General features: G+C 43.4%; 1 protein-coding gene and 1 pseudogene across 6 annotated transcripts; both read right to left on the reverse strand.

Annotated features, from left to right (window-relative positions):
* Positions 1 to 6,904: 6,904 nt before the first annotated feature.
* Positions 6,905 to 107,355, reverse strand: Gcnt2 (glucosaminyl (N-acetyl) transferase 2 (I blood group)). Of its 6 annotated transcripts, none has more exons than XM_070024589.1 (4): positions 107,336 to 107,355; positions 95,138 to 96,516; positions 14,139 to 14,231; positions 6,905 to 9,677 (listed from the first exon to the last, which is right to left on the reverse strand). In XM_070024589.1, the coding sequence occupies exons 2-4, from the start codon at positions 96,057 to 96,059 to the stop codon at positions 9,487 to 9,489; spliced, it is 1,206 nt and encodes a 401-aa protein (XP_069880690.1). In that variant the 5' UTR covers positions 96,060 to 96,516; positions 107,336 to 107,355; the 3' UTR covers positions 6,905 to 9,486. The 6 variants fall into 6 exon arrangements, with proteins under 6 accessions (XP_069880690.1, XP_069880693.1, XP_069880689.1 ...); XM_070024592.1 differs by lacking the exons at positions 95,138 to 96,516; positions 107,336 to 107,355 and adding exons at positions 58,290 to 59,131; positions 59,773 to 62,503; XM_070024588.1 differs by lacking the exon at positions 107,336 to 107,355 and having other exon boundaries at positions 95,138 to 96,644.
* Positions 107,356 to 112,131: 4,776 nt separating this feature from the next.
* LOC138827710 (N-acetyllactosaminide beta-1,6-N-acetylglucosaminyl-transferase-like) lies at positions 112,132 to 115,512 on the reverse strand (annotated as a pseudogene).
* Between the last annotated feature and the right edge of the window lie 28,667 nt (positions 115,513 to 144,179).

Raw genomic sequence — 144,179 nt, forward strand, 5'->3', positions numbered from 1 at the left:
CTAAGTCATGAGGCAACAAATCCAAAGAAATGCGTCTGAATGGAGGGTTTCTAGCTAGTAGTCCATGCATTAAGACATCACACTTAACCTACTCATTAATTGTTTTCTTCTTCACCACTTTCTTAGTTCAGGAATAATGAGCTTCCCTCCCTCCCTCTTTTCTTCCCTCTCTTAATTTTCCTCAAAGAGTATCTCCTGTCCTCCCTCCCTCCCTCCCTCCCTCCCTCCCTCCCTCCTTTCCTCCCTCCCTCCCTCCTTTCCTCCCTCCCTCCCTCCCTTCCTTCCTTCCTTCCTTCCTTCCTTCCTTCCTTCCTTCCTTCCTTCCTTCCTTCCTTCCTTCCTTCCTTCCTTCCTCTTCTTTCTTTTGTTCCTTCATTCCTTTCTTCTCTCTGCTGGTACTGGGACTTGAACTTAGGGCCTAGGCACTGTTCATTAGCTTTTCTGCTCAAGGCTAGTGTTCTACCACTTGAGCCACAGCTCCATTTCTGTTTTTTTTTTTTTTTGTTTGTTTTTTGTTTTGGGTCCGGTAGTGGGGCCTGAACTCTGGGCCTGGGCGCTGTCCCTCAGCTCTTCAGCTCAAGGCTAGCACTCTACCACTTGAGCCACAGCGCCACTTCCGGCTTTTTTCGTTTTGCTTATGTGGTGCTGAGAAATCGAACCCAGAGCCTCATGCATGCAAGGCAAGTGCTCTACCACTGAGCCACCTTCCCAGCCCCCATTTCTGGGATTTTTAACTGGTTGATCGGAAATAAGAGTCTCAAGGACTTTCCTGTCCTAGCTGGCTTTGAACCTCCATCTTCAAATCTCAGCCTACTTAGTAGCTATGCATGAGCCACATCTAGCTCTTCTCTTCTTTGCTTTTAGCTCATTTCCAGTCTTGGAGATAGAATATGTAGAATTTTTCTTTCCATGTGTCAGTCTGTCAGGGTGGCTATAACAAAAATACCCCAAGCTGGTTAGCTGGTTTACAAGCATCACAAGTTTATCTCTGCCAGTTACAAAGGCTACAAGACACCAGCAGGGTGGGTGTCTGCTGAGGCCCACATTTTTATTCTCACAAAGGCCCCTTATTGTCTTGTCTTTGAGTGGAAAGGAAACTGGGTATCACTAGGTAATCCAGGCTGGCCTCCAATGTACAATTCTCTCTTCTCTGCTTACTGAGAGTAGGACTACAGGCATGCATCATGGGGCGTGGTCTTTTGAGTATGATTTTATAAGGTCACTAGTCCTTATTACCCCTTAAAGGACCCTCCTGCTGCCATTGTCACTGTCAGCACCTAATACCATAGTACAATTTCTAGTGGGAAGATCACTTGTGGTTACCCTGGCCATCACTTGGTCTAGTGGTAGTCATATATTCTTGGAAAATAACCTTCCCCAACAGGATGGCTCTGTACAAAGGTGGGTGTCACTTCACTCCAGCTCTTATGCAAGTATAGAATAAAAATAGAACAAAACTGGTTCTGATTATGAACTTGGGTTATGTAAGGTGCTCACCTAAAGTGAGGCTAAGTGAAAGATCCAGGAGAACTCTTTGTACCACTTTTGTACCTTTTCCCTAACTCTAATATTGTTTCAAAGTAATTACTTATTGTTAAAAGCCTCTAAAAGCTGCACATTTGCTTGGCTTTCAGCCTGAACTTGAAATAATTCACCTTCGCTAACTTCTTCCTAATATCATTGGATCTCAATCACCTTACACCCAAGGTTTACTTTTGCAGTTTGACACTTGATGCTGGCTGGCAGCTTCAGAATTCTATCTTCTTCTCTAAGGAACCATTTATTTTGGGATTGCTCCAGCCACCCTCCATACATCCCTCAGATCCTTCCCCAGAGGCAAGCCTAGCTTCTGAGCCTAAGATAAGACTTGTCAAAGCTGATCTTCCAAACGGGTGCTTGGTGCTTTCAGAGCTTGTGGTCCCTTATGAGCTATGCTTGGTTTGTCCTCCAAGGGTCTACATGTCAAGTTGGGGGCATGCCCTCAGAAAGGATTATGGGACTCTTTCTTGAGCTTACTGTTTTTGTGATGTGATCGCATCATATTCATATTCATCATTTCATATTCATTCTGCAGTGATCTGGCCACCACTAAACCTTATGGTGATGCCAGGATGTATGAAATCACTGGATGTTTGTCTTCAAGCCTCCAAAACTGTGAGCTAATTAAGCTGCTTTGCTTTAAAAAGTTTCCCAGCCTCAGGTATTTTATTATGGTAATATAAAACTGACTAATGGCAAGACAAGCTTGGTTAACTTCTCCTGCACCCTCCTCTTCTCAAAGACAGCCCAGTTTCAAGGTCAGAACTCAGCCCTCAGGGAAGGCTGTCCATTAACGGCTTTTCCAGTTGGCTAGACCCCTGCATCCTAAACCATCCCGACCAGAAGAGGGAGTAATTAGAGTAGGAACATGAGAGTTCAGTCAATGGTCTTGCAGAATTCTGACTGCCCTTCTATTCATGTGGTTCCCGACTCCATTTTCTCTTCTGACATACTGCTACTCAATTCTGGCTGTTTAAACGAAGGAAAAGTAGTAACTTCTCACCTCACATATTAGTTATAAGTGGAAGACAAATTTTTAAAAGATACCCATAATTCCACAAGTCAATCTGAATGATTTAGCAACTGGAATTGAAATAAATACAAAGCTATAATAACCTCCTATTTATATCTGTTTTCTGGTATTCTGATTCTGAACTCAGTGAAGGTCTCCTACCAGACACCTCTAGTGGATCTCCAGCATCATAAACAATAGTTTAACCTCTAGTGCTGGTAATAACACAAAGAAGGCTGCCATTAGGTACTGGTGCCTCATGCCTGTAATCCAGCCTACAAGAGAGGCTGAGATCAGATGTTGTGGTTTGAAATCAGCCCATGCAGGAAAGTCCATGAGACTAGTCCAATCAACCAGCAGGAAAAAAAAAAAAATCCTTAAAGTGGAGGTGCGACTCAAGTGGTAAAATAGTCTTCCTTGAGTGGAAAACAGTAAGGGACAGCACCCAGGCCCTGAGTTCAAGCCCCAGTACTGGTGTGGGGACCAGGGAAAGCATTTCTATTTATAAAAAGGAATAAGATGATCTGATGTTGAGAAGAAAGGGACAAAACTATTATTTGGTAAGTATTGGCAAATGTGAAGCATAACACATTAAGAGACCATTGGAAATAACAAGTTTCAATAAGATATCCACCAAAAGTATCAGTACAACTTGCCTTCTTTTGAATGATCAATAGCAAAGTAGAAAGCTTTGTAAACAGCCTTCCCAAGAGGCATAAAAAAAAGAATCTGCCACATACATGCCAATAAACACATACAGCACACGCAAAACTAACACAAGGAAATGATCTTAGTGAAGGACAGAAAAGCACTGCATAAATCAACAGATAAAAGGTTATGCTGTCAGTGTATAATGACTCCTGACATTCCAGCAAGATCCCAAGTATCCAAGGACTTTGAAAAGCTATTTCTAACATTTCTCAAAAAAATACATGAGCAAATATAATGAGAAAAATGTTTGAAAAGATAAACAAGGAATTTTTTAAAATGCTGCCAAACACAGGAGATTTCTAGTAATTTGCAATAATAAAGTTGGCTTATAGGAAATGAGGGAGATTTGCGATTGGGCAGACATACAATCACAATGAGACCTGGGTCCACCCACACCTGTGTGGTCTTACACTGTCATACACTGCAATGGCCCCAGTTAGGATGGAGGGTTGGGTCTTCACAGCCTACATCTTTCCAGGCATTGGGTGTCAGCTGGCCTGAGGAGGCATCTGATACTGGGTGAGGTACTGAGGATATGCTGGAGGCTGGGAATGAATATTCAGTCCTGGGAAGGCTACATTCGTGCAGTGGAGTATTCACTATAGCCCACACATGAGTGTTGTGTGTTGATTTCATGTCAGTGTGGGGAACAACTCCTTCCAGATCTGGTGAGCATACTTTTTGAGGGGAAATATGATAAGAAGATGAGTAGAATGATTGCACCGTTTACCAGGGCAGTTGCTCTTGAAGCATCTGTTCCTCATCACTGTTTTTATTGTCCTTATCTCTTGCTGGCACAGTTCCTGAGGTGAGCCAGACCCTCTTCCCAGGAGTCTGGAGCCTCCAGTCACATGCACATCTCCAGTGATGGCTACTATTGTCCTTTTAGCTTCAAAACGATGTCAGAAAATAACGAGATGTTCAACTGTAATAGCTTGTAATGGCAGTAAGAAATGATGCAAGGAAATGTCAAAGGACGGAGAAGTCAAATAAATGTTGTCAACAATTTGAGAAAGATATATTGAGTTGAGATCTCAAAGTATAAAATAAATTATATTTGAGTCCATACTGATGGAAACAAATAGCTGGCTGAATAAATAAACTGGGGTGATGAGCCTAATCTGTACAGAAACTTCCAAATCATGAGTGAAGACACTGATAAAGCGGGCCTCACCGCCTTCCCAAGTGGAGGCTGTACACAGTGACTCCCAAGGGTTAGTGTATGGAAATGGGAACATAGAAGCTTTTCCTAAATGGGAAAATGTAGCAAATAGCACTCCACCCCGATAGCAAAAGCCAGCATTAGGTGCATGAGATTGATGGCCTGGACTCTTGAAATCACAGGATACTTTATCTCTGTAGTCTTTCTTCCCCAGGAGCATTTTACAAAATGTCTATGACTCATGGTCAAGATCACCAAGGTCTTTAAAGGAAAGATTAAGAAACAAGGCATGTTAATTAAGTATATAATTTGTAGTAACTGCTTTTCATTAAATATACAGATATCTGTGTGTGTGTATATATACATATGTTTTAAATTTTATTATTATTTTTTTCCATTGTGGAGCTTGAACTCTGGGCCTGGGCACTGTCCCTGAGCTCTTCAGCTCAAGGCGAGCACTCTACCACTTGAGCCACAGCACCATTTCTGGTTTTCTGATAGTTAATTGGAGACAAGAGTCTCACAGACTTTCCTGCCTGGGCTGGCTTTGAACTATGATCCTCAGACCTCAGTCTCCTGAGTAGCTAGGATTACAGGTGCCTGGATTATTTTCTCTTATAATTTTTGGTGCTCATCCTGGGCACTGTCCCTGAGCTTTTTTGGGGGTAGGGGAGGGGAAGGGCTATCACTGTATCACTTGAGCCACAGCTCCACTTCTGGCTTTCTGGTAGTTTAATGGACACACAGTTTCCTGCCTGGGGTGGCTTCAAATTGTGATCCTCAGATCTCAGCTTCCTGAGTATCTAGGATTACAGGCGTGACTCACTGGCACTAGTATTAGAGAAATACTAAAATAGTGTTCACATTTTTTGATACAAAACTGCTGTAATATATGCACATGTGTTATGACACTATAGTAAACAGTGCTCGAAAAGATACATTAAGTAGTGATTATCTCTGGGGACACTAAGGAAGGAGTGTTAGGGGTCAAACCCAGGACCTCATGACTGCTAGGTAAGTGGTCTTCCTCTGAAGTATACCTACTCTACTTTTTATCCTGTATTCTATATTCTGTATTAGTTCCATCTTATTATTTTTGTGCAACATGTTTCATTTTAGTTTAAAAATATTTTTTATGTTCAAAGGTCATAAGATGGCCTTAAAATGAGTTGTTTTCCTGAGTATTAGCTGTTTTCCATATGCTCATTAGAGGCAATATTTATTTTGAAAACATAGCTGAAATGCTGCTGAAAACTTTGCATGTGGTAATTATTAGTAGGTATATTTCACTACCTTCAAATAGTTGCACAAGGGAGTGTCAATTTAACATGTCCATTTACGTTTACAATGAATCTTTTTTTGGGGGGGGGGTGTTGGTCGTGAGGTCTAAAGTCTGGGCCTGGGTGCTGTCCCTCTTCAGCTCAAGGCTAGAGCTCTACCACTTGAGCCACCTTCCCAACTACAATGCATCTTGACCAGCCACCATTTCCATCAGGATCCCCACTGTAGTTATAATATTAACAGGAAATTTTTCTCAAAAATTGTCTTGAATTAAAAAATAAGCACAAAAGGCAGGCAAATCCTAAAAACAGTATTCTTGCTCCCAATTTTTAAAACAATTTAACTAAAACTGACCTTCCAATTCTCCCTCTTCTCTGTCATTCTTAATATTTCCCCCTAGCAACAAGAAAAGGAAAGTTCAATTATTTTCCAGTAGATGGGTTGTTTTTAGATCAGTATGCATGTGTGCATTTAAAAAAATTGTGATGTACAGAGGGGTGACAGTTATAGAAGTCAGGTAAATGAGTACATTTCTTTTTGCACAGTGTCCACCCTTTCCCTTGCTTTCTCCCAGTTTTTCCCTCCCCCCGATGCCCCCAAATTGTATAGTTCATTTTCAACAGTGTCTAGTGAGCCTCCGCTGCATTTGTTCACCCTTTGTCCCACCATTTTTTGTGTTCCCCTTTCACCCTCCTTCAAACAGATAAAGTTACATACCAGACAAAAGGTACAGAGAACAAAACCAGCAACAAAGGAGAAAAAATAAACAAAAACAAAATGACACAAAACCTCTTGTTTCCATTTCTTGGAGTTCATTTTGATAAATATCATTTTATATGATTCTATTGTACATTTCTTTCTTTCTTTCCTTCTTTCTTTCTTTCTTTCTCTCTTTTTTTTTTGTCAGTCATGGGGCCTGAACTCTGGGCCTGGGTGCTGTCCCTGAGCTCTTCAGCTCAAGGCTAGCGCTCTACCACTTGAGCCACAGTACCACTTACAACTTTTTCTGCTTATGTGGTGCTAAGGAATCGAACCCAGGGCCTCATGCATGCAAGGCAAGCACTCTACCACTGAGCCAACTTCCTATCCCCATTCTTTTATCTCTTTTTTTTTTAAATGATAGATGTGTACTGCCGACCATGCTTTTTAGTGGATAGTAAGGACCAACAAATAAAAAGAGACACAAATATCCCCAGAGATGGAAAATAATATATTAATTTATTTCCAACAACAACAACAAAACAGAACACCGTCAAAAAGAAAGATGGGTACAGTAGTTTCAGGGCATCTCAGTGGGTATGCAGACACCCACTAGCTCAAATATAAACTCTCCCAATAGGAAAGAATTTAAGATTCAGTAGAGATGACCAGCTACAGATATGTAAACATCTTCTACTCCAGAAAACTTCCTCATCCTACACGAGAAAGATCCAGTGTAAAGCATTTTTTTCTCAGGTGCTGCCATTTAAACATCAACTTGAAAAGACCCTTGTGACCCTGGATATGGTCTTCCATTTAACCTTTATTCCCTAATACAATTCCATTTTTTTCAGTAGCCAGAAAAAGTTCGACATCATCATTCCCTTTAAATATGATTGACATTCAACAGGTACAATGATAGAAAAAGAATCAAATCATGTTAATTAAGTATACCATTCTTTGCATTAATTCTCATTAGAATAAATAAATATTTAGGAACTCAGTAGATTAGAGCAATACGAAAGAAGACTTCACATTTATTTTTTTTCTCAGTAATAAGACTTTTTAAACTTTTTCTCAGTGTAACACTGAGACCATTCTTACCTTTTCTGGTATACTACATATGGCTTTATTTGACTTCTCTCAATATTCTACCTCGGGAAATGACCTGAGAAGACCAGTAAGAGAAGCTCAAATTCTCACACAGAGAATTTGTTTCCTAATGCTTCTTAAGCTCTCAAGACTCAGTTACTTTTTCTGCAAAGTGGGGTAATGAAGACAATGGGATGTACACAGGAGTGAGCAGAATGCTAAGACATACCAGCCTTTAGTATCAGTCTCCTCTATCCTCTCTCTTTTGAATCACCTCTGGTTTAACTCACAATTTATAACATCTGTCTCCTTGGTCTGTGATCGTTGTACCTAAGATTCCTTTTTTTAGGAATGGATTTGATATAGACACTTTGTAAGAGTCTCTGGAATTGAGTGTCCAAGGCTGATTTTATCATGAAGTGTTTTAGAATGAAAAGGCTTCTCTCTCAGTTTTTTTTTTTTTTTTTGGGTACTCGGGCTTGAACTCAGGGCTAGGACACTCTCCCTTAGCTTTTCCACTCAAGACTGAGGCGCTATCCCTTAGCTACCCCTCCACTTCTGGCTTTTTGGTGGTTAATTGAAGGTAAGAGTGTCTCAGACTTTCCTGCCAAGACTGTCTTTTTTTTGGGGGGGGGGGAGGTCCGTCGTGGGGCTTGAACTCGGCCTGGGCGCTGTCCCTCAGCTCTTGAGCTCAAGGCTAGCGCTCTACCACTTGAGCCACAGTGCCACTTCTGACTTTTTTTGCTTATGTGGTGCTGAGGAAATCGAACCCAGGGCCTCAGGCATGCAAGGCAAGCGCTCTACCACTGAGCCACTTCCCAGCCCCCAAGACTGGCTTTGAATTGTGATGCTCAGATCCTTGTGGGTGGCTAGGATTACCGGTGTGAACCACCAGCACTGGGCTAGGGCTTCTCTCTTATTCTCTTCGGCACATCTGGCGGGACCAGACACTCTAGAAATATCACTGCCAGTAGGCTGAATGAATGAATGAATGAGTGAATGAGGGATACATGACAGAGATTCACCACAGCCAAAAACTCTTAAAAAGGGAGGCACTTCTATCAGCACCTGGCATTGAAAAGTTCCCAGAGAATTCCATAGCGTGGTAAAAGGTGTTGCAAGGTTAAATCTGGTCTCTATTTTTACAGAAGCATATATTTGCCAGGAAGGAGTCCCAGAAGTAATTCATTCATGGTGTTCCAGACTTGAGACTCCACTAGACCAGAGAAGGAAGGTGATAGGATACCTTCCTTCTTGGGAAGACTTTGCCATGAACACAAAAGAGAGAATGGAGGACATTCTGGCAGACAAGAGAAATGTTTGGCATCCCCGAGGTCTTTTCTCTGTAGCAGTAGACAGTGGCTCTTTTATCTTTGAGCACACACTGTGTCTTGCTAATGGCTTTATGTACAGACATGGGGAACCTGGGTAGATCTGGTTTTGCTTGTAGGCTGGTTGTTTTATAAGTGTTGGGGATTGAACCCAGGTCCTCATGAATACTGGGCAAGTGCTCTATCACACTGAACTACACTCTAGCTTTTCAAGATCTGTTTTTGTTGATAGGAAATGCATTACCCAGAAAGCTGTTGCTATGCCTATGTGTGAGCACAGAGTAGTGACTGCTAATATGTTAAAGATTCCTTCTTCAAAGAAACCAAACGTCTTATTTTCCTAAGTATTGTCTACCATTTTCCTTTCTATTAGGATCTAATTATATGATGATTATCTGGTAACTTTTGAATTTATCACTGATCATAATAATAGCCTAACAAAGAAGTGAGCATGAGGAAATTGCATGAAGAAAATCCCGGCCAAAGCACCAGGATTGACCTACTCAGCCATCCTGTTGTATTTTCAGTGTCCAGTGGATATTGTAGGTGTAATTATGCAGCCAAATCCTAAAACCCTTAACATAACCGAAGTCAAAGTCTCCTACAAAGAGGATCTTCATTCCGACTGCAATTACCCTTCAGATGTCAGGTAGCATCCATTAAAAATACCAGCTGGGTTGTATCGCAGTTTCGCTCTGGTTAAGGGTTCTTTCTCGAAGCCTCAGTTCGAGGCATTCCACAGTTAGAGGGTATGTGTTAAGCTCAAACTTGTTAGCAAACAGGCTTTGTGAATTAATCAGCCATTTTAAGTCTCCGTTTCCATAGATACAAATGCCATGTACATAGTGACCTGCAAAGGAGAGAAGAAAACATGGTGAAAACATGCTTGTTTTCCAAGGTCAAAGGTAGTGGGACTGACAGAAAGTAGGAGTGATGACTGACGGAGGAGCTAGAGCGGTGCCAAGTGTTAAGAAATTCAGATGATTTATACCTGGGTAGTCCTGCTTCACTGGCGCAAGCAGGGCAAGTGTGATTTGAAGAGATGGGGGCGAAACAATCCAAGGGAGTCTCACGGCAAGAGTCAGGAGGCAACCCAGGGTCAGGGGATGAGTTATGGATGAGATGCTTTAGATGTGTACTCATGGCTTTTCTGAGTGCCTTTGTTAAGTCTTCTCCCTAAGCTCTGGTCCAATCTACCCAAGTGTCTACTTTATATCTCCACTTACATGTGTAATAAATCTCCCATGTATGTCAGAGCTGATTTTTTTGAAGATATTGTTACAATATGTAGTCCAGGCTGCCCTCAAACTTATGATCTTCTTGTCTCAGCTGCCCAAGTGCTGGGATTACAGGTGTGAGCCTTCAGCCCCTGAGCACTGACTTTTTTTTTTTAAACCTGATCCTAGGGCTTTAACTCAGTGCCTGGGAACTGTCCCTGAACTTCTGTGCTCAAGGTTAGCACTCTATCATTTGAGTCACAACTCCACATCCAGCTTTTAAGATAATTGATTAGAAATAAGAGTCTCCAGGCCTCCAGGCTCAAAGAAACATAGGTCCCATGGTTTCCCTTATTTGCAGTAACTAGTATATGTCTGAGACAAGCAGAAAAGGTCAGATAAGTCGATGTTAGGTGAAATGAACCCCAAGGTAAGTATTCAAATGTTTTTTCTTTCTTGAGATTGTTTCTAACATATTTATAAGATGATTTCTTTGTTGCTTTGTATGTCCCTCCCTCACGGTATAACCCCTGCTTTCATTGTATTTGATGTTGGTATAATTTGTGGAAGGGAAGGGCAAAAACAAACCATTTAAATAGGGATACAGGTGGACTCATTGCAACAATGAGATGTACAAGTCGTTATGTCAAAAAACAAACTTTACAACTTTGGATGGTGGGGGGGAAAGGAGGGGACAGGGGGAGATGGGAAGGGTTGGGAAGGGGAAACAAAGGAGGAGACAACAATGCTTGATAAGAAAATGTACTCATTACCTTGCTGATGTAATTGTAACCCCTCTGTACAGTATTTTTACAATAAAAATAAAAAATAATATAAAAGAGTCTCACAGGCTTTCCTGCCCAGGTTGGCTTTGAACCTTGATCCTTAGATTTCAGCCTCCAGAGTAGAATTACAGGTGTGAGCCACTAGCAACTGACTGCACTGAACTTTATCTCTCTCTCTCTCTCTCTCTCTCTCTCTCTCTCTCTCTCGCGTCATGGGCTTGAACTCAGGGCCTGGACACTGTCTCTGAGCTTCTTTTGCTCAAGGCTAGCACTCTATACTTGAGCCACAGCACCACCTCAGGCCTTTTCTGTTTATGTGGCTTCATGCATGTAAGCCACATTCCCAGCCCAGCACTAAACTTCTTAATCTCCTCTCTGTAAGCTGGTTCCTTTCCACATCCTCCCCCTCAGTTCATATTCTTCAGTGCCAGAAGTGCTTCACAGCCCACCTCCATCAACAATCTGTCTGCTCAGCCTTCAAAACAGTAACAGAATTCAACCACCTCTCACCACCATCATTGACAGCACTGAGGTCCCATGCACCTCCATCTTCCTGTTTGAACTGCAGTCATGAGTGCACTCCTCAACTTAACCCCTTTCCTGGTCAATATTCCATCACTGAGTACAATAAACAGAGATATTCTTCTACTTTTTTTTTTTTTTTGCCACTTCTGGGGCTTGAACTCAGGGCCTGGGCACTGTCCCTGAGCCTTTCTGTGCTCAAGGTTAGCACTCTACCACTTGAACCACAGCACCACTTCTGTTTCTTTCTCTTTATGTGGTGCTGAGGAATCAAACCCAGGGCTTTGTGCACGCTAGACAAGCAGTCTATCATAGTCACATTCCCAGCCCTCTTCTACAATGTTAAGTGGGTCATTTGCCTCCTCTCAGTTCTAATAACGGTGTCACTCCTGCACAAGGAACTTGCTCCCCTGGGAATCGCCATGCACTCCTACTCCCCGAGAGCCCGCCCTGCAATACACATGAACAGCCTCCTGCCACTCAGCCTCAGGTCTGAGAAGCTGAAGCCTTCCCTGATTGCTTCTTCCTCTTCCTCACTCATTTCTCTTTTAGTCCTTATTACCCCTTCCCCCAACACACATGTATATGCATCTGATGTATCTGACATACATGTATATCTATATATACATATATTGGTATCTGAGATATATCACATAGAAATAGATATATGTACAAATTGACAAAACTATGTATCCAATATGTATGTTTTATATATATATATATATATATATATATATATATATATATGTTTTTATGCTTGGTATATAACTTCACATACGCCTATATAAAACTGACATATTCATTACATATATAAATACTTTACATGTATCAGTGCCAAGAAGGAAAATAGTACTGTTTATTTTCTCTCTTTCCAGATATCATTTTTGTCTTGCTCCTCAGGCTGAGCTATAAGCTCAGAACATTTTGTTCATGTCTGCATCTAGACAAATGATGGTAACTATGAGATGTTAAATTAATAGTTGCTAGATAAAAGGATGGAGAGAATGAGTGGAGACTTGCAGATTTGATGGACAGTGGTTTCAGAAAGATCCAAGGACAATCTCTGGAATGGTTGTGGTGGTAAGATTTTTCTACTAGAATCAGGAATTCTGTTGGGAATGGGTTAGAAAGAAGAATAGAAGAAAATTGGAACTATTTTATTTGGCATGCAACAGAACAGTAATTGGTAAACTGATATAGAGGAAAGGGTTTATTAGGTCTTTTATCCTGGAAGTATGCAGGATCCTTGAAGATTTTTGAATCCACGCAATATTACTGCATGCTGTTAGAGGCTGACTTGTGTACCCCTCCAAATTCATATGATGACTTTTCATGTTCTCTACCTGAGTGGAGACATGATCTTTAAAGAGGTAAATTAAAATAACATTATTAAGGATTTTGTCCTTAAAAGAAAATGAGAGCTGGGCGCCGGTGACTCATGCCTGTAATCCTAGCTATTCAGGGGGCTGAGATCTGAGGATCTCAGTTCAAAGCCAGCCCGGGCAGGAAAGTCCATGAGACTCTTATCTCTAATAAACCACTAGAAAACCAGAAGCAGCACTGTAGCTTAAGTGGTAGAGTGCTGGTCTTGAGCTGAAGAGCGCAGGGACAGTGCCCAAGCCCAGAGTTCAAGCCCTATGACTGACAAAAAAAAAGAAAAAGAAAAAGAAAATGATATGAAACCCGGTGCTGGTGGCTTAAGCCTGTAATCCTAGCTACTCAGGAGGCTGAGATCATGAAGATCATGAATTGAAGTCAGTTGGGCAGGAAAGTCTGTGAGGCTCTTATCTCCAATTAACCAGCAAAAAAGACAAAAGTAGAACTGTGGTTCAAGTGGTAGAGTGCCAGCCTGGAGCAAAAAGCAATGCTCAGGGATACTTCCCAAGCCTTGAGTTCAAGCCCAAGGCTACCAGCACCAAAAAGAAGAAGAGGGAAGAAGAAGAAGAAAGGAGAAGGAGGAAAAGGAGGAGGGGGGGGGGAGAAAAAGAAATTAGAACATAGACATGTAATTAAAGACCGTGTGGGGATACAAAGAAGGAAGAGGTGGTCATTCATAAGCCAAAGGAGAAGATCTGCTGATACTTGATCTTCCAGACCCCCAAAGCTTCAAGAAAATTAACTTCTGTTGTGTAAGCTGACCAATCTATGCTATGTTGTTATAGCAGCTTCAGCTAACACACACACACACACACACACACACACACACACACACACACACACACACACACACACACACACACACACACACACACACACACACACACACACACACACACACACACACACACACACACACACACAATGTACCAGGCAGTACTCTGAGTGAAGCAATTGCCAGGACTGATAAGATTCTATTTGTAGGATAACCCTTTTTTCTTAATGTCCCTTGTGCCAGAGCAGTGACAAACACCTATAACTCTCCAAGCTCCTTAAAAGCCTGTGGAGGAGCAGAAGGGCCATGGTGTTCCTGTGGAGAACATGACATCACCTCTTCCACTAGCAATAACTACAATCACAAAAGGAGTCCTAAGAGGAAGGAATTACCCAGAAAGCTGGGACTAGCAAGAAAGTATTACAGTAATCTGAAGTTACTTTTCCACCTAGAGAGGTAAGGGTGGAGAATGTCTGATGAAGGCTTATTTTCAAGAGTCTAGGTGTTGAAGTCTCTGGCTTCTCTGTGTAGCAATGAGCAGATTGGTCTCCCCATCCCTACAATTCTGAACCCCAGTATTTGTTCCACATCTCCCCCCAGCCCTCCCAGCAGGTTGACCTAAGAGCTGGCCTCACCATGGCAACCTCCGTGTTTACTCTCCATGTCCATCCATTTCACAGCTCTAAGGTTGCCAGTCCAGGATGCATTGGGCATGGAGCCTGGGACTCCTGCAATGTGGATAAAGGAGCAAAGTGAGAACCAGGGAACAAAGCCATCAATTTCTTCCACTCAGCCTCACATTCATGCTTCTTTTCATTCTCTCGACTGTTTTTCACACCTCACAGGATTGCTGTGTGCTGACGTGAGCAGTGGGTCAAAAGCTGTACCACTGTGGTTTGAAGGTGCGATAGAGGCCACCAGTCAGGTATGTGGGCAGATCCCGTACCTTTACAAAGGACAGGGAAATGGTACCCTGAGCCCACAGGGGGAACATGACCCCATCAGTGCAGCCACTTCTGCCTGGAGAGACCAGGATCAACCCTCTGACCTCAAAACTGTGAGGCAAACACATTTAAGTTATTTAACTTGCTATGTTTGTGGTCATTGCATACAGTAGCAAGCAGAAAATAAATTTACATACTAACATGAGAAAAGGTACTTGAAAAGATGGATTTTTTTTTTCGTAAGAAAAAAAAATCAGACTAGGTTAATTTTTCGTTGTTGTTGTTGGTTGTGGGGCTTGAACTCTGGGCTTGAGTGCTGTCCCTGTGCTCTTCAGCTCAAGGCAAGTGCTCTACTGCTTCAGCCATGGCGTCACTTCCGGTTTTCTAGTGGTTTATTAGAGCTAAGAGTCTCACAGCCTTTTCTGCCCAGGCAGGCTTTGAACTGTGATCCTCAGATCTCAGCCTCCTGAGAGAGGATTACAGGTGTGAGCTACGGGTGTCCGGCCTCAAATGTTTTTTTTAATTTAATTTTCTGCCAATCTCTGAAGCCTGAATTCAGGATCTTGAGCCACAGAGCCACTTCCGGCTTTTTCTGTTTATGTGGTACTGAGAATCGAACCAAGGGCTTCCTGCATGCTAGGCAAACACTCTACCACTAAGTCACTTACCCAGTCCTAGGCCAGTTTTTTATTAGCATACATTAGCTAAACATTTCTACACATATAGATAACGTATTCCGATCAATTCCCCCCCCCCTCCTCCTTCAGGTCAGAAAAAAACACAATAAGATAGGGCTTTTAAATTTTAATAACTTTTCCTTTTTAAAAACATTAGCAAAAACTAGTACATTTCAAAAGAAATACAGCTGTGTATTTCATGTGACAGCAGCTGCCCTGTTGTCACGTGTTAATTATAGGATGATCTAAATATAGAATTGGATTCACGTCTCCCAACTAAAGTTATATTTTCAAACTCCAGTCTTCCCTGTAAATCACTGTGTCTCTAACCATTAGGGTTCTCTCTAAGGCAAGGGTTGTTTTCTGGTTGCTTTATTGCCCATATTTTAAAGCATTCTAGAACACTATTCAACAAAAACACTTGAAGAAGTACTAGTTCTTATTGCTTCATTTAAATACTTAAAAACTTTAATCTGGTCGCTAGTAGCTCACCCCTGCAATCCTAGCTAGATCAGAGAACTGTAGTTTCAAGCCAGCCCAAGCAGTAAAGTCTCTGAGACCCTTCTTTCCAATGAACCAGCAAAAAGCTGGAAGTGCAGTGGTAGCTCAAGTGGTAGAGCATGAGCCTTGACCAAAAGAAACCAAAGCACAGCACCTAAGCCCTTAGTTCAAGCCCCATAGTGGTGTTTAAAAAAAAATAGCACTTGCTTGTTCTAAAAGAAGCCCTTGGTTTTGTTTGTGCCACAAACTTTTAAAGAATATAGATGAAAACTTGCCTTAGATAAGGCAAGCGTGTGGAGAGGAGAATCTGCAACGAAGACAGAGAATTTGGTTTATTTTATTTATGTCAGCAAGACTAGCTGACTTGGGTGAGGTTCTTAACTCTATTTAGATTAAATAATAACTACATCAGAAATGTGTGAATGAAAATTCCCCAAAGTATATCCTCACTTTTAAGTGACTACATTTCTTTAAAGATGATTGCCCCCCCCTTGTTCTTATTTATATTATCACAAACTGACTTGCTCAGGAACACAATGCTGTTATTCCAGAGATAAGATCATTACATTTATAATTAATGACTCACTGTCTTTTGAATACACACATTTTCCTAGTAACCTCCTGCTAATGAAATTCCATACCTCAACTTCCATAGTTAGATGACAGGTCTCAGACATATCTAGATACTAACATGTGAATATTAAATGTTATGTTTGAATATTATCCACGTCTAAATTAAATTTAATTAAAATTTAATTAAAGTGAAAGAGCACTGATGCTTCATGCCTGTAATCCTAGCTACTCAGGAGGCTGACATCTGAGGATTGTGGTTTGAAGCGAGCCTGGGCAGGAAAGTCTATGAGACCCTTATCTCTAATACACCATTCAGAAAAAAATGGAAGTGGTGCTGTGGCTCAAGTAGTAGAACACTAGCCTTGAGAAAAAGAAGCTTGGGGACAGCACTCAGGCCCTGAGTTCAAACCCGAGGACTAGCACACACACACACACAAAAAGGAAAAAAAGGGGGGCTGGGAAGGTGGCTCAGCAGTAGAGTGCATGCCTTGCAAGCATGAGGCCCTGGGTTTGATTCCTCAGCACCACATAAACAGAAAAAGCCAGAAATGGTGCTGTGGCTCCAGTGGTAGAGCTCTAGCCTTGAGCTGAAGAGCTGAGGGACAGCGCCCAGGCCCAGAGTTCAGGCCCCATGACTGGCAAAAAGGAAAAAAAAAAAAAAGAAAGTGGAAGGAGAGAGAGGATAAACACTGAACTTTTTTCTTTTCTTTTTTTGGTGTACATCTCAGAGCTTGAGGTCATAGCCTTGCACTTAAGACTCTTTTTTTTTTTTTTTTTTGCTAGAGGTTGGTGCTCTAGCAGTTAACCCATGCTTCTACTTCTGGCTTTTTGCTGAGTAATTGATAAAAGTTCAGGCTTTCCTGCCCAGGCTGACTTTAAACTATAATACTGAGATCCCAGGCTCCTGAGTAGTACAGGAATGAATGCAAATCCCTGAGCCTTCTACTGGGGGTCAAACCCAGCTTTGTTGCTAGTGCTGCAAGCACTCTGCCACTGGAGCCATACCCCAGACTCCTTTCTTTTCAAAGAATTCTGACACTCAGAGCTGTGGCAGGAATAGGTATAGACCCAGCTGTCCTGGGGCTTCTAGAACTGGGAGCACCAATCTGTGTCACGTGGGAGCTGGTGGCAAAATGCCTTACCCTGGGCTCTATCCCAGACCTATGGCACCACAACTCATATCTCCACAGTCTCTCCTCTCCTTGACATTCTTTTTTTTTTTTTGGACGGTCGTGGGGCCTGAACTCTGGGCCTCAGCTCTTCAGCTCAAGGCCAGTGCTCTACAACTTGAGCCACAGCACCATTTTTCTGCTTATGTGGTTCTAAGGAATAGAATCCAGGGTCTCATGCATGCAAGGCAAGCGCTCTACCACTGAGCCATCTTCCCAGCCCTCCTTGAGATTCTTAATGTGGTGGTTTTACATCATTTGGTTACCGTGTTCCCACTGCTGGGAACATAAGCTTCCTCCCTCTCTCCCTCCCTCCCTCCCTCCCTCTAGCCCTTCTAACCTTCCTCCCTTCCTCCCTCCCTCCCCCCTCCATATGTTCCCTCCCTCTAGCCCTTCTAACCTTCCTCCCTTCTTCCCTCCCCCTCCCTTTCTTTCCTTCCTCCCTTTCCTTCCTTCCTTCCTTCCTAGCTTCCTCTCTCTTTTCTTTCTTTCTTTCTCATTCCTTCCTTCCTTCCTTCCTTCCTTCCTTCCTTCCTTCCTTCCTTCCTTCCTTTCTTTCTTTGTAATGCTAGGTAAATGTTCTATCACTGAGCAACACCCCAAGCCCTGAATTTTAATAGCTCTCTTACACTACCTCTGGAAGACAGCCCACCCACTGCTGTGGGGAGAAGCTGTACAGCTCCCACTGAGCTGATGTTCTTGGCTCCTCATAGTACCCCACTGTCACAGCACTTGGCTGCCCAGAAATTTCCAGTCAGTGTAGAAGAAATGACCCAGAGCAGATGACCCATTCACTGCCTCCACAGCTGATGGTGAGGCCTGGGTAGCTTGTCTGTGTCAGACAGGCCTGCCCTGCTTTTTCAATAGACCATAGTAACCTAAGGTGACTATATTTCTACTTTTCAATCTTGGGACACATTTCTTTTATATATACATACACATACATACATACATACATACATACATACATACATACATATAGGAAGCCAACCCAAAAGTACAATATGCCCATAAACAATTTATTTGGACTTAGGTTAAATGAAACAAGCAGCAAGATTCCACCCACCCACTCCATTCCTTGCTTTAACATCCAGTTGCTCCTTCTACTCACTGAGCCTTTTCTCACTTTAAATCTCTTTCATCCTTTTCTCTGAGACTGACCTCAATCCAATGCCTCTGAATGCTGACCTAGGAATTCTGGAACTTAACTCCTCTGAGCTGTGTCATTAGCCAGCTGGGCATCCCCAACTCTCACTGTGTCAATGGTGTCTGTAGATGAGATCAGTGGTTTTCAAGCTGGACTGCAAACCACGGGAAACACATGACATCATCACCTGTCTTCCCCACATGCATAGATTGCAAAGAGAGGTTTCACAAAGCCATACTTAGGCTTATTACATGAGATGAGCTTGTTTGTTTTATGCTCTTGTCTAGTTTAAGTTTCATTTTTTAAAAAAAATTCTGGCCCCAAACTGCCAAAATGATTTCAGTATCCTCTCCTAGGATATAACTCTTACTTGAAAAATATTGGGCTTGATTCTATGCTTGATCTTGCTAGTGTGTGTGTGTGTGTGTGTGTGTATGCGCACGCGTGTGCACCTGTGCACGCATGCCAGACCAAGGCTTGCACTCAGCCTGGGCACTGTCCCTTAGCTTTTGTCCTCAGGTGAGTTCCCTACCACTTGCATCATAGCTCCACTTTCAACTTTTTTGGTGGTTAATTGGAGTTAAGAAGCTCATGGACTTTCCCGCTCAGGCTTTGAGCCATGATCCTCAGATCTCATCCTCCTGAGTAGTTTGGATTTTCCAGGTCTGTGCCACTAGCACCTGGCTTGTTCTTACAATCATGACTACTATTATTCTGTCCTTTTCTTTTTCTCTTTTTCTGGCAGTAACTGGGGTTTGGATTCAGGGTCTTGAACTTGCTAAGCAAATACCCTACCACATAAGCCATATCTGCCTTTTAGCTTTCATTATTTTTTGAGTATTGTTTATATCTGGGGTCAGCCTGAATCACAACCCTCCTATTTATTCTTATTACACAACTAGGATGGGATGACAGATGTATGCCAGTACCCTCAGCTCGTTTATTGAGATAGGGAGGAAGACAGGCTTACTAGTTTTGAACCATAATTCTCATAATCTCTGTCTCCGGAGTGGACAGGATTCTATAGGAATGTACCACCATACCTAGTCATTGACTACTATTATTATTCTAGCTTGTCAGGAGTCTGGGAGGTACCTCCTTTTCATTATTTCTAGGCTAGATGAAGCAAAAAAGAAGACTGACAGTATTATAAAAGAAAACACTTCACTCCAAAAAAATACAGTTCTCTCATTTGCTCTTCACAGGCCTATGTAAATAGAACATTTGGGAGAAAGTTTGTAGAGTAATCAGGAATGTTGTTCTTGGGTCTCAGCCTTGATAACTGTGTTTGTTAAGTAAATGAATATGATCTTTGAAATGCAAGCGTTATTTATATTGACTTCACTTCTTATTGCTCTCAAATGGTTTGGTCTTCATTAAGGGAGACCTGTGTGTGACAGCAAGTTCATTTCCTTTCACTTTGGAAGTATTCACGCAAGGTTTTTTTTTTTTTCCCCTATTTATTCTCATGCTTGTTAGGCAGGTGTTCTACGACTTGAGCCTTGCCCCCAGCCCTTTTTGCTTCAGTTACTTTTTGAATAAGGTTTCACATTTTGCTTGGCCAGCATAGGCTATGAACTTTGTGTGCATACCAATGCATCCAGCTTTTATTGGTTGAGATGGACATCTTGTTTCTTTTTGCCTAAGCTGGCCTTGAACCATGATCCTCCAACCAGTCTCCCAGGATCCCAGGAATGAGGCACCTCTCTAGGTCAATGTCAAATAACCAACACAAATGAGAGTTTAGTGAAAGAATTTTCTCCCAATTTAATGGTGGTGCTGGAAGGGAAATTAAGGTAATTCTAGAAAATCAATTCAGAAAGAGGTGGGGAAAGATGCCAGAATGGTCATCTCCTTTGGCCTTTGTAACCAATACTTTCAAAATAAGAAGTAAATTTAAAGTGCAGAAATCTGTCTATAAAGCAGTTTACTATAACGATATTTATGACTAACAATGGACATTGCAGTCAGATGGATAGGATTTCTTATCTGTGTCTTTGCTATTACTAGCTGTCTAAGTTTAAACAACTACTTCAATGTGGGAAATAATCTTTACATTTGTCATCAATAAGCTGGCACTGGTGGCTCATATCTGCAATCCTAGATACACAGGAAGCTGAGAGCTGAGGAATACCAATTTAAAGCCAGTCTGAGCAGGAAAGGTTGTGAGACACATCTCCCAATTATCAGTGAAAAGATGATAGTAGGGCTGGGACTTGTGGGAGCCCTAAGGGCCTATGAATGAATGCATAAAGAATGAATGATGCCAGCTGAAAACTGTTGGGTGTGTGACAGCTCAGGCTGAGTGTTTGACCTTCTGGAGTAATATTATCAAAAGACAGGAATGGGTGCCTGAGGGAACTTAATCTGCTGACTGTAATCTGCCTGCTCTCCCAACCCATTCCTTCTTGGCATCCTGTTATCTACCTCTTTGGAATGTGCCCTTTAGATCTGTTCCCTTCAGGGAGCCCCCCCCCCAGGACAATCTGAGCCTATAAGCAGCAGGATGGGGAGATACCTTCAATTTCACCCTGTCTGTCAGTCAAACTCATATTGGGATATTATTTAATATTAAAGTGTTCAATATGAGCTTTCACTACATGGGCATTTCTTCACCCAGGTATCTCCTGGGCAGAGCTAGCAAGGGTTCAATTGGTAGAGCATCAGCCTTGAGTGGAAAAAGCTAAGAGACAATGCCCAAGCCCTAAGTTCAAGCCCCAGTGCTGGGACACACATAAACAAACAAGACAGCAATAACAACAACCACCAAATGTCATCAACTATGCCCAGCCCATAAAACTTCCTTTGTAATATTATATTGTTTTAATTAAGTTTATTGACCTAGATGAGCATCTGTTTATTTGGTGACTTAGCAGCTGTGAATATGCTAAGAATTCAATGAAAGAAATATGTAAAAGGTTCATTGCTCATTGCTGATTATATTTAATGATTAAAATGTAGAACATTACCAGGCACTGGTAGCTCACACCTGTAATCTTAGCTACTCAGGTGGCTGAGATTTGAGGATCGCAGTTCAAAGCTAGCCTGGGCACAAAAATCCATGAGGCTCTTAACTCCAAAGGAAAAAATTGTATAAAGTTAGAAATGGAGCTGTGGCTGAAGTGGTAGAACACTAGCTTTGAGCAAAAAACCCGAGGGACAAAGGCCAGGCTCTGAGTTCAAGCTTTAAGACTGGCACCAAAAAAAAAAAAAAGTTGAACATTAATGACAACAAAATTTAGTGTCAAGCTGGGTGCCGCTAGCTCATGCCTGTAATCCTAGCTATTCAGGAGGCTGAGATCTGAGGATCATGGTTCAAAGTCAGCCCAGGTGGGAAAGTCCATGAGACTCTTATCTCCAATAAACCACTCCAAAACCGGAAGTGGCAATGTGGCTCAAGTGGTACAGTGCTAGCCTTGAGCTGAAGAGCTGAGGAACAGCGCCCAGGCCCAGAGATCAAGCCCCTTGACCCAAATAACAAAAACAAAACAAAACAAACAAACAAACAACCTAGTGTCAACTTGTAGCCTGTTTTGCTTATTGCTATTTTTTTAAAGATATAAACCAGGTACAGTGATGCATATCTATATTCCCAGCACTTAGGCAGCAGAGGCAGATGGATTTCAAGTTGGAGCCAGAATGGGCTACATGGAATTTTCCAGGATAGTCTAGGCTGCATAGCAAGACCCTGGCCGAGAAAACTAAAATCCATGAAACCAAACACACAAAGAAATAAACAGATGTACAAAACTCCGGAAAGTCTAAGCCCCCTCTCAGGAATACCTGGTCAAGCCACAAGCACTAGTAATGTTTTCCTGAATGCCCCTACATGATTGAAATATGTAGTTGTGTGGAGAATACCAGTTCTTCTAGAAGAGTTTTACTGAATATTTCTTCATAGGGCTGATGCCTTGTAAAATATTATTCTAATTGTTCTTCACCAAGTAAGGAGAAAATTTACTTTTCATCAAACAATAGTAACTGGATCTATGTTTTGTCATTCATTTCATTAAACAATAGCAACTGGATCTGTTTTATAGTTCAGGGATTTCAAAAGTAAAGTTCAAAGGAGGAACGAATTGACTTTCCAAGTTGCCCACATTAGCCTGGCACATTTACCTTTTAATTTTTACTTTTTTCCTCTTAAAATAATTATTCTATAATTTGTGGAGAAAATAGAAGGGGACTGGTTATGAGAATGGATTCAAGTAAGGCATAAAAGGATAAAAAGTACAAAAAGAAAACAAAAAGTACAAAGTAGAAAATCACACACACACACACATACACACACACACACACAAAATGCTTGCAAATAATGACCATTTAGAAAACATTATTTAAAAAGAAAAAAAATGACTAAAACTCAGGAATTGGGTGGTGTTCCTTAGCTTTTTCAAAAACTCAAGGCTGGTGGCTCTACCATTTGGCTTTTAGCTGGCCAACAGGAGATAAGAGTTCCAGGAAATTGCCTGGGCTGGCTTTGAACTCTGATCCTTAGATTTCAGCCTCCTAAGTAGTTAGGATTACAAGTATAAGCCACAGGTGCCCATTGTCTTATGGGTTGGGTTTGTTACTGTTGTTGGTTTTTTCTTCTTCTTCTGATCCTAGGGATTAAACCCAGGGCTATATTAAACATGTGTTCTACCAATGAACTACTCCACCAACCCAAGAACATAACTACCCGATAGCTAACTGGTCTCTGGTGAGAATAGATTGCAAATGATTACTATTAAGTCACCTTCGCCACCAGTGCCTGGCTCAGCAACTGTTTTGTTTTAGGATTTTTTTTATTTTATTAGTTTGGGAACTAGAGACATTTTGTTACTTGGCATACTTGAACATCAAACAGTAAATTTTTTTTTCTGCAATCTCATTTGGATATATTTGAATTAGGTATTTTACATTTCAAGTGGCAGCCCCCCCGCCAAGTTTTTACGTGTCTTGTGTTTAGTAAAAGCACACTATTAATTTTCCTATCATGGCCAGGCCTGCCCTTATTGGAATCAGTGGAACTGCACATAGCTTGTATTGTTTTGTCTGTTACCTGGGGAAAAGTCCTTAATGACTCCAGTAGTCAAATTTTCATCTTGCTCTACAGAAAGTTCCCTCTTCACCTTCAAAGAAAAGTACCAGGCTGCACCTACCTGGCTATGAATCAAGAATTCATTTGAAATTTGTTAAACATTCCTTCCAATTTTATGTCTAAGCAACCACATGAGAAATTATGCTCACTTAAGACTGTTGTCTAGCCAGATGCCAGTGGCTCACACCTGTAATCCTAGCTACTCTGGAGGCTGTGATCTGAAGATCACAGTTCAAAGACAGCCTGGCCCAGGAAAGTCTGAGATTCTTTATCTCCAAAAGTGGGATGGTAGAATGCTAGCCTTGAGCATAAAAGCTCTGGTATAGCTCCCAGACTCTGAGTTCAAGCCCCAGGACTGGCATAAAAGAAAAAAATATAGACTGGTCTGGTTTAAACCCTTATTTACACTCTAAGAATACCTTCTTGTGATCAGCCATAAATTCCTTTTGTTCCTTCATAAGCTGGATAGATACAAGTTGCTAATCTGAGATCTGAGTGGATACTTGTAAGAAGTCTAGTCTTTTTTTTATTACCTTTAAGTACTTTTTAAAAATGGCCTTAAGTATTTTTATTACCTTGTACAAAGGAGTTGCCATTCAACAAAAGTTTATGAATGCAATGTATCTTGATCACTATCACCTCTTTCATCTTTCCCCTCCAACCCTCTCAGCCTTGCCCTTCCCCTCAATTGTCTTAATTTTGTAGGATATACATTGAATTTTATGACTGCATGCTTCCCCAGGTTTACTCTTTTATATAGAAAAGCAGAGATATTCTGTTTATATATCTTACTTATCCTATTTTATTTGTTCTATTTATTTATCGAGTCTATTTATTTATTCTACTCTACAAGTAGGAGAAACACTTAAATGAACTTGCAAAAGAGAAGAGAGACAGAAGAAATGTCTCTCTGTGTTCCTGGGCTCTGAGGATTCCTTCTGCACCCCCCTCCCCCTTGTTCCCATGTCATATGAGGCTGAAGAGAAAACATGAACTACACATTGTTCCCTGAAACATCCCTTTCATCTGAACATTTGGATGCTCAATTAGAAGTTTTACAGCAACATAAAAACATACCTAATTTATGGGGACTAAGAAGCTGTTAACTATGAGAGGCGACTGGACCAGGGTCCCCGGGTCCCAGGAATACTAGAAACAGGGTTTCTCGTGCTAGCTAACCAAATGCAGTTTGAAATGTGCTGATCTGTTCAATTCTGATATGTATGGTTTTCATTATTTTATTTTTCCCTTAGCAGTTTTGGGGTTTGAACTCAGCCTTGCACTTGCTAGACAAACATTCTATCCCTTAAGGTACACGTCCACCTCCCAGCCTTCTTTTGCTTTACATTCCAGATATAGTCTATTGTTAATTTTGCCAAGGCTGGTCTTACACCATAACCCTCCTACCGCTACCTCTGGAGCAGTTGGAAATCCAGATATATATAATCATACATGCTTTGCTTCCTTTTTAAAAAAATTCCCTTTAAAATGTATATTTATTTAGTATGTAGTTCTGGGGCTTGAATTCAGGGTCTGGGCACTGTCTCTTAGCTTATTTGTATGATACTAGAGCTCTACCACTTGAGCCATAGCTCTAGGTTTTTTTTTGGGGGGGGTAGTTAATTGGAGATAAGAGTCTCAGAGACTTTCCTACCTGGGCTGGCTTTGAACCTGATCCTCAGATCTCAGCCTCCTGAGTAGCTAGGATTAGAGGGGTGTGAACCAACAGTACCCAGTTTACATTAGTTTTATAAACAAGGATGCTTATGGTCTGAGGAAAATAGTTTCAGAATGTGCTGTGGTGTGTAAAAACGAAATAAAACAAAACAAAAAACCTTTATGGGACACACTGTCAGCTATAACATATAATTCTGTTTCACAGTCAATATCCATAGGAATAAATTGGTTATGTATTGATTAAATAATGACTGGCAGCCTCAGTAGATGAATGGATCAAGAAAATGTGATATATATATGGAATTCTATGCCTCCGTCAGAAAAAATGACATTGCCTCTTTTGTTAGGAAATGGAAAGACTTGGAAAAAATCATATTAAGTGAAGTAAGCCAGGCCCAAAGAAACAGGTCCCATGGTTTCCCTTGTTTGCAGTCACTAGTACATGTCTAGGACAAGCAGAGTGGGTCAAAGCTATGTACATACAAGCATATGAGATAATGTTAAGAAAAATGTACCCCAAGACAGAGACACAAGGGGTTTTTTTCTCTTTCTTGCTAGTGTTTTTAATGTACTTACAATCACTATGTGATTCTTTTGTTTCTATTGTATGTTCTTCCCTCATGGTATAACCCCTGTTTTCACTAGATTTGATGCTGGTGCTCTGCCCCTTGTATATATATTTTTGTAGTTTGGGGGAGGGGAAGGGATATTACAGAATGTTTAATGAGGATGCAGGCTGACCCATTGTGACGATGAGATGTACAGGACACTATATTGAAAATGAACTTTACAATGTGGGGGGGCTGGCAGGAGTTGGGGAGGTGGGGAGGGAAGTGATAGTAGGGGGAAAATAAAGGAGGTAACAATGATCGCTATGAAATGTACTCACTACCCTACTTATGTAACTGTAACCCCTCTGTACAACATTTTTACAATAAAAATATTAATATAGAAAAAAATGACTGGCAGCTATAACAGATTCCCCCAAACGCCTTGGGCTAGTATATAGTAAAAGTTTATCTCAGGTTTAAAAATAAATACTACCCTGGTAGTAAGATTACTAATTGTGTGTGTTTGTTTGTTTGTTTTTTTAAGAAGAAGAAAGATCTGGAGATGTAGCTCAGTTGTAGACCTTTTGCCAAACAAGTGCAAGGCCCTGGGTTCCATCCTAAACACTGCAAAACAGCAACAAAAGAAGTGAAATATTCAGTGTCAAGAAGATATGTTAGGGGGCTGGGAAGGTGGCTCAGTGGTAGAGTGCTTGCCTTGCATGCATGAGGCCCTGGGTCCGATTCCTCAGCACCACATAAGCAAAAAGAAAAAAAAAGCCGGAAGTAGCGCTGTGACTTAAGTGGTAGAGTGCTAGCCTTGAGCTGAAGAGCTGAGGGACAGCGCCCAGGCCCAGAGTTCAGGCCCCAGGACCGGACCCAAAAAAAAAGAAAAGATGTTAGATCTAGGCACTGGTGGGTCAGGTCTGTAATCCTAGCTACTCAAGGAGGTTAAAATCTGAGGATTACGATTTGAAGCCATACTAGGCAAGAAAGTCTGTGAGTTTGTTTTTTTTTTTGTTTTTTTTTGGGGGGGGTTGTGATGGCTGAACTCTGGCCTGGGCGCTGTCCCTCAGTTCTTCAGCTCAAGGCTAGCACTCTACCACTTGAGCCACAGTGCCACTCGTGGCTTTTTTCTTTTTGCTTACGTGGTGCTGAGGAATCGAACCCAGGGCCTCATGCATGCAAGGCAAGCGCTCTACCACCGAGCTAATTTCCCAGCCCTGTAAGATTCTTATCTCCAATTAACTACCAGAAAACTGGAAGTGGAACTGTGGCTCAATGTGGTGAGCAGAAGCCTTAAGCTGGGGGGGGGGGGGGGAAGGGGGGCGGCCTCAGAATTAGTACCCAGGTCATGAGTTTCAAACCCCAGGACCAGCATTTTTTTTTTAATTTGTTTACAAGGTATCCCTAACACTGCAACTGGAAAGGCCCAGCCTACCAACCAATTTACTACCTGTAGTCTCATACCCTTTCCTAATTCCCTACAAAAAGAGGAAGTCTAGGGGAATGGGTGTTTTAACAAGCAGAAGTCTTAACTATTCCTTCTAGGAAGTTCAAGAGCAAGTGTAGCTGGGCGCCAGTGGCTCACACCTATAATCCTAGCTACTTAGGGAGGCTCAGATCTGAAGATCAGGAAGTCGGGGAAGGAAAGTCTGTGAGACTCTTATCTCCAGTTAACCACCAGAAAACCAGAAGTGGAGCTGTAGCTCAGAGTGGTAGAGGGCTAGTGTTGAGCAAAAGAGCTCAGCCAGTGCCCAGGCCTTGAGTTCAAGCCTAGGACTAAGGAAGGAAGGAGGGATGGAGAGAGAGAGGTGTGTGTAGATTTAACTTCACTGATTACAAAAACAAAGACAAAGAAAAATCAATCTGAGTGGTATACCTTAAAAGTTTAAGTTACAGCCGGGTGCTGGTGGCTCACACCTGTAATCCTAGCTACTCAGGAGGTTGAGATCTGAGGATCGCAGTTCAAAGCCAGCCTGGGCAGGAAAAGTCCATGAGACTCTTATCTCCAATAAACCACTAGAAAACCAGAAGTGGTACTGTGGTTCAAGGGGTAGAATACTTGCCTTGAGAAGAACCCAGGGACAGCACCCAGGCCCGAAGTTCAAGCCCCACTACTGAAAAAAAAGTTTAAGTTAGGTGAAAATATCACTTTCTATAAATTGCTCCGATGGGCTCTGGAGAAGGACTTATTTGCTACATTCTTTTTTTTTGGGGGGGGAGGGGGGTCCGGTCGTGGGACCTGACCTCTGGGCCTGGGCGTTGTCCCTCAGCTCTTCAGCTCAAGGCTAGCACTCTATCACTTGAGCCACAGCACCACTTCCGGCTTTTTTCTTTTTGCTTATGTGGTGCTGAGGAATTGAACCCAGGGCCTCATGCATGCAAGGCAAGCACTCTACCACTGAGCCACCTTCCCAGCCCGGCTACATTCTTTGAAAAGAGATACTTCTCACTTTTGAGAATTGCAAAGTCAACTGGAAGACTTACTGTAACTGTAGTAAAGTTTTCTTGCTTTGTGTTTCTGTGACACATAGCTGCGGAAGTGGACTCATGGCACAGAGGACTACTGTACCTTCCTTTGGATTATTGTGTACATTGATACATTTTTGTAACAGAGTTGAAAATTTGTCATGTGTTTGCAGCTAGAACAAATAAGACTGGCTTTAACAGGAAGCAAGGTGGACAATCAGAATGGCAAGGATATGGCTGGGCCAGAACCAACCTGTCTGGCACAATGGTGAAAAGATTCTCCTTTCTTTCAAGTCCCTGGCTGTGTTGATTTCCTTTTCCATTAAACTGCATTCTAAACAGGTCTTTTTAAAGTTCTTTGTGGAACATGGCAGTGTTTTAAAAAAAAAAAAAACATAAAGTAACTAGTGAAGCCCAGTCCCTGCTCCTTTCCTGTGATGCGTGCAATCTCAAAATAGAAACATGGGGAAGAGATCAAGGGACTTCCCTTCCTTGGTAAGAGGAAGGGTGAGTGAATTCAGTGGTAATATTCAATGTACATATGTAAAAACAGAACCAGGTAACTTGAGAAGAGTGGGAGAGTTGGGAGAGATAAGGAAGAAAGATGGAAGGGGTAATATTGAGCAAGATGCATTGTACTCTGCAAGGAGCTGGTGGCTCATGCCTATAATCCCAGCTACTCGGGAGAGGCTGAGATCTGAGGATCCCTGTTGGGAGCCAACCCAGGCAAGAAAATCCATGACTATTATCTCTCATTAACCAGCAAAAAGTCAGAGGTGGGTTTATGGCTCAAGTGGAAGAGTGTCAGCTTTGAGGGGAAAGAAAAGCTAAGGGACAGGGTTTAGGCAAAGCCTGGGCACTGTCCCTGAACTCCTTTGCTCAAGTCTAGCACTCTACCACTTTGAGCTACAGCTCCACTGCCAGTTTTCTGGTGCTTCTTTGGAAATAAGAGTCTCACAGACTTTCCTCCCTGGGCTGGCTTTGAACCTCGATCCTCAGATCTCAGCCTTCTGAGTAGCTAGGAGTACAGACAAGAGCCACCAGAACCCAGATATATTAACGAATTTATAATAAACACTTCTATGGAATGTATAACAAGACAGTCAGGATGACTGGAATTTTGCATGTCCTTAAATAGAGAAGCTACTCATTTCTGAGAATTGCACAGTCAATGCAAAGATTTGTTGAATAACTAACCTCTCATTTAACACCCCACCTTTTTTTTTTCATTTAATTCTCAAAACAATCTAAGTAGCCATCATCATTGTGACTGTACACGATGAGGAGTTTAAGGTTTGATTATCCAGTTCATGAAGCAAACAGAGGCCAAGCTAATACCACTAGATTTAGCTCACCCAAAGCTCCTCCCTCCCACTTCCGCAACAAGCCATTTCCCATGCACACCCTCTGAAGAGCCAGCCACAAGCCACCACCATCAAGTTTTCCCTTATAGAAACTCACTTTCATTTTTGCTATTGGCTACATTTTCCTCAGCCAGTCTCTAGCATGAAATGAACAGAACCAACATTTCCTGGAAACCCAGACAAGCCAGTGTCTGTAAACGACGGTGTTGGTATACAGTTCTCAAAAGTGTGTTCCCCAGAACAGAAGCACCAGTCTCACCTGGGAACTTCTCAGAAATACAGATTCTGGGGACTGCTCCAGACCTGCAGAATCAGAGACTCCGAAGTACAGCGATAGCAGGCCCTGTGGGGAACTCTCAGGCCTACTCAGCTCCAGGACCTCCTGTACTATATGCCTTATCTTACTGAATGCTCAACTTCTCTTAGAACTAAGTTCTACTTATTACCTTTACTATCACAGAGTTGCCTAAACTTACTGAGACTCAGCAGAAACTAAGGCTAGGGTCACTAAGTTGGGAGGAAAGACTTAACCCAAGTTTGTCTGGCTCTCAAACGCTCTAAACTCAAAGGCAAATGGGAGCAAATGTTTTGGCATTATGTACAGTGAATAGATTAGAGATATTAATGTGACATTGAGTATGTGTTGATCATTGTTACAGACATTGATATATGTCAATATATATATATATATGCTTTCATATGCAGTTAATGTTATCATCATAAAGGAGTCATTGAAATGCAATATTACATTTTTGTTTTTAAAATAGCTCTGCTGCATTTGAAAGTTTTTCTTCTTTTTGTGCTTGCTTGGCTGGCACTTTACCAGTTGAGCCATGCCTGTAGCCAAGACTTTTGCTGTTTATTTTGGAGATGGATCTTAGTGGGCTTTTCTGCAGACTGAATTTGAACTGTCATCCTGTGGCTCACAGCCTCACAAACAGCCAGGATTACAGGCTGTGAGCTACCAGTGCCTGGTGATATAAAGCTGGAAAAGCTCCAACCTATAGGGAATGATTGGTAGTTGAATGAGTTGAGGCAATGATCATACCTGTGAATGCTATATTAATCCTTTCTGCTGGATTGCAATTCAATTTAGTGGATGTTTGTCCATCAAAATTGCATTTTATATTTACTTAAATAGTCACACAACCTTTAATCCCTTTTTTCTTGCCTTGCAAAATATGCTAGAGGTTAGGAATTCAAAGCTAATTAAAATTCACGTTTCCTAATTCTTTCCTTCTGAAGGGTGAGGGCCAGAATCGATCGGGCAAAGATTCCCCCACAGAAGGAGATGAATGTAAATATTCTGGTGAAGCTAAGGATGCAAATACCAAAATGATTCTTCAAATGCCTATAGCTTCAGCACGATTTAGCTATATCAGTACTCTACAATCTATATTTTCTCTCCCAGGTTATCAGCATCTTATTGATATAGACCCTTCAATCTAGGTACTGAAGAGCTGGAAACATTGTAGATACAAATCTTCCCCCAAGATCTAGGAAGAAACTAGAGCCCTTTTCCACAGACACTGAACTAGCCAAACAGGTCCACATTGCTAATAGTGTTTTGAAAATCCAGTACATGTATTTAATGTTATCTGTGAAGGATTGACTCTGGCCTTATTCCCCCAGGTCAAGCAAAGTACCAGGTATGCACTCACCTGCTTGCCCACAGGCAGGCCTCTCTGACTTGGGCTCACTGTGAGGTCCCCAGGATCTCAGGCCGGACATTCCACTCAGAGCCTGGCCAAGGACACCATCCTTGGCCCCTAGGCACCCCAGGTGGAGCAGTCAACTCTGGGGCCAAGAGACCACAAGAGATCACAGCCCTTTTTTCTATTTTCTGCTTCCTTGTTAAGTCCCATATAAACCCTCGGGAAGGTCTGTGCCCCTTCTCTGGCAATAAACAGTCCTAGCCTGTGGATGATCCAGTCCAGTCTATTCCTTTCCCATTCTCCTCCATTTTCTAACCATCTGGCTATAGAAAAATGACATCATTTTATAACTCTGCTCAACGGACAAAAACCCATGGAATGTATGTGTTGTAAGATTTTTTTTCCAAGTTGCAAAACTAGTGCTCATGTGGGTAGCCCTATGACCATAGAAAAAGACTTAAATGTTCTAGAGATGTTGACTGAAACCTGACTCTACCTGTTCTTTAGTGTTTGGGATCCTCAATCTTGACTAACAATAGACAGGAAGGAAAGCTTCCATTATGGCTTTAGAAATGGAATTAATTCTAATTTTGGGCTAATGTAAAGAGAACACCATGCATACTGGAAAAGGACTGAGTCAGATTTAAAGCTCAGGAAACCTTGGTGAAGAGAACACACACCTTCTACAGAGCTCTGTGTTTACTTTTGTTAAGAGCTGGAGGGATGTTTTAAGTTTCTTTCTACTGTCTCTTCCTACCCTTTCCTATTCTTTTTGTCTTCGATTCTTTCTTAAGGAGCCCGGTGATCCAATTAGTTAGGAGTAGTAGTCACTTCTTGAACCATGAGTTTATGCAGAAATGGTATTAACCTTAGAGTTGACTGGATGCCAACTACAGGGGAAACAAGTTATGTGGGTGTAAGGCAGAACTCACTGGGGGTGTCTGGTGTTTTCTTTTGGCATTTGAGGCACACAGCATGATGGGCCTAGATTGTCTATGTGGGAGCTAGTTTTTTAGCTCTCTCTGTCTCTCTCTCTCACCCTTTCCTGCCCCCCGCCCCACGTCCCTGTCTCATTGACTGGTATCATTGCTTGGCCTAGCTATAGTGGAATATATGTCCAAATGGTATTTTACCTACTCCTTAGTGTCAAAATGATCCACTTGGTAGGTGGTGTATTTGATACAGGGCTGTGATCCCAGCACTCAGGAGGCTGAAGCAGGAGGAGCCTGAATTTGAAGCCAGCTTGGATCAAGCTCTAGACCTTGTCTCAACCAAGGCAGCAGGTGCCAGTGGCTCCCACCTGTAATCCTAGCTAATGAGGAGGCTGAGATGTGAGGATTGAGGCTCAAAGGCAGCCCTAGAAGGAAGGTTTGTGAGACTCTTGTCTCTGATTAAACACACACACACACACACACACACACACACACACACACACACACATACACACACACACACACACAAAAAGTGGAGCTGTGGCTAAACTGGTAGAGTGCTAGCCCCAAGTGAAAAGGCTGAGGACAGTGCCCAGGACCTGAGTTCAAGTCCCAGGTTGGGCCCAAAATTATTATTATTATTAATAATAAAAATAACCAAGGGCTGGAAATGTAGCATACAGTGAGTACTTGTCTGCCATGTGCAAGATCTTCGGTTTTATCCCCAGCACCTTTGGGGTGGGGGGTGGGGAAGAGGCTGCGATCAAACCTGCACAATATTCAAGGCAAGAGCTCAATCTCTAGACTATATCCTCAGTATACACACACACACACACACACACACACACACACACACACACACACACACACACACACACACACACACACACACACACACACACACACACACACTTTTTAAGGAAAATTGTGAAACAGACACTTGATAGATTGCCTCTGACTAACATTGAATTTGTTATCCTTCTTCCAAAACAACTGGGGTTAGTAGTACATACCACAGGGCCCAAACTACAAGACTCTTGAAATGTCCCTACCAACTATTTAGCACATTCCTGCCTCTCCCCATATCCAATTCATAACCAAGTGGCATTACATGCACATTCTCCCATCACAAGCATGCTCAGTGGTAATGGCAGTATGGAGGCCTTGAGGAGTACACTTCTGGCTCCCAAGGAGATCAGATGCTGAGCTACTGGATGGGAGATATCAACAGGTCATTATAATTTAGCGCTTTCAGAGTGACCTTGGGTACAGGAGGAATAGAGTTAGAACACTCAAGTATCTGGTAGAGGATATGAAAACTGACAATGGAGTACATGGCACCCAACATAGGTACCCAAGAAACAAGAGGGGTTAGGTAGAAATGAAGGGAAAGTCATAACTTTATGAGATAATATCACTAAAAGCCAAGAACAAAAGGGGCCATTCACAGAAGTACACAGGGGACAAATTGAAGAAGTGCCTTGGGCTAACTTGCTGTTGAGCATATACTATGGGAGGTCATATTAAAAAAGATGAGGAAACTGGGCATCTGAGGCACAAGCCTGTAATCCCAGCTACTCTGGAAGCTGGGATCTGAGGAGCCTAGTGTAAAGCCAACTGGGGCAGGAAAGTCAATGAGACTCCTATCGCTGATTAACCCCAAAAAGCCAGAAGTGGAGCTCTGGTTGAAATGATAGAGTACCAGCCTTGAGCAGAAAAAGATAAGGGACAGTGTCCAGACCCTGCATCCAAGTCCCAGTACTGGCAAAAGAGAGACCGACAGACAGACAGGCAGACTGACACAGAGACAAAGAGACAGAGGACAGGGAAAGAGGTGGGTAAGGCTCACGAAGTGGAGGTCACATGACACTGTATAGTTATGACCCTGAAGATAATGCAAAACCATAAACAGGACCTGAAGATAATAAAAAAAATTCTTTATAATGTATTTCATATGCTATTTAATTAGTGCTATGCTCATCAATACAATGAAATACTTATGGAAGCATATATTAGGAAGCAAGAACATTTGTAGATGCTGGAACACAATCTTTTAAACATTTTAAACCTTTAATGTTTCTGCTTGCTTTATTTATTTTTCATTTTTGTTGTGCTGGTCTTAGAACTCAAACTTAGGAACTCAGACCCTGGGCACTTTCCCCAGGCTTTTCTGTTCAAGGTTATTATATAGCACTGTATCACTTGTACCACACTCTGATTTCAGCTTTTTTGGCGGTTAATTAATTGAAGGTACAGTCTCACAGACTTTCCTGCCCAGGCTGTCTTGGAACCTTGATCCTCAGATCTTGGCCTACTAAGTAGCTAGACTTACAGGCATGGGCCACTAGAACCTGGCTTTTTTTTTTCTTCTTGCTTTTTATTTGCTTTGGTACTGAGAAGGGAAGCCAGGACCATTGGACAGCATGTATCTATCATCCTATATGTGGTTCCTCAGAGATCCTTATTGGTCTTCACCTTCATCCCTTGGGGCAGGGTAGAGTTAGGAATATGGCTTGGTGGTCAAGCACTTGCCTGGCATGCCCCAGGCCCTGGACTCCCTCCTCAGTACTGCAGAATAAGATAGGGGGCATCTTGCTTCCCTTTTGGCAAGAAGTTTGCTTGATCCTGCAAGTTTTGTGAGAAAACCTGGTAAAGAATGGAGTCAAGTGCATGTATCACAATGTCAGAGAAAAGGAGTGGGAAGAAGGCAGAAGAGTCTATTTTCTTCCTTTTCTTCTTCCTTCTCTACCATTTTCTTCCTCTTCTTCTTCCTCCTCCTCTGAATCTGGTTTCTGTGCCTCCTCCAGCCCCTTGGAGCACCTTAACTGAAGAACATTTATGCATCCACTGGCTCAGGGTACGGGGACAGATCAAAGCCTGTACCAGATGGGACATAAGAAATCCTACAAGCCTGTAGTAGTTATGGTATCCTTATGACTCCATTCAACACAGTCACTTCTCAGGTTCTTGCTGTGCATGTGTGAGCGTGCACGCATGCACCCGCACACACACACACACACACACACACACACATCATTTCCAAATAATGGTCAAGTGGAGCTTGATTCCACAGCTTCCTTGTTTTTCCCCAATAATCATTTTTCTGACTCCTTTTTTCTCTCTAGAAATTTACTTTCAATCAGCAGGAAAGAAGAAAGGATGATTCCTTCTTTTCCAGCTGCAAGTGAAATAGCTCAAATTTCAGGCCACCCAAGCCCAGGATCAGATCCAACTTAGTCTTTTTTTTTTTTTGTCAGTCCTGGGGCTTGAACTCAGGGCCTGGGCACTGTCTCTGAGCTCTTCTGCTCAAGGCTAGTGCGCTACCCCTTTGAGTCACAGCTCTACTTCTGTTTTCTGGTGGCTAATTGGAAATGAGTCTTGTGGACTTTATTGTCTAGGCTGGCATTGAACCATCACCCTCAGATCTCAGATTACAGGTGTGAGCCACCAGCAGTTAGGCTCCCAGTTTGGTTTTAAGCAAGTTGTGACCAGGAGCACCCCACTTCAATCTAAGTCTTATTTCCTTCATCTGCACATAATAATCGCCAAGATTATGAGGAAGTATAGTGCATCTGGCAAATCTCTGCCAAAAAGAAACCACAGATTCCTTGAGCAGAAAAATACTTGCAAGTGTTTAAAATAGGTATTTGTAAATAACAGGGTAAACACCACACTGTGATAAATGTTGGTTGGTCCATTCCCTCTCCTAGGAATTTTTGTGACCTAATAATTTAGCATCTCTAAAAATAAACTCAAGGGCTGGCCTAAGTATCTATCTCCAGACACCTTGCCTGACCCCTAAATGGATTTCTCTGATGACCACTGAAGTTTAGCTCTCAGGAATGTTGTGTTATCAGGGACCTAAATAGTCCTACTGCTTTAAGTACACTTTCAGATATGAAAGCAGAGTCAAGCAGCCCTTTAAACAGTCAACACTAATGCTATGGTATGTAAGAGCTAGATGTTATTTCAAGAATGGCAGGTACAATACCACACAGGCCTGACAACCTACTGGTGCAATAGTGGAAACCAATGTATTGGGACATCCTAAAAAAAGAGGCACTGCAGGTCACAAATCACCTATGGGACACAGAGGTTTGAAGAGAAGCCCAGTTCTGAATCAAACAGTCTGTGGCTACCTTCTGTTTTTAGCTGCCTAGCATACCTTGGATCCATTTCCAAAACATCATAAATAAAGAGAAATACGTCACAGTGTATACTGGAGGCATGGCTCAGTGGTACAGCACCTGCCCAGCAAAGCACAAGGCCGAAAGTTAAAAAAAAAAAAAAAGGAAAAAAATGTATTTCACAGTATATGAAAACATGAGACTTTCCGATGGAAATCTATGACCTGAACATTGAAAGTTCTCTTTGGATTGACTCCAGCTGAAATCTGTTTCCATTCAGTGTAACTCCTTGAGGCAATGAAACGCCAGGCTAGATTTGTTGACCAGAGATGAATTGAAACCTGGGCACGTGTACAGCTCTTGGAGCAAAGGCATCTTAGCCAGAGTAGTAACTTGGGAACATCTAGAGAAGTTGCCAGGATTATAAAACAACTCCCACCCATAATAGCTCCATGACCTCTGTGGAATGACTGCCATGCCACGGGATGATTACTTAACTCAGTCTCCCTGCATTACAGCTGTGCTTATCAAGCAATATTAATAGGAGTGAAGCAGGGTAGGGTGGTTCACACCTGTCAAGTAAGAAGAGCTACTTAGGAGGCTGAGATCTGAGGATTATAGTGCTAAGCCAGCCCAGGCAGGAAAGTCTCACATACTTTTATCCCCAATTAACCCCCAAAAGCCAGAAGAAGAGGTGTATTTCAAATGGTAGTACACTAGCCTTGAGCAAAACCCCCCCCCAAAAAAAACCTCAGTGCTAGGGCCCCGACTTCAAGCCCCATGACGGACAAACACACCCAGACACCCAGACACACACACACACAGACACACACACACATACAAAGCAATCACAACTATGTTCTTACACAGTCAAGGTAAAAATGCCAGTTACTGCAGGAATTTCTTAGATCACTGAGCCTCACAGATTCAGAAAAACACATCACTCACCTGTCAACCCATATTATCATTTTCTAAGCATTTACATTTTTGCACAGAATTTAAGTGCATCTGTTCTTCCGTTAAGAAATTCAATCTATCAATAACAAGAAATGAGAATGGAAATCGGTTCCTACCTGGAATCCTATTTAGTGTCACCCAAAAATGCTCATCGGGACTATAAGTATCTTTGGACCACTGCAATAGATCAATAGCCCTTCTGTCACTGAAAACAAAGTTGACAAACTCTCTAGTGAGGGCCACGTAGGCAGTGCCAAAGTAGATGGTCAGCTGATGTGGTGGTGGTGTTTTCAGGGTATCTGTCCTTTTCATGAAATAGCCAACTCTGCTTTTATGCTCTTGGTGGACAAACTTAGTCCTTCCGGTGGCGTGGGCTGGGGGCAGCACCCCTGGGGTGAGATTCTTCCCTAGAAACCCTTTCAAATGTTGCACGATTTCCCTGTTGGTCTTCAGGGGGAAATCTTGCCCACAGGTGTTGAGGAGGTACTTCCAGGGGACCTCGGAGGTCACCAGATCCTTCATGCAGTTCAGGTCAGCCTGGAGCCTGGAGATCCCACCATAGACCACAGATTCCATCTTGGAAGCCAGAAATGCGTTTGGGAAGCAGCTGAGTAACTGTCCCACGGAGTTTTTAAACTTCTGCGGGGCTTTCTCGTCCACATGAACGCAGTAGACATTTTGGGGCATGTAGATGGCCCTGAAGAGCCTCTCGAACGTATCAAAGTCTTTGTGGATGACCATGACATAGGCCAGTGGGAAGGCAGCCTCTTCCTGGGACAGCGGGCTAGAGAGGTAGTGGCCCTGGATCCGATAGTCCTGGCAGGAGATACTTCCCAGAGGTGAAGCCCAGGTCTTCCCCCACAAGAAGGTGAGCTTTTTGCTGAGCGCGTAATCACAGACCTCCATTCGGAGAGATCTGTCACTGGAGCTGTTCAGTCTCTGGGAACTTTTTGGCGGGCTCAACTGGCTATGATAAACGATCACAAAAAGAACCACACAGAGCACCGTGAAAGCAAAAAAGTAATTCAGGCAAAAGTTCATTTTTTTTTTTCCAATTCCCGGCGAGAAGGGGGTGGGGTGCGGGGTGCTGACAGTTACAAGTCCTCCCAGGCGCAGAATTAAACGTTTGCCGTCTTGGGGGTCGAACACAAGGCTGAGGATGCTGAACAGGACTTTGTCCCTCGCCTCTCCTGAATGCAGAAGCTGCTCCAGAGCTGGCTGGCTTTCCTCCCCTGCCACCTGCAGCCTCACCCCACCCCAAACCCCTTTAATCCTCCCAGAGTCCCCGCGCCAGGGTCTGGCACCGAGGGTGGCTCAGGGTGTCTGCAAAAGCCCCTCGGGCCGAACCTTGGCTGCCCGGGCTCGGGCTCCACCCCGCCCCGCCCCGCCCCCGGGGAAGTCTCTCATTAGCATAGGACAGGCAAGTGTGACTCTTAGCAAATGACAGCTCCAGAACGCAAGTGATGGGAAGGACAGTTTCTCTTACATCATTCCCCACCCACCTTCTCTCCTTCCAGCCAATCGAGTCCCAGCTGATCTCCTTTCTCTTCCCACGCCTCTCCCCCTCCATCCCAATCTTCCAGAATGAGTGGTTCTAGTTTTCCTGGCCAGGCCCTACAACCTGCTAACAGCTCATCATTTTAAGACATCTCCTTCAAGGTTATTATAGTTTCTCTGCTACTTCTTTTCCTATCAGTCTTAGCGCCGCCTTCGCATGCATATGGATATAGATAAGGAAAAAATAACCCTGGGACCCATCTAAGTAAATATTTGATGGTGAGGTTTGCTGGGTGGAGTCAAGCAGATGCCAGTGTGTGACTTGGCAGAGTGCAGCTGTGCAGACGATGGAACTTAAGAATCACACCGGTGGGGGTGTGGAATAAGGTGACGTCTCACAATAAAAAGGTCACTGCAGGTGATACCTAATGAAGTAAACACACCTCTACAAGCAGGGAAGAAATGTGATAGTCCCCCCGTTCCCAGACAGCACAACAAGTTGGTTCTCATTTCACAGAGAGCTTCAGATGACTTGAGCTGATGCCTCGGTATTATCTACAATATGTGAGTGGCTAGCCACTGGGTCCCTTTTAACAATGGGATGTCATCAGATTTGAGGTCACTATAAAAAACTCAAAGGATTCTCCCATCTCCTTCCCACCCACCCTCCCCTCCCACTTCCTGGACTCTGAAAGCAAGAACAAATGCTTCAGGCTGCTGCAAAATTCCTGGAAGTACCAGTCAGAGTAATTCAGAGGAGCCAGGAAGAGCAAGTCTGGTCGCATTGCGCAGGGTTTTCTCCTAGTTCACCTGCTGCAAATGAGCCCACAGAGAATGTAGAGTACACTGGGATTAAGGATTGATGCAAGGGAGTCTGGAAAGAGTGGGGTAGTGAGGTCACTTCTGAGGGAAAAGCAGCTGGATCCTGCTACTACAGGATCCATGGTGGGCTAAGCTATTCAGGAGGCGGAGCTCTTCAAAGACAGACTGAAAAGTCCCTGAGACTCTTATCTCCAATCAACTAACAAAATTCTGGAAGTGGAGCTGTGGCTTAAGTGGTAGCGCATCAGCCTCAAATGGAAAAAGCTAAGCAGGAGCATTAATGCAGAGTTCAAACCCCAGTTCTGGAATAAGGGGAGGGAGGGCAGGGGGAAGGACTTCAAATCAACAAAACTAAAATACCCCATACTTTTCCTTCCCGATCATTCCTCCTCACCCAGCCACTGCCATCTGGCTCAGAAAAAGAACTGTAACCACATTAGAAACCCAGATGAATAAAGAGAGCAATTGAAGCGTTCATTGTGACGCATTTTCTGCAAACCCTATCGAAATGTGGATACTGGGTCTAACTTGTGCCATTATCTTGATGGATGATGGGGACTTTCTGAAAACTGCTAAAGGAGAAATCCACTTCCCCACCCTCACCCCCAGGAGATAGGCATAAATTCCTGATTGAATAATAGGCTCCCACACTTGCCAGACCTGCACCATGAACCTGGAAGACTCTTTGAGTTCCCTGTGACCCTGCCCCCTGACCATGACCCTATTTAGACCCCACCAACTCAGCTGCCATACGGTGCCATGCCACCATCTCCTGACTTTTCCTCAGGTCACCATGAAATCCTTCAACTCTATTAGAGTTGATCTGGTTTGTTGAAATGGTTTTTCTGCCTTTTTTTTTTTTTTTTTGCTACTCTCATGGCTCAGTTTCCTAACAGTATTAAGTGCATTGGAGGCTGCAAAGTTTTAGAGGACATAAGTCTGCCTGTAGTCACCAGCTTTCCAAAAAAGACTCCTGATTCAATCTGTCAAAATGTGGCATCTTGCAATCTAATTCCTATATAGTAATATCTGTGTCAAGACTGGCTAACAGGATAGGGAAAGCCAGGGAAGAGAGCAGAGGCCAAGGGCTAGAAAAATTGAGTTGTCAGTTATTTTTTAATTTTTATTTATTTATTTTTATTATTATTTTTTTTTTTTTGGTCGGTCGTGGGGCTTGAACTCTGGGCCTGTGCGCTGTCCCTCAGCTCTTCAGCTCAAGGCGAGCACTCTACCACTTGAGCTACAGCGCCACTTCCGGTTTTCTGGTGATTTATTGGAGATAAGAGTCTCGAGGTCTTTCCTGCCCGGGCTGGCTTTGAACCGCGATCCTCAGATCTCAGCCTCCTGAGTAGCTAGGATTACAGGCGTGAGCCACCAGCGCCCGGCTTTATTTATTTTTTATTGTAAAAATACTGTACAGAGGGGTTACAATTACATGGGCAAGATAATGAGTACATTTCTTATCAAGCATTGTAGCCTCCTCCTTTGTTGAGTTGTCAGTTATTTTTGTTTTTGTTTTTTCCCTTCTCTTTGCTCCAGATCCTACAATAAAAGTAGCTGCCAAGGCAAACCAAGTGCAAGAAATCTTTCAACTTGAGTTTGAAAGCAGACTGCACATGGAAAGACTGAAACATGATTTACAGTTCCAAGAGAATATAAAAAATAATACAAAACGAATGCCTATAGAGAGTATGTGTCCTAGCTGAGTTACAACTGTTTAGATGCACAGACTAAGATTAGAACGTTATGTTTTACGGGCTGTCTCAAGCAGTGGTAGGTTTGTTTGGCCTGGTCTCTATAGTAACCGAACAGGCATTTTCCCTGGCAAGTTGGGAGAGCTACACTATTAACTTCCAACCACGACATTATTTCTGCTCTGTTCATTCAGGTTGGCTTAACCTATTGAAAACAAGTGGATATTCATTATCCAGCCTCTCTGCCCCAGGATAACTTTAATCTGCCTAGACCAAACAGTAAAACAAAAGCCCTGTGCTCTCTGGGGGGGCCTTTTGAGCCTATAGGATCTTTTCCCCCTACAATCACTTAGTTCTGAGTAATGTTACAGGAGCTTTTGCCTACATCCCAGCTAGGCTGACAAGGGCAAAGATTCAAGGTTGCAGCCAGGCCGCAAATATTATATGTCAGTTAAAAAAGAAACCAACACTGCCTTCATTCAGCAGTCAAAAGTTATGTAAAGGCAACCCTGAATCTTTTGTGTATGTGAATGTTTGTGTGCACACATTTGTGAGCGGTAATAGGGCTTGAACTTAGGGCCTGGGTGCCTGTCCCTTAGATTAAAAAAATTATTATTTTACTTTGTTTTATTTTTTAAGGAAGTTAGCTAGGCTAACTTCACATTTGAATCCTCAGCTCTCAGTCTCCAGGGTAGCTAGGATTACAGGCATGAGCCAAGGGCATCTGGCTATCTAAGGCAATGCTTGGGACCACTCAGCTCCAGCAAGCCCCTTCCATGAGGCTCTTCTGTGTGGAGGGCTTCAGCGGGCTCTGACTGGTAACCTCAAGCTCATCCATCACAAAGGAGACACAGAAGAGAAACAAAACTCTTCCAGCAACCGGAATAGAGAGAGGTGCATTGGAGGCAGGATTTACTCTCCTATATATGGGGTAGGGAGTGGGGAAACAGGGAAGGGAATGTGAGAGAAGGGAGATGGAAATAGTAGGAAAATAAGGATAGTGAATGGTCAGGTACCGCTCACACCTGTCCAGGGTGTTATGGATAGGGAGGAGAGTGCAAACCACGGGGAATAAAAACCTGAACCAGTAGTTCCCCAAAGTAGGCAAGCAAGGCCACACACTCGGGCAATGTTTTAACATGTGTGTGTGCATTGCCAGTATTACTGATGTTTGAACTCAGGGTCTAGGCACTCTGCCTTAGCTTTTCACTCCAGCTGGCACTCTTACCACTTGAGCCATACGTCTACTTCCAGCTTTTTTTTCTTTTCTTTTTTGGGTTGGTCATGGGGCTTGAACTCTGGGCTTGGGCGCTGTCCCTCAGCTCTTCAGCTCAAGGTGAGCACTCTACCACTTGAGCCACAGTTCTACTTCCCGTGTTCTGGTGGTTAATTGGAGATAAGAGTCTCACGACCTTCCTGCCCTGGCTGGATTTGAACCCCGATTCTCAGATCTCAGCTCCTGAGTAGTTAGGATTATAGGCGTGAGCCACCAGCTCCGGCTCTTTTTTCCTTTTTTTTTCTTTTTTTACAGTAGCTAGGATGACAGGCATGTGCCACCAATGCCCAGCTTTTATTTAATTGATTTATTTACTTATTTTTGTGCTTGTACTGGGGCTTGAACTCAGGGCTTCTTGCTGTTGCTCAGCTTTTCTTGCTCCTGGCTGGGGCTCTACCATTTAAATCACAACTCATACTTTAATAAAACCTTTTTTTTTTTTTTTTTTGGGGTCCGGTTGTGGGGCCTGAACTCTGGGCCTGGGCGCTGTCCCTCAGCTCTTCAGCTCAAGGCTAGCGCTCTACCACTTGAGCCACAGCGCCACTTCCGGCTTTTTTCTTTTTGCTTATGTGGTGCTGAGGAATCGAACCCAGGGCCTCATGCATGCAAGGCAAGCGCTCTACCACTGAGCCACCTTCCCAGCCCCAAACCTTTTTTTTTTTAAATGGACATTGAAGTCTAAATTTAACTTAACTCTTCATATCATGAAGTCATTCTTTTGATGTTTTCAATTTTGGACATGTAAAACTATTCTTAGTTCCCAGAGCAGCATATAAACAGATCAGATTTAGCCCATACTTTACAGTTTGCTGATCTCTACCCTAGATATTAATTATATTTTAATCCAAGCCTAAATATTGCAAGTTTAGATTTGTTGTAATCTACAGAATTTCTGCATTTTCTCCATGAGGAAGTGTCAAGTGATGGGAAATGATAATGTTGGTTATTCATAACCCACATGAAACCCTTTTATATATGCCCTCTGGGTTACAGGGAAAATGATAGATTTTTTTTTTTTTTGTCAGTAGTGGGGCCTGAACTCTAGGCGCTGTCCCTCAGCTCTTTAGCTCAAGGCTAGCGCTCTACCTCTTGGGCCACAGCGCCACTTCTGGCGTTTTCTGCTTGAGGAATGGAATCCAGGGCCTCAAGCATGCAAGGCAAGCACTCTACCACTGAGCCACCTTCCAGCCCAAAGTGATGGATTTTTAAAGAGCTTGGACAAGTAATTCAAAAACCACCAAACAACAAAAACTATCCCGCAGGCCAGAGAAGATGGACAGAACGGTATGAAAACACCTACATATAAAGGAGGCCTTGGTATCAGGGACTATGTGGCTGGTCCCAAGGAGACTGCCATTGATGGAAAAAATGCGCATGCTCAGGATGCAGTAGAGATCACAGCCTTAATTTTACCATAACTTCTGGTGAGGACAAGCTGCCTTTCAACAAAGCTCAAAAATTTCACTTTACCACTTCCAATTAAGTATATTCCTTTAACTTTGCTTTCTAGCCACTACTTGCTTTTGGAAAGGCAAACTTTTCTCAGAATTAAAGGCAAGAAAACAACAGATGGCACAACTGATTATAACATGATGACAAACTTCTCTTGCATGGAAATTTTAACTTTTGTGTTGAACATTTCTCTGTCTCCCCCCTCTTCCCCCCCCCCCCCGGCTTGCAGCATTAGGGCTTGAATTCAGGGCCTGGACACTGTTCCTTAGCTTTTCTCCTCAAGGATGGTTCTCTACCACTTGAGTCACATCTGTACTTCCAGCTTTTTGTTTTTTGAAAATAATTGGAAAAAAAATAGATTCTCACAGACTTTCCAATCAGGCTGGTTTTGAACCCAGATCCTCAGCCTCTTGAATAGCTAAGATTACAGGCATGGGCCACAGGCATTCAGCTAGGAATTTGATTGCTAAAATTTTCCTATTATTATTTAACCACTCTTGTTCAAAACCATTCAAGTGTAATCCACAAAGAAGGCTTCCTTACTGTGAGTACTTGGGTGCCTATGCACCTCTGGTTGTCCAGAAATGGACAAAACTTCTGTTGGCCAATGCTACACATGTCAGATTTTTATTTTTATTATTATATTTTTTTTGGTCGGTCATGGGGCTTGAACTGGGCACCTGGGTGCTGTCCCTGCGCTCTTCAGCTTACTCTACCACTTAAGCCCTAGTGCCACTTCTGGTTTTCTGGTGGTTTACTGGAGATAAGAATCTCACTGACTTTCCTGCCGGGGCTGGCTTTGAACTGCGATCCTGAGATCTCAGCCTTCTGAGTAGGTAGGAGGTGTGAGCCACAGGCACGTGGATTGTGAGATGTTTTTATGTTAGCCTTTATAACAGGCTGCAGGGATCCTCTGTACCTTCGTTTGCATTCAGCTTCTATAAAGTGAAGTTATTAAGAACACTATAGTTTATAAATTTACTAGAAGACAGAACTAAGCAAGCACACAAAATAAGCTCTGGGCAATGTCATGCACATAACAAGTACCTGACAAAACTTAAGACATCTCTCTTCCTCCAGCAGCCAAACCTGGCTCTTACAGGACCTATGCGTTCCACCCACCTTCCTAGGTAGGTTTGATGACGCAAAACAACTGTGCTGAGGAGGCATGCTGACACCTGACACCCTCAAGACCCGTTTCCTGACCCTTTGTCTCTCCTGCCCCTCTACTTCCAGCCCAGCAGGAGGGAACTTCCCTCATTCCCAATTTCAGCCTCATCTACATTTCTCCAAACGGTATGCAGCTGCCTGCCCAGAGCAGGATGATGCAGACAAATACACAGCATGGTGGTCAAGCTCAAAATTTAAATCTATTTTACTGTGACACCCTGAGAAAGTGTTTTCCTTTCTCCATAGCTTAGCTTCCCAATTTTAGGAAAGGACTAGAGGAAAGTCCACCCATGGAGTCCAAAGTGAATGTGTCTGAGAAGCCTTCGGTATTGTCTAATTCTGCAGTTCTTCCTCTCTAGACCCTCACTTGCCTCATTCTTTCTGAGTCACACTGTGCTCTCCTACGTCCCTTGCAGCTCCACTGGGTAGTAGGCTTTCCTCTTTTGGGGGTACCTGCTTAGCTCTTAACTCTAATGGTTCAAGCAAAAGCAGAAAAAAAAAAAAAAGACAAGAAACCACAACCTCAAATTTTATCTTTGGCAAGACAGTTCCATTGCAACTGATTGCAAAGTCAATCACATGCGCAAACATTCTCAGCTCAACTTCCTGCCAATGGCTCACAGCACCAGAGTTGTTCTTGGGGGTGCTGGGAACCAAATCCAAACCTTTGCCCATGCTAAGCCTACACTCTATGACTGTCTAGCATGGAGCTTGCTGTTCTCACAGACACAGAGAGAGTATTTCACAATGACTGTTGACAGACACCTGTATATCTCAAAGATCTCATCCTCTTTCGCTTCTGGACATTTTCAAATAAATGAAAACAAAGTCATACTAAAATAGAAATAGGTAGATTGTAACTATGAGACTACGTAGGAGGACAGGGGGAAGGGAAGAGGGAAAAAGAAAGGATGAAAAACTATGATATGTAGTACAATCATGTATGAAGATGGCATCAGGAACCTCAATGAAAGCAGTTGACCAATAGAGGGGAGGGGGGAAGCAATAGGGCTATTCTGAGCAAAATATAATATGTGCACATCTGAAATACTGTAGCACACCCTTGGTACACCAAAAACATAGTGTTATAGGAAAGTAGATAGGCTGTTGGGGGTAGATGGGAGTAGCAGTGGGAGAGGGTAGAGCTAATGAAGGCTGAATGAGGATGAGTATGGTGGAAACAACTGGTTTGCATTATGAAAATAGAACAATGAAACATTTTGAGATTATTTTAAGAAAGGGATAAAGGAGAGTTATAGAGGGCATGAGGTTGATCTGTCTACATTGTTCACATGTCAAAGGTCACAATGAAACCCAACTTGTTCAACTGATTTATGCTAATAAAAAATTAACCAAAACTTTAAACAATAGTGCCAGGCAGTGGTTTCCTCTAACCACTAACTTTAATAGCACTACTACATTCTTGACTCACTTTCAGTCTTCAAGCACTTTCTTCCCCCAGAAAATGATACAGATGGTCATTTGCTTTGTTTTAAACAGTTTTCTAGGGCAGAGTTCTTGGTTCTGCTTTTCCTAGAAATTCAAGTTGGAGCACCTTTGCCTGCAAGACCTGATCTGTGTTTGTGCCTTTGGGTGGGGAAGTCTGTATGTGATTCTCCCTCTGGTTAAGGTGGTTTAAGACACAAATTTTTTATTCGCCCATTCATCCTTTTAGATGCCTTCTTCAAACCCTCAAAAACAGTAGAGAACCAGGCCCAGGTGGCTCCCACCTGTCATCCCAACGACTCAGGAGACTGTGTTCTCAGGATCTCATTTCAAAGCCAGCTCAGGCAGGAAAGACTTTCAGAATCTTATCTCCAATTAACCAGCAAAAAGCCTGACCTAGAACTGTTGCTCACGTGGTATAACACTAGCCTTGAGCAAAACGGTTCAAGGACAGCGTTCAGGACCTGAGTTCAAGCCCTAAGACTGGCACAAACACAAACAAAACAAAACAAACAATAACAAAAGACACAGTGGGGAAACAGTACAGATATTTGAGTAGGGGCAGTCCTGGACTACTTTGTTTGGGCTTTCATGGCTGATAACTATAATTGTATCTTATGTAAATGAGTAGTATGTATCCTATAAATTAAGCAGCTAGTTACCAGTAATTTTTCAGTTTATCGATCAGTTTTATTCTATTCTATTATTCTATATTATATTATATTATATTATACTATATATTATTCTATTATATTTGGGCTCTTATTACATACCTTAGCAACAGAAAAGTGATCAAGAACAGAGTAGGAGATGCATAGGATGACCAACACCTCTGTTTGCCCAAGACTGATTTCATAAAACACAGTATTTTTCAGTGCTAAAACTAGTAAGTCTCAGGCAAACCAGGAAGAATTGCTCTCCTTCGATACCACCAGTCTCACCCACTCCAGGACGGAGAATCATTACTTAGAGGTGTAACTGATTACCCACTGTTCACTAATGGATCAGTGTGAAAGGGAAAGGAATACCCAAGCTCTGGTAGGGTAGGGAAAAGCATGTGAACCATCACGAAGGATATTGCACAGAAAACTCTACGTGATCCTTCCTCACATTGCCTTGAATCACTGAGGCATGGGGGTGGAATGATTAACATTCATGGGATAGCTTCACAAGAAACCCAAACGAATGCACTGAAATCAGACCAATTCCATAGATGCTCCCCGGTGCGTATTAGAAGGTTTTATTCACAACCTAAATAATAAAGGTAGAATCTAATGAGCTAATAGTTATTGTAAGTGTTAAGAACAGTATCTAAAATCTCCTTCCTGGCTGGGCAGGTAGATGAAGCCCTGGGTTTGATTCTTCAGTATCACATAAGGACAAAAAGCCAGAAATGGTTGAGCAAAAGAAGCTCAGGGGCAGTGCTCAGGCTCTGAGTTCAAGCCCCAGGACTGGCAATAAGTAAGTAAATAAATAAATAAAAATAAAATCCCCTCCCTGCACACTATCTGTGACATAGGAAGAATGCTGAGGATCGCAGTTGGAAGTCAGTCCACACAGGAAAGTCCATGAGACTTATCTCTAATTAACCACCAGAAAAGCTAAAAGTGGAGCTGTGGCTCAAGTGGTAGAGTGCCAGTCCTAAGCAAAAAAGCTCAGGGACAGTGCCCACATCCAGAATTCAAGCCCTAGGGCTTGAAGTGGAGGTGTGACTCAACTGTAGAATGCCAGCCTTAAGTGGAAAAAAACAAACGAGAGTTCAAGGCCCAGAGTTCAAGCCCCAAAATAAATTAAAAAAACATAATTTTTTTAAAGATGTAGTAAAGTGAGAAATTAATTTTTACAGAGCAGGACATCCATTCAGTCATTTGATCTGTGTCTCACAACTTCCAAATTTGTATACTATGATTGAAACTAGGGCCTCTCTAGCTCTCTTTGGTTCAAAATATACTTATCCTTGGGAGAATCCCATGAAATTACTTATTTTTTACTTATTTATTTTGTTGATTTCTTATTTTGTCTTCTTTCGCACACAAAGTCTATGAAGGCAGGGATTTTTGTGTTTAGCTTTCACTGTTCTAGACATGAAAGGTATACCAGTACAAACTGCTGTTACGAGGATATGCTTGCTAGGTAAAAAGAACCCTATGAAGCTGGACACCAGTGGCTCATGCCTGTAAGCCTAGCTACTTGGGAGAAAGAGGTCTGAGGATTGAGGTTCAAAGCTAGCCCTGGCAGAAAAGCCGATGAAACTCTTATCTCCAATTAACTACTGAAAAAGTGTGGCTCAAGTGGTAGAACACTAGCCTTGAGCCATAAAGCTCAGGGAGAGCGTTCAGGACCTTAGTTCATGCCCAGTATGGGTACAATAAACAAACAAACAAACAACAACAAAAAGTGTTAGAATGTTTTGAAGTAGACTTGGGCAAGAGAGACCAGTTAGATGAGTTTAATAACAACCTGTTTGGCCAGTGGGTTAAGGACAAGACTGATAGGAACAGGATTAATCACTCAATCCCAGCCCAAGCAGGTGTATAGATGTGCTGATTAGATTTGTGAACCTGGCAGGGAGAAGTTGCCCGCCATGAAGAGTGACGATGACTACAGACATGGGGAGGAGGCCAGTGGTCGGAAAAGCAGCAGGTACATGCAAAGAGCAAGGAGATGAGGGTCCGGAACACAATGCTGGGTTCTGATCCATCAGTGCTCTAACCACAAGGTGCTTCAATGTCAAGGACTTCACTGAGAGAACAAGAGCCAGAGCAAACGGAGGAAAGAGCCCAGGAGGGCGCTTACCTTTATAAAGCCAAGTTTCCCTCATTTAAAATTTCACTTTAGAACTGTGGTTCTGAAACTCAACTGATATCAAACACTCATTGCAAGAACTGGGAACCTGCTGGGTGCTGGTGACTCATGGTTGTAATCCTAGCTAGGTTGAGATCTGAGGATTGCAATTTAAAGGCAGCCTGGGCAGGAAAGGCCTTAAGACTCTTAAGCTCCTGAAAACTAGAAGTGGTACTGTGGCTCAAAGTGGTAGAGCTCTAGTCTTGAGCATAAATAGCTAAAGGATAAAATGAGGCTCTGACTTCAAGCCTAACAACCTACAATAAACAACAACAATAAAAAAACAAACAAGCTGGGCTTTGGTGGCTCCTGCCTGTAATCCTAGCTATTCAGGAGGCTGAGACCTGAGGATTGTGATTCAAAACCAGCTGGAGCAGGAAAGTCCACAAGACTCTTATCTCCAATAAACCACTTCTGGTAAGAAGTGGCGCTGTGGCTCAAGTGGTAGAGCTCTTGCCTTGAGCAGAAGAGCTGAGGGACAGCGCCCAGGCCCAGAGTTCAAGCCCTATGACCAATGAAGAAAAAACAGACAGACAGCTTTTAGAAGACAAAACAAAAAACATCACAACATTTTTTTTCCTTCCTAGTACTGGGGTTAGAGGGCTTAACCTCAGGGCCTAAAGCTCTGGAGTGGTTTTTATTCAAGGCTGGTTCTTTGCTCCTTGAGCCATACCTCACTTGAGCCACACCACTACTTCCAGCTTTTTGCTAGTTCATTAGAGGTAAAAGTCTACCCCACTTGGGAGAAAGCAATAATCAATACCATCTCTTCCCCCTCTGATTTGGAATGCCATACTATTATTAAGTAATTTTAAATGAAATTTCACTTAATTATGGTGTCTTTTTCTTTTTTTCTTTCTTTTTTTTTTTTTGGTCCGGTCGTGGGGCCTGAACTCTGGGCCTGGGCGCTGTCCCTCAGCTCTTCAGCTCAAGGCTAGAGCTCTACCATTTGAGCCACAGTGCCACCTACAGCTTTTTCTGCTTATATGGTACTGAGGAATTGAACCCAGGGCCTCATGCATGCAAGACAAGCACTCTACCACTGAGTCACCTTCCCAGCCCTGTGGGGTCTTTTTCAAGACTTTCTTCTGTGTTCCATTGACCATTTTGGTCTGTTCATGTGCCAATACTGTGAGAGCTATTTGTTTGTTTGCATTTATTTTTGTGTCAGTACTGGGGCTTGTACTCAGGGCCTGGGTGCTATCCCTTTGCTTTTTTGCTCAAGGTTGGTTCTCTACTACTTGAGCCAAAGCTCCACTTCCAGCTTTTTGGAGGTGAGAGATAAGTCTTTAGGATTTGTCCACCCAGAGTTAGAATGACAATCCTCAGATCTCAGCCTCCTGAGTAGCTAGGATTACAGGCGTGAGCTACCAGAGAGTTTGGGGGGGGGAAAAAGTGTATATATATAAATATATATATATATATATATATACACATATATATATACAAAAAGTATATATATATATATGGTAGAAAAAAAGAGTAAATGATAGTAAATGCAAATGCCAAGTTAGTTGAGAGTGATGATAACTATTACTATTAATCTCTAGAAAAATAGAAGAAAAAAAAAGATGTAAGAGCTCAGTTGATAAAAATTCCCATTGTCAAAATTTAATCCCTAAAATTTGGCCTTATTCTTTTATCCATTAAAACATGTTCAAAACATCCAAAAAAAAAAGTGAACTAAAACATTCTTATGAAAGAAAAGGATCGTGAGAAAGGTCAGAGCAAAGGTTCAAATGAAGAAACCTAACACAGGAAGGGAAGACGGAAACCAAAGGAAACCAAAGTCAAAGCACACACACAAAACTCCGTGGCTTCAGGAGTTCTGCCTAAGTAGGCAAAAGAAAGTTCTAGAAGAAGAACAAGAAGAGCTAGAGAAAATGGGTCTTTCTTAAGAGGTGGTATGTAGAAGTTGAATATAAAGGAGCAGCAGAAGCCAGGTGAGCTACTGCTATCACAGGCTGGGCTCTCTACAGGGCCAAGGTCCTGATCACAAGAAACAGAATGATAGGCCTGCTGCCTGGCTTCCCTGAAGAGGGGAGTGAGACTGAGGCTTCCCAAGGGAAGAGGGAGAAAAGAAAACAGGAATGGAGAGCAGGGGAGGGTATGGAAGGGAGAGGGGGTGGGGTTGGAGGAAATCGAGAAAAGGGAAAGAAGGGAAAAGTAAAGTGAGGCTTTGTGACTCTTGATACCTCTAGGAGTAGCTTTTCTTTACATTATCTCCAGGTTTAAATGTTTGGGGTGTGTGTGTGTGTGTGTGTGTGTGTGTGTGTGTGCGTGCGTGTGGTGTGTGTGTGTGTGTGTGTGTGTACGCACGTGTGTACTGGGACTTGAACTCAAGGCCTTGTGCTTTCCCTTAGCTTCTTCCACTGAAGGCTGGTGCTCTATCACTTGAGTCACACATCCACTTTTCGCTTTTTGCTGATTAATTGGAGATAAGGGTCTCACAGATTTTTCTGCCTAGGCTGGCTTCATAGATCCTCAGATCTCAGCCTCCTGAGTAGTTAGGAGGTGTGAGTCACCAGTGCCCAGTTTATCTCCAATTTTAATTGACTTCCACTTTGTTTACTGACACCATGTAATTCTAGGGTACCGCTCATCTTGGTTGTCTTACTCTTGGAAATATTTTAGGACTCTTGATATGCCTGGAAAGGGGTTTTTTTTTGCACTCACTTTGATGTTGATTCTGTGTTTACAGAAGAGTTTCCCCCTTAAAAGCACAACACTAGCTGGGCACCAGTGGCTCACGCCTGTAATTCTAGCAACTATGGAGGCTGAGATCTGAGGATCGTGGTTAAAAGCCAGCCTGTGCAGGAAAGTACATGAGACTTTTATTGCCAATTAACTCCCAGAAAACAGGAAGTGATGCTGTGGTTCAAGTGGTAGAGAGCTCAACTTGAGCTATAGAGGACAGAGATAGCATACAAGTCCAGAGTTCAAGCCCCACGACCGACCAAAAAAAAAAAAAAAAAGCACAACACTGAAAACAAAAGAAGTGATGTGATTCAAGGCCAAGGGCCCCAAATCTTCAATCACAAAAGACACTCCAGTATCTATCACTGGAATAGCTGGAATGAGTGGTTAGATTTGACCTTGCCTTTGAAGGTGGAGAGAGGACATTGGCTGGAACTTTGGGGAGGACCCACCTACCAGCCAGATCTCCTTTCTCTACGAAGCAATCCAAGATGGGAAGGAGGCAGAATCTCCAGAGATGTCATGCTATCCAGAAATACACCAGCGGAGTCAGACTGGCCAAGTTTCCTTCCTCTCTCGGAGACACCCCACCCATTCCTGAAAGAGAATATGGGATACCACCACCAAAGCCAACGGGGAAGGTAAACCCCAGCCACTTTTCTCACTGTGGATTCCTGAGGCTAACAAGCAAGGTTTTTAGGGGTCTTCTAGAATGAAAGAGGCATGTAAAGTAGAGGCATGTCTTTCTACATGGGCCCATTAGGGCTTATTGTTTTGTTTGGTTTTAGTCCTTTGCATTCACTAGTAGTCCAGAGGGGTTGTGATCATTCCACAGATGCATAGTATTTTTTTTGGGGGGGGTCCGGTCGTGGGGCCTGAATTCTGGGCCTGGGCGCTGTCCCTCAGCTCTTCAGTTCAAGGCTAGCACTCTACCACTTGAGTCACAACACCACTTCCGGATTTTTTCGTTTTTGCTTATGTGGTGCTGAGGAATCGAACCCAGGGCCTCAAGCATGCAAGGCAAGCGTTCTACCACTGAACCACCTTCCCAGCCCATCGTATTCTTTGAACAAGTTCACTCCCTGTATTACCTTAGCTCTTCACCCTTTTTCAAATATTACTTAGTACTTTTCACTAAGCTATCTTCATTTATTCACAGATGGATAGCTAGGACAGATATAGATAGATAGCTGATAGGAAATAGATGAGAGTCAGGAAATAGATGATAGTCAGAGACAGCTGATTTATAGAGAGATACCTACATAGATAGACACATTGATTGGTATTCTTCCATTCTCTTCACCTCCCTTAGCCTCTCCTTTCTCCCTCTTCCCTCCAGCTGATCTTGAGGCAGGAGACATACGTGAGGAGACAGGATTAATGGAAATTAATTAATAAACATTACAAGAGCCAGACTACAACATTAGAATCAGGAAGTAAAAACTAGAAGACCAAAGCAAGGCTCCCCTTTCTTTTAGATATTAAATGACACACATAGGAGACCACAAGGGGGATGTTTTCATGAACCTTCTCCTTTTACATGTTAAGAAGCTGCTGGGTTCCCAGTAGGGGCCTCTGACAGAAAGAAGGAGGCAACTCTGGCAACAGGAAGTCCTGAAGGTTACCAGGGTTTGGGGTAAGGCCTCACCCGTTTTATCCACCCCAAACCATTGTCTACAGATTAGAAGTTGCTAGGCAACCTGACCTTGTGTTTTCTCCAAGCTCAGAAAGCCTAGGAACCCCCTTCGGAGTCTGCATTCCCATTTCCTGCCTTAGGGGCAGGAAATGTTTCTGTTCTCCATTGCCCCCCCCCCTTTATTCAGTGACACTTAAATAATCCTTGCTAAAACTACCTTGCCTTCTCTCCATTTTAGACCCGTTGAAATGTCTTCACAGGTGGATCTCAAGGACCTGTGGTTTCCATAGCAACTGGGAAGCCGAAGGAGCCCCTCCCCTTTGGTCAGGTGACTCTTGCAGGCAGTCAAAACCTCTGACACTCAAAGTCCACCATCCTCATCCGCGTTTTGCTGAACCCTTCTTCCCATACTGGGGAACATTTGAGGTTCTGTGAGCTTCCATGACTTAAAGGACATTATTCCCACCTCAGGTCCTCAGCTCCACCCACACCTGAGCTCCTACCTGCCCTATAGTTCCCGCCAGATGGCTGGCCCCTCCCTCTCTCAGACCCAGACCTACCTGCCCCTGACTGGCACCAGAGCTACCCACCTGGACAGGGGCAAACGCCTTATATGCTCCCTCTCCCCGGGGGAGATATGGCCCCTGTAATAAACCTTATAATAATCTTTCCCCAGTGCCTGGGTGCCTCTGCGTGGTCCCCTGGGATGGTGGTCCTGGATCCTAACAGAAGGGATCAGACTATTGCTGCGAGAGTATGTTAGACCCCCCAAACCTATAAATATATATATTTTGAAATGGGAAGCCAGATGCCACTGGCTCACATCTGTAATCCTAGCTACTCAGGAGGCTGAGATCTGAGGATTGCAGTTCAAGGCCAGCCCAGGCAGAAAAAAGTCCATGAAACTCTTCTCTCCAAATATCCACCAAAAAGCTGGAAATAGAGCTATGATTTGACGTGGTAGTACCAGCCTGGAGCATAAATACTTAGGGACCACACCCAAGCCTTGAGTTTAAGCCCCAGGACCAGCACACACAAAAAGTTAAAATAGTAAGTTTTTATTGTCATAAGTTTTTATTGTCATTATTATTTTGCATCACCAACAGAAAAAAAAATGGGGTCTAGGTATGTTGCCCAGACTGGTCCCATACTGTGATCCCTCTTACCTTAGCCTCCACAAACTTAGATTCTTTCCTTCCTTCCTTCCTTCCTTCCTTCCTTCCTTCCTTCCTTCCTTCGTTCCTTCCTTCTTTCCTGTTAAAGCCACAAGCCACCCTTATACTGAGTTACAAAATGCCTTCACCTCAGTAGAGTACTTGAGGCCATTTATGGCCAGAACCAAACTTTAATCGATTTTAAGGGAATAGTGGAACTAGAAAGGAATGCAATATTTAAATATGGAAATCAGCTTCTCAGTATCTAATGTTCCCCCAATTACATAATCACAAAGGGAACAGCAGGTTAAAAGTAAAAAGACAGAGGCCAAGGGGAGCAGAGGAAGGGAGCTAGGACACAGAGAATGTGCTAGGCAAGTCCTCATGGATTCACAACCATAACTTGGTATTTTCCAGAGAACGTGGGCATGTTTATCGCCCAGCAAGCCCAGCCCTGCAGCCCGGAGCACTTCCCAGCATTTCCAACTTGGCGGCCCCCCAACAACCAGAACAATGGTTGCTTTTCTCTTGCTTTTATAATGCTGTCTAGTTCATTAGATATCATTTTGTATTTTTTTATTGAGTCCAAACCTTATTGTTTACTTCCAAAGAAATCTTACCTATCGTATCTTATATATTAAAAAAAAAATAACCCATCTGGTAAATCAGTAATTTGATGGGAAAGAAAGGAGGTCTAGAATCTTATTATTTGTCTCAAATAAAATAAGTTTCTGCTAAAAACAATATGCAGCTAAGATACATGCTTGAGTCCAAATAGTTATTGTAAGGTCCACTCCTGGATGGCAAGCAGACTCCACCCTCCTCGCAGCAAAGTCTCCACCCAGTACCTGCGTTACCTAGGCAACTGGCACACCTGGAAGAGGTCACATCTGCATCCACTGAGGTCACATCTGAATTTGATGTGGACACACCTTTCTCCGCCCATACCCTAGATAAGGCCTAGCCCAGGCCCAGCTGCTGCCTTTTCCCAGTTCTCTCTCCTTTCCCAGCTCTCTCCCTTTCCTGGCTCTCTCTTTCCCAGCTCTTTCCCAGATGCCCTCTTTTCTAGCTCTTTCCCACCTCTTTCCCAGGCCTTTCCCAGCTGCGTGGAGGGCCAGCGTGGCCTGGTGCTAGCCAGAACGATGAATAAACCTACCCCTTACCTGAATACCACGTGCGTGGTGCTGTTCTTACTTGGCAACCTCTTTTTTTTATAAACCTAACAGTTATCTCAGTGGGTTTTAGAGAAAGGTAGCTGCGGTGCCATAGGAAAGCTTCTTGCTTTGGCATTCATTCATTCATTGATTCATTCACTCGCTTAGAATTCAGTAGCCTCCTAATATGTATTTATTGAGCCAGTACTATGTATTCTGAGCATTTCACTTCTAGCTGACTCGTAACACCTAACACAAATAACAAAACAGAAAATGACTCTGGCTTTCAACAAACCCACGCAAATAGGAAATATGATTATTGAGATGGCAATAGGCTCTTTGAAGGGAAAAAAAAATCATGGTGGTATGCAAGTCCCAAGCTGGCCCATGACTTGGTAGGGGGACGGTTCTGGTGGTCAGAGCTGCTGTTCTGAGATATGACAGCTGTGAAAGAGGCTTGTGATTCTTCAAGGATGGGCAGAAGGATAAGCCAGGCAAAGATCTTGGGTGAAGAGCAAGTCTGACAAATTTAGGAAGAGAGAGCACCAGTGTGGACTGAGAACAGAAACATCTGATGTGGCAAAGATTCTGTAAGATGCTGCACGTGGCCAGGCCACGGTGACTCAAAGCCTGTGATCCTAGTGTCTCAGTGTGATGACCCCCAAAAGAATATAAAATGTGAAATTAGATACAGAACAAAATTATTGATTTTGAATAGGGCCAAACTTGAAAGGCAGGATCTCCCGGTAGAAAACAAACAAACAAACAAAAATCCCTCAAGGCTCGTCATTAAAAGGAGACATTCCAGAGATAAAGGCTTGAAGTAAATTAGTGAGTTAAACACCTGGTTACTGGAATTCAGTTTAGTAGTAAAACAATCCGCCATGGGGCCTCCCCAGGCCAGGGGTGACTCAGAAGGCTACCCCTTTTACTGTAACTACTAGTTTCTAGAAAGTAGAAACACCTGGCCCGGAAACCAAGAATTGCCTGTTGCTTAAAGGTCAAGAAATTATTACAGGGGTATTTATGGTTCTGTTTCAGGAATGTTTGTGATTTACGCGCTTGCAAAATAACTGCTAAGTTCTGCTTCTGTGTACCAGCTCGCTTGCATCTGCTCTAAAAGAATGTATGTTTTGCCTTTATAAACCCTGAACTATTTGAGTTCGAGGCTGCTCACTGCCAAATTGAGTTAGCCCCGGCCAGTCAATCCAATAAACTCCAGCTTTTTAAGATACTGGTCAGCATCTATGACTTTGTCAAGGGGGTCAGTCCACTTCATCAGGAGGCTGAGATCTGAAGATTGTCATTAGAATTAAACTTGGGCAAAAAAAAAAAAAAAAAAGTCCAAAGACTTTATAGCCAATTTAACGAGGCAAAGACCAAAAGTGGAGGCATGGCTCAAGTGGCAGAGTGCCAACCTTGAATGGAAAAGGCCAAGTGCGTGCACGCGCGTGCGTGTACACACACACACACACACACACACATACACACACACACACACACACACACACACACACACACACGACAGAACATGGCAAACTAAAGAGAGATACCACAACGAAGTATTCTAGTTAGTGTGAGAATACTTTAAGGTCAAGTTAGTGTTAGAATACTTTAGTGATCACATAGAGAACATGATATTGCATTTAGAAAGGATGAGAGTGAGTACTACACATTTTAGTTTTCATCTATCTTCATGTTCTAATTTTTTTTTAAGTGGTAGATTCTTTAAAAGCCTTTTCAAAGTCCGACATCCCTCAGTATCCCTGGGGGACTGGTTCCAGTTCCAGAGTTCCCCTTGGGTAAAAGAACCACAGATGCTCTGATCCCTTACATAAATATTATGTATTATGCTACATATGTACAAATGCTCTTCATATACTTTGTATCATGTCTAGATGACTTACAAGAACTAAGAAAATGTCCCTGTCCTGTCAGTAGTCAGAGTATTTTTTTTAGGAAATCATGACAAGAAGAAAGTCTATACATGTGTAAGAAAAGAAACATTTTTTCCATTTGCGTTTGGTTGAACCTTCAATATGGAACCTGTGGGTGTGGGAAGCACATATCCCCCTCAAAAAAAAAAGACACCCCAAAAAACCATGAAATCTCACATACCTGGAATCCTATTGAGCGTCACCCAGAAATGTTCATCCGGACTGAAAGTGTCCTTGGACCACTGGAGCAAATCAACAGCCCGTGAGTCATGGAGAACAAAGTTAGCAAACTCTCTTGATAGAGCAACATAAGCTGAGCCAAAGTAAATGGTGAGGTTATGCGGAGGTGGCGGCTTCAAGGTGGCCGTTCGGATCACATAGGAAAGCTCTTTACCCAGATGCTCTCGGTGGACAAACTTAGTCCTCCCGACGGCGTGGGCTGGGGGCAGCACCCCTGGGGTGAGATTCTTCCCTTTAAGTCCTTTCAGATACTGCACGATTTCCCTGTTGGTCTTCAGGGGGAAATCTTGCCCACAGGTGTTGAGGAGGTACTTCCAGGGGACCTCAGTGGCCACCAGATCCTTCAAGCAGTTCAGGTCAGCCTGGAGCCTGGAGATCCCACCATAGACCACGGGTTCCATCTTGGAAGCCAGAAACGCATTTGGGAAGCAGCTGACTAACTGTCCCACGGCTTCTTTGAATTCAACTGTGGCCTTTTCATCCACGTGAATGCAGTAGACATTTTGGGGCATGTAGATGGATCTGAAGAGTCTTGCAAAGGTGTCAAAATTATGATGAATGACCATGATGTACGCCAAAGGAAATTCAACTTCTTCTTGAGATAAAGGAGCTGTGATATAGTGGCTGTGAGTCGAGTATTCCTTGCAAGAAGATTTCTCATAGATCATGAGCTTATTTCTCCACAGGAAAGGAGTTTTCCCATTGATAAAGGATGTGCAAACTTGAGTCAGAATCCTAGCATCAGAGATATTTAACCTCTGGTAGCTTTGATCTCCCCCAAAGCTGAACACATAGAACACGATAAAAACAATGACAGTAGAGACAGAAACTATAAATAGGGACCGCACGGATAAAGGCATGCCTCAAAGAAGAACGAGAGAGCCAAGTCCACCCAGATGTGCAAATCTGTTCCCAGACTTATTTTTTCTCTTTCTTTCCAATTCTTACTGTGGTACATACTCCAGTGATTGCTGCCCAGAAAGACGTGTTGTAGTTTTATTCAGTTCCTTGTCCATAGTCTAGCTGCGTTCTCTCTCCCCCTCTCTCTCTCCCTCTCCCAGTCCCCGTCCCTGTCCCTCTCTCTCGCTCTCTCCCCTCCCTCCCTCTCTCTAGCTCTCCCGCTGTCCCAGCTGATATTAGAAACCAATCACACACACCCCCTCCCGGCTCACTAGCTAGCTCTTCCAGCTGATATTAGAAACCAATCACGCCCCTCTCCAGCCTCCTTTGTCTAAAAACCCCAGTAGCAGGTTGCTTAAGCCCAGCCTTTTCCTCCTCCCTCTGCTCCTAATTTTCTTCTATCTCCTCCTTTTTTGCCAAAACTCTGCTAACTCTTCTCGCCCCCCCCCCCCTGCAGATTTAGCTTCCCGGATCTCTCTTCTTTCACTTCCTGTGTTTCTCCCCACTCCCATTCTTGTTGTTACCGTTCAGAGAATTCGCACTGTGAAAGCCGGTGTGAAAGGGCAAGGCGACTGGCATCCTGCGGCTGCTTTCCTCAGGGTAGCTCAGGGCTATGTTCCCCAGCCTGGTTTCCTGGCTGTTCCAGAACCACCCACGGCACATAACATAACCTCTGTTCTGCAAGTCTCAAATGGCAAAATGTAAAATAAAAGAAACCCCCTTTCATGCTTTCTGGCCCCACCCCATCGGTTTCCAAAAGAGGAGCTTCTAGGAGGAGGAGTTTTGGTCTCCAAGGAGATGTGAAGTTGCAAAGGTTTCAGGGAGGGGGGTAGGGGCGGTCCAGGAGGTACTTTGACTTTGAAAGGAATCCTCACCTCACAATTCCAGCATCTGCTCTGGTTTGGCTGTAACTATTGGGGCCAGATGAACAACTCTTGAGCCATACTCGCAGGTTTGGATGACATCTGAGGCTTCACAGCAACAGGCTTGATCAAGACCACAAGTGATGTGCAGATAGAAGATCCAAAGTGCAGAGTCTCATCGCCCCAGGACACGCCCCAGTGTTTATGAACCGAGTAGGAGATGAGTTCACAAACAGCATTTCATTGAAGGAATTCCAAAGTCTGTGACTCAGAAGTTTTTCACCTTCAATTTTCCATTTTTTCACCGCGTGTGTATGCACATGTGTGTGTGTGTGCATGCACATGTGTGCACATGTGCATGTGTGTGACAGTCCTGGGACTTGAATGCAGAGCCTGGGCAACTCTCCTTTTGCTGTTTCACTCAAAGCTGGCACTTTACCACTTGAGCCATGCTTCCATTTCTGGCTTTTGGGTGGTTGATTGGTGGTAAGAGTCTGAATTTCCTGCCCAGGGTAGTTTCAAACTTTCATCCTCCCATCTCAGCCTCTTGAGTAGCTAGGATTACAGGAATAAGCCATGGGAGCCAGGCCTTATGACTTATTTTTGACTGGCAAATAGCTTCATGCATTTTAAAACAGCCTTTTAAAAATGACTTTCAAAATTACTGACTTCCATTTCCCCTCACCACTCTATGTAAACACCACTGGGTGGCTCTACTCGCCCCAGCATTAAGTCACAGTGGAAACTATATGTCTACCCCATCTAGTAAAGGAAGAATGTCCTTCAAAACACGTGCTCTCCCGCCTTCTAAAATGCCTCTCCCCTGCTACTAATGAAACTTACAGGCCACCACATCCAATACTTACTTTCACCAAGGGAACAAAAATGAAAGGTACCCTCCAGCCCACCCAGATGCCACTTCTCCAGCTCATAGTACTTTTCATTTTTCTAGCTTTCATTATTTACAGTTTTTTTTCCCCAAGTCTATTTGGGATTTTTCTTTCTACCTTACTAAGTTATCTATGCACTTCCCACAAGTAAACTCTTGCCCTAACCAACCAGATTCTTTTTTTTTTTTTTTTTTTTTTGGTCGGTCCTGGGGCTTGAACTCTGGGCTTGGGCGCTGTCCCTGGGCGCTTTAGCGCAAGACCTGTGCTCTACCACTTGAGCCACAGCGCCACTTCCGGTTTTCTAGTGGCTTATTGGAGATAAGAGTCTCATGGACTCTCCTGCCCTGGCTGGCTTTGAACCGAGATCCTCAGATCTCAGCCTCCTGAGTAGCTAGGATTACAGGCGTGAGCCACCGGCGCCCGGCTAACCAACCAGATTCTTAGGTCAAATAGAAAAAGAAAATAAAGGGCTGGGAATGTGGCTTAGTGGTAGAGTGCTTGCCTAGCATGCATGAAGCCCTGGGTTTGATTCCTCAGTACCTCCTAAACAGAAAAGACCAGAAGTGGTGCTGTGGCTTAAGTGGTAGAGTGCTAGCCTTGAGCAAAAGAAGCCCAGGGACAGTGCCCAGGCCCTGAGTTCAAGCCTCAGGACTGGCAAAAGAAAAACAAAAAGGAAAAAAGAAAAAGAAGATATAGGCCTTATTGTATAATCAATTGATGAAGGGGTTGTACTAGGATTTGAACTTGGGTCTTTATGACTGCTAAGCTGGTGTTCTACCACTTGAGCCACACCTATAGTCCTATTTTTTCTTGGTTATTTTGGAGATGGAGACTCACAGACTTTCCCAAGCTTCAAACTACAACCTTCCAAATCTCTACCTTCTAAGTAGCTAGAGTTATAAGCATGAGCCACAGGTACTTGGCTAGAATTCTTTATAACCTCTGCAGTATACAGCAATTTTTCGGTTAGATAATTCTTTTTTTTTATTTTTTATTTTTATTTTTTGTCAGTTGTGGGGCTTGAACTCTGGGCCTGGGCGCTATGCCTCAGCTCTTCAGCTCAAGGCTAGCGCTCTACCACTTGAGCCACAGCGCCACTTCCGGCTTTTTTTGTTTATGTGGTGCTGAGGAATCGAATCCAGGGTTTCATGCATGCGAGGCAAGCATTCTACCACTGAGCCACCTTCCCAGCCCTTGGCTTAAATACTAGGTTATTATTTCCAAACAACCAAAAGCAATTTTAGTATCTTGTTTGGCAAAGCCTTGGGACTCAGAATGAATATTAAAATATTTGCAGCCTAACAAAGCATTCCATGTACAGATATATAACGTAATTAAGGCAACAGAATCTGTTTATAATACCATTTCCAGTGGAGAATAAACATAGGCTCAGATTCACACAGGCTGAGGAGACAGACATTAATGATGTTACTATATTAAGAAGTAGAGACACAAGCCAAAATAGAAACTTTTGTAATAACTCTGTATTCAGCCCAATAATTCACATAGCATGTGAATTATTGAAAGCCATAGCTTTTTTTTTTCTTTCAACAAATTTACCTTATCCTTAGGCTAATTTCTCCCTTTCTCAAGTTCTGGTATTTTAAAAATCCTTACAGGAAGCCAGGTGCTGTTGGCTCATACCTGTAATCCTAGCTACTCAGGGGCTGAGATCTAAGGATCACAGCTCAAAGCCAGACCCGGCAGGAAAGTCCATGAGGCTCTTATCTCCAATAAACCACCAGAAAACCAGAAGTGGTGCTGTGGCTCAAGTGGTAGAGTGCTAGCCTTGAATTGAAGAGCTGAGGGTCAGTGCCCAGGCCCAGAGTTCACGTCCCACAACCGAAAAAAAAAAAAATCCTTACAGATCTTTAACAAAATGGCTATCTTGTCTTATGAGAGGATGCCTTTCCTTCTACATAGTAGTTACTTTGATTTGTTTATCTAGCATGGAGTGTGGTAAGCTTTGTAGCTATTGTGACTAAGAAGGCCCAGCTTTCCCTACCTGCTTTTTACTCTAGCCAAAGGCAGAGTTGATGTTTACATGCCTAGCAACCATTCCTTAGCCCTCATTTTGGAAATAATTATTTCAGAACTAACCAATGAATCAGGCTAGACATGTTTACCCTTCCCCCTGGGACATCTTACAGGCCTTCTTTGATTATATCCAGAAGCTTTGGGAGAGGAATAGTAAAGGGCTTCTGGGGCTTGAACTCAGGGCCTGGGTACTGTCCCAACCTAGTGCTCTATTGCTTGAGCCACAGCTCCACTTCTGGCTTTTTGATAGTTAATTGGAGATAAGAGTCTCACCTCCCAGGCTAGCTCTGAACTGTGCTTGTCAGACCTCAGCCTTCTGAGTAGCTAGGATTCGGCTAAGAAGCCTTTCTATGGTGTATGTTTATTTAAGACTTTTTCCCCTCCAATTATAAAGATCTATACAACATAGCTCCAAAATGAAGACAGCAGCCAGCTGGGCTACTTGGAAGGTTGGGGAAGGATGATTATAAGGTCAAGGCCAGCCCGAGCTACCAAATGAGACCCCCCCACACACACACACAAAAGCAAACAACAACACCCACAAAAAAACAGAACATGAAAAGAGGATCCTGGATTTCAAATGCTGGCGGCTCTAACCTCAGTGAATAAAAAAGAAAGATACGTCCTCTAATAGGCACTCAGTGTCTCTTGGATTTCTCAAATGCACAGAGCAAAACTGTGTTCATCTGACCCAGTAAGACCTGGAACTAGAGGCAGGCAGCACTGAAGAGTTGCTGTTTGCAAGGCTAAGCTGAGCAAAAAAATAGGAAGAGACAAAAAAAAAAAAAGGAAGAAGGAAGAAGAAGAAGGAAGAAGAAGGAGAAGGAGAAGGAGAAGGAGAAGGAGAAGGAGAAAGAAGAGAAGGAGAAGAAGGAAGAGGAGGAAGAGGAAGAGGAGGAAGAGGAAGAGGAGGAAGAGGAGGAAGAGGAAGAGGAGGAAGAGGAGGAAGAGGAAGAGGAGGAAGAGGAAGAGGAGGAAGAGGAAGAGGAAGAGGAGGAAGAGGAGGAGGAGGAAGAGGAGGAAGAGGAAGAGGAGGAAGAGGAGGAAGAGGAAGAAGAGGAAGAAGAGGAAGAAGAGGAAGAAGAAGAAGAAGAAGAAGAAAGAAGAAGAAGAAGAAGAAGAAGAAGAAGAAAAAGAAGAAGAAGAAGAAGAAGAAGAAGAAGAAGAAGAAGAAGAAGAAGAAAACAGGAGCAACAACAACAACAACAACAGTACCTGTGTGGGAAACCTTGACATACTCTTGTTTGGGCTCACCCAAAAGCCTAAGTGGAGAAGTGATACAGGTAATTATGTGGTGACTGGGAGAGATTTCTGGACCCACTTCAGCATATCTTTCTTCTCTCTCGGCTATAGGTGCTAACAAACACTTCATTATGCTGCTGATTGTTCTGGGATTTGCTTCTCCATTCCCAATTAATCATTAGCCTTTACACTGGACAGAACTTGAAAGATTTGGGTTTGAGTAGAAGCACAGGATCAGTGAAGCTAATAGCAAAAGGAGTTGGTGCGGCCACTTTGTGAAAGCAGCCTTGAGGAGGTTTGGGTGTGCTGATGGCTCTTTTATTTTTTGACAGTGTCCTGCTACATACCTGGCGGGACTGTCCTGGAACTCTAAATCTTCCTATGAGTACAGAAATTACTATAGCAGGGGTTTAATATTTGCTTTTTCTGAGATATACTGATTCCTTACTTGGGCCCCTAAATTAACTAAAAGAAATTAAAAGCTAGGCTTCGCTTCCATTTTGTACCTATGTCCTTCATCCTGAGTCATTCTCTTCTTTTTTCTTTTTCTTTTTCTTTTTTCTTTTCTTTTTCTTTTTTTCGCCCATCCTGGGGCTTGAACTCAGGGCCTGGACACTGTCCCCGAGCTTCTTTTGCTCAAGGCTAACACTACCATTTGAGCCACAAAGCCATTTTCTTTTTTTTTCTGTTTATGTGGTACTGAGGAATTGAACCAAGGGTTTCATGCATGGTAGGCAAGCACTCTACCACTAAGTCACATTCCAAACCTGAGTCATTCTTTTCTTTTTTCTTTTCTTTTGCCAGTCATGGGGCCAGAACTCTGGGCCTGGGTGCTGTCCCTCAGCTCTTCAGCTCAAGGCTAGAGCTCTACTACTTGAGCCACAACACCACTTCTGGCTTTTTCTGCTTATGTGGTGCTGAGGAATTGAACCCAGGGCCTCAGTCATGTGAGGCAAGCTCTCTACCTCTAAGCCACCTTCCCAGCCCCCTGACTCATTCTTTTCTATAGTCACACTGTATAGCCATCTTAGAAACTAGGAAGGAGTGGATCAGTAGACAAGACCACTTGTAATGCATTGATGACTCATTGTAATCAGGCCCCACCTGACCAATCCTGAGATAGTGGACTGTCAGACTCCACCTCAGCCACCTCTGACCATTAGAACATAACTGGGACTGGGACTGGGACTGTTTAATTATGCATAACTTTTACTCCTTTCCCTTCTTTGTCAGTTTAAACCTATAGCTCATGTCTATATTATGAAGAAGAGGGTAGAAGATGAGTTAAATGTTCCCTTTTCTCTATCCAAGGGCTGCCCATGTCATGTAATAAACTTCTGGTTTTATTTGGCTTGGTGGAGTGAGTGGCCACACTTCCCCAATGAAACCCAGGCCTGGGGCCCAAAATTTCCTGAAACAAGATTACAGGTGTGTGCCACCGTGTCTAGCTCTGTAGTTTGCTTTGTTATTGGGATGCCTTTTTAATTATAACATATAGGGATTTGCTTTTTGAGCTAAGTCATACACGGAAAAAGTACGGAGTGTTGTCACTCCAATTCATTTGGACAGTCAATTAAATAATTGCTGTCTAACTTCCTCCTCCTCCCCCTCCCTCCTCCTACTCTTCCACTATCTCTTCCTCTTCCTCTTCTTTCTTCTTGTGGTGGGACTAGGGGCCTTGAATTCAGGAGCACCACCCATGAGCTTTTTTGTTGTTGTTGTTGTTCATGACTAGCAATCTACCACTTGAGCAACAGTTCTACTTCTATCTTTTTAGTGGTAAATTGGAGATAAGAATTTCACAGACTTTTCTACCCAGGCCAGCTTTGCACCTCAGTCCTCAAACTTCTGCCTCCTGAGTAGTTAGGATTACAGGCCTGAGCCACCAGCTGCTAGCTGGTAATCTTCCTTTTATTTTGCTTTTTCATGGTCATCACCATGATGCTAAAGAGAAGAAAGAAGGCATTCCCAAAGCTTGTCCTGAACTCAAAAACAACTCTCCAGCAACAATGAAGTCTTCCAGTGGGGTTCACTGGGGAAAATCTTCCCCTGGGGCCAATCATTTAACTTTCTATACCTTTCATCTAATTAGCAGAAGAGGTTGTTATCTAGATCTCAGAACACAGAGCATCTTATTATTATTTTTAACCTTAAATAATTATACAAAGGGGTTTCAATTCAACAATTTATGAGTATGGTGTATCTTGGTCAATATCATTATTTTAAATTTTCATTTCAAGAGAGAGGAAGTGTTTCACAGATAGAATGCATCTATCTATCTATCTATCTGTCTGTCTGTCTGTCTGTCTGTCTGTCTGTCTGTCTGTCTGTCTGTCTGTCTGTCTGTCTAATTATTGCGGTACTGAGGTTTCAATTCAGGGTCTTGCTAGGCTCTGCCACAAAAGGCCTCACAGGCAGAATTTTAAAGACCTAAGTGGCCAGCACTGTGGGTTACCTTGTCCCTGGCATATCACACCTGATCTGCACCTGATTCTGATGCAGCAAAGGCACCATGGAGACGCTCCCTGGATACTGAATGATGTTAAGCAAATACTTGCAAAAGGCTTCACACAGGCAAATATGGAAACTCAGGCACAGATCCTGTGATTGGGGGACTGGGAAAAAAACTTAATTTACCAAAAATGTATCAGGGTCAGTTCACATTCCAGATGGAACTTAACTATGAATTTATGTTCTGGAATAAATTGTTGAGCTTGGGAGGGTAACTGACTTATTAACAGCATTACCAAACCATGTGTGTTCACAAATGTTCAGGCAAATTGTGTGTGTCTATAGATTGGGGGTAAGGATAGTCTGAATCAATGGTTTGCAAATTTAAGCTTCACATCTCATTCCTAAGGGGAGGTTGAAAAAAAAAAATACAGGCTGCAGGTCTTTAGGCCAAAAGTTTGGTAGGTTCCAAGTGAGCTGGATGATTTGCACTTTAGTTCTAGAGACTCTAGAGCAAAATATAAGAATCAGTGGACTAGTGCCAATACTGGAGCTTGAATACAGAACCTGGGCACTGTTGCTTAGCTTTTTTGCTCAATGCTGATGCTCTAGTCAAGAATGCTTTATATAAGAGCTGGGAAGGTAGCTCCATGGTAGAGTGCTTGCCTCACATGCATGAAGCCCTGGATTCAATTCCTCAGCACCACATAATCAGAAAAAGCCAGAAGTGGTGCTGTGGCTCAAGTGGTAGAGTGCTAGCTTTGAGCTGAAGAGCTTAGGGACAGTGCCCAGGCCCAGAGTTCAGGCCCCACGACCCACAAAAAAGAAGAAAAAAAGAAAAAAAAAAGAGAATGTTTTGTATATAGCACAAATTTTTTAGAAAGTAAGGAAGAGGTAGGTCAAAGCAGGGGTTGGAGAATGTTGAAGAAGGTGCATTGTATTCATAAACTCTTTGGTTTTATGGTACCTTCTTTATACAACTGCTCAAAGATAATTTTAAAAAATTCTAAGCTGGTGCTGTACCAGTTGAGCCCAGCTCCACTTCCAGTTTTTTTTATTTGTTTGGTTTTGATTTTGGTTTTTCTGGTTAATTGGAGATAAGAGTCTTAGGGACTTTTCTTTTGTGCACAGGTTGACTTTGAACCACGATCCTCAGATCTCAGCCTCTTGAGTAGCTAGGATTATAAGTATGAGCCAACAATGCTTGGCTGAGGAAAATTCTTCTGTTTTTTTTTTTTTCTTCCTAGATGGTCCCACTTGATTTTTTTTTTGGTGGTTGTGGGTCTTCAACTCTGGGCCTGGGGCGCTATCCCTGAGCTCTTCAGCTCAAGGCAAGCCCTCTACCACTTGAGCCACAACACCACTTCCAGTTTTCTGGTGGTTAATTGGAGATAAGAGTCTCAGACTTTCCTATTCAGGCTGGCTTTGAACTGTAATGCTCAGATCTCAGCCTCCTGAGTAGCGAGGATTATAGGCGTGAGCCACGGGTGCTCAGCTATGATTTACTTTCTTATAACTAAGCATTATCTGTAAAAAAAAAAATGTTTTGGGATAAGCAGTACTGTACAGTGTAGAAATATTAATAAACATGAAATAAAATGACAGATAATCGGATCCCTAGAGCATAATTTACTATGGAAATGAGTAGGTAGAATACTTGCCTCCAGTACTGGTGTCACAAGGGATTGGTTTGAGGACACTCCCTCTCCCATTCCCAGGGTAGCAACAATCCCAGATGCTCACGATTCTGAGATTTGCATAGAACTGATCTACAGCCTTTAAGCCATCTCTAGATCACTTAAAATGCCAAACACAATGTAAATGCCACAGAAACAGTGTCATGGCAGATTAGTTAGGGAATAACAACAAGAGGAAGTCCTATGTGACAGTATAGATGTAGTTTGTTGGGAAGAATCATTTCTTTGGTCCCAGGTTGGTTGAGTTAATGGATCCATGTGTTACTTTCCTTGGTAAGACCCCATTTTTACTTGTCCTTCTCTGGGGTTCTTTTTCTAGATTCTTTCTTTGCTAGGCCCTTCCTCCCTTTTTGACACTTGCCAGCCAAGACTGTCCAGACTCATCCAGCAGGACCTTTTGTTGGTTAAAAGCCTGCCACCTAGACTTCTGGCTCTTTTCATTTAAATGTAGGGTAGTAGCCAATTGGAAAATACTGTGAGCCCTGAGCATGACCAATCCAGATAAAGGGGCAGGGCTCACTGCATCAATATAAAAGGATGCATACGTGTCCAGTGCTCACTCACAGGTACCTGTCTGCCCAGAAGTAGACTTTGCCTTGTCAAGTTCCTTTCCAGTTGATGTCTTCATTCTTACATGACACCCCAAATATCCCTAGACATCTTGAACCTGATAGGTTAGCTGTACTAAGAATGTAAAACTAGGCACCCATAGCTCATGTCAGTAATCCTAGCTACTCAGGAAGCTGAGATCAGGAGGAAACCAGTTAGAAGCCCAGGTAGAAAAGTTCTCCAGGATCCAGCCCCAAAATAACCAGTTAAAAAAGTTGGTCTGGAGGCATGGCTCAAATGGTAGAGCACCACCCGAATAAGCAAGCTGAGTGAGCATAAGGTCCTGATTTCAAGCCCTCGTGCTACCAAGAAAAAAAAATCAGAGTAAATGGGTTTGTAATAATGCACTGGTGCTGTTAGTACAGTCAATGAAATGCTAGGGCCAAGTGACCCTCTCCTAACACTGTCTCTAATTACTGTATGAAACAGCCACACCTGTGTACTATCCATCTTCCACAAACCACAGAATAAAGTATCTTAATCACCAACACTGATCTATTGAGTATCTAATCTTCCATCTTCCATCATCCAGAATTACCCAAGAGTTATAAAAGAAAGATTTAAAATAATTTGAGGAGGAGAAGGAGGATGCGGCATCAAGCATACAGGATTCATGCCTATAATCCTAAGCAGGAAAGTCCAAGAGATTCTTAATGATTTACCACTGAAAAGCCAAAAATGGAGCTGTAGCTCAAGTGGTAGAGTGCTAGCTTTGAATGGAAAAAGGTAAAGGAAAATGGACCGACCTCAAGTTCAAGCCCCAGTACGAGCAGCACTAAATAAATAAACGAGGCAGAAAAGATCAAGTTAATGAAGACACGGAACAACCAGAATACTCATAAACTGTTGGGGAAGTATATATTGTTCCAACTTTGAAAAACTGACATCGAATAAACTTTGGAATTTATGTCTTCTTATCATCCAGCAATCCCATTCTCAAGTATTTGCTCAACAGAAATCCAAGGAAATGGACTGCAACATTCGAGGCAGCCAATGAATAATATGCCCAAATTATAAATGACCTAAATGTCCACTGCACTTACCACACAGCAAGGCTGCAAGGCCTTGCTGGCATTTTAGGCTGCTAAATGCTCTCTGATGAGGGCCTGTATGGACACTGTTGGAATTTAGGACATCCCTGGCCTTGTGCCCCTCCCAACCCTTCCACCCTGCCTCCACATGATGACAATCCAAAAACAGCTGTAGACATTGGTGTTTCTATGCAGTAATAGAATGGATAGATGAACTTCACAGAACAAAAATAAAGGGGAATCTAGAGATCATAATATTAAGCTAAAAGAACCAGACAGAAAAAAAAAAACAACAACAACCAGTGTGTGCTATGTATTTCTATTTACAGAAGGACAAAAACAGGCAAAAGTGACCCATGCTGTCAAACAGGAGTTTTGACTGAGTGTCAAAATGGCTTATGTGAGTGTGGAAAGATGCATCAAACTACATATAGGGTTAAGTGCCTTCTTCTATGTAATACAGAACTTTACCAAACATGAGGGAAGGAAAGAAGAAAGGAAGGAAGGAAGAAGGAAGGAAGGAAGGAAGGAAGGAAGGAAGAAAGGAAGGAAGGAAGGATGGAGAAGGAATGAATCATGTCTTATTTTTCAGAGAGAGTTGGCAAGATGAATGACTATCATGATCTAGGAATAGTTAGCATTTTTAGATATCTTGTGGGCCCATATTTTGCCGTACCACATCTCAGAGCTGCCATGCTTTCAAAGTCGGTTTTTGTTTGTTTATTTGTTGGCGGTTGTGGGTCTCAAACTCTGGGCCTGGGCACTGTCTCTGAGCTCTTTGGCACTTGAGCCATAGTGCCACTTCTGGCTTTCTGGTGGTTAACTGGAGATAAGAGTCTAACAAATATTCCTGCCCGGGCTGACTCTGAACTGTGATCCTCAGATCTCAGTCTTTTGAGAAGCTAGGATTATAGGCGTGAGCCACTAGCATCTTGCCAGAGTTGTTTTTTTCATACGGAGGGGTTACAATAACATGAGCAAGGTAATGAGTGCATTTCTTATCAAGCATTGTTGCCTCCTCCTTTGTTTCCCATTCCCAACCCTGCCCTCCCATCTCCATCCCTGCCAAAGTTGTAAAGTTTGTTTTTTCGACATAACGTTTTGTTCATCTCATTGCTGCGATGGCTCCATCTGCATCCCTATTTAAACAATTTGTTTTTTCCCTTCCCCTCCACAAATTATACTAACATCAAATACAGTGAAAACAGAGGTTATACTGTGGGGGAGGGACTTACAAAGCAACAAAGAAATCATCTGATAAATACGTTAGAAACAATAGCAAGAAAAAAAAACATTTGTGTCCTTATCTTGGGGTTCATTTCGCCTAACATCAACTTGTCTGACCATTTCTGTTCGTCTCAGACATATACTAGTTATTGCAAATAAGGGAAACCATGGGACCTATGTTTCTTTGTGCCTGGATTACTTCACTTAATATAATTTTTTCCAAGTCTTTCCATTTCCTAACAAATGGGGCAATGTCATTCTTTCTGATGGAGGCATAGAATTCCACTGTGTGTATGTGTATGTGTGTATGTGTGTGTGTGTGTGTATTTCACATTTTCTTGATCCAGGTTCCATATCTTATCTATGGTAAATAATGCTGCAAAAAACATAGTGTGCTGGCAGCTATAGTATGTTCTTGTTTGTGACCTTTTGGGTAAATGCCCAAAAGTGGGATTGCTGGGTCATAGGGGAGCTCTATGTGGAGTCTTTTGAGGAACCTCCGTACTACTTTCCAAAGTGACTGAACAAGTTTACACTCCCGCCAACAATGCAGTAAGGTTCCCTTCTGTCCACATCCCCTCCAGCATCTGTTGCTATTAGAGTTCAGAGCTGCTTTTTTTTTTTTTTTTTTTTTTGGGTCCGGTCATGGGGCCTGAACTCTGGGCCTGGGTGCTGTCCCTCAGCTCTTCAGCTCAAGGCTAGCGCTCTATCACTTGAGCCACAGCGCCACTTCTGGCTTTTTTTCTTTTTGTTTATGTGGTGCTGAGGAATCGAACCCAGGGCCTCAGGCATGCAAGGCAAGCGCTCTACCACTGAGCCACCTTCCCAGCCCGCAGAGCTGCTTTTTTAAAGCAGACTGACTGCTCAGGGTTTTTGCACCCTGTTCCTCAAACACAGCCTTCTTCAGCCATGACATAACCATCTCCCTCCAACCCATGAGCAGTACCAAGCAGAAAAGTAGCCCTGAGAAAATAGGAGGTTCAAACTTAATTCAAAGTTCACTCTGATTGTGAACACAGTACTGAGCAGTGGCCCTTTGAGACACTAGACTGTAGATTACAAAAGGGGAGGAAGGGCTGGGCTGACAGCTGACAGAATGGGAAGCAGGTACCAGGAAGTATGAGTGTTCAGGATGATGAGTGACACTAATGAATCTCACTTTCCTGATGAGGAAACTGGAACTCAAGAGGTCATCAATCTTTTCCCGGATTACACAGCTAGTAAAGAAAGGCTAGCTGAGACTTGAATGTGAGCAGCTTTGCCCCAGGTCTGGCCTTTGGTTGCTGTGCCTTCCTGTGCCCATGCTGACAGGTTCAGGGAAGTCTTGGTATCAAGACCAAATGTGCTTCATGGGAAAATCCCCCCAAAATAAGGACATCCATGATGGCTCACATTGACTTGTGAATTTCACCAGGGCAGCCCCTCTTTATGAGATGTACGTTTGATCAAGTGTATGCAGAAAGCTTATGGCTGGTGCTTTACCACTTAAGTCATACTTCCAGTGTAGCTTCTTTTGGTGCCTGCCAATCCTGGGGCTTGAACTCAAGGCCTGGGCGCTGTCTCTGAGCTCCTTTGCTCAAGGTTAGCACTCTACCACTTTGAGCTACACAGCTCTACTTTTGGTTTTTGAGTGGTTAATTGGAGATAAAAGTCGCATAGTCTTTCCTGCCCATGCTGGCTTCAACCCTCCATTCTCAGATCTCACTCTCCTCAGTAGTTAGGTTTACAGGTGTGAGCCACCAGCACCCAGCAGAACATCTGCTCTCCTGGTCACTTCCACTCAATCTATCTATTTTTAGTCTTTTATTATAAAGACAGATTTGAAACTATTCAGATTAAAAATGTATTGATAATATATTGCCAGGTGCTTGTGGCTTATACCTACAATCCCTTTTTTTTTTTCCTGTCAGTTGTGGGGCTTGAACTCTGGGCTTGGGCTCTGTCCCTCAGCTCTTCAGCTAAAGGCTGAAGAGCCACAGCACCACTTCTTATACCTACAATCCTAGCTACTCAGGAAGCTAAGATCTGAGAATTTCAGTTCGAAGCCAACCAGGCAGGAAAGTCCATGAGACTGTCTCTGTCTCTCTGTCTGTCTCTCTGTCTGTCTCTCTCTCTCTCTCTCTCTCTCTCTCTCTCTCTCTCTCTCTCTCTCTCACACACACACACACACACACACACACACACACACACACACGCACACACACACAGAAGTGGAGCTATGGCTCAAGTAGTACAGTGCTAGTTTTGAGGGAAAAAACAAAGAAAATAAACAAAAAAATCCTCAGGGACAGGCCCCAGTACATGCACAAAGAAGAAAGAAAAACACATGTATTGACAATATATCAACATACTTTCTAAGAATTCCGTCAGAGACATTTACCTGTTTTAGAAATAAATAACGGCACTCGACTAGATCTGGAGGATGGCTTTCCCATCCCCTGCTCTTAGTCCCACTTCAAGAGGCTCATCTATGTGGGATGTGTCCACGGGCTCTGATTCCTTGGGTCTGCCAATGAAGAAGGGGCAAATCGGTTTCCTCATCAGAAAAGTGGGGTTCATGATGACTCCTGATTCAGTTTGGTCTCAGTTTGGTCACTAGAGCTTCCTAACTTCCTGTTGCAACACCCCTTCCACTTGTCACGATAGCCAACTTCCCTCATGCAATGTTCTATCCATCACAGCTGGACAGCCGTAACCACAGACTGACATGCTTTGCCAACCACTTCCCAACTCAGGCACAGTGGTAATAAATAGTTCCACTATTACTGGTCCCAGGTATTACAACATTCCTTTAGGGTCTGTCTACCCACATCTTCAAAAATACTTCCTTTACTGAACTGTGCTTTTTGAAACTTTTCCTTTCAATGTTGGAGATCAAACCTGGGACCTCACAAATGTTAAGCATGTGTTCCACCACTAAGCCCTTTCTGATTAATCAAACTTGATTTGCTATTTACCCCTGCTCAATATAGTAGTAGATTTAGGAGGAGGAGGAGGAGGAGCAGCAGACGCAGAAGCAGTGATAGTAGTAGTAAAATATAACATTGAACAGATACTGATCAAGTTGGGCATGGTAATTCACACCTGTAATCATGATACTTGGGAGGCAGAGGATCATGAGTTTGAAATCAACCTAGTCTACATATCAAGAAGAAACTGAAAAAAAGGAAGGAAGAAGAAGAGGGAAGAAGGAAGAACTTTTAATATGCCAGATATCTGGTTAATAGTTCATGAAGATTATCATTCAATAAGCAGCACTGGAAGTAGACACAATTGTTATCTTCAATAGAGATTAAAAAAGATATAGAGAAGCCAGGTGCTAGCAGCTCATGCCTGTAGTCCTAGATATTCAGGAGGCTGAGATCTGAGGATCTCAGTTCAAAGCCAGTCCAGGCAGGGAAGTCCTTGAGACTTTTATCTCCCATTAACCACTAGAAAACCACAGTGGAGCTGTGGCTCAAAGTGCTAGACTTAAGCAAAGGAGTGAGAGTGCCCAGCCTCTGAGTCCAAGCCCCAGGACTGACAAAAAGTTAAAATAAAAAAATATATATATAAGGCAGAAGTGAAGTGAAGGAAGGGACAACATTGTCCAAAAGAGAAATGTACTTATCTGACTTATGAAATGGTAATCCCTCTGTATAACACCTTAATAATAACAATAAAATTATATATTTTGTTTTGGGGAGGGGGAAGTTCTGGAACTTGAAGTCAGGGCCTGGGTGCTGTACCTGAGCTTCTTTTGTACGAGGCTAGCACCCTACCACTTGAACCACAACGCTACTTCTGGCTTTTTCTGTTTATGTGGTACTTAGGAATGGAACCCAGGGCTTCATGCATGCAAAGCAAGCACTCTACCACTAAGCCACATTCCCAGCCCTAAAATTATATATGTTTTAAAAGCCAGAAATGGCTGGGTGCCAGTGGCTCATGTCTGTAATCCTACTACTCAGGAAGATGAGATTTGAGGATCATGGTTCAAAGCCAGCCCAGGCAGGAAAGTCTTTGATATTCTTATCTCCAATAAACCACCAGAAAGCCAGAAGTGGTGCTGTGGCTCAAGTGGTAGGTAGAGTTCTAGCCTTGAGCTGAAGAGCTGAAGGACAGCACCCAGGCCCCAGAGTTCAAGCCCTATGACTGACAAAAACAAACAAACATAGAATTCCATTGTGTATATATACCACATTTTCTTGATCCATTCATCTGCTGAGGGGCATCTGGGTTGGTTCCATATCTTAGCTATGGTAAATAATGCTGCAAAAAACATTGTTGTGCTGGTAGCTTTAGTATGGTCTTGTTTGTGATCATTTGGGTAAATGCCCAAAAGTGGGATTGCTGGGTCATAGGGGAACTCTATGTGGAGTCTTTGAGGAACCTCCATACTACTTTCCAAAGTGGTTGAACAAATTTACACTCCCACCAACAATGCAATAAGGTTCCCTTCTGTCCACATCCCCTCCAGCATCTATTGTTATTAGAGTTCTTGATTATAGTCATTCTAACTGGGGTGAGACATTGCCCCATTTGTTAGGAAATGGAAAGACTTAGAAAAAATTATATTAAGTGAAGTAAGCCAGGCACAAAGAAACATAGATCCCATGGTTTCTCTTATTTGCAGTAACTAATATATGTCTGAGACAAGCAGAAAAGGTCAGAAGTTGATGTTAGGTGAAATGAACCCCGATAAGTATTCAAATTTTTTTTCTTTCTTGCAATTGTTTCTAACACATTTATAAGATGATTTCTTTGTTGGTTTGTATGTCCCTCCCCCACAGTATAGCCCCTGCTTTCATTGTATTTGATGTTGGTGTAATTTGTGGAGGGGAAGGGAAAAAACAAACCATTCAAATAAGGATACAGGTGGACCCATTGCAACAATGACATGTCGAAAAAACAAACTTTACAACTTTGGTGTGGGGGGGGGGGAATGGGAAGGGTTAGGAAAGGAAAACAAAGAAGGAGGCAACAATGCTTGATAAGAAATGTACTCATTGCCTTGCCCATGTAATTGTAACCCCTCTGTAGGGTATTTTCACAACACAACAAAACAAACAAACAAACAAACAAACCCATCAATGGAGGTGTGGCTCAAGTGGTAGAGAGTCCATCTTGAGTGGAAAAGCTGAGCAAGAGCGCAAGGGTCTAAGCTGGGTGCAGGTGGCTCACGCCTGTAATCCTAGCTACTCAGGCTGAGATCTGAGGATCACGATTCAAAGTCAGCCCGGGCAAGAAAGTTGGTGAAACTCTTATTTCCAATAAACCACCATAAAACTAGAACTGTGGCTCTAGTGGTGGAGTGCTCGCCTTGAGCCTGGACAGCTGAGGGACAGCGCCCAGACCCAGAGTTCAAGCCCCATGACCAACAACAACAAAAACAACAACAAAAAGAGTGCAAAGGTCTGATTTCAAACCCCAGTACACACACACACACACACACACACACACACACACACACACACACACACACACTCACACACACACACACACACACACACACACACACACACACACACACACACCAGCAATGAAAGATAAACTAGAGAGAGAACATTTTGACAAAGCAGAATAGTTAAGAGGTCCATAAAATACTAAGTACTTTGTGATAAACACCTAATACTTCTGTTAGCTTTGCAGAAGAAAAAATAAACAGGCCTTCCCTAAAGCAAGTAATAAAAGACTCATGGCATCACAACCATGATATCCATACTGCAAGCCTGCACAGAATTATTTCTTTGGAATCTTTGGGCAAAAGAGAAACCAAATCTAGCCATAAGGAATCCTCAAACTAGCAGAAATGGATGCATTTGTAGAGAAATACAAGTTGCCCAAACTGAGCAAAGAAAAAGTAAATCAATTAAATAAGCCAATATCTTACAATGAGATACAGGAAGCAAGCAGAAGTCTTCCAACAAGGAAAAGCCCAGGACCAGATGGATTAACAGAATTCTAAAAGACCTTTAAAGAAGAATTAATACCCATAGCCCTCAAGCTCTCAGAGAAAAGGAGGGAGCTATCCCACACACATTCTACGATGCCAATATCACACTCATCCCCAAGCCAGGTAAAGACCCAACAAAAAAAGAGAAGTACAGACCAATCTCCTTGATGAACACAGATGCAAAGATCCTTAACAAAATTCTAGACAACAGAATCCAGAAACACATAAAAAAAATCATACACTACGACCAGGTAGGCTTCATCCCAGAGATGCAAGGATGGTTTAACATACATAAATCAGTAAATGTAATCCAACACATCAACAGATCCAAGGTCAAGAACCACATGATTATCTCCACTGATACAGAAAAGGCTTTTGATAAGATACAACATTCACTCATGTTAAAAGCTCTGGAGAAAATAGGAATCGAAGGACCATTCCTTAAAACAATAAAAGTCATATATGACAGACCAATAGCTGATATTATACTTAATGGGGAAAAGCTACAAACAATTCTCCTAAAATCAGGAACAAGGCAAGGATACTCACTGTTTCCACTCCTCTTCAATATAGTCCTGGAACCCTTAGCCAGGGCAATAAGGCAAGAAAAAGACATTAAAGGGATCTGCACAGGGAAGGAAGAAGTTCAACTATGTTTTTTTGCAGATGACATATACTATACCTTCATGATCCCAAAAACTCCATTCCCAAACTCTTAGAAATTATATACCACTTCGACAAAGTAGCAGGATACAAAATAAACCCACAAAAATCAGTTGCCTTCCTATACACTGACAATGTACAAGAAGAGAGGGAAGTAAAGGGAGCAACCCCATTCACAATAACTCCCCCCAAAATAAAATATTTAGGAATTAATCTAACCAAAGATGTAAAAACTATTTAACAAAAACTATAAAAACTTAAAGCAAGAAATTACAGAAGACACCAGGAAATGGAAAGACCTTCCATGCTCTTGGATAGGCAGACAATATAGTGAAAATGACAATACTATCAAAATTAATATACAATTCAATGTAATTCCTATTAAAATCCCAATGACATACATTTCTGAAATACAGAAAACAGTCCAAAAATTCATATGGAACAACAAAAGACCTAGACTAGCCAAAACAATTCTAGGCAAAAAGACAACATGGGAGGGATCTTGATGCCGGATGTCAAACTCTACTATAGAGCCATAATAACAAAGACAGCATGTTACTGGCACAAAAATAGACCGAAGACCAATAGAACAGAATAGAAGATCCAGAAATAAAACCACATGCCTACAGTCAGCTGATAATTGACAAAGGAGCCAAAGACATACAGTGGAAGAAACACAGCCTCTTCAACCACTGGTGCTGGTAAAACTGGACAGCCACATGCAGAAAACTAAAAGTGGACCCCAGCCTATCACCATGCACCAATATCAACTCAAAATGGATTAAAGACCTTAACATCAAACCTGAATCTCTGAAACTACCTCAGGACAGAGTAGGAGTGACACTTGAACTTATAGGCACAGGCAGGAACTTCCTGAACAGGGTCCCAGGATTACAACAAATTGGAGAGAGACTCGGCAAATAGGACTACCTTAAAATAAAAAGTTTTTTCACAACTAAAGCTATAGCAACCAAGATAGAAAGACAACTGGGAGAAAATATTTACCAGCGATATATCAAACAAGGAGTTAATATCCAGTATATAGAGGGAACTCAAGAAACAAAACCCTCCCAAACTTAACAAACCAATTACTAAATGAGCAAGGGAACTAAAGAGAGACTTCTCAGAAGAAGAGATAAAAATGGCAAAGAAACACATGAAGAAATGTTCACCATCCCTGGTTGTGAAGGAAATGCAAATAAAGACAACCCTGAGATACCACCTTACCCCAGTCAGAATGGCCCACATCCACAAATCAGCCAACGACAAATGCTGGAGGGGATGTGGAGAAAGAGGAACCCTATTATACTGCTGGTGGGAATGTACACTTATACAACCACTTTGGAAAGCAGTCTGGAGGGTCCTCAGAAAGCTAAATATTGACCTCCCTTATGACTCAGTCATCCCACTGCTAAGCATCTATTCTGAACAACAGGAGCCAGTATACAAGGACACATGCACCTCCATGTTTATTGCAGCACTGTTCACAATAGCCAGGATATGGAAACAACCCAGATGTCCCACCACAGATGAATGGATCCAAAAATTGTGGTATCCATACACAATGGAATATTATGCAGCCATTAGAAACGACAAAATAATGGCATTTGCAGGGAAATGGATGGAGCTAGAAGAAATCATGTTGCGTGAGGTAAGCCAAGAGCAAAGAGACAAACAGCACATGGTCTCCCTGATAAGTGGATGTTAAATCCAAAAAGTAAGGTGATACGACAAAATTAACAAGGCTTAAGAAACAAAGGACTTCCACTCATCTCGTCAAATCACTACTAAATAACCCCATGCTGCTGATCACATATACGGTATATATGTGCACACCAGAGGAAAACCAGGAGGATGACACAGAACTAGAAGGAATCAGGGAAAAACATAAAACAGCGGGACCCATCAGCTGCACTGGACAATTGACCAAAATGAACTAAGCAACTCAATGGCAGTGTGGGAGGGAGGGACAAGTGGGAAAGAGGAAACAGCTGATGCTATGCAAAACAAAAGAAATGTACATTTCTTCCACCCAATATGGAAGAAATAACTGTATTGTAAAGCTCATAGAACTCATAAATGTTATAGATCATGATAAACAATTTGCCCCATGAAAGATAGAATGTGTTTGTGACTTTAACTAAGCATCACTATCCCAGAATACTGTGAAATTTGGGAAATTATGTAATCACTTAATCACAATAAAGAATTTGGAAAAAAAAGTGATAAGATCGGGCTGGGAAGGTGGCTCAGTGGTAGAGTGCTTGCTTTGTATGCATGAAGCCTTGGGTTCGATTCCTCAGCACCACATAAGCAGAAAAAAGCCAGAAGTTGTGCTGTGGCTCAAGTGGTAGAGCACAAGTCTTGAACTGAAGAGCTGAGGGACAGCACCCAGGTCCAGAGTTCAGGCTCCACAACCGACAATAAAAAGAAAAAGAAAGAAAAGAAGAGATAAGATCATAAAGACAAAGTCAAGGAGAAAGAGTTCCAAATTGGAGCAGACTAAATGGATGGGATGGAAGATGGCTAAGTGTAACTCAGACCTTAGCTTTAGGAATGATGTTACTGGTCTCCTTGACAACCAGAGGTTCTGGAACTGCGTCTGTAGATTAAATAGTAATGAAGATCCTTTCCTGGTTGTATTATGGTCCTGGAGCAAAGTCTTTGTGGTTAGGAAGTAACACCTCAAGGCTGAAATATGGGTTGGGTTGAGTTGTTAAAGATGTTCTTCTCTCTCTCTCTCTTTTTCTTTTTCTCTTTCTTTCTTTCATCCTTCCTTCCTTCCTTCCTTTCTTTTTCTTTCTTTCTTGGATAGGTTCTGGGGCTTGTACTCAGGGCCTGGGAGTTGTCCCTGAGTTTTTACACTCAAGTTTAGCACTCTATCATTTGAACCACAGATCCACATCTGATTTGTGTGTGTGTGTGTGTGTGTGTGTGTGTGTGTGTGTGTGTGTGTGTGTGTGTGTGTGTCTAATTGGAGATAAGAGTATCATGGACTTTTTGCCCAGGTTGGCTTGGAAGTTTTCTGAGTAGCTAGGATTACAGGTGTCACCACTGGCACCTAACAAAGAACTTTTCAATGACTTTCACACAATGACACATATTTTGAAAAAATTGTGGTACTAGCACCTGTTTAAAATAAAATGGACAAAGCTGCTGGCCAAGGGGTTCCAAGAACCCTGGCTTTTGTTTGCCTTATGCTGCTGTGATTGCTATGAGGCTGAACTAGAACTGTAGACCTCCTTCCCCCTCCCCTTCCTTCTCCCTTACTCCTCTCCCTCCCCCCACCACTTGAGCCTGAATATAGACCGGGCTTGTGAGATTCAACACTGTGGGTCTAGCAAGGAGAGAGGCCCCTATTCTAGGAAGCAGTTGAAGAATAAGCTAAAAATTCTCTTCACACACTGGAATAGACACCACTGGAATAGACAACTATAGCTGTACTCCAGATTAGGTTGTGCTAAGCCTTTTAGCCTTTAGAAAAACTCCACATTTCTATCCTCAGACCCCATATTTTGTTATTGTGACCTATCACTGCAGTTGGTGTTATTCCCAACCCTGCCTTTTCCTTCTATTTTAACTTTAGCTGTTTGTTTGTTTATCTCATGCCAGTCCTGAGGCTTGACCTCAAAGACTGGGCACTATCCTTTAGCTTTTTTATCTCAAAGGTAGTGTTTTACCACTTGAGCCAAGCTCCACTTTCTGGCTTTCTTTTGGTGGACAATTGGAGAGAAGAGTCTCATGAATTTTCCTCCCCAGGCTGGCTTTGACTGTGATCCTCAGATCTCAGCCCCCTGAATAGCTAGGTTAACAGGTGCTTTGAAGTCAAAAGGATACATATACCCCATCTCCTTCCCTGCTTCTGTCTGTTTCCTGAGTGTGAAGATGCCAGATTCTCACAGGATGGAACAGAGCCCGGTAAAGCCACAACAGCAGCTAAAAACAGCTTTGCATGGCTGTTTTTGAGTGGAAAATTCTGCAAGAGTGATTGGTTTACCCTCCATGAAACACTGTTATGGTTTTTCAAGATGAGAGGGAGGTTAGTTCAAATTGCAGTGGTGATAGGAATTTGTGCCTTATAAGGAGAAAACTAGGTAGAATCACATTTGTGACTATGTGAGGTTATCAGCAGTCCATGTGGAGGCAGACAGACACTGCCCTAAATTTTGACAAGCTCAATGGACATAAAATTGGCATTTAAATCAGTACAAATCAATAGAAATGCCTGAATGTGGATTTAAACAACCCCCTTCTGAAAGTTCTGACACATGTAGACAGTATAGCACAGTGAACATACACAAAAGTGAAAACTACTGCCAAGCATCAAATCTTGTGAAATGAAAGAGATCAAAAGGTAAAAGCCACAGACATAAACCAGTGCCATTGGCATTACACCTGTAATCTTAACTACTCAGGAGTAGCTGGCTTGAGGTCATCCTGGGCAGAAAAGTCTGAGAAACTCCACCTCCAATTAGCCAGCCAAAAGCTTGACTGGAGGTGTGACTCAAGTGGTAGAATACCAGCTATGCAGTAGTGTGAGGTCCTGAGTTCAAGTTCTAGAAATGGCAGGAAATAAAAGCCACAAATACATTAAGTAGGACTCCAGGAAAAATCTATCAGCCTACTGCTAATAAGTTGTGATGATGATGTTATCCATGCTTAAAATGGGCTCAGAAACCAGTTGTAGTGGGGTCCATACATATTTCTGGGTTGTTTTTGTTTTTTGTGGTTGCCATACTGGAGATTGGAGCCAGGACACGGAACATGTTGAGTACAAGTTCTATCACTTAGCTGACATCTTTCAATCCATGGTACATTTTGTGGGGAACTTAGATGGTGGAAAACTTCCTAATCCCTTTAGAAGCAATGGTATGTTTGTTTTCATTGGTATCACAGGGGCAATGAAGTTCAAATCTAACACTGGGCCCTAGCTAGAAAACAGACTGCTCCTGCTCCTGACCCTTCAAGGTTCTGTTTTCTATCAGTAACAACAGATGCTTAATCCACAAGTCCTACTAAAAGAAGATAATGATGATAAAGAGAAAATAAGAAGGACCTGGGAATGACACTGGGTTGGGCCCTACTGGCTCAGTGCCACAGCTCTCATGCTTGACAGAAGCAATTGCATAGGTTTGATACCCAGCAAAGAATAACAACAACAATAGCAACAAAAACTTGAGCCAGGCGCCAGTGGTTTGCACCTGTAATCCTAGCTACTCAGGAGGCTGAAATCTGAGGATAATGGTTTAAAGCCAGACCCAACAGGAAAGTCCAAGGTGAGATTCTTTTTTGCTCCCCCTGCCCCCCCCCGTGAGATTTTTGTTTCCAATTAAGCTTTTTTTTTTTTTTTAAAGCCAGAAGTGGAGTTGTATCTCAAGTGGTAGAATGGTAGAGTGTACAGTACTAGCCTTGAGCACAAAAACTCAGGAACAGCAGGCAACCCTGAGTTCAGCCCCAGAACCAGCACTAACAACAACAACAACAACAATAATAATAATAATAACAACAGATTTTTGTAGACAAAGGAGGATATAAGAAAAAATTTGGTATAATGGCCAAAAGTTCTGTTTGGGGTATAACAATCATATAGGGAATTCAAGCTGGAGCCACATAAACTACATTTTCTGGATAGTTAAAACCAGAGCATCTTAGGGAAAATTCCCTTAATGCTTGGTTTCATTTTTCTAGACTCAAACATACAAAAAGCAACTTCAGTCCTGAAAATGCATCAAGAGGATCATTGATACTGACCTTAGCAGCCTGGTGACTAACAGTCCCCACAGCCCAGCCACACTGCCAGCAGTGTTTCCTAATGCGTTTTGCATAAGTGGCAAAGGAAAAGTCATGGGGGTGGGGAGGAGTGGGTTAGGACTCCTGTGCTGTGGACTGCTTCAAAGCTTAAACCAGAATTGGAAAAAAAAATCACAAAATTAACATTCTGAGAAACAGGAGGAAATAGTTCTTTATTTGTAGAAACCATTTTCTGAGACAAACAGAATAGGTTACGTTGCCCCTTGGTCTCCACGAGGAATTGTTCCAAGATCCTCCCTCAGATACCGAACTCTGGATGTTCAAAAACATTCTATAGTATGCATACGACTTGCATATCTTCCCATAAACTTTGAATCATTTTTAGATGAATCATAACACCCAATCAAGTGCAAATACTATGTTGAAAGTTAGAAGAATGAGTGATGGATAAAGAATTCTATACATGTTTATGACAGACACAATTCTTTCCTTCTTTCTTTCTTCCTTTTTTTTTTTTTTTTTTTTTTGGTTGATTGTGAGGCTTGAATTCATGGCCTGAGCACTACTCCTGAGCTTTTTAAATCAAGGCTAACATTCTACCACTTTGAGCTACAGTTCCACTTCGAGGAGTTTCAAGGACTTTCTTGCCTGAGCTGGCTTTGAACTTCGAACCTCAGATCTTAGCCTCCTGGGTAGCGAGGATTACAGGCATGAGCCACTGGCACCTGGCCCACAATTATTTCAGAATATAGTGAATCTGAAGTTGGTGGAATCCTTAGATGCAGAGCCTGCCTCTATATAGAGGATGAGCCATCATTTTTAATTTTTTCCTTTGTGCTGGCCCTGGAGCTTTAACTCAGGGCCTTGTGTTCTTACTTGCCTTTTTACCATTTGAACCACAGCTCCACTTCCAGGTTTTGCTGGTTAATTGGAGGTAAGAGTCTCACAGAGGGCTGGGAAGGTGGTTCAGTGGTAGAATGCTTGCCTTGCATGCATGAGGCCCTGGGTTTGATTCCTCAGTACCACATAAAGAGAAAAGGCTGGAAGTGGTGCTGTGGCTCAAATGGTAGAATGCTAGCCTTGAGCTGAAGAGCTGCGGGACAGCACCCAAGCCCAGAATTCAAGCCCCACAACAGACAAAAAAGAAAAAGAATCTCACAGACTTGTCTGCTGGGGCTGGCTTTGAACCTCCATCCTCAGATCTCAACCTCCTGAGTAGTTAGGATTACAGGAATATGGCCCCCCTGGTACCCAGCTTTGAACGAGTCATCTTTTTCCTCCTTCATTTGCTTCTGGCTCCACACAATATTGGAACCCCACAAAATGATGAGGCTAAGCCCTATTGTGGGGTCATTTGGTCCAATCATTCAGCTTACTTCCTCATGGCTGGTGTTCGGGGACAGGACAACTGAACACAGGTATAGAGGATTCACTTAGTAGGTAGGAGGCCAAGGAGGAGGCGTTTGTTATAAGAGAAGTGGTTGGAGACTATGTCTGTGGCAGAAAGGGAGCTGAAATGTGACATTTCACCTGGATCTTAAGGTCAGCTGATTAGAATGAACAGCAAAGGCAAAGAACAAGGGAACATTCCAGAACAAGGGGACAGTACCATTACCAAGGGTTTAGGAGACCATTTATATTCAGATCAACCTAAAATGACCAAAACTTTAAGGAGAGGCTTTTAACTAGACCCAGAATTCCTTTGTGACATTGTGAAGAAAAAATACACTGATGAGATAATCCCTGTGGCCACACATCCAATTTCTTTTCCATGGGCAAACAGTAGTAAAAGGGGGTTAGTGTGACATTTTTGTATATATGTAAAAATACATCGAAATTGGCCCCATTCTACCACTCTCCTGTCTCTCCCCCACCCCTCTTCTTAAAACAATTTCAGCAGGTTTCATTGTTTTATTTTCACACACATGCATATAAATTACTTGGGCCATATGCAAACTCACTCGCTCAGTTGGCCCTCCTCTTCTTCTTGTACCCTCTCCCTTCAACAGAGCCTGCTTTACTTTCCTGTCATTTGTTTCTCTCTCTTTTATATTTTTACTGCATATTAATTGCCCTGAGGGATTTCACCATGGTATATCTTATGAGCATATATTCTATTTTGCTCAGAATAATCCTTTTTTTTTGTCGGTTATGGGGCTTGAACGCTGGGCCTGAACACTGTCCCTCAGCTATTCAGCTCAAGGCTAGCGCTCTACTACTTGAGCCACTACACTACTTATGGTTTTCTGAATGGTTTAATGGAGATAAGAGTCTCACGGCCTTTCCTGCCTGGGCTGGCTTTGAACCGTGATCTTGAGATCTCAGCTTCCTGAGTAGCTAGGATTATAGGCGTGAGCCAACGGCGCCCAACTGAATAATCCTCTTTAATTGCTACCCTCTCCCTTCGTTTTGTGCCAAACCTGGCACTTGAACTCAGGGCCTGGGTGTTAGCTCTGAGCTTTCATGCTCAAGGCTGGCACTCTACCATTTGAGTCACAGTTACACTTCTGACTTTTTGGAAGCTCACTGGAAATAAGAGTCTCATGGATTTTCCTGCTTGGGCTGGCTTGGAACCATGATCTTTGAAACTCAACCTCTTGAGTAGCTTAGGATTATTGGCATGACCATTGGTGCTTAGCTTCTTTCTTCCCCATCTCTCCAATTCCTTACGCTGTCTTTATACTTAGCTGAAATGTATGGAGAAATGATTTACCCTACATCTTCCTCACCCCCTGGCCCCCACTTCTCCTTATACTTAATCTTTTTTAACCAAAAATAACACAATTTAATCTAATCCTTCCATTTGTCTTACAAGAAGGTACTTTTCTCCCACTATGGAGAAGAGCCCTTTGACGCAGAGAATAAAGGCACTTTGCCCAAAGATAAACAGATAGTTGGTGGTACAGCCAGGCTTCTAAATCCTCTCTTGAAAACTAAAAGTAGAACTCAGTGGTGGAGCAATGGTCTCACATGTGTAAGACCCCAGTTTAATCCTAAATACCACAAGAAAAAAAAAAATCTCACTGATGGGAACCAGCAACCCTGACTTCACTGAGCAAACAAAGCTGTAATCATTCCTCTCATCAGACTCAACAGTCTGCTGAAGTCTAAAGTGTATTCCAGCCAAGCACTGGTGGCTCACGCCTGTAATCTTAGCTACTCAGGAGACTGAGATCTGAGGATCTCGGTTCAGAGCCAGCCTGGCAGGAAAGTTAGTGAGACACTTATCTCCAATTAAACAGTAAAATGATGGAAGTAGAACTATGGCTCAAGTGGTAGAACACCAGCCTTTAGTGGAAAAAGCTAAGGGAGAGCATAAGGCCCTAAGTTCAAGCCCCAGTTCCTACACAAAACAAATAACTTCAATGAGATGTAAACATTTCTAGAAGGTTGTGTTGAGTCACTTGTTTTGTTGGTGGTGGTGGTCATGGGGCTTGAACTCTGGGCCTGGGCCCTGTCCCTCACCTCGTTAGCTCAAGGCAAGTGCTCTACCACTTGAGTCACAGTGCTACTTCCCATTTTCTGGTAGTTAATTGGAAATAAGAGTCTCATGGACTTTCCTGCCCGGGCTGGCTTTGAACCGAGATTCTCAGATCTCAGCCTCCTGAGTAGGTAGGATTACAGGCTTGAGTCACTGGTGCCTGGCTGAGTCACTTTTTAACAACTTGTAGCAAGTACTCCTGCTATATCATGACAAAACACAGAAACTCAATTTCTAGATGTCCTATCAGAGTATGAATTCAAGTTGACATAGATAGATATCATCCTCTTTCAGGAAAAAGAAGAGGAAAGAACACTTTTATAGCTGAGAATGAGAAAAGAAAATAGGTAAGGATAGAGTATGAGCCACAGATGATCCCAAACAAACCCGGAGACCAGCAAAGCAAAGAAGACAAAGTACAGCAAGCAAGGACCTCACCCATAGATTAACCCCTTCTCTTCTGGAGCAACTATAAAACGATTTTACTATTACTTTGGCTATTAACAAAAATGAAAGGTGAAGTTTGCCAGGCCCTTTACCAAAACCTTTCCAAAGACCTGTGTTTCCTTGAAAAGAACTCACTAATGTCCCAATTCAATGATATCCTTTCCTAAGAGATAGAAAACAAAGATTGTTTATGCCCACCTAGTTGTAAAATATATCCCCCAAACTTTCTTTCCTACAGATCTACCCCTAAACCTAGTGATCTCAGATTTTTTTTGGGGGGGGGGGGTCATGGGGCCTGAACTCTGGGCCTGGGCGCTGTCCCTCAGCTCTTCAGCTCAAGGCTAGCGCTTTACCACTTGAGCCACAGTGCCACTTCCGGCTTTTTTTCTTTTTGCTTATGTGGTGCTGAGGAATTGAACCCAGGGCCTCGTGCATCCAAGGCAAGCGCTCTACCACTTTCCCAGCCTGATCTCAGAAATTTTGAGTCTGATTGATTGGAGGAATGTACATTCTCTCAGGATGTTAGACCCAGGCACATCACTGGGCCATGAGTGACTTCCCAGTACCACTTGGGGTCAGAGTGTTTCTGACTTGCAGCTCCTGGTATCCTCAGCATTGCATCTTATGTATATAGTGAGGTCTAAAAGGATATACCAGTCTCCAGTAATGATGACCAGTCAGGCCAGTCATAAATGCCACTGCATATGGAAATGCAAAACAAAAACAAAAGCACAAAAAAAAAACAAACCTTCCACTTCAAGGGCCCCAGGGCAAAAGCATGCCATGGAATCAGTCAATATTCTAGACAAAGCTCATGTGTTGAGGGCTTATTCCCCAATACAGCAGTGTTCAGAGGTGGGCATCTAGGAGATAATTGGTTTATGAGGCTCTGGGTTCAGAGCTTAAGGAGCTGTTGGAAGGTGGTGGAAATGTTCAGATTGGAGCCAGCGATCATTCTTTCTCCTGTCTCTAACAAAGCTTGCTCTCAAATACTGTTCTCTCTTTTAATCATATTTTAATATAAAATTGAGATTAATTCCTGTGGAATTCTATTCAAAATACCCCTTTGCAGTAACTGTAATTATTAGTCGGTTTGACATCCTTAAATCCAAGGAACATATGGTCAATAAAACAAACCCACTAAATGTCCACATCACAGGCAGAACCATACAACCTAGAAACAATAGCTGGTGGATAAACTTGAACTTCAAGCCTACAAACGGTTCTTTTTCCTAACTGGAAATCATCCATAATTGATTCAGGTGATAAGCTAAAAGATCACACTTATCTTGTTGTGAACTGGGTTAGGGAAGACAGGTGGGAGGGAGTGAATTAGCTAGACAAGGGCTTAAAATGGAGGTGGGGAAGAAGGCAAGACAGGAAGCTCCAGTTTCATGACTACTAAAATTTACTGAGCAATACCTTTAAAAGTCTTTTGAGCTTCCTGCTTTCTTCCTCATACACACATTCACCCATCACATGGCTATGTGGACAGTCTTATCTTCTGAGAAGCCTCAGGGGACCTGCCACAGTATAGGTATAGTAGCTATGTTTCCTTTTATTTTGATAAAACTGCCTGGGATTGGTGGCAGTGGGTCAACTTGTAATCCTAGCTACTCAAAGGCTAAGATTTGAAGATCACAGTTCAAAACCAGATGGGACAGGAAAATCTGTGAGACCCTTATCTCCAGTTAACCACCAAAGGGTTGGATGTGGAGCTGTGGCTCACTAACCTTGAACAAAAGAGCTCAGGACAGTGCCCAGACCTTGAGTTGAAGCCCCATGACCGACTAAATATATATATATATATATATATATATATATATATATATATATACATATACATATACATATACATATACATATACATATATATATATATATACATATATATATATATGTAATTTATATGTGTTTAAATTAATTTCATTCTTTTCCCCAGTACTATGGATGGAATCCAGTCCTTGGGACTGTGATCAACTAGAAGAGTCATAATCCCCCTTCCCAACCCTCATATACCACTTGAAGAACTCTCCCTACATAAATAAGGCAGATCTCCACATAGGTAGGGTAACAGTTAAATAAGATAATCACTCACATTTCCAGTGCCCTTAACACCTGATGATCCAGCCCTGCACACAGGCTGGCCCCAGGCTGGGAAGACCAGGAGGATTCTCTAGCAAGGAAGGAACTACACACATCACTCAGAAGCTACCCCCAGGACTAACTTATCTGCATTTTGGAAATGCATGAATTGGGGCCTTTCTATTCTATTGCTTTGCTGACATCATTGCTAACCAGAGATGTCAAAACCCACTTGTTAGCGAAATGAGTCCCTTCCCATAGCTTAGTCCACTCCTTCCCTTCTCCACAGCTTAGCATGCTTCCTTCCTAGGCAGCGCTAGGCCCATGTGGTAAAGGCAGTAAATAATCAACTTCCAGCTCCCTTACCTTGGGATGGCACTCCTCTGGGGCAGTTACCACTATAGAAGGCAACAAGAGCCCCTTAGAGTGAACTTCAGGTCTGGGCAGCTGCAGGACCCTTTATCTACCATTTGGACAGCAGCCATAAATCCTAGTCCGCCATGATGAAGCCCCTGGCCTGCACGTCCACACCAGGGTCTCCACCTCCTAGCCCCTTCTAGCCCTCCTAAGCCTCCTAGGTTATATAGGTCACCCCAGACAATAGCTGGTGCTTCTCATTCCTCCCTTGTGAGAAGGGGTCTTGCTGGCCCCCCTCTCCCGGCAATAAACCTTTCTTTGTTCTCTGTACCTGGATGTCTGCGTGGTTCTCTGACAAAGTCTCTGAGTCTTAATTTTGCTAACACCACGTCCAGTGTTTGAGTCCTGAGGAGCCTTCATTTTCTGTCCAATCAACTGATTTCAGCCATGAACTCTCAGGGTGGAAAGACTGGGCCACCTTGCACACTCCATGAAGTTTCTTCACAGCATCTCCCTGGCGTCTGGGAGCCTGGTTTTGCTCAGCGGCATAAAAGCTCCCTATTCTAGGCTGGGAAGGTGGCTCAGTGGTAGAGTGCTCACCTTGCATGCTTCTGGCCCTGGGTTCGATTCCTCAGCACCATATAAGCAGAAAAAAAAACCCAGAAGTGGCGCTGTGGCTCCAGTGGTAGAGTGCTAGCCTTGAGCTGAAGAACTGAGGGACAGCGCCCAGACCCAGAGTTCAAACCCCACAACCAGACCCCCCCCCAAAAAAGCTCCCTATTCTCTTCCAATCTCCTGAGGGTTCTGTCATTTCCCACCAAGGACCCCAAATTCTTCTTCCAAAATTACAGTCTTTACCTCTGTTTTTTTTTTTTTTTTTTCCTTCCAGGAGTAAACATTTTCATTAAGACTCTTCTGTTTTTTAGGGGGCGGGGAAGGGAGTGTGGAGGACTGGCTTGGTTGGCGGAGCACCAGCCAATGAGCAAAGCATGATGTACTGAGTTTGAATCCTGGTCTTGCAACAACAAGAAATAAAGGAAGGAAGGAAAGAGAGAAAAAAGAGAAAGAAGAAAGAAAGAAAGAAAGAAAGAAAGAAAGAAAGAAAGAAAGAAAGAAAGAAAGAAAGAAAGAAAGGAAGAAAGGAAGGAAGGAAGGAAGGAAGGAAGGAAGGAAGGAAGGAGGGAAGGAAGGAAGGAAGGAATAAAGGAAGGAAGGAAAAGAAGGAGGGAAGGAAGGAAGGAAGGAAGGAAGGAAGGAAGGAGGGAAGGAAGGAAGGAAGGAAGGAAGGAAAGAATGCTTTTTATTTTCCAAAATGAAATTATGCTGGTTCTTTCTAAAAATAATATGGGGTTTGCCTTTGCACCGTCCCTGGCTGCCCTGTTGGGAACATGCTTTGTCAGCGTCTCCACTTACAGTGTGGTGGCAGATCTGGGCAGCTTCTACATCATTATCTAAATGACACAGAGGGAGAAGCAGGACTTTTGCCTTCCCTGCTCTGGGCTCTGCCACTCTATTTAAAAAGATATAGAGTATGCTTCTTCTGCCTGACTTTCTTGAACCTTGCTTCTTGTTAACTGCAACATTACCTCTTCCTGCCCTGAGAAAATCAGATTTATTCAGATTTCTAAGTCTAGGAAGCTTTGTGTACCCATGTGTAAAACGAGCCTCTGCAAGGATCCATATGTTTGCCTGTACCTGTGAATTTCCTGGAAGGTGCCAGAACTGCTGGCTGAGTCCAACACCAGGAGGGACATGGGCCTGGCCTTAGGTAACTTTTGAAGCTCCAGGTGTCTGTATATGCACTCAGGGTTGAAGAAATCAATCTGAGAATCTGAGCCTCCTAGTTATTTTTTTTTCCTTGAGCCATGAGCCTCATTTGCACACGCGTGTGCGTGTGTGTGCACACACATTGTGGCTTGAATTCAGGGCCTGGATGCTATCCCGTAGGTTTTTCTCTCAAAGCTGGCACTCTATCCATTTGAGCCACAGCTCTACTTCTGGCATTTTAGTGGTTAATTGGAGATAAAGAGTCTCATGGATTTTCCTGCCTAGGCTGGCCTAGGACCATGATCCTCAGATCAGGCTCCTGAGTAGCTAGGAATACAGACTACTGGTGCTTAGCTGAGCCTCCATTTTGGAGTTGAGCTAGCAGAACTGAGCTGGTTCTTGTTGGGTGTAATTTGAGATTATTCTAATTGGAACTTGGACCAAAGGAAAGACCAGTCAATTTGGTTACATCTGATATTTAACTGAAAATAAGCTTTAGAAGATCAGGCTTAGAATCCTGGCTTCTAATTGGTGCTTTTATTTACTGGTGGAATGACCCAAGCACCTGGTTAATTACCCATCTTGAAGTCTCTACCTCTATAAAATGAAGGGCCTGGTCTACAAATGCTTACCATGCTCTAAATTTTGAATCCATTTCCAGGAGAGCTTGAGAATTTTTTTTTTTCTGCCATGGGGCTTGAACTCAGGACCTGGTCACTGTCTCTGAGTTTTATTTTTGCTCAAGGTTAGCGCGCTATCATGTTGAGCTCCACTCTCCCACAGCTCTACTTTTGTTTTTTGGGTGGTTAGTTCAGTGAAGGGTAAACCAAAGGAGGAGGGTGCAATGCTTGGTAAGAAATGTACGCATTATCCTGCCCATGTAATTGTAACCCCTCTGTACAGTATGTTCACAAATAAAATAAAATAAAATTTTAAAAAAAAGTCTCATGAACTTTCCTGCCTGGGGTGGTTTGAACCTCAGCTTCCTGGGTAGTTAGTACGCCAGTACCCAGCTTTTTTTTTTTTTTTTAAGGCTTGACCTCAGTGTCTCACTCTCGAATTTGGCTTTTTTGCTCAAGCTGGTGCTTTTCCACTTGAGCCACAGCTCTGATTCCAGGTTTATTTTAATTTTTTTTGTCTGTTATGGGGCCTGAACTCTGGGCATAAATGCTGTCCCTCTGCTATTCAGCTCAAGGCTAACACTCTAACACTTGAGCCACTGTGACACTTCCAGTTTTTTGAATGGTTTATTGGAGATAAGACTCTTCCTGCTGGCTTTGAACCCGATCATCAGATCTTAGCCTCCTGAGTAGCTAGGATTACAGGCGTGAGCCACCAGTGCCCGGCTAATTGGAAATAAATGATCTCACAAACTTTTCTGCCTGGTCTGGTTTTGAGGCTGATTCTTGTATCTCAGCTTCCTATGTTCAGGAAGTCATCAAAGTTGTGGAAAGCTCAAAATATTTCTCCTTATCTCTGGATTCAGAGTCCAGAGTGCTCACCATTACACTATAGAACCTCCTTCTCCTTATCTCTATGCTTACCTATGCTTCTGTCTTCTTATCTGCCAATACAGTTGTACCTTCCAGGTGGTGAGCAGAGCAGTTGTAAAGATTAGTTTTCATTTTGCCTAACATCAACTTATCTGACTGTTTCTGTTTGTCTCAGACATATACTAGTTATTGCAAATCAGGGAAGCCATGGGACCTATGTTTCTTTGGGCCTGGCTTACTTCACTTAATATAATGTAATTTGGGGAGGAGAAGGGAAAAAACAAATACTTTAAATAGGGATACAGGTGGACCCACTGGAACAATGAGATGTATAAGATGTTATGTCGAAAAATGAACTTTACAACTATGGGTGGGGGGGGGAGATGGGAGGGCAGGGATGGTAAGGGGAAACAAAGGAGGAGCCAACAATGCTTGATAAGAAATGTACCTTGCTCATGTAATTATAACCCCTCTGTACGGTATTTTCACAATTAAAAAAAAACTTATTAAGAGGAAAAAAAGATTTGTTTTTAATTAACATCAATGTTGTATACAGACAAAATAGGACATGATTCAACCTTTAAAGGGGAAGAATTTCTATCCTTTGTGACCTCATGAATGAACCTGGGGAGAGGTTCCTGAGATCTCACTTCCATGTGGAAAAGAACAGAGCTGATTCAAAAGCAGAGTACAGAGGGGCAATTCATAACATCAGAGCATAGAAGGGTGGATGGGGGAAAGCAAGAGAGATGTTGGCCAAAGGCACAAAACTTCAGAGCGCAGAAATGTTTCAAGATCTATTCTTGCACAACAGAAAACTATACTCAAGACTGACTTACTCAATGATAATATATATTTCAAAATAACCAAGAGAGTACATTTCAAACAACTCATTATAAAAAAAAAAGATAAGCTTCCCAGGATTGTCATACACACATACACACACACACACACACACACACACACACACACACGCCCCTACACACCTGCATACATGCACATACACAACAAAGATAGGTAAAGAGAAGTCATGACTATGGTAATGAGCTTACCTTGATCATCCACACTGTATCTTATTGACATATACAATTATGATTTGTGAATAAGTAATACTAATATTATCAATAAATAATAAAAATAATATCGACAAATAAATAAATATTCCATGTTACAGCATTAACACTTGAAATTATGACAATTTCTAAATGTTAAAAAGTTTTCTTTTACTATCATTTAGGCAATGTTTTCTCTGTTGACTATATCATATTTAGTAATAAAAACAAAAAGAAGCCCAGTATAGTGTCATGTACCTGTAGTCTCAGCTACCCAGCAGGCTAATGCAGAAGTCTAGGAGTTGAAAGCCAGTCTGGGCAACAAACAACAAAGTAAGATCTAGATTCTTAATACAACAACAAAAGCCGGAGGGGGGGGGCGGTGGAGAGGAAAGGGAGAGATGAGAAGGGATGGGAAGGGGAAACAAAGGAGGAGGCAACAATGCTTGATAAGAAATGTACTCATTACCTTGCTCACGCAATTGTAACCCCTCTGTACGTGTCACAATTAAAAAAAAAAAGCCAGCACTGGTGATTACAGATTACACCAGTAATCCTAGCTATTCAGAAGGCTGAGATCTGAGGATTGTAGTTTGAAGCCAGCTCAGGCAGGAAAGTCTGTGAGATTCTTATCTCCAGCTAAGACTAGAAAACCAGAAGTGGAACTATGGCTCCAAGAGCCAAAAATCGACAAGGACAACACCCAAACCCTGAGTTCAAGCCCTATGACTAACAAAAAACAAACAAAAAGACCACCCCAAAACAAAACAACAACAAAATAAAATGAAGAGACAGAGAAAAAGACACATACCTGGAATCCTATTGAGTGTCACCCAGAAATGTTCGTCAGGACTATAAGTGTCCTTGGACCATGAGAGCAAATCCAGTGCCTGCTGGTCTTGGAGGACAAAATTAGCAAATTCCCTTGTGAGAGCCACATAGGCAGTGCCAAAGTAAATGGCCATATTGTGTGGAGGAGGGGTTTTTAACTTTGCTGTTTTATGTACATAGGAATTTTTTCTGTCTAACAATTCCTTGTGGACAAACTTAGTCCTCTCGATGGCGTGGGCTGGGGGCAGCACCCCTGGGGTGAGATTCTTCCCTTTGAGTCCTTTCAGATACTGCACGATTTCCCTGTTGGTCTTCAGGGGGAAATCCTGCCCACAGGTGTTGAGGAGGTACTTCCAGGGGACCTCGGAGGTCACCAGATCCTTCATGCAGTTCAGGTCAGCCTGGAGCCTGGAGATCCCACCATAGACCACGGATTCCATCTTGGAAGCCAGAAATGTGTTAGGGAAGCAGCTGAGTAACTGTCCCACGGAGCTTTTAAACTCCTGCGGGGCTTTCTCATCCACATGAACGCAGTAGATGTTTTGAGGCATGTAGATAGCCCTGAAGAGCCTCTCAAAAGTGCCAAAATCTTTGTGGATTGTCAGTGTGAACGCCAAAGGGAAAGCAGCTTCTTCTTCAGAGAGAGTTTCTGTTATATAATGATTTTGAACCTTATACTTGTAGCAAGTGGATGCATTGAGGGTGGTCTTCAGCGCATTTTCTGTGACATGAAACCCCTCCCCTTCAATCATTTGAAGACAGATCTCTGCTAAGAGTGAAGTATTGGCCAGAACTGCTGGCAGAAAACGTTTCTTATCCCGTAACTTGTTATTGTAAATAAACACGAAAGTCAGAGCTGTAACAAGAGACAGGCTAAACAGACAGTATTTTGAACACTTCATCGTTTGAGGAAGCAGGAAATGAGTCAAATGTCTTCCCAGATTTCACCAGAGCAAAGATAGATTTAACTCACATTTTCTCCAGGTACCAGCATCATCCTTGCTTTCTTTTTTTTCCTCCTCCTTCGTCCTCTTTCTGTCTTCATTTATGGTTTTGTCTCATTGTCCTTTTCCTTTGACGTTGTTTCTAAAGCTGTCTCTGCCGAGTCTCTCCCTCACTCCCAAACTGTCACTACATAGAAGCATACCACCTCAGGGAGGATCCATCACACGGTGCCTTACCTATCCTTGTGGCAGAATGCAGAATGGTTAGCAGGTAAGGTGACCGGCCAGCAAGCCATCACCACGCTAGGATTTCAAACCCAACCTCTTTTCCTAGCCAAAGGCTGGTGTCTGTGGTCTGTGCCTGGCTTCCTGTTAATCATTGCATTCAACGGACGGGTTTGTTTGTTTAAACAAGCTGCCAAGTTAAAAGCTTCAGTTAGAAACATGTGAACACTGCCTGAAGAGATATTCTGTCAATTAAAAAAAAATGTCCTGCTTAAAAATAAATTGCTTAACCCCGTCTTTTTCCACACACACTCAGCCTTCCCCTGCTCCCACCCACTCCTCCTTCCACCTCCTCCCATTGGCTGGGTATGCAACAACAAAAATGCAACAAAAAGCACCACAGCAGACCTACTGAGACGCTAACTTCCACTCTCTCAGTTATCTCTAGTTATCTCTGCTTCTAGGGAAAGTCCTCCAGCAAAGCAATCACTTTATTTAGCAAGCTGTCTCCACGATCTGATCTTCCTCGACAAAATCACTGGCACCTTTTGATGAATAGAGACTAACTTGTCCGTTTGTTTGAAAGAAGTTACAGCTTGTCATCACCCTCAAAATTTTCATAGAGGCTAAAGTTAGTCAATGTGCAGTCCGTGTTTGCCTTTGTTTGAGTAGGATCTAGGCTGCTATCTTCATTTTTTTTTCTTTGGGTCCGGTTGTGGGGCCTGACCTCAGGGCCTGGGCGCTGTCCCTCAGCTCTTCAGCTCAAGGCTAGCGCTCTACCACTTGAGCCACAGCGCCACTTCCGGCTTTTTTCTTTTTGTTTATGTGGTGCTGAGGAATCGAACCCAGGGCCTCAGGCATGCAAGGCTAGTGCTCTACCACTTGAGCCACCTTCCCAGCCCGGTATCTCCATTTTTAATGTTCCAGAACCTAAAGAGAGAGGCCCACAGATTCAGATTTAGAAATTTACTCATTCATTCATTCATTCATTCATTTGAGACAAGGTCTTAATTTGTTACTGTGACCAGTTTGCATATCTACAGCAACAGGCTTAGATGTGATAGTTTTACTTTATTGAAGCACTCCAAATATAATACCAATAATGAACTCCTAGATCTAATTTTACTTAAGCATGCCCCACACCCAGGGAAAATCTTGGTCCGGAGGTGGAGGGGAAGTCTGCCGGGGTATCCTCTGGCTGCTCCAATGGCTGAAGGGAGAAGCGGCCGCCTTGCGGGTGCAGGCTCCAGACGGGAGTCACCTTGCCCTGGGAGGTCGTCTCGCTGGGTCTCTGCTGCCCTGGGTTTTTATATGTTTTAGGCTGGCCCTTCATTTCTGGCTATGTCTGATTACCAGGGTTGCCTTGGTGACAGCTTTGCTTCTGGTCAGGTCTGGTTATTGATGAGGGTGGGGCTGGCTTGCCTCTGGCTGAGTATGGTTATTGATGAGGCCTGGTTGCTTTGGTAACAGCTCTGCAGGCTCCCTGGGTGTGTTCTTCTTTTACTTTTTCTTTTTTTTTTAATGTCAGTAGTGGGGCCTGAATTCTGGGTCTGGGCGCTGTCCCTCAGCTCTTCAGCTCAAGGCTAGTGCTCTACCACTTGAGCCACAGCACCACTTCTGGCTTTTTCTGTTTATGTGGTGCTGAGGAATCAAACCCAGGGCTTCATGCATGAAAGGCAAGCTCTCTACCACGGAGCCACCTTCCCAGCCCATCCCTGGGTGTGTTCTTATCTACCCATTCCATAGTTCTAACTTCTAATTTTACAGCTTAACATTTCATATTATTTCACAGCACAATACATTCAATATATTTCTATTCAATCGTGTAATATCATGTCAATATTCAGTAATACATTATGTCTATCTAATAGCACACTATGTCTGTATTTAACAGCACATTATATCAGTACACACTGTCTCAATATTCAATAACACATTATGTCAATGCACTGTCAGTAGTCAATAACAGTATGTCAGTATACACTGTCAGTATTCAATAACATACTATGTCAGTACACACTATGTCAGTATTCAATAATATTCACTACAGTTACTCAGGCTGGCTTTGAACTTCTGGGCTCAATCAACCCCTGGGACTACCCGTACACAGCTCAGATTTCTAAATACTTTAAAGGTGCTTGTTTCTATCTATCTATCTATCTATCTAGCTTGCTATCATCTATCTATCTATCACTAGTATTGGGCTTAAACTTAGAGCCTGGATGCCATCCTTTAATTTTTTTTGGGGGGGGGGTTGTTTTTGTTTTTGGTTGTGGGGCTTGAACTCAGGGCCTGGGTGCTGTCCCTGTGCTTTTTTACTCAAGGCTAGGGCTCTACCACTTTGAGCATCACTTCTGGTTTTCTGGTGGTTAATTGGAGGTAAGAGTGCTTTTCGGGGCTGGGAAGGTGGCTAAGTGGTAGAGTGCTTGTCTTGCATGCATGAGGCTCTGGGTTTGATTCCTCAGGGCTATATAAGCAGAAAAAGCCCGAAGTGGCACTGTGACTCAAGTGGTAGAGTGCTAGCCTCGAGCTGAAGAACTGAGGGATAGTGCCCAGGCCCAGGGTTCAGGCCCCATGACCAACATCAACAAAAAGAGTCTCTTGCTGAGATCCTCAGATCTCAGTCTCCTGAGTAGCTAGGATTACAGGGATGATCCACCGACACCTGACCCTTTAACTTTTTTATTTAAGGCTAGTAAAAACAATGTTTAGCTCCACTTCAGCTTTATACTGGTTAACTGATGATCAGAGTCTCATAGGCTTTCAGTCTACCCCAGGATAGCTCCAAATTGTGATCCTCAGATCGCAGCCTCCTGAGTAGCTAGGATTGTAGGAGTAAGCCACCTGGTCCCAGTATGTTCATTCCATTATGCATAATAAGTGAAAACTGGCTAGATGTGGGGTAGGATGGAAGATCTTGAGTTTGAAGCCAGCCTGGGCTTCATAGGGAGAACTTGTCAACCACAACAATAATAATACTAATAAAATTAATAACAGCAATAATAATAATTTTACCATTATAGGTCCATCATGAGAATAAACATGAAATACCATATAAAAACAGTTCATCATCTTGCCTTGTCCAGCAAGTTGAAGTTGAGAGAGAAGAGGTAGTAATAGGAAAGCAAACAAGAGGGGTTGGAGGCGTGGCTTAGTTGGTAGAGCACTAGCCAAAGAGTACTGAGTACCTAAGGGGGGGAATAACAATAACGAAAGAAAACAAACAAGAAACCCATTTATATACACACAGCCCTGGTTCCATACTCACACTTCAAGACAAGGGTTCAGTGGCTGCCTCTGCTCACACTTAATTCTGTGAGTCTATGCCAATTAGATCACAGGTCTCACCCCTTCTCCCCAGAGCTCTGTATTATTTGGTAGCCAACTGCATAGCTCACCAGAGTCGAGGGCACAGAACTCTCTGCCTGTGTGTTTTTAGCTCCTAGCATTGTACAAAGTGGACAATCAGGTATTTGCCAATTGAATGCTCAGGCTTTTACTTCTCAGTTTCCCTGACCACATTAGTGAGAAATACCATGTAATAAGAATTTGTAAGAGATATACATTTGTGTTTATGAATATGTCACATTCAACATATCTATTTATTACTTGAAGTACATCTTCATTTTTGAGGGGGGAGGTGTGGTCCTGGGGCTTGAACTTGAGGCTTTAAGCTCTTGCTTAGCTGTTGCGTTCAAGGCTGGTATAGATATAGTAGAGATCTACACCTCTATTTTTGACCTTTTGTTGGATAATTAGAAATAAGTGTCTTTCCTTAAAGAGAAACTTCTCTGAAGAAGAAAGAAGGATGGCCAATAGACACATGAAGAAATGCTCAACATCCCTAGCCATAAAAGAAATACAAATCAAAACAACATTGAGATACCACCTCACTCCAGTTAGAATGGCAAAAATCAAGAACTCTAACAACAACAGATGCTGGAGGGGATGTGAACAGAAGGGAACCTTACTTCACTGTTGGTGGGAGTGTAAACTTGTTCAACCACTTTGGAAAGAAGTATGGAGGTTCCTCAAAAGACTTCACATAGAGCTCCCCTATGACCCAGCAATCCCACTTTTGGGCATTTACCTAAATGTTTACAAACAAGACCACACTAAAGCTACCAGCACAACTATGTTTATTGCAGCATTATTTACCATAGGTAAGATATGGAACCAACCCAGATGCCCCTCAGTAGATGAATGGATCAAGAAAATGTGGTATATATACACAATGGAATTCTATGCCTCCATCAGAAAGAATGACATTGCCCCATTTGTTAGGAAATGGAAAAACTTGGAAAACATTATATTAAGTGAAGTAAGCCAGGCCCAAAGAAACACAGGTCCCATGGTTTCCCTTATTTGCAATATCTAGTATATGTATGAGTCAAGCGGAAAAAGTCAGATAATGTGATGTTAGGAAAATGAACCCTTAGATATGTATTTCAATGTTTTTTTTTCTTTCATGCATGTGTTTCTAACTCATTTATAAGATTATTTCTTTGTTGCTTTGTATGTCCCTCCCCCACAGTATAACCCCCACTTTCACTATATTTGATGTCAGTATAACTTGTGAAGGAGATGGGGACAAACAAGTTGTTTAAGGATTCAGGTAGACCTGTTGCAACAATGAGAAGTACAAATTGTCATGTCAAAAACGAGCTTTACAATGTTGGTGGGGGGGGGGAGGAGGAGGAAGGATTGGGTGGGGGGGAGGGGGGAGGCTGGGAAGGGAGGATGCAATGCTTGGTAAGAAATGTATGTAATCCTGCCCATGTAATTGTAACCCCTCTGTACAGTATGTTCACAAATAAAATAAAATAAAAAAAGAAATAAGTGTCTTTCAACTTTTCAACTGCCCATGCTGGCTTTGAATTTAGATCCTCATATCTGAGCCTCTCAAGTATTTAGGATTATTCACGTGAGCCACTGGCACCCAGCTCAGTAAATCTCAGGTTCAATAACTCCTGTTAATTAGAGACGATATAAATCATAGATAACATGCATCACTCTCTTCATATCCTGTATTTTCATTTACTCTTTGCCCAATACACACACAGTCTGATTTTATTAGGAAAACAAGGAGCCACATACCTGTAATCCTAGCTACACAGGAAGCTGAGATCTGAGGCTCACAGTTCAAAGCTGGACTGGGCGGGAAGGTCTGTGAGACTTTTATCTCCAATTAAACACCAGAAAACTGGAAGTGAAACTGTGGCTCAAAGTGATAAAGTGCTGCCCTTGAGCAAAATAGCTCAAGGACAGCGCCCAGGCCCAGAGTTTAAGTCCCACAATTGACCAAAAACAAAAACAAAAACACAAGGACCTCCCAAGTGTAGCTCAGTGAATGACTGCTTGCTTTTTCTATTTATGTGGTACTGAGGAATTGAACCCAGGGCTTCATGCATGCTAGGCAAGCACTCTAATACTAAGCCCCATTCCCAGTCCATCTTTTTTGTTTGTTTGTTTTCTGGTGGTTAACTGGAGATAAGAATCTCATAGGCGGGGCTGGAAGGTGGCTCAGTGGTAGAGGGCTTGCCTTGCATGCCTGAGGCCCTGGGTTCGATTCCTCAGCACCACATAAAGCAAAAAGAAAAAAGCTGGAAGTGGGCTGGGAAGGTGGCTCAGTGGTAGAGCGCTTGCCTTGCATGCCAGAGGCCCTGGGTTCGATTCCTCAGCACCACATAAGCAAAAAGAAAAAAGCCGGAAGTGGCACTGTGGCTCAAGTGGTAGAGCGCTAGCCTTGAGCTGAAGAGCTGAGGGACAGCGCCCAGGCCCAGAGTTCAGGCCCCACGACCGGACCCAAAAAAAAAAAAAAAAGAATCTCATAGGCTTAGTGAGTGGGGTGGCTCACGCCTGTAATCCTAGCTACCCAGGAGTCTGAGAACTGAGGATGGAGGTTCAAAGTCAGCCTGGGCAGGAAAGTCCGTGAGACTCTTATCTACAATAAATCACTAGAAAACCAGAAGTGGCGCTGTGGCTCAAGCGGTAGAGTGGTTGCCTTGAGCTGAAGAGTGCAGGGACAGCGCCCAAGCCCAGAGTTTAAGCCCATTACCAACAACAACAAAAAAAGAATCTCATAGACTTTCCTGCCTGGGCTGTCTTTAAACTGTGATCTCAGATCTCAGACTTCTGAGTAGCCAGGTGTAAAGGCATGAACCACCAGGACCACTTATATCCTTTAAATCCTGCTTCTTTAAGTTGATTAATTTACTTTTTTTTTTTTTTTTGGTGGGGGCAGGGGGAACCCGTCGTGGGGCCTGAACTCTGGGCCTGGGTGCTATACCTCAGCTCTTCAGCTCAAGGCTAACGCTCTACCACTTGAGCCACAGCGCCACTTCTGGCTTTTTTCTTTTTGCTTATGTGGTGCTGTGGAATCGAACCCAGGGCCTCATGCATGCAGGGCAAGCACTCTACCACTGAGCCACCTTCCCAGCTCTAATTTACTTTTTTTAATTGACTTACATCCCACATTTTAAACCTTGGGCTATAAAGTAACACTGTCCACAGTGCCACTCAACTTTCTTCAGGCATTGTCTTTATAAATCACTTTTTGAGCAGGAGACAGGACTCATTGTTGGTTTTGAATTCTCTGCTTCAGCTGAGAGCTCACACCATAATGCAACTGTGGCCAATCTGTTTGACTCGCATCCGGAGCTCAGGAAGTTCTCCAGAACTGTCTGTCTTCAGTTGTTTGAAGAATCAGGTTCTACCTTGTAACTGAGCTGTCAACAATCTTGTCACCTATGTCACCTTACCATTGAGTTCGATTAACCCAAACATCCCTTTCCTCACCTGCCTTTCATAGGTCTTTCTAGAATGCTTTGGGACAAATCACTGTCTCAATATACACAATGGCTCAATGTAGTGTCTTACTTCATTTTTAGTAGTCCTCTAGGGAGTGATATTCCCCATCAGATGAAGTTGATTCCAAGGATGGCTAAATGAAGACATCACTGTCTAATTATGCTTGTCAGAACTAGTCAAATTGTTCTTACAGTTGTGGCTCCTAATTTATCCAGTGTATGACATCAGCTCTCATTCTGTTTATGTTGGCGATCTCCTAAATCCTGATTCCAGTCTATCTCTCAGACTGCAGGCTTTAAAGCATCTCAAATCCCCTGACTGATCCTTAGCTTTACAGCTCACTGGGTTTGGCTACAGGGTAGGCAAACAATCTGTTAGAAGTGCTTTGACTCCCTGGAATTCACGCCTGTCTCACAGGAAATGCTACTTTGTCCTCTGGCTTTTCCGATGATCTTTTGCAATCTATCTACTTAAAATCTTGCTTCTAAATTCTGAGTTCTTTGCTCTTTTGTGTGGGTGAAATAATGGGAGGGGGAGGTAGCGATGGTAATGAGCGACTCAGAACAGAGATGTTTAGTCCCCAGCTTGAACATTAGGTCAAAATTAGCAACCTAAATTCTAAACCAAGGGCAGTGATCTGTCAGGGTAAAGAGTTCTGAAGAAATCTGGAGCCAGGGTGGACCCAAAGATTGGTCATTAAATAAATGGCAGGGAATCTATTTATGTTTCAGAAGTCAACCTGTATTCTTTACTGGTGGAACTGGAGTTTGGATTCAGATCCTCGTATTTTCCAGGCAGGTGCTGTGCCACTTGAGCTGCAACTTTCCTTTTGTAATTCTTTTGTTATCCTCAGCTCTTTCCTTTTGTTATTCTTCAAATAACAAAAACCAAGACCTACTTGCTTTTTGCCTGAGATTGGCAGGTGATCCTATCATTTATGTTTCTCTATGAAACTGAGATGCTAAGCCCATGCCACCACACCCAGTTTTTTTATTGGTTGAGTAGGATTATTGATTGGTCTCCAATACTTTTTTTTTTTTGGGTCCGGTCGTGGGCCTGAACTCAAGGCCTGGGCGCTGTCCCTCAGCTCTTCAGCTCAAGGCTAGCAATCTACCACTTGAGCCACAGCACCACTTCTGGCTTTTTTCTTTTTGCTTATGTGGTGCTGAGGAATCGAACCCAGGGCCTCAGGCATGCAAGGCAAGCACTCTACCACTGAGCCACCTTCCCAACCTCTCCAATACTTTTTACCAGGGCTGGTCTCCAAGTGCCTTCCTAGTAGTTAAGGTTACAAGTGTGAGCCACCTCACCACACCCAGCTAAGCCATACAACTCTTTTATTTTCTCCTTATGGCACATTTATAACTCTCACTCCAAGGCATCAACCAGATTTTATTACATGAAGGTATGTGCATTTAAAGTATGATTTCAGCCACTGACTGTAGAAAAGGCTTCATCCACCCTTGTCTTACTTACCCATGGACCACGGGACACACAAAGTACTTTTACATATTCATTTGATTATGGCATTACCTGTGTGCCCCAGTTTGGAAACTTCCTCAGTGTCTTAGACAATAGCTTGGATTAAATTGGTTCTTGATTGTGTGTGGGGGGGGGGGGGGAGAAGAGCGAGAGCCAGAGATCGAGAGAACGAGAGAGAGTCCTGAGGTTTGAACTCAGGGCTTGGGCACTGTCCCTGAGGGTCTTTTGCTCAAGGCTGATACTCTACCACTTGAGTCACAGCAGTAACTACTCACAGTTGCTGCTTTCCTTCCTTCCCTTTCTCTTTTCTTAATTATTTATAATAGTAATGATAGTTCGACTCAGTACTATGATTTGTTCTCCTAGATTTTTTTTGTCCCTTCAAGGCTAGCACTCTACCATTTGAGCCACAGCTCCACTTCCAGTTGTTGTTGTTGTTGGTGTGCGTGTGTGTGTGTGTGTGTGTGTGTGTGTGTGTGTGTGGTTAATTAGAATAAGAGTCTCAGAGACTTTTCTGCCTCAGTTAGCTTCAAACAGTCTTCTTCAGATCTCAGCTCCTGAGTAGCTAGAATGACAGAGTGAGCCAGCACCAGGCTTGATGCTATTTACCACACAGGAAATGGCCTAAAACTACAGGGTTATAAACAGCCAGGAAACCTTTTTAAGAAATTTCTGAAGTATGTGTGGGAAAGTGTCTGGGTGAACCAGGTAGGCTTGGAGCCTCTGGATGATTCATTTTTATCTCATGGAAACCAGTTTCATCTTGACTCAGTCAAGAAAATAGCTTCTTCAAAGACTGCAGGGTATACTTTAGTGAATCTAACATCTCCAACTCACGGCTCCAGCTTCCTTCCTAGCTCTGGGACTCAAACCATGAAGTCCAAAGCAAGATTCTTGGAAGATTCAAGTGTTAACATGTGTACCTACAGCCACTCCCCCCAGCTCAGGCCTGGCCAGTGGAAAAGCCCCAGGGAAAGAAAGAAGGTATGGGAAGAAAGTTAGGGAATTTCATTGCTTAACTTCAAGTACCAGAGAGACTATCTTTCCAAATTCACCCAATTAAAGTGTCATTGCTGGGCTGGGAAGGTGGCTCAGTGGTAGAGCGCTTGCCTTGCATGCCTGAGGCCCTGGGTTTGATTCCTCAGCACCACATAAGCAAAAAGAAAAAAGCCGGAAATGGCGCTGTGGCTCAAGTGGTAGAGTGCTAGCCTTGAGCTGAAGAGCTGAGGGACAGCGCCCAGGCCCCACGACCGGACCCCCCCCCCCCAAAAAAAAAAAAAAAACAAACACACACACACAAACAAAACAAAACAAAAAAAGTGTCATTGCTGCCAGGTAAGGCTGGAGCTGACCAGAGTAAGGGGCAGGTAGAGTTCTACTGGAAAGGTATTTTAGGACTTCTTTTTGCACATTGAAAGTTCCTGAATAACCTCAGGCTTGAAATGCTTTAAATGCTGAGGGAGAAGTCTGAAGAGTCTGAACCTTGAACTATAAACTTTCTAACAGTCTAACTTCCCTCAAGTTTGAATTGGGTGGTTCTTATAAGTTGAGTATATTTTAAAGGCTGGGTGTATTTTATTTCTTTTGGTTTTGTGTCAGTAGTGTGGCTTTAACTCAGAGTCTGGGTATTCTGTCTTAGCTTTTTGCTTAAGGCTGGCACTATACCACTTGGTCCACAGCTCTACTGTGTTTTTATCTTTTTTTTTTTTTTTTTTTTTGTTTCAGCTGGTTAATTGGTTATCCAAGTCTTATAGACTTTCCTGCCTGGGCTGGCTTTGAACCTTAGTCTTCAGATCTCAGCTTCCTGAGTCGTTAGGATTACAGGCATGAGCCACTTGTGCTTGACTAGGTTAGGTGAATTTTAGGCACTGGGTATTATGGGGAGAAGGTAGAACAAGAGCTCCAAGTGAGGGGACTTGATTTCTTCCCCACTATAGTCTGCTCTTTTCTTCCTCCTCTCTCCACTCTGGCTAGTTATTGATGTGATTTTGAAGTGAGATGCTGAGCTTCTGATCACTAAGAATAATGTTTAAGAAGGACATTGCCTCTCTGCCTTCCAAGCATATTTGCTTGTCAGAGAACATAGTGCAAAGCTCTACCACAGTCGGAGTCAGGAGCCAATGGCTCACACCTGTAATCTTAGCTACTTAGGAGGCTGAGATCTGAGGATTGCAGTTCGAAGCCAACTCACACAGGAAGTATAGTGAGACTCTTATCTCTGATTAACCACTGAAAAGCCAGAAGCGGACCTATGGTTCAAATGGTAGAGCACTAGTCTTGAGCAGAAAAGCTAAGGAACAGTGCCCAGAACCTGAATTAAAACTTTAGTACCAGGGCACACACACACACACACACACACACACACACACACACACACACATACCAAAAAAAAACATAGTTCAAGATGTTAACAGGTGGGAAAAGATCCTCGTTGAAAAGTTTCAGCAAATTCCCAAATTAAAATATAAGAAATCAGAAAATTAGCTTTGAGTTCATAAAGCTTAGTAGCCCTAGATTCACTTAGTAATTGTGTTTTTAATGGCAGAAGACAAGTTTTTATAGAATTTCAAGTACTTTTCTGCAGTGCCTAGGGCTTCATTTTCAGCTTTCCTGTTACCAAAGAAAGCTAATACCTCATAGGAATTTTTGTGAGTGATTAATGAAGTAAAAAGTATAGTTCAGGGGCTGGGAAGGTGGCTCAGTGGTAGAGTGCTTACCTTGCGTGCATGAGTTGATTCCTCAGGACCACGTAAACAGAAAAAGCCGGAAGTGGTGCTGTGGCTCAAGTGGTAGATTGCTAGCTTTGAGCTGAAGAGCTGAGGGACAGCGCCCAAGTCCAGAGTTCAGGCTCCACAACCCACCCAAAAAAAAAAAAAAAGTACAGTTTAAAGTCCAGACAGTGTTAATATCTCATTCTATTCTGGCAACATTTCCACTTGCCTGAAAGATACTGAGGGAGGTCACCTAAGCCATAAAGTTAGAAATAGACATCATCCTTTCATAATGGGAACCATAACTAGGATATACACAGATAGCAAGGATTTAACAAGATGGATGGAAATCAGAGTGCCATGTTGACACATCACAAAATAAAACAACACCCAAGGACTCTTGAATATATATATAGAGAGAGAGAATATATGTTGAATATATATATATATTGAATGTATGTTGAATATATGTTGAATATATAGGATATATATAGGAGATATATATATATATATATATATATATGATATATGTGTGTATATATATATATTCCTGTCCTGGGAATTGAACTCAGGGCTGGCACTATTCCCCAGCCTCCTTGTGGTCAAGGGTAGTGCTTTACCACTTGGACCACAGCACTACTTCCAGCTTTTTCTGAGTAGTTTATTGAAGATAAGAGTCTCAGGACTTTCCTGCCTGTACTGGTTTCAACCCATGATTCCCAGATCTCAGCCTCCTGAGTAGCTAGGATTACAGGCGTGAGTCCCCAGTTCCCGGCTTTGAAAAATCTTTACAAATAGAAATCTCACTGGTGCCTATAGTCATAGTAACTTAGGAGGTTGGGATCTGAGGATCACAGTTAGAAGCCAGTCTAAGCAGGAAAGTCTGTGATAGTCTTAATCTCCAGTTAACCACCAGAAACCTGGGAGTAGAGCTATGACTCAAGTGGTAGAGTACTAGTAGCCTTGAGCAAAAAAAGCTCTAAGGAACAGAAAGGCCCTGAATTTAAGTCTTAGTACTGGCACTAACTGAATACATGAGTAAACAAATCTGCTATATCCCCAAACACTTCATTCTTTGCTCAATCTATTTTGTGTGCTTAACTTTATGCCAGGCACTATATTAGGCTTCACAAATCTAAAACAAGTGCACCCAAAATGAATATAAGCCTACCCTGTTTTAGGCGCCATGAGAGATTAAGCAGCATTTCTTCCCTCCAGGAGCTTTCCAGCAAGTTAATCTCTATTGAGACTTCAGCAAGGGAAATTTGCCCAGAAGCATTCTGCTAGAAGACAGTCGGCCTGGTTAAAGGGAGTTAAGATGTCGCGAAAGTAAAACTACAAACTTGGATATGCTAAAGTGCAAAGGTCAATTTGCCTCTGAAGGTCAGTTTATGTCACTCCAATCCTGGCCCTCAGAGAAGAAAATACATACCCACAGGGACCAGCCTGTGTCTGGAGTCCTAGAACGAGGTATGAGGGACACACACAGTGAGACTTGATACCATCTCTATAGGAGGGCTTCTAACTTCACATGTTCACCAGAAGCCATCTGCTCATGCGGATAGTTGACTGCCCTGATGGATATGAACCACTGCTGGGACCTTCTGATATGGAGCTCAGGATAATGATTTTCTGCTATTTTCCTGGGACTCCCTTTCATTTTACCCACTTAAAAGCTGCCTTTTTCACAGAGGTAGCTCTTGGATCCCCTGCACAGACCCCCTTGTGCTTAAGGTTCTGCCTTCACATTTAGTTCCTAGTGAGAAATTCTACAGCCTCAAGTCCAGACTGACTTCTCACAGACTACAATGGGTGTTTCATTCAAATATATCCCTGTTGGGAAGGGAAAGCCCAAGAGCTAGTCAAAAATACTTGAACTCGGGGCTTACACACTCTCCTTTAGCTTTTCACTCAAGGCTACAATTTGAGCCACAGCTCTACTTCCAGCTTTTTGCTAGTTAATTAGAAGTTTGATTCTCAGGGGCTTTCCCACCTGTGCTGGCTTTGAGCTTTGAACCTCACATCTCAGCCTCCCGCAGAACTTGAATTAGAAGCTTGAGCTACCAGTGTCCAGCTAGAAAAACAACTTTAATGGGCTTGTTTGGTTTTCTCCTCCCTCATCCTCTGCTGCCCTGTGTTAGGTGCAGATAGACAACTCAGATTCCTCCTTAGTATGTGACTCCATTTCTTTATCATTTGGCATGCTATATCTTTTGAAAAAGTATATATAAAAAAGGCAACCATCAGTAATGATATTACTAGACTGCTTCAAAAATGATTCATGTAACTTTATACTTTTTACCATATTGGAATAAAACCATCTCCTAGTCGTGAGTGTGTGTGTGTGTGTGTGTGTGTGTGTGTGTGTGTGAGTGTGAGTGTGTGTGTCACAGTTGGACAGACCCAGGGTTTGGAGCTGGAGACAGAGAAGGAGAGGAGCAGGTGTCTGAACAGTCTAGGTTGAATGCATGCATGAAAGAGTGAAGTACATCAAAACAACAGAGCAGGGGCTGGGAAAGTGGCTCAGTGGTAGAGCGCTTGCCTTGCATGCCTGAGGCCCTGGGTTCGATTCTTCAGCACCACATAATCAGAAAAAAAAAGCCGGAAGTGGCGCTGTGGCTCAAATGGTAGAGCGCTAGCCTTGAGCTGAAGAGCTGAGGGACAGCGCCCAGGCCCAGAGTTCAGGCCCATGACTGGACCCAAAAACAAACAAACAAACAAAAAAAACATCAGAGCAGAAACCTCTTCCCCAGGCAGTCACCTGGGTCATGACTCCATCATATTCATCCACATGAACTCAGTTCTCCCCTGCTCTCCCAGACTTCTCTCTGTTTCCTCAGTTCCCTTATCCTTTCTTTTCTAGCCTACCCAAAGGCTCCACTCCATGAGTACCAATACAGCTTTTCAATCCCATGCCCATTGCACAGAAAGAGCAGCCCACAAAAGATGGCTAAAACACATGTGCAAAATATTCACCCTCTGCTGGGTGCTGGTGGCTCACACCCATAATCCTAGCTACTCAGGAGGCTGAGATCTGAGGATTGCAGTTCAAGGCCAGTCCAGGCAGGAAACTCCATGAGATGCATCTCCATTTAACCACCAGAAAACCAGAAGTGGCACTGTGGCTCAAGTGGTAGAGTGTTCTCCTTGAGCTGAAGAGCTGAGGGATAGTGCCCAGGCCCAGAGTTCTAGGCCCACAATGGACAAAAAAAAAAAAAAATCACCCTCCCACATATGAGAAATGACAAATGATTGCAATTCTTCTAAAGAGAAATATGAAGGGATCTCTAGTGTTAGTGGACAGGTGGTGTAACAAGTTGTCCTGGACACTGGTGGACTGATGGATAACTAAAACATAGTTTAAAAAAACAATTGGGGCATATGTATCAAGAACTGTACCTGTTTCCATCTTTCAATCAGGCAGGTCTTAATTCTAAAGAAAATAACACTAAAATGTGGTAAAACTGAGTGTGGGAAGGTATTACCTTCCTTTTGATGTTAGTCATCCATGATAGGATTTTTTGTGTGTGTGCCAATATTGGGGCTTGAACTCAGGGCCTTGTACGTGTTTCTCTTATTTGTTTTATGATTGTTGTTATTTGCTTTTTTCACTCAAGGCTGTTGCTCTATCACTTGAGCCACAAATCCACTTCAAGCAGTTTTCCGGTTGGTTGAAAGGAAGAATCTCCTGGGCTAGCTTTGAACTCTGATTTTCAGATCTCAGCCTCCTGTGGCTAGGATTACAGGTGTAAGCCACCAGTGCCCAGCCTAAAGCAGGATTTTACATAGTGAAAACCAGACAAGATGCTTAATTAACCACTGACAAACTTGTCAGTGGGCTCTGATAAAAAACAATCTGATATATGTTTTTGATCTGATCCATTTCTTCATTGTCTGGCATTCTGTATCTTTTGCAAAAGTATTTAAAAAAACGCAACAGTAACAATATTGCTAGTGTGATTAAAAAAATGACTCATACAATTCTACCCCTTTTACTATATTGAAATAAAACCACCTCCTAGTCATGAGTATGTGTATATGTGTGCACACGTATGATTGAAAACAATGTAGTACAGGATCAAAAGCATGATTCAAAACAATGCAGTCATTAGCAATTGTTATGCTATGTTGCTATGTAAAAGTAGCAGAATTCAAAATTATATAGTGAGTATGGCAAATTATGTAAGGCCAACAAAAGAGAGTTAAATAATTGTCTTGTGTGCACTTATGTTTCTCTTGTTCATATTTTTCTGTAGTTCTAGATTTTCTGCTACAAGATTGAATTGTGTGTGAGGAAAAAGGTTTATAATTTTCTGCCTACCCAGAATGGTAAAGGGGATTTAACATGACAGGTGACCCTGAGGAGTCATGCCAGCTTGGTCCACAGAGGCGTCCAGTCTCCAATCAGCCAAGGCCAAGCAATGGTGATTTAACTTGATAGATATAGAGGGAAAGAATGAGAGAGAAGATGAAAGAGGGAGAGAGAGAGAGAGAGAAAGAAAGAGAGAGAGAGAGAGGGTCCTGGGGCCTAGGTACTGCCCTGAGCTTTTGGGGCTCAAGGCTAATGTACCACACTTCCACTTCTGACTTTTTTTGGGTGCTCAATTGGAGATAAAAATCTCATGGACTTTCTTGCCAGGCTGGATTCAAACCAGGATCCTCAGATCTCAGCTTCCCGAGTAACTAGGATTATACGTGTGAATCACCAGTATCCAGTTTTAAGAACATTTTTTTTTATGTCATGCACACACACAGCCTACACTATCACCACCACGAGCAGCATCACCACACTACACTCAGAGCTAACTTCCTGCCGAACTGAAACCTGGCCCACATACTTGTGTCACCCAGAAATGTTCATGAGGAGAACAGGCATCTTTCAACCACTCAAGTAAATCAAGGGCCCTCTAGTCTTCAAGAATGAAATGAACAAATTCCTTTGTAAAGGCCACACAGGCAGAGCCAAAGTAAACAATGAGATGATGGGCAGCAAGGTGTTTTCAGTCCAGCCCATAGCAGGAAAGGAGAACCCCAGTATCTTGGCTCCATGTGTGCTATTTGGTCCTTCCTCTAATATGGGCTGGGGACAGTACCTTAGGATAATAGTCTTCTATTTACCTCCTTTCAGATGCTGTTCCTTGTTGGTCTTCAGGGGGAAATCTTGCCACAGGTGTTGAGGAGGTACTTCCAGGGGACCTTGGAGACCACCAGATCCTTCATGCAATTCAGGTCAGCCTGGAGCCTGGAGATCCCACCATAGACCACGGGTTCCATCTTGGAAGCCAGAAACGCGCTTGGGAAGCAGCTGAGTAACTGTCCCACGGTTTCTTTGAATTTAACCGTGGCTTTTTCATCCACATGAACACAGTGGATATTTGGGAGTATGTAGATGGCCTTAAACAGCCTTCTGAATATATCAAAGTTTTTGTGGATAACCATGATATAGGTCAAAGGAAGGCAGCTTCATCTCTGGACAGAGTTTCATTATGTAATTATTTAGGATCAAGCACTCTTACAAATTCTATGTCTCCATGATATCACTTTTACCCAACACCTTTTGTGCCAGGTCACAATTGTGTCACAGACTTCTGTGAGGACTGAAGCACTGGAGACTTTTCCCACTACCAGATATTTTTATATAATCAGTAGACACCAATGAAAGTGTTATGGAGCCCCATGATAAAAGTGGACACCTTCTGCTTCGTCTTCCTACTACCTCTTCTTCATTCATCATTTTTCTGACTTCACACCATTGCCAAAGTCAGGTCTAGGCCCAGTCTGCAGAAATCCTTAGTAACTCCATATTTATGTATGCATTTGTTTATGTATTTATGTATAGATGTATTTCCTTATTTATTGTGCTGGCCCCGGGGCTTGATCTCAGAGCCTGGGCTCTCTCTCCTTTAGCTTTTTCCTTCAAGGCTAGTGCTCACACCTCCATTTCAAGCTTTTTGTTAGTTAACTGGAGAGAAGAGTCTCATAGACTTTTCTGCTTGAGCTGCCTTTGAGTATCTTGGATTACAGATGTGAGCCACCGATGCCTAGCAATGACATCTTTATTTTCAGACAGGAGTAAAATTCAACAAGATTCACTGAAGAAGAGGGGAGTCACTCCGAATCTGAAGTTCTTCTCTGATACTGAAAGGACTGGGTGGAGCTGAGAACAAAAGTCACTGGGCCAGGGGGCTGGGAAGGTGGCTCAGCGGTAGAGTGCATGCCTTGCAAGCATGAGGCCCTGGGTTCGATTCCTCAGCACCACATAAAACAGAAAAAGCCGGAAGTGGCGCTGTGACTCCAGTGGTAGAGTGCTCGCCTTGAGCTGAAGAGCTGAGGGACAGAGCCCAGGCCCAGAGTTCAAGCCCCATGACTCACTGGGCCAAGGGATCAGCTGATCACCAGGCAAGCACAGCTGGGCACTTCTTTCAGGTCAATGTCACATAAAGACTGTCACCTCAGCATGGTCTTCCTACAGGAATATGTCATCCTGCAGCTCTCTTCCTTCAGAGAGGGTGCCCATCACAACCACTGGTATCACCAGGGACATTTCTTCTTCAACTTGGGACAGTCACTGTTGTCCTGAAGCAGGTCACTGTTGAAAGTAACAATACCTCAATTGAAGAGCAGTGTCTTGATAACTTAGATTTAAAAATAAGGATCAGGCGCCGGTGGCTCATGTCTGTAATCCTAGCTACTCAGGAGGCTGAGATCTGAGGATCACAGTTCAAAGCCAGCCCGGGCAGGAAACTCCTTGAGACTCTTATCTCCAATAAACCACTCAGAAAACCAGGAGTGGTGCAGCGGCTCAAGTGGTAGAGCGATAGCCTTGAGTTGAAGAGCTGAGGGACAGGATTCAAGCCCAGAGTTCAAGCTCCATGACCAACAACAACAAAAAGAATTCAGCGTTGGGTTGGGAATGTGACTTAGCGGTAGAGTGCTTACCTAGAATGCATGAAATCCTGGGTTTGATTTCTCAGTACCACATAAACAGAAAAAACTGGAAGTGGCACTGTGGCTCATGTAGTAGAATGCTAGCATTGAGCTAAAGAAGTTCAGGGACAGTGCCCAGGCCCTCAATTCCAGGACTGGAAGAAAAATAAAAGAATTCAGAGTATTTCAGGGCTGGAGGGAATATAATGGACTGTTCATCCCAACCAATCCAATGCACCTTACAAATGGAGGACAGCAGAATTGAACTATAGCTAACATTCTACCACACCAACGTGGGAGGTGAAAATTGACATGATATCCACTTTGCACATAAGGAAAGTAAGCCTAAAGAATACACTGACTTACCTGATATTTAATAATGAACACATGGGGTCTTAAACCTAAATATATAAAAGCACATGTGTGCATGTGCACACCCCCACACACCTCCTCCCTCCCGCTACTACATCTTGATGTGACATGCAAGCTGGCCTGGAAATCTTGGATTCATGTAATCTTCCTGCCTCAGCCTCCTGAGTAGCTAGGACTGGATTTCAACCCTGATTTTTCTTGAGCTCACAGGCCTTCTATCTCCCTCTGTCTTTTCTGAATGAGTTCTCCTTTACCTTTTAGGTCATGGTGCAACCGATGAGGCTCTCTGGTGAGCTTTTCCTACCTTCCCCAGGCTGGGTTGGGAGACACTTCTTTTGTCCTAATGGGGTCTCTTACTCCCTGGAATTTTGCTTCTGTTTGCTCTAATACCAGTCATGGGACACTAGTCCTGTCTGTTGAGCATTGTATTGTCCCCCCTGGCTCAGAGTAAACATTTATCACTGAATTTGGTCCAACTTACCTCCTTTTCTTTGTACCAGGCATTAGCCAAAGTCTACTGAAGATCCAGTGTAACCTGCAAAACATTTTTATACCATATGAGAGCTAAAAATGATTTTGCCCTTTTGAGTTATTAGGGGGAAAAATTAAAGTATGAAAATAGTTTATAATGTGACTATTACATGAACTTCAAATTTCAGTGTCCATAAACACAGGGTTATTAGATCCTAGCCATGCTCACATGACAGCAGAGCTGAGTTACTGCATGGAAAGCTAAACCCTAAGCTATTAGGCTAGCCAGCAAAGCCTAATAGCGTCACGGGAGGCTCCTTATCAGAAATGGCTTTCTGGTCTCTCCTCTCTTTTGTCTGATTCTCTGTATACTGCCCATGTCCTCACCAATTCAAGATGGCTGTTGGAGACATGGTGCCATTTTGCTTTCTGCTTTATTTTTGAGATCTGGTGAATGTTAGGAGGACATCATATTGGGTGATAGCAGAGTAGAGATTCTAAAGAGAGGCTTGCGTGGGTCTGAGTGTATAGCTTAGTGGTCCAGTATGAGGCCTTGGGTTTGATCCCCAGAGAGAAGAGAAGGTGGGAATTCGTGTGGGTTTCCATCCTGGCTTTGCTATGTAACCTGACCAGGTGAGTTTACCTTTCTGTTTCAGTCTTTATAAAATAAGGAGAAAACAATCAAGGTGGTTTTGTGGGTGCCTGTGTTAAAAATATGTACTTTGTGTGAACTCTGACACATGGTAAACATTCTTACTGCTGCCTGCTGATGCACCTGTTCACTGTTACCATCTACCATGTGGCCAATGCCCTAGAAAGCCTGGCTCAGTGGAGGTCCCAGCTGTGATGAGACACAGTCCTGGCCCTGCTCACAGTAGCTCAGTTGGAGTAGCTTAGTGTGCTTTCCCTGTCATTCAGGAGGACAGACAAGACTGGGGGGGGGGGGGGGAGAGGGGTGGAGGGAGGAAGGGAGAATTTTCATGCCATGGAATCATTTTATTCCCACCTGCCTGTGAGCAGCCCAAAGGGAAGAATCATCTCCACAGATACAACAAGGCATGCCTCAGTGTGATATTTGAGGGACAGTAAAAAGTCTACAAGTTCTCAGCCCACAGAGGCCAGCTAGCTTAGGTGTCAACAAAGATACCAATAAGCCTGGTGCTGGTGGCTCACTCCTAGCTACTTAGTAGGATGAGAACTGATGTTGGAGGTTAACTAGCCTGGGCAGAAAAATGTAAGAGGATCCCATCTCCCATTAACCAGCAAAATGCTGGACTGGAAGTGTGGCTCAAGTGGAAAAGCACCTGTCATGAGCAAGAGTGAGAACCAAGTGAGAGTTTGTGGCCCAGAGATCAAGCCTGTTATGAACACCAACAACAAAAACCCAATACAAACAATAAAGAGGTTCCATAAGAAGACACAGTGTTTATTATCTAACAAGGCTGACTGACCAATAGCTTCTTTATACCTCATTAAATCCTATTAGGAATCTAATGACTATAGAGATCCTGAAAATATGAGTCTTGACACTGGTGAGCTTAGGAATAAAAGCAAGCCAGGCCTGGAGTGTGGGCTGCTGCTAGGGATCCTTTAGAGTGTGTTGGCAGGGAGGGCTGCACCCCAGGGGAGGAGACTAAGGCTGGAAATTGCATCCGAGATTTCATACACCACTTGGACTCCTGTCCCATTTAGAAGTGACTCTTACAAATCAAGAGTTTTCCATAGTCTTAGACAAGTTCAAATAAAACTTAAATCATTTTTGTTTGTTACCTTCATGTGATTTGACTGAGCACTGTTTTGGGGTTTTGTTTGTTTTTTTTAATTCAGAAAAGTTAAATGATACCAGAACTGGTGATGCATACCCATAATCCAGCTACTCAGGAGGTAGAGACAGGGAGATCATGAGTTTACAGGCAGCCTGGAGAAAGTTGTGAGAACTTATTTGGAAAATAAAATTACAAATAAAAGGGGTGAGGTGAGATTCAAGTGGTAGAGCACCTGCCCAGCAAATGCAAGGCTCTGAGTTCAATCCCCAGTATCACCAAGAGAAAGGGAAAGCTAAAAGACAGTCCTGTGACAGGATGGAATGGAACTTCAGAGGACAGTTTAAGATGTAAGAAAAATGCTGCCCATGGCCGGGCGCTGGTGGCTCACGCCTGTAATCCTAGCTACTAAAGAGGCTGAAGTCTGAGGATCACGGTTCAAAGCCAGCCCAGGCAGGAAAGTCGGTGGGACTCTTATCTCCAATAAACCATTAGAAAACTGGAAGTGGTGCTGTGGCTCAAGTGGTAGAGTGCTTGCTTGAGATGAAGAGCACAGGGACAGTGCCCAGGCCCAGAGTTCAAGCCCCATGACCAACCACCACCATCACCACCACCACAACAAAAATGCTGCCCAGGAAAAAGAAGGTGACTTGGATCTGGATGCTACTTGCAAATGCATTTTCTCCCTTTCACCCCACAGCCAGGACTTCAGAATGCAAAATCCTACTATTCGAAGATCAGTGGAAGGTCAGATGGAATAGTAGATGGGATTATCTTAACTTCAATGAGATCTGTTCTTTTTTTTTTTTTTTGGTTGGTCGTGGGGCCTGAACTCTGGGCCTGGGCGCTGTCCCTCAGCTCTTCAGCTCAAGGCAAGGGCTCTACCACTAGAGCCACAGTGCCACTTCTGGCTTTTTTCTTTTTGCTTATGTGGTGCTGAGGAATTGAACCCAGGGCCTCATGCATGCAAGGCAAGCGCTCTACCACTGAGCCACCTTCCCAGCCCGAGAGATCTGTTCTTATAGGCTGTTTCTACTCTCAGATGGCAGCCTAATAAAAATATGTGTGCTTTTCAAAGAGCTTGGCAAAATATTTGCACTTTGAAAGCAAGAGACAATAACATTCCACATAGGTTAAACTTATCAGGACTAGGTAAATATATTCAAAGTGAAATAAAAATGATTTGGGACCCATGTGACCCAAGCCAATGGGTACATTCAAAGAACCTTTGAAGGGTATCTAATTCTAACAACATTCATATATATGAATGTCCTGTAGATACTTTGTTATCTTCTGTAAATAAATTAGTCTTATAAACCCCAGAGGTAGCCTAATGTGCCAGGTTTGTTACCACCCGCTGGTTGAGGTCACCTGCCTGGGGAGATGCATAATGAAACCCTTCCTCGCTGTGCCTGTAATCCTAGCTACTTAGGAGGCTGAGATCTGAGGATGAAGGTTCAAAGCCAGCCCAGGCAGGAAAGTCTGTGAACCTCTTATGTTCAATTAACCAGCAGAAAAAGCTAGAAGTAGCGCTGTGGCTCAAGTGGAAGAGTGCTAGCCTTGAGTAAAAAGGAGATCAGGGACAGTGCCTAGGCCCAGAGTTCAAGGCCTAGGACTGTCAAAACAAACAAACAAAAAAATCTTCCTCCTCATCATTGCCCACTGTCTTTCCATATTTACCGTGTCCTTGCATTTTGGTCAAATTAGCTCAAAAAGTTTCTAATTTTTATTTCTTGTGCCGGTTTTGGAGCTTGAACTCAGGGCCTAGATAACTGCCCCTGAGCTTTTTTTTTTTGCTCAAGGATAGTGTTTTACCACTTGAGCCATAGCTTCTCTTCTGGACTTTTTTCTTTGATAGTTAATTGGAGATAAGAGTTTCATGGGATTTTTCTACCAGGGCTCCCCTTGAACCATGATTCTCAGTTCTCAGCCTTTGGAGTGGCTAGGATCACAGGTGTGAGCCATCCATGCTGGCTCCTTTCCATATTTGCTAAAATATCTTTGATAACATTCACCTGTCTTAAGAACATATGGCGAGAGCTTGGTACAGACTAACATTCCCAAGAATGGTGGTCCCATTAGAAAAATCCACCTGGAAAGCAAGAATATAGAAGTTTGCAGCTACAGAGGGTTCTCACAGGTCTGATTGCCTATTGGCTAAAGCAGATCTCAGTCTCAGTGCTACTCAGAGTTGATACCAAGTAATCCTTACATATTAGTTACGTGATGTAAATTGTAAAACAGCCTGGGCCTTGGCCAACTGCATACCGGGAGCCCTACAGCCAGTGGTGACAACCAAATATGCCTCTAGATGTTACCAACTGTCCTCTGGAGGCAAAACCTTAAAAGCCATAAAATAAAGAGGACAATATATACTTTTTCGTTTGTTTGTTTTCTTTTTAGCAGCAATAGAGTTTGAACTTAGGGTTTCACGCTTGCTAGGCTAGCACTCTACCATTTGAGTTGCCCTATATGCTGGTACTCGGGCACAAGGCTAATACAAAGTTTCCTGCTGTAACTTGGCTTTTCTGCTCAAGGCTGCTGCTCTACCACTCGAGCCACACCTCTACTTCTGGCTTTTTGGGGGTGAATTGGAGATAAATATTTGTATATTTGTATTCGTATATGCTCCAGCTGGGTGGGCTTTTGAACTGTCATCCTCAAATCTCAGCCTTCTGAGTAGCTAAGATGACAGATGTGAGCCACCAGTTCAGTTAATTCTTAGTAACTTATTTCAGATAATACCCTCCAGAAAAATTTACAAAGAAACCAAGAATCAGCTGTGTGCTGGTGGCTCATTCCTGTAATCCTAGCAACTCAAGAGGCTCAAATTTGAGGATGGTGGTCCAAAGCCAACTTGGGCAAGAAAGTCCATGAGATTCTGATCTCCATTTAACTACCAAAAATCTGGGAGTGAAGCGGTGGCTCAAGTGGTAGAGCACTTGCCTTGAGCACAAAAACTCAGGGACAGCACCTAGGCCCTGAGTTCAAGCCCCAAGATGGGACAAAAAAAAAAATAGGAACAACACCAACAAAAAATAACAAGCATAACTGAGTAATTCTGACTCTTCTGACTCACCCTTTTCAGGTTGAAGCAGGATATGAAGATGAAGCAAAAGGAAAATTTAAAGAATATATTTTAAGCTGGGTACAGGTGGCTCCCACCCATCATCCTAGCTACACAGGGGACTAAAATCTGAGAATTGAGGTTCAAAGCCAGTCTCACAGGAAAGTTTGTGAGATTCTTATCTCCAATTAACCAGCAGAAAACAGGAAGTGGTATTATGGTTCAAAGTGGCAGAGTGTTAGCCTTAAGCAAAAGAGCTCAGGGACAGTGCCCAAGCCCTGAGTGTAAGCCCCATGACTGACTAAAAAATAATAATAATGTGCTTTTAAAGATTCCAGGCTCAAGCTGGTGGCTCATGCCTGTAATCCTAGCTACTTAGGAGACTGAGATCTGAGGATCACGGTTCAAAGCCAGCTCGGGCAAGAAAGTCCGTGGGACTCTGATCTCCAATTAATCACCAGAAAACCAGAAGTGGTGTTGTGGCTCAAGTGGTGAGCACTAGCCTTGAGCTGAAGAGCTGAAGGACAGTGCCCAAGCTCAGAGTTCAAGTCCCATGACCAAAAAAAAAAAAAAAGATTCCAGGCTCAGAAATTTAGAACTAGGAAGTAAACTAAAAAAAAAAACAAAAAACAGAGCATCAGGATGCCCTGTCCAACCATCTACTAAAATGAACATGGGACTGTTTTTGGATATCTTTTCCCCCTGCTCCCTTCTTGTTCCCTATCTATTTAAGCATATAGAGATGGCAGTATCCCAAAGATGATTGAAGATATTCTGAACTGCTGTCCTTCCTTCCTTCCTTCCTTCCTTCCTTCCTTCCTTCCTTCCTTCCTTCCTTCCTTCCCTCCCTTACTCTTTTCTTCCCTCCCTCCCCCCCCTCCTTCCTTCCTTCCTTTCTTTCTTTTCTTTTTTCTTGGTTGTGGGGCTTGAACTCTGGGCCTGGGCGCTGTCCCTGAGCCCTTCAGCTCAAGGTGAGTGCTCTACCACTTGAGCCACAGCACCACTTAAACTGCTGTCTTTCTATGGCTGACACATAATAAAACTTTCTCTACCCTTTACTACATCTCCTTATTTGGCATATGGGGCCAGCCCTGATGGGTAGAAATCCTGCAGTTTGAGCCTGGGGTCTAAAACTCTGTGTTCTCTTTGAGATTATTCTCTAGTACACTCCTTACTTGCTACAAATGATAAAACTCCCCCCCCTCCCCCGGCTTCTCTTCAGGTTGTATTTATTGGCTTTGCACTCAGCAAGAAGTGAATCTACTGTGTGCAGTCACAAGGCTCTCTCCCCAGCATGCATACAGCTTTTCCTGTGACACAAGAAAGTCCTGGCCACAGAAACATGAGATGGAGGCTCTGGGGAGCCAGATGGCTGGGCTGAGATGAAGCTATCCAATGAGGCTGCACAGGCTCCTTACTAAGCTGGTTCTGCACAAGGGAAAAGTAAGTCCTGTCCTGTGAGCACCTGAAGACTAAAGTTAACTAAAGTTAACCCCAGTGACGCAGCACCTCTCCCAAATTTTATTTTATTTTTTTATTTTTGCCAGTCCAGGGGCTTGAACTCTGGTCCTGAGCACTGTCCCTGGGCTCCTTTTGCTTAAAGTTAGTGCTCTACTACTTTGAGCCACAGTGACACTTCTGGTTTTTTGTTTTTTTTTTCCGTAATTAACTGGAGATCAGAGTCTCACGGATGTTCCTGCTTGGGCTGGCTTCAAATCAAGATCCTCAGATCTCAGCTTGCTTCGTGGCTAGGATTAGAGGTGTAAACCACAGGTGTAGGGTCCAATTTTCATTTTTTTCTTTTTCTTTTTTTTCTTTTTTTGCCAGCCCTAGGCTTGAACTCTGGGCCTGGGCGCTGTCCCTCAGCTCTTCAGCTCAAGGCTAGCGCTCTACCACTTGAGCCACAGAGCCACAGCCGGATATGGTGCTGAGGAATTGAACCCAGGGCCTCTGGCATGCAAAGCAAGCACTCTACCACTGGCCAATCTGGGCTCACCTGAAAGTTCCCATCACCCCAGGCAGGACAGTCCACTCTGGAACTAACCGAAAGTACCCATACCTAGCCCCCAGTGACTACAGCCTGATTTTCACTCCTTTGCTTCCTTGTTAAGACCCATATAAACCGGACCCCAAATCCAGGCCTCTCACACAACTTCACACCCATGGGAAGGTCTGTACCCCTTCCCTGGCAGTAATCAGTCCTAGCCTGTGGAGAATCGAGTCCTGTCTATTCCTTTTCCATTCTCCTCCATTTTCCTACCAGATGTGAACATAGTAAAGGTGATAAAAAAGTGGATTAGAAAAGGAAGATAGCAGAGAAATAGAGCATGTAAGCCAGGCGCCGGTGGCTCATGTCTGTAATCCTAACTACTCAGGAGGCTGAGATCTGAGGACTAAGGTTCAAAGCCAGCCCAGGCAAGAAAGTCCTAGAGTCTTATGTTCAATTAACCACCAGAAAAAGCTAGAAGTGGTGCTGTTGCTCAAGTGGTAGAGTGCTCACCTTAAACACAAAGAGTTCAGGGACAGGCCCAGGCCCTGCATTCAAAGCCTGATCACAGCCGGGCGCTTGTGGCTTACGCCTATAATCCTAGCTACTCAGGAGGCTGAGATCTGAGGATTGCGGTTTAAAGCCAGCCCGGGGCAGGAGAGACTGTGAGACTCCTATCTCCAATAAACCACCAGAAAATCGGAAGTGGCGCTGTAGCTCACGTGGTAGAGCGCTTGCCTTGAGCTGAAGTGCTGAGGGACAGTGCCCAGGCCCCACGACCGACAAAAAAAAAAAAAAAAAAAGCCTGATCAAAAACAAGAGAAAAGAAAAGGAAAGAAAGAAAGAGAGGGAGAGAAAGAAAGAAAGAAAGAAGAAGAAAGAAAGAAAGTGAATATGTGGGGCTGGGAATGTGGCTTAGTGATAGAGTGCTTGCCTACCATGCATGAAGCCCTGGGTTCGATTCCTCAGCACCACATAAACAGAAAAAGCTGGAAGTGGCGCTGTGGCTCATGTGGTAGAGTGCTAGCCTTGAGCAAAAAAGAAAAAGAAAAAAAAAAAAAAAAAGAAAAAGAAGCAGCAGCTTGGGGACAGTGCCCAGGCCCTGAGTTCAAGCCCCATGATTTACAAACAAACAAAAAAGCAACATGTAGCTTAGACACCAGAGCAGGACAACACTTCAGCCCATCGCAGCCATGTTCCTCATAACCTAAATTGACCTGGTTAAATAGGGAGAACTGGAGTTCTTAAAGATAGCTTTCTGATTGGTGGGTCCTCTTTCCGTTCCAGGAAGTTCCAAGCACCAAAGATTTAGTGACCCAGCCATTCTTTTGTCCTTACTTAACAGGTTTCACTTCCTTGCTCTTTCTCGTAACTCCCTCCCTGCCCCTGTGTCATTGTCAGGCATTGTGTTAGTTTATAAGCTGTCTACATGTTCTATAGACCAAAATCCCCTGATGGGCTGTTTTTCTACTCTGGGAGCCAGGGAGCTCCAATTTCTCCAACAGTGCTTGCCTGCAGGTGGTCACACCTGCCATCGCAGCTGTGCTGGGAGGGCTGCGGTGTGCCCACCTGGGCCCAGGGTTTTCTTGTCTACCTTCCACTTTCCCTGGGAGGATGGAGGGAGACTACCAAACAAAGCAACATTTGTTTGCCTTCTGTATTAAGCTAGTTAGTTCACTTTGTTGCCCTCTCCCCCTTTATCCTGGGAATTTAGGAGGATCTGCAAATAACTCAATCAAGTCTTCTCCCCAGAACACAAACTTTTGTTTGTTTTGAAAACATGTCATGCATGGTGCTGATGGCTCACACTTATAATCCTATTTACTCAGGAAGCTGAGATCTGAGGATTGCAATTCAAAGCCAGCCTGGGCAAGAAAGATGGCGAGACTCTTGTCTCCAATTTGCCACCAGAAAATGGGAAGTGGTGAAGGGTTCAAAGTAGTAGGCCCCTTGCTTGAGCACAAAAGCTGGGGGACAGCTTCTAGGTCCTGAGTTCAAGCCCTAGGATGGGACAAAAGAAGAAACAGCAGCAACAATAACAAAAACAACAAGAATCACTGAGTAATTCTGACTCACGCTTTTCAGGTTGAAGCAGGATATGAAGAGGAGGCAAAGGGAAATTTGAAGAATGCATTTTAGGCCAGGCACAGGTGGCTCCTACCCGTAATCCTAGCTACTCAGAAGGCTGAGATCTGAGGATCACAGTATGAAGCCAGCCTTGGCAGGAAAATCTGATGAGACTCTTATCTCCAATTAACTACCAGAAAACCAGAAGTGACACTGTGGCTCAAAGTAGTAGAACACTAGGCTTAAGCAAAAGGCAAAAGAACTCAGGAATAGTGCCCTGAGTTCAAGCCCCATGACTGACAGAAAGAAAGAAAGAAAGAAAGAAAAAAGAAAGAAAGAAAGAAAGAAAGAAAGAAAGAAAGAAAACATGTCATGATTTTGGACTGTGTTGGTGATCCTAGCAAATGGCCTACAGTTGCTTTTTTCATTCTGGTTTAATGCTCATTTAATAATAGAACTGTTTTGTTTTTTTTTTTTTTTCCTTTATGTACTTAAAGAGGTTTTTCTGGCTTAGGAGATTTTTTTTTGGGGGGGGGGGGAGTCTGATCATGGGGCCTGAACTCTGGGCCTGGGTGCTGTCCCTCAGCTCTTCAGCTCAAGGCTAGCGCTCTACCACTTGAACCACAGTGCCACTTCTGGCTTTTTTCTTTTTGCTTATGTGGTGCTGAAGAATCAAACCCAGGGCACACACACTCACACACCCCAAAATAAAAATTTTAATGGTTATAAACGAAGTTGTTATAATATTGCTCTGGATATGATTGCATATAAAATCTCCTAACCCAGGGTCTGGGAAGATGGCTCGGTGGTAGAGCGCTTGCCTTGCATGCATGAGGCCAACCAATCCCTAGCCTTAAACTCAGAGCCTGAGAACTCTTTCTTTTTTTATTCAGTGCTATCACTCTACCACATGAACTATATCTCTCCTTTTGGTTTTGTGGTGGTTAAGTGGAGTTAAGAGTCTCATGGACTTTTTGCCTGGGGTTGGCTTCAAACCATGATCCTCAGATCAGCTTCCTGAGTAGCTAGGATTACATGCATGAACCATTGGCACTCTGCTACCACCATCTTGATTTTTTGTGGTTGTTATTGTTTGTGTCAGTACTGGGACTTGAACTCAGGGCCTCTTGCTGTCATTTGGCTTTTTCACTCAAAGCTGATGCTCTACCATCTGTCCAAAATGTTACTTAAGATTTCTGCTTCCCAAATGAGGTCTTTGGTTTCACCAAGAATCTACATCTCATCTATTCATCTCACCTCCTCCTGGCTGGCTCAGCTACTCACTTAAATCCATGATAGCCAACTACATCACAGTAATGCTACCAGTGTTGTTCTGGCAGCCTAGGATCCTGACACACTTGTCACAACTGAACTCCTGTGAGAAAATGCTCCCACACCAGAAAGCTTTTACTAACCCATTTGCTTCCATCTTGCTGCTTGTATGTGGAAGATTCCTCGTTCTCCTCCACAGCACTGAAACAAAACCTCAAGTACCTCTAAAAGGCTTCAGGCCCTGGGAAGTTGCTTAGAGAAAGGGCTTGCATGTAACAAGGAAATTTTCAACAAACTTTTTTTTTTGGGGGGGGGGGTCCTGTTGTGGGGCCTGGGCGCTGTCCCTCAGCTCTTCAGCTCAAGGCTAGCACTCTACCACTTGAGCCACAGCACCACTTCTGGGTTTTTTCTTTTTGCTTATGTGGTGCTGAGGAATCGAACCCAGGGCCTCAGGCATGCAAGGCAAGTGCTCTACCACTGAGCCACCTTCCCAGCCCCTCAACAAACATTTTTCTTAGGGATGCATTTCCCATTATTTTACCACTTTTTTTTAAAAGAAAGGCTGTTCAATTTTTGTTGTTGTGGCAAAATCCTAAGAGAAACACTTAAAAAGAGGAAGGAGCTGCCCGTGACTCATGCCTATAATCCAAGCTACACAAGAGGCTGAGATCTGAGGATAATATTTTAAAGCCAGCCAGGCAGGAAAGTCCATGAGACTCTTAAGTCCAATTAAATACCAAAAGGCCAGAAGTGGAGCTGTGGCTTAAGTGGTAGAGCACAAAAGCTCAGAGACAGGACCCAGGTCCCCAGTTCAAGCCTCAGGCATGGCATTAAAAAAAAAGTGGGGGGCGGGGAGAATTTATTCTGTCTGGTGGTGTCAGAGGGCTCAGTCTGTGGTTACTAGGCTCATATGCCTGGGGAGAATGGTATGGCAGCCAAGTGCGTCGGGAAGGCTGCTCGCCTCAGGGTGGACTGGTAACACAGAGAGGAAAGAGCTAGACACCAAGTATAACCTTCCGAGTTGCATCCCCAGTGACCTAGCTTCTCCTGAGATATGGACACTAGATCTAAGTGACACCATCTTGTCCTCATGGCTGCCTTGGTAACTTGCCCTAAGCCCCTAATTGTTCCTCACCCGGTTTGCTTTACTTATGTAAAACACTTGTGTTGGGATTAATTCCTTATACCACACGTGGTTTGGGCCTATCTAAGCTTTGTGCTCGTTACATTCTGGGCTGCAAGATTTTTGGGGGACATGAGTTTTCTTGTAGATGCTGGCATTTTCATAAAGACTCCCAATTCAACCTCTTCGTGTGTAACACTCTAGCTAGCCCCCACCTCCCAAAACAGCACCCTTAGCTGGGGACCACACCCTCCATACATAAGCCTGTGGGAGGGAAACAGTGCCTATTAGTTTTTTTTTGTTGTTTTTTTTTTTGTCGGTCGTGGGGCTTGAACTCTGGGCCTGGGCGCTGTCCCTCAGCTCTTCAGCTCAAGGCGAGCACTCTACCACTTGAGCTACAGAGCCACTTCCGGTTTTCTGGTGGTTTATTGGAGATAGGAGTCTCACGGTCTCTCCTGCCCGGGCTGGCTTTGAACCGCGATCCTCAGATCTCAGCCTCCTGAGTAGCTAGGATTACAGGCGTGAGCCACCAGCGCCCGGCTAGTTTTATTTTCAAGACATGTGACAAGTCAGATGACATATGAAAGTGTTGAGGAAGCTGATCCAACCCACGTCTTCTTTCCCTCCTACCCCCCTCCCCATCCTAGGCCTTGAATTCTGGGCCTGGGCGCTGTCCCTGAGCTCCTTTTGCTCAAGGCTAGCACTCTACCACTTGAACTACAGCACCTCTTCCAGCTTTGGCTGTGATTGGAGGTAAGAGTCTCATGGACTTTTCTGCCCAGTCTGGCTTTGAGCCGCGATCTTCCTATCTCACCTTCCTGAGTAGCTAGGATTACAGGCATGAACCACTGGTGCCTGGTCATCACCTACTTTTACAGATGTAACCCCAGATTGGGGAGACTGAGGCAGGAGGATCACAAGTTCAAGGCTAGCCTTGGTTATAAAGTGGAATCATGTTTCAAAAATATAAACATGAGGGGACTGGGAAGATGGCTTAGTGGTAGAGTGTTTGCCTTGCATGCATGAGGCCCTGGGTTGATTTGTCAGCACCACAAAAGCAGATAAAAGCTGGAAATGGTGCTATGGCTCAAGTGGTAGAGCACTAGCCTTGAGCTGAAGAGCTGAGGGACAGCGCCCAGGCCCAGAGTTCAAGCCCCATGACCAACCAAAAAAACAAACAATAAAACAACAAAACAAGGGCCGGGAAGGTGGCTCAGTGGTAGAGCACATGCCTTGCATGCCAGAGGCCCTGGGTTCAACTCCTCAGCACCACATAAGCAAAAAGAAAAAAGCTGGAAGTGGCGCTGTGGCTCAAGTGGTAGAGCGCTAGCCTTGAGCTGAAGAGCTGAGGGACAGCGCCCTGGCCCAGAGTTCAGGCCCCATGATCGGACCCAAAAAAACAAAACAAAACAAAACAAAACCAACAAAACAAAAAACATGAGGGCTGCGAATGTGGCTTAGTGGTAGAGTGCTTGCCTACCATGCATGAAGCCTTGGGTTTGATTCTTCAGTACCACATAAACAGAAAAAGCTGGAAGTGACACTGTGGCTCAAGTGGTAGAGTGCTAGCCTTGAGCAAAAATGAAGTTCAGGGACAGTGCCCAGGCCCTGAGTTCAAGCCCCAGGACTGGCAGAAAATATATATATATATGAACATACAAGAAAAAACAGACATAAGAGATGAAAATTTTGTGAACTCTATGCTCATACCCATGATAATCCATTTGTATTATTTTAAAATTCTAATTTAATTAAATTAAAAAAATTTGGTGCTTGTCCAAATGCTTGAACTTGGGGTCTGGGCATTGTCCCTGAGTTTCTGTGCTCAAGGGTAGCACTCTATCATTTGAGCTACAATTCCACTTGTGCATTTTTTCCGCAGCTAATTAACGATAAAAGTCTCATGGATTTTACTACCTAGACTGGTTTTGAACCATGCTCCTCAGTTTTCAGCCTCTTAAGTGGCTACAATTAAAGGCAAGAGCCACTAGTGCCTTGCTTATTTCAAAACTCCTTTGAAAAACCTGATCCAGTTGAAGGAATAGAGAGATAGCTACAGAGGTAGAGATAAATATATATATAGTTCTAGGGTTTGAACATCATCTGAGCTAGGCAGATGTTCTACCACTGGAGCTCTACTGCTCTAGCCCTTTTTGCTCTAATTATTATTCTTGTTGTTGTTGTTATTATTTCATTACTATTTGGCACTACTAAGGTTTGAACACAGAGTCTTATAATCCCTTGGCTTGCTTTCTCTACCACTTGAGCCAAGCCTCCAGCCCTGCTTTAGCAGTTATTTTGGAGACAGAATCTCATGGACTTCCTGCTTGGCTGGCTTCAAATCACTGAATCTTCCATATCTCAGTCTCATGAGTAGCTAGGATTGCAGACATTCCACCAGTGCCCAGTTTGATCTGGGTATTTTTGAGATAGGATCTACATTTGGGCCCAGGCCTAGTCTGTACTGTGATCTTCCTATTTTACGTTTCCCAACATGGCTTGGAAGACAGATGTATACCACCACACATACTTTTTTCTATTGAAATAGGGGTCTTCTTAAATATTTTTGCCAAGGCCAGCCTGGAACCAGGATCCTCCAGAGCTTACTTGTCCCAGGAAACTGAGATAACATTCACTCATGCCCAGATGGTCAATTCACTTCTACAATTTTTTTTCTTTTTTTGTCAGTCATGGGGCCTGAACTCTGGGCCTGGGCGCTGTCCCTCAGCTCTTCAGCTCAAGGCTAGCGCCCTACCACTTGAGCCACAGCGCCACTTCCCGCTTTTTTTTCTGCTTTTGTGATGCTAAGGAATCGAACCCAGGGCCTCACGCATATGAGGCAAGTGCTCTACCACTGAGCCACCTTCCCAGCCCCTACACATTTTTTTCTATAGAAAACAATTCTTGCCGGGAGCTGGTGGCTCATGCCTATAATTCTAGCTACTTAGGAGATCTATCTTAGGAGATCTGAGGATCGTGGTTCAAGCCAGCCTGGATAGGAAAATCTGTAAGACTCTAGCTCCAATTAACCACCAGAAAACCGGAAATGGAGCTGTGGCTCTAAGTGATTGAGTACTAGCTGTGATCAGAAGAGCTCAGAAACAGCACCCAGACCCATGATCGACAACACATACAAAAAAAGGGAAAAATATTTTTAGAAACACAGTGATATAATAGCTAGCTTGATTTTTATTTAGCCTTATTATGACCTTAGCAGAAGCAGCCAGGGTTGAATTCTCAACCCTCAGAAACCCTATCAGATTAAGCAATCAAAGTCATTGAGGGGCCGGGAATATGGCTTAGTGGTAGAGTGCTTGCCTAGCATTCATGAAGCCTTGGGTTAGATTCCTCAGTACCACATAAACAGAAAAAGCTGGAAGTGGCGCTGCTAGCCTCGGGCAAAAGAAGCTCAAGGACAGTGCCTATGCCCTGAGTTCAAGCCCCAGAACTGGTAATACAAAAACAAAACAAAACCAAAGTCATTGGGGCATGTGGGTTGGGGCATTGAGGCAAATCAGAACACACACACACACACACACACACACACACACACACACACACACACACACACACACACACACACACACACACACACACACACACGGGTCATCAGAGGTTATTATATAGCCCAAACTGTCTTGAAACGCGTTAGTGGCCTTGACAGGATAAAGCAAGCTTGTGGTGCCCTCTGCAGGTGTACTTGTGAACTGCATTGGTTTGGTGTGACCTGGTTTACTTTTCTGTTGAGGGGTCATTTCACATTCCGACTAAAAAGCGGACACTGAAACATCAAATTCTGATGCTAAAACACTGTAACCCCCTGGATCTGGACCTTTGTCTTCGTGGCCTGGAAAGATGGAGTCCAAGGCCACAGGGTGTGGAGGAAAACAGTGAAGATTTATTGAAGAAAAAGATAAGCAGAACTCCGGCTAGATGAGAGGGGTCTGGAGGGGGGATTCAGCCTGGGGCTGCTAAGGGGTCTCTTGGAGAGAGCTAGGGGACTCTCAAGACTATTGGACCGCCTGTGGTTCACATCAGTCCCGAGACCCTATCAGAGACGCCACCAGCCCGCATGAGCTCTCTATGCATTGTTTAGCCTCACTGGAGGCCCTGTCCAGCACACACTTCTGGGTTCCAATGTTGTTCGTATAGGTCTGTCAGGGGCAATGGGGCATAAGGTGATGCCATGAAGGATATTGCCTCTGGTGTCAGGCCTACCTGACGTCTATCCTGATTATCTATCCTTGACTTCTTCCAATGGTACAAATTCACTAGTGCCTTTTGTCTACTCATGCATTTGCCTCTAGGGATTTGTTTTCTTTAAAAAATAATTTTTTTTGTACTAGTCCTGGGGCTCAGAGCCTGGGTGCTGTCCCTGAGCTTTTGTGCTCAAGACTAACACTCTACCATTTGAGTCACAACTCCATTCTGGTGTCTTCTTCCTCCCCCTCCCCATCCTCCTCCTCTCCCTCCTCCCCCTCCTCCCCCTCCTCCCCCTCTTTCCCCTCCTCCCCCTCCTCCTCCTCCTCCTCCCTCCTCCTCCTCCTCCTCCTCCCTCCTCCTCCCTCCTCCTCCTCCCTCCTCCTCCTCCTCCTCCTCCTCCTCCCTCCTCCTCCTCCTCCTCCTCCCTCCTCCTCCTCCTCCTCCTCCTCCTCCTCCTCCTCCTCCTCCTCCTCCTCCTCCTCCTCCGTCTCCTTCTTCTTCTTCTTCTCTTAATTAGAGATAGGAGTCCCATGGACTTTCCTGCCTGGGCTGGCTTTGAACTGTGAGCCTCAGATCTCAGCCTCCTGAGTGGCTAGGATTATAGATGTGAGCCACTGGAGCCAGGCTGAGACTAGATCTTTTAAGAAACATTATTCCATGTGGAACCTCACAGTTGTGCATAGAGTGGTCTTTTATTCACTATGCCCATGGCTCTCTGTGGTTGAGGCCTCCTTGGCTGCACTGGAAGCCTTTGTTGAGTGTCGTTAATGCAGCCATAAGACCTTGGAGGGTTCAGCGCCACCCCATAGCGTCATTGTTCCAGCGTCCTCTCACCCGTCTTGCTATCTATCCACGAGCCCAGCTCTATGGAAGCTTGTCTACTGCCTTCCCAGGCCTGCAGGCAATGTTGCTCGCCTTGTGAGTGATGTGGATTCTTCATGGCCTCTTTGAAGGATGTTTTCTCTGAGATTCCCCTAAGTTTTCTGGCCTTATGTAGTGTCTAATACAGATGCTCAAGTCCAGCTCAGGTCAGACTCTGTACTCCAAGCGTAGTCTGTAATATCGGCAATTCTAACATCTCAACATTAATTATCATGGGCATCTCTTTTTCTGTGTTTGAAAGCCATCTGATTCTCTCAGTAAAGACCGGCAGATGAGCTGGGTGCTGGTGGCTAGTCAGGAGGCTGAGATATGAGGATCCTGATTCAAAGCCAGCCCAGGCAGGAAAGTCCATGAAACTCTTATCTCCAATGAACGATCCAGAAAAAGCTGGAAGTGATGCTGTGGCTCAAGTGGTAGAATGCTAGCCTTGAGCACAGAGAGGCTCAGGGACAGCGCCCAGGCCCTGAGTTCAAGCCCAAGACTAGTGAGAGGGGGTGTGGGTAGATGCACTCTGGGAGCTGCTTCCTTCCCCTCGACTGTGTTCTGTCTATGTGGTGGCCTTCTCTATCCATCCTGGTGGCTTCAGTGGGCATATATATATATATATATATATATATATATTTTTTTTTTAATGAAGCAATAGAAGTACAAAATACCTATTTCCCCCTCCTCCCCATCTAGTGTGTTCTATCAAATCTGTTGGAAATCCCTTTCCTTCCACCATCTGAGTTATCTGGATTTTTAAAAAGTTTTTCTTTTAATTTAAGTAGTTGGACCAAGGGGTTACAATTCCCTGTCAGGTTATGAATGCTTCTGAGTCAGTGTCACTATATGAGGATCACAGTTCAAAGTGAGCTGGGGTAGGAAAGTCCATGAGACGCTTATCTCCAATTAACCAGCAAAAAGCCCAAAGTGGAACTGTGGGTCAAGTGGTAAAGCACTAGCCTTGATCAAGAAAAGCTCAGGGACAGCATCTAGGCTCTGAGTTCACTCTCTCTCTCTCTCTCTCTCTCTCTCTCTCTCTCTCTCTCTCTCAGAGTCTGTATTATTTTCTTGTGGCTGCTGTAACAAATGACCTTGAACTAAATAGACTTAAAATAATAGAAATAGCCAGTTGCTGGTGACTCACGCCTGTAATCCTAGCTACTCAGGAGGCTGAGATCTGAGGATTGTGGTTTGAAGCCAGCCCAAGCAGGAAAGTTCATGAGACTCTTATCTCCAATAAATTACAAAAAAAGCCAGAAGTGGTGCTGTGGCTCAAGTGGTAGAGTGCTAGTCTTGAGCAAAAAGAAGCTCAGGGACAGAGCCCAGGCCCTGAGTTTAAGCTCCAGGACTGGCACAAAACAACAACAACAAACAAATAAACAAAAAAAAACTGACATACTTTTTCAGTGCTGCAGAGTCTGGAAGTCAGAAATAGCGCGGTCAGCGGGGCCCTACCCTCTCCAGAAGTTGACAGGGGGGTAATAGTGCCTTGTCTTGTCTGGCTAGTGGGCCCAGCTTTTTTTACATGAAGCTGTGTCTCTGCAGTCTTGGCCTCCAGCTTTATGTGGCTCCCCATTTCTCTCTGCTTCTCATAGGAAGAAGCACAGTCTAACCAGAATGATGGCATTTCAATTACTTCTGATAGGTATTTCATCAAGTCAGGTCACATTCATGGGTTTATGAGGATATCTTTTGGGGGTCCCCATTTATCCCTCTACACTGTTCTACCCTATACTAGATGGAGGATCCATTCCTAGGGGTCCTATATCACCGAGACAGACTAAGTCAGTACACTCTTCCTTGGATGCATTTATGTTCTTTTTCCCCCTCCTCATTATCATTTAGTGTAAATGCTGACAGAAAGCCGATAAAGAACTTGTAGACACTTACATATATTTACAGTCCATAAGGTGAATCATCCCCTTCTACTTCTTAAAATAAATCCTTTTTATCTGCAAACTACAGGAGCCTTAAACACTACTATGGAGCAGTAAGAAGCTGAGCCAGTATCCAAGGAAAAAAAGGATATAGCATTTTAATAAAATGTGGTATCTTTGTTATAAACACCATGCACACAAGTACAAAATTGAAAAAGATGGCCCCAATCCTCCCAAATTTCTCCAATGAGTAAATCATGTACTTAGACCCAGAGTTCTGCTGCTCTAAACACACTGCTACTATTTTCCCCACCTCATTTAGGACGCTGAAAAACTAGAATGTTCGACTAAAAAAAAAGATGAGATACTCTATTTTAAAAGGGGTTCTTTTTCTTACTTCAAAAAAAAAAAAAAAAAAACCTTTCAGAAGGCAGTTTGCCAATTTGCTGGATGCTAAGGACTAGCTCAGTGTGTGAAACTCCAGCCCACCACCTACTTGCCTGCACTTTTTAGAAGCTGGAAATATACGGACAATTTCATGAACTTCAGCAATCTGGGAAAGCAGCAGATGGATAGATAGGCAAGAACAGGACAAAAGTTAAAGCAATGGGGAAAAAAACAGCTAGAAATTCAATAACATCTTTTTAAAATGTTATTTTGTCTAGTACTGATTTATATAAGAATAAATTAAAAAAAAAAACAACAGTAAGTGATTTCAGTCACCTATGATCTGACTCAAATCTCTGTTCTGACCTTGAGCAAGCGCCAGCAGAAGCCAGGCCTGTTGGTCTTTGCTGCCCTCTGCTGGTTGAGCCATGCATCTCTTTATGAGCTTAAGCCCTTTCCCTATAAGGGCCCCAGCAGCACAATGGGTTATGCTAACCACCTACCACTGCCCAGGGAGATGGGTTGTCTTGAAGGAAAGAAGCCTTTGCCCTGTCTTCCAACAAGGGAGATAGGAGATGAAGGGCTGGCACTTGCTATGGAGGAGAGCTCCCATCTGCCCCCCCCAGGATCCACAAGAAACTCAAAGTTGGGAATGACTGGTCATCAACACAGATGTTTCTGTCCTAATCTCCTCCAGTCAGTACCCTGAACTTTACACAGCAGATGTGCTTAGCTTGGGAATTCAGTGGTTCTTTGCGCTCAGCTCATTCATTTATAGACCGAGTCCTCCATGTTCTCCAGCCTCCCTGTTCCCTGATGACACCTTGATTTCAGGCTCAGAGCCTCTAGGAACAAATTTCTGTGGTTTTAAGACACCCCAGCTTTGGTACTTTGCTACAGCATTAAGAGGTAACTAATATAATAAGCAAACACTTGTGATGCAGGAGTGAGGCAGGGTGTTAGGAAATCTATGATTGAGTTAAAAAATGATATCCTATCCTGCTCAGATTATGTGAATGACTAGTGACTCACAGTAGATCTGGTTAACATGCAGCCTCGGTAGCTCTTGGAAATAAAAAGCCTCAGTCTGACCATGCAAAGCCCCAAACTCCCTACTCAATGTGCCGGAAGGGGCTATTTTTTTTAATTCCTAATTTGGCTTCCAGGAAGGCTGCCCCCACACCTGCAGACCCAGTGAAGACTCAAGGTCTTGAGAAGCTTGAGGAAATCATTCCTTCTTGAGTCTCTACCCATTCTCCTGCCTCAAGCATGTACTTTCACTTTACTTCGCATTAATTCACCTGTTCCTGCTAATTGTGCTCTTTGTCTGTCCTTGAATTCTTACTCCATGGAGGCCAAGAACCTTCCAATCCCAACTGGATAACCGAGATTGGGTGATATTAAGAAATGTAAATTGAGCCAGGCCCTGGTGGCTCACGCCTGTAATCCTAGCTACTCAGGAGGCTGAGATCTGAGGATTGCAGTTCAAAGCCAGGCCAGGCAGGAAAGTCTGTGAGACTCTTATCTCCAATTAACCTGTAGCTCAAGTGGTAGAGCACTTACCTTGAGCTGAATTGCTGAGGAACAGTGCCCAGGCCTGGAGTTCAAGCCCTACGAACAACAACAACAAAGAAGGAAAGAAAGAAAGAAAGAAAGAAAGAAAGAAAGAGAAAGAAAGAAAGAAAGAAAGAAAGAAAGAAAGAAAGAAAGAAAGAAAGAAAGAAAGGAAGAAAGAAAAGAAAGAACAGTAAATTGAGGCTGGGAATTGAGTTTTGATTTTGTCACTTGTTAGCAGTGTAATCTGGGCAAAGTGCTTTATTTGTAATCTCAGTTTTCTCCCTTGCAAGGTGGAGATAATAATACCCACCCCTTGGAGTTAATATAAGTATTAAATAGCACAATATAAATGCATATTCAAAACATAAGTAAGAGATCTGGCACTTCACAGGTACCTAATACATATAGGTATTGAAAATTTATTAACTGATTCAACAACAAATTACACACACATATATATGTATATATACACATACATACATATGTGTATGTAATTATATATAATTATATACATAATATGATATATATAATTATATATATATGCCAAGTGCTAGTGGCTCACATTTGTAATCCTAGCTACTCAGTAGGCTGAGATCTGAGGATATGGTTCAAAGCCAGCCCAGTTAGGAAATTCCATGAGATTTTAAATCTCCAATGAATTGGCAAAAAGTCAGAAATGAAGCTATGGCTCAAGTGGTAGAATGCTAATCTTGAACAAAAAACCTACGTGACAGTGCCCTGGCACTGAGTCCAAGTCCCAGCATGTGTATACACACACACACACACACACACACACACACACACACACACACACACACACACACACACACACACACATACACACACACACACACACACCCCTACCTCATACACCCCAAGACTGAAACTTAAATACCATAGTCCCACGTCCAGTATCAGGGCTGTCATGTAAGCTCCTAAGCCTCTGGGCTTCTGGCAATTGGAGCCCACATGGCCTGTCCCACAGGCTGGCTCCCTCATTCCCTGTGGCCTTTTTTTTTTTTTTTTTTTTTTGCCAGTCCTGGGGCTTGAACTCAGGGCCTGGGCACTGTCCCTGAGCTTCTTTTGCTTCAGGCTAGTGCTCTACCACTTGGACCACAGCGCCACTTCTGGCCTTTTCTGTTTATGTGGTACTGAGGAATTGAACCCAGGGCTTCATGAACACTAGGCAAGCACTCTACCACTAAACCATGTTCCCAGCCCCTGGGGCTTTCTTGGTAGACATTCCACATGCCTGGCATCTCCGATATCATGGAGTCTCAATGACAGCCTGAGTGTCACCCTCACAGATTCCTGCCCCAGCTTCTCAGAGACCGTGTGCAAGCATCCTGACCTTACTACACATTGCCTGAACTTACTTTGGGAGACTGTTGGGACTTCCTTCCAAAGCCATCTTTTAGAAGCCTTTCTTTGGCTTTCAATTTGAAAAACAGACAGAGCACTCCATGACTCTGTAGCTTGCATTTGCACGTGTGGAACACCAGTGCTGCATAGGTCGTGTCAAAGGCTGCGGACAGCGTGAACGGGGTGAAGGTTCCCTTGGACCACGTTGCATTTACCTCTGAGTCCCTGTGTGGATGGGTGCAGTCAGATGGATCCTAGGAAAACAGCTTCCTCTGTTGTCCCTGTGAACAGGGGACTCCTAAAACAACCTCTTTGCAAGGGACAGCCTCAAGTATCTTCACTCTTTCTCTCTTCTTTCATTTCTTCTTTCAGTTTTTCTTTCTTTCCCTTCCTTCCTTCCTTCCTTCCTTCCTTCCTTCCTTCCTTCCTTCCTTCTTTTCTTTCTTTTCTTTCTTTCTTTCTTTCTTTCTTTCTTTCTTTCTTTCTTTCTTTCTTTCTTTCTTTCTTTCTTTCTTTCTTTCTTTCTTTCTTTCTTTCTTTCTTTCTTTCTTTCTTTCTTTCCTCGGGCTTGAACTCAGGACCTGGGCACTGTCCCTGAGCTTCTTTGGCTCAAGGCTAGCACTCTACCACTTGAGCCACAGAGCCACTTCCAGCTTTTTCTGTGGTACCAAGGAATTGAACCCAGGGCTTCATGCATGCTAAGGAAGTACTCTAACACTAAGCCATATTCCCAGCCCTATCTTTACTCTTTCTAGTCCTTGAGGCTGTGGTGGGTAAGGCCTGGCGAAGTCTGGAGATGCCTCTTTGCTCTTGTCTCAAAACAAACCTGTTAGCTTCTTTTTCACAGTAATAATCTCTTCAACAGACACTGGTTTCTCTGGACATGCTGCATGTTTTCCCAGTCTTTCTGCTCTGTTTTCTGCTCCTGTTACTCACTGTTTAGCTAGCTAGAAGTCAGCCACAATCATGCCACAGCCTGAGTGCTCTGCTGGCCTGCCTTAAGTTTTCCCATCTTTTTTTTTTTTTCTTTTTGTTGGTCATGGGGCCCGAACTCTGGGCCTGGGCGCTGTCCCTCAGCTCTTCAGCTCAAAACTAGCACTCTACAACTTGAGCCACAGTGTCACTTCTGGCCTTTTCTGCTTATGTGGTGCTGAGGAATCAAACCCAGGGCCTCATGCATGCAAGGCAAGCACTCTACATGGAGCCACCTTCCCAGGCCCTCCCATCATCTTTAAATTTAGCCTTCACTCAAAGTCTTAAGCATGGGCAAAATGTAGACAAATTCTGTGCCAGAATGCTACATTAATGGCCTCTAGTTCCATTCTCAATAGAGTGAAGTTCTCTTGGAAATGTCATGAGTGCACCATTTTCTGTTCCCATTCCTATCAGCATTCGGGTCTTTTGAGCTTCTTACCATAATCGCCCATATTGATCTCTACTACAGCATGCTAGGGCTTCTCCAGCTCACAGCTCCAGAGTTTTCCAAATTCCTCCATAAACCATTTCCAAAAACTTCAGAACTATATGATCAGGGTTAGTTATAGCAATCACGTCACTTTTCTGGTACTAGTTGTGTGTGTGTGTGTGTGTGTGTGTGTGTGTGTGTGTGTGTGTGTGTGTGTGTGTGTGTGTTGTGTTTTTCATCTCTACAACAGAATATCTAAGAAAAACAACTTAAGGAAAGAAGATTCATTTGGGTTCATGGTTTCAGTGATCTCAGTCACTGTCCCTGGGCCCATGGTGAGGCAGGAGAAACATGCATTAGAGAACTGTTCACCTTATGGAAGACAGGAAGCAGAGAGGGAGATGGAAAAGAATCAAAGACAAAACCCCTCCAAGGACTTGCTCACAGTAATCGACTTCCATGATCTACTTCCTTCAGCTACACCTTACCTCTTAACATTTCCAGAATCTCCTAACATAGTACCAGCTGCTGGAAACTTAGGCTTTAACACACGAACCTATGATAGATATTTCAGTCAAACTAGAGCAACGTTTATGTGTTTCCAAGCCAGGCATCAGTCCCTCACACTTGCAATCTTCCTTGGGAAGCTGAGACATAAGAGGATCCCAGTTTGAAGCCAGTGTGTGCAGAAAAGCCCATGAGATTCTATCTCTAATAAGCCAGCAACATGCTAGACTGGAGGTATGGCTCAAGTGGTAATGTGCCAGCTGTGAGCAAGCAAGTTGAGTGAGAGTTCAAGGCTCTGGGCTCAAGCCCTTATACTGGTACAACGTGAGAGAAAGAGAGAGAGAGAGAGAGAGACAGACAGACAGACAGACAGAGACAGAGAAAGACAGAGAGAGACAGAGAGAGAGAAAGGGAAGGAAGGCAAGGAAAGAAAGAAGGAAGGAAAGAAGGAAGAAAGGAAGGAAGGAAAGAGGAAGGAAGGAAAAGAAAGATGAAAGAAAGAGAGAGATTTCTGTATATCATGTCATCCTTAAGACAGTATTGCCTACCATTTGGAACAAACCAACAAACATGAAACTAACAAATAATTTTGAGCCAAATTAAAAATAAACATCTATTAAAAACTCTAAAACCCAAGGTAACCCTGGCAGCCCCTGGTTAAAAGTTAGCCTTTTCCATTGCTGAAATTCAAAATATGTAGATAAAAATGTGCACAATGAAAGATTTACAAGATTGCAACCAGAACTCCTTGCTAGAATATTGATTTAGAATCCTTAGTAACAATTTTAATGAATCAATACCAAAGTTAATAATAGTAATAATTCATTTTGCTGATTGCCATTAAAGTGGGTTTGCTAATGTATTTTAATGAGAGTTTATGTAATGGGACTTCAGAGATAAAGAAATAACTTCTTTTTTTGTATTTGTATAGTTGATATACGGATGAGTTACAGTTACATGAATCAGGTACAATCACTACAATTCTTATTTGGACCATGTGAAGTTTGTTTATCTTGTGCTGCTCCTGGGGCTTGAACTCAGGGCCTGAGCACTGTCCCTGAGCTTCTTTTGCTCAAAGCTAGCACTCTATCACCTGAGCCACAGGGCCACTTCCAGCTTTTTCTGTTTATGTGATACTGAGGAATCAAATCCAGGGCTTCATGCATACGAGGCAAGCGCTCTACCACTAAGCTATAGGCCCAGCTTGTAACTTCTATCCTTAAATAATTTCAAGACTGTTTCATGTGGACCCTAGAGACTGACATGAAAACAAAGTGGAGATGGTGGTGTTAGTGAACTGTCACTGTGACAAAATGCTTGAAACAACTTACAAAGAGGAAAGCTGTGTTTTGATTTATAGTTCCAGGGGCTTCAGGGCATAGTTTCTTGGCTCCATTGCTTTTGGGCCTGTGGTGAGGGAGCGTATTTTAGCAGGGAGCCCATGAAGGAGCAAAACTGCTCACTTTATGGCAGCTGGAATGCAAAGGAGAAGGGAAAGGCCTCCCAGTAGGCCCTTCTAGGCCACACCTCCAATCACCTAACTTCCTCCCTCAACGCCCCATCTCTATGACCAGGCCTTCAAAACATGGGCTTTGATAATGCATAGCAGGACCCAGAGACACTTGAGGTTCTGTTTCTTGGTTTTCTGTGTCTTTTTTCATTCCAGTCAAAGCTAATTCAAGATGGCATTGACATTTCTGGAGCTGAAATTCTTGGCCTGATCCGGAGTCACACTGGGCATGTTCTCAGTGGTGATTTAGCCAATGAAAAATGTTAAAAACAAATAAAAATCTCAGAGCCACCCCAGGGCTTACCTTTATTGTCTTCTGATCCATCAACCACTATTCCTTCCTTTTTATTTCATTTTGACTTTCTTCTTATTTTTTGTTTCCTTTTTCACTTGATTCTTTCCTTTGCTACTCTGTTGAGTAATACAAGAAGGAGATTGGGAAAACAAGGATTGCCTAGTTTAAAAAATTGTTAAAGAAGGTCTGGGAAGGTGGCTCAGTGGTAGAGTGCTTGCCTTGCATGCCTGAGGCCCTGGGTTCGATTCCTCAGCACCACATAAGCAAAAACAAAAAAGCCGGGCTAGGAAGGTGGCTCAGTGGTAGAGCGCTTGCCTTGCATGCCTGAGGCCCTGGGTTCGATTCCTCAGCACCACATAAGCAAAAAAAAAAAAGCCAGAAGTGGCGCTGTGGCTCAAGTGGTAGAGCGCTAGCCTTGAGCTGAAGAGCTGAGGGACAGTGCCCAGGCCCAGAGTTCAGGCCCCACGACTGGACCAAAAAAAAAATTAAAAACAAAAACAAAAACAAAAAAGCTGGAAGTGGTGCTGTGGCTCAAGTGGTAGAGCGCTAGCCTTGAGCTGAAGAGCTGAGGGACAGCGTGCAGGTCCAGAGTTCAGGCCCCACGACCAGACCCAAAAACAAAACAAAAAAAATTGTTAAAGAAACTTTGTATAATAGCACATACATCTTTGAGTATAGCACATACATCTTTTCACTGCTCACACAACATGCACTTCCACACTCATTGCTGTTCAGGATTGTATTTAGTATTTATTTTCATTTTGCGTAACCCAGACCAAAATCCTTAAGGAAAGAAGCTAATTACCCACTTCTCAGGGATAACTCCTGCCTTGAAAATCTGCCTCAGAGTTAACAGCAAGGAAATCTTATCCTACCCCTGGCTCTAGAATTGACCAACTTTTTGCCTGCAAAATCTCTGCCTTGGCCTAGAATTTTGAACTCTTAACTTCAAAGTCACATAAAAGTCAGATGCTCCCTGACATGCAGTTTTGAACTCTAACTTGTAATCACGTAAAAGGCAAATGCGGGGGGCTGGGAAGGTGGCTCAGTGGTAGAGCGCTTGCCTTGCATGCCTGAGGCCCTGGGTTCGATTCCTCAGCACCACATAAGCAAAAAGAAAAAAGCCGGAAGTGGCGCTGTGGCTCAAGTGGTAGAGTGCTAGCCTTGAGCTGAAGAGCTGAGGGACAGCTCCCAGACCCAGAGTTCAGGCCCCACGACCGGACCCAAAAACAAAACAAAACAAAACAAAAACAAAAGGCAAATGCGCCCTAAGGTTAGCTGAGCAAGGCGCAGGGCCATGCTTTCCTGAGGCTTTCCATTAACTTAATACACCATTGACTTAACAGTAAGCCTCATCTTACGGGCAAAGCAAACTTGCACGCCTGTCTCTCGGGTCTGGCTTCACAATCCCCTGTCCCATAGGGGACAACATCACCTCTGGTCTCTCCGTCTTCCTTGGCCTCCATCAGTGTTGCCACTCTTCTATCAGCCACATCTGGCTGCCCCAGGCCTGGAGACATTTCCCCCAAACCTGCTCACAGTGTGTTGGACACTAGTATCTCCCAATTGAGGAGGCCCCTGCAGTGCCCACTTCTGTCTCTGTGGGAAAATGGTTCATATGTGAATGGGAAGAGAGAAGACACGGCAGCAAGTTGTTCCCAGAGATGAGATGCAGGCCTGTGAGAGTCATCATATCCCCTGGCCCACGTTTCTTGGAACATGGTGCCTGGCCCTGGCACAGAGGCCTATCTGTGCCCAGGATGTGTCTGCTGCTGTGAGAGGGGTGGTGGGCTGGTGTCGGGCACCATAATTAGTTCTCCACACTTGAAGCAAACAAGTCCTCCTTGTTTGCTATGACTCCTGGTACAGTGAGGCATGATCTCTGTCTCTGTCTGTCTGTCTCTCTCGTCAGTCACTGGGCTTGAACTAGGCCTGGGCACTATCCCTCAGCTCTTCAGCTCAAGGCAAGCGCTCTACCACTTGAGCCACAGCGCCACTTCTGGTTTTCTGGTGGTTAATTGGAGATAAGAGTCTCACGTACTTTCCTGCCTGGGCTGGCTTTGAACCACGATCCTTAGATCTCAGCCTCCTGAGTAGCTAGGATTACAGGCATGAGCTACCGGCACCTGGTACGCTTTCTCTCTCTCTCTTTCTCTCTCTCTCTCTCTCTCTCTCTCTCTCTCTCTCTCTCTCTCTCTCTCTCTCTCTCTCTCTCTCTCTCTCTCTCTCTCTCTCTCTCTCTCTGTCTCATCAGTCATGGGGCTTGAACTAGGCCTGGGCACTATCCCTCAGCTCTTCAGCTCAAGGCAAGCATTCTACCACTTGAGCCACAGTGCCATTTCCGGTTTTCTGGTGGTTAATTGGAGATGAGTCTCACGTACTTTCCTACCTGGGCTGGCTTTGAACGGAGATCCTCAGCTTCCTGAGTAGCTAGGATTACAGGCATGAACCACCAGCACCTGGTACGCTTACTTTCTCTCTAAGCTGGTGTCTTTAGTTCAACAAAAGATGATCTTAATGAATGTCTTTGCTGTTCATGCATACATAAGCATGTGTGTGTGGCTCTGGGTTCTGGGGAGGAGGTGAGCAGTGCAGAGAAGGAAAGCAGAGCACAGAGGAGAGTAGGATCCAGTCCTTTGCCTCTGCTACCTAAGAATTAACTTCAACATTCTTGGCAAGATAGCCAGGGAAGTCTCAGAGTTCGAGTTCTGCATATACGAATCCACCTAAAGCCATTTGTGTGTGTCAAGGGAAGTGGGCCTTTTCAACACTCTGGGATCTCTATCACAACTGAATCTTCAGCGCCACCGCTTTATGGCCCACCCTTCCAGAGGCTACCTGTGAGGAACTTGACCCCGCCATAACTGCCTGGCTCCTTAACACTTTCCTGTGAAACACAGGTGAAAGTCTCCATGACCCTGAATTGTTTGCCTTCTGCTTGTCCTCAAAACCAGCAGGATAGAAAAAACTCCATGGTCGGCTGCCAGCTTGAGCAGTAGCCAGGCCTCCTTGAGCCAGGTTGCACTAAACTCCGAGTCCCGTAGGCCACACCTGGCATTTGAGTATCTAAGGCCGGGCACCAGTGGCTAATGCTTATAATCCTAGCTACTTAGTAGGCTAAGATCTGAGGATTGAAGTTCAAAGCCAGCTGGGGCAGGAAAGTCTGTGAGACTCTAATCTCCAATTAATCCCCAGAAAACCAGGAGTGGTGCTGTGGCTCAAGTGGTAGAGCGCTTGCCTTGAGCTAAAGAGCTAAAGGATAGTGCTCAGGCCCAGAGTTCAAGCCCCACAACGGACAAAAAACAAAGCAAAACAACACAACAACAACAAAAAGAAATAAGTATCTGCTCTCCTGGACAAGAAACCAAGCTCACCCTCTGTCACAGTCTTGGACAAAATACTTTTCAACTGACGTTTGTGCCTACATGCAGAGCTGAGCGGAGTCCTCCTCCACGGGAGGCCACAAAGGGGACAGGCATGCTCTGAAGACAGAGGTGTGGAGACTTTTAGCCCATTTTCATGGCTCTTCAGATACAGCTCTAGTACAGAGTCAGGGTGCCTAGCACAAACAACCTTCCTGATTTCACAAAGTAACCCAGGTGACTGTTATCATCACTCAAATAACTCCGCTGTAATCATATCTGAACCTCATCAGCAGTTTTATCTGCAGTGCACTTGATTTTAAAATCCACTAGGGCAAATGCTAAGCTTTAGCACTGGCAGAGTTCCTTAATGTGTGAGATGATTCTAGGGGTGTGTTCACCAGGGGCATTTTCTGGGTGAAGCTTTTCCCTTTGGTCACAGTTTCCCACTTGTTGGCACCCCTCCCTA

The sequence above is a fragment of the Dipodomys merriami genome, unplaced genomic scaffold (genome assembly GCF_024711535.1).
Source record: "Dipodomys merriami isolate MVZ:Mamm:240054 unplaced genomic scaffold, mDipMer1.0.p SCAF_16, whole genome shotgun sequence".
Lineage (NCBI taxonomy): Eukaryota > Metazoa > Chordata > Mammalia > Rodentia > Heteromyidae > Dipodomys > Dipodomys merriami.

What these genes read in the sequence shown, in the direction of transcription:
- Gcnt2 (XM_070024587.1), bottom strand. Translation starts at nt 38,370, where the DNA reads ATGAACTTTTGCCTGAATTACTTTTTTGCTTTCACGGTGCTCTGTGTG. An exon ending in GACACTAAATAGGATTCCAG is followed by an intron (nt 14,232 to 37,445) that starts GTAGGAACCGAT and finishes TCCACATTGCAG; the next exon opens with GAGTCCCAGGCTCCATGCCC. An exon ending in TAAACACGGAGGTTGCCATG is followed by an intron (nt 9,678 to 14,138) that starts GTGAGGCCAGCT and finishes TCTCCTTTGCAG; the next exon opens with GTCACTATGTACATGGCATT.